General features: G+C 42.0%; 1 protein-coding gene and 1 long non-coding RNA gene across 3 annotated transcripts; one reads left to right on the plus strand and one right to left on the minus strand.

Moving 5' to 3' along the window:
• Positions 1–16,181: 16,181 nt before the first annotated feature.
• Positions 16,182–87,015, minus strand: SEPTIN14 (septin 14). 2 transcript variants are annotated; one of them, XM_024241316.2, is made up of 10 exons: positions 86,936–87,015; positions 86,191–86,259; positions 71,163–71,283; positions 69,384–69,579; positions 67,805–67,991; positions 59,512–59,673; positions 41,519–41,615; positions 32,065–32,233; positions 30,236–30,368; positions 16,182–18,759 (listed from the first exon to the last, which is right to left on the minus strand). In XM_024241316.2, the coding sequence occupies exons 2-10, from the start codon at positions 86,242–86,244 to the stop codon at positions 18,577–18,579; spliced, it is 1,302 nt and encodes a 433-aa protein (XP_024097084.1). In that variant the 5' UTR covers positions 86,245–86,259; positions 86,936–87,015; the 3' UTR covers positions 16,182–18,576. The 2 variants fall into 2 exon arrangements, with proteins under 2 accessions (XP_024097084.1, XP_054416503.1); XM_054560528.1 differs by having other exon boundaries at positions 86,841–86,972.
• LOC129060647 (uncharacterized) lies at positions 52,443–66,897 on the plus strand. Its single transcript, XR_010140705.1, has 3 exons — positions 52,443–52,691; positions 53,841–53,903; positions 66,484–66,897. It is a non-coding gene; the product is annotated as an uncharacterized LOC129060647 (long non-coding RNA).
• Positions 87,016–108,928: the final 21,913 nt, after the last annotated feature.

The following is a 108,928-nucleotide window of genomic DNA, read 5'->3' on the forward strand; positions in this document are numbered from 1 at the left end:
CTCACTCTGTTGCCCAGGCTGGGGTGCAGTTGTGCGATCTCAGCATACTACAACCTCGATCTCCTAGGCTCAAGCGATTCTCCAACCTCAGCCTCCTAAGTAGCTGGGACTACAGGCGCCCACCACCACGCCCAGCTAATTTTTGTATTTTTAGTGGAGACAGGGGTTTCACCATGCTGGCCAGGGTGGTTTCAAGCTCCTGACCTCAGGTGATCCAGCCACCTCAGCCTCCCAAAGTGCTGGGATTGTGGGCATGAGCCACAACGGGTATGTGTCACAACAGGCCGGCTAATTTTTGTATTTTTAGTAGACACAAGGTTTTGCCATATTATCAGGCTGGTCTCAAACTCCCGACCTCAGTTGATCCACCCACATTGGCCTCCCAAAGTGCTGGGATTACAGGTGTTAGCCACCTGTAAAAAGTTGAATTTTTTTTTTTTTTTTTTTTTTTGAGAGGGAGTCTCACTCTGTCACCCAGGCTGGAGTGCAGTGCAGTGGCGCAATCTTGGCTCACTGCAACCTCCACTCCCAGGATTCAAGCGATTCTCCTGCCTCAACCTCCCGAGTAGCTGGGATTACAGGCACCTGCCACCGCACCCAGCCAGTTTAACTTTTTAATAAATAAAACTGAAAAAATGTTTGATCTATTTAGGGGGTACAGGTACAGGATTTCTACGTGCACATGTTGTGGAGTGCTGAGGTCTTGGCTTTGAGTGTAGCCATGATTCAAATAGTGAACATTGTACTCAATAGGAAAATTTTCACCCCTCACCCTCTTCCCATCCTCCCATCTTTTGGAGTCTCCAATATCTGTTGTTCCCCATGTCTACCTATTGTTTAACTCCCATGCATGAGAACATTCAGTATTTGACTTTGTTTCTGAATTATTTCACTGAGGATAATGGCCTCCAGTTCTATCCACAGTGCTGCAAAAGATATGATTTCATTCTATTTGTGGCTGAGTCATGTTCCATGGTGTACATGTACCACATTTTCTTTATCCAGTCATCTGCTGATGGACACTTAGGTTGATTCCATATCTTTGCTACCATGAATAGTGCTGTGATAAACATATGAGTACAGGTACTTTTTTTTAACTTTTTGAGATGGAGTTTCGCTCTTGTTTCCAGGCGAGTGCAATGGCGCGATCTCAGCTCACTGCAACCTCCACCTCCCAGGTTCAAGTGATTCTCCTGTCTCAGCCTCCCGAGTAGCTGGGACTACAGGTGCACACCACCACACCCGGCTAATTTTTGTAATTTCAGTAGAGATGGGGTTTCATCATATTGGTCAGGCGAGTTTCATCATATTGGTCAGGCTGGTCTTGAACTCCTGACCTCAGGTGATCTGCCTGCCTCAGCCCCACAAAGTGCTGAGATTACAGGTAAGTACAGGTACTTTTTGATATATAGATTTCTTTCCCTTTGGGTAGGTACCTAGTAGTGAGATTGCTGGTTGAACGGCAGTTCTATTTTTAGTTCTTTGATAAATCTCCATACTGTTTTCTGTAAGGGTTGTAATAATTTACATTCCCACCAACAGTGTATAAGCATTCCCTTTTTTCTGCATCATCACCAATATCTGTTGTTTTCTGACTTTTAATTTTATACTTATTTTTATAGAGATGGGGTCTCATATTGTCCAGGCTGGTCTCAAACTCCTGACCTCAAGTGATCTGCTCACCTCGGTCTCCCAAAATGTGGGATTATAGGCACAAACCACCACACCTGACTGTTTTCTGACTTTTTACTAAATAGCATGTGCTGGGTGCAGTGGCTCATGCCTGTAATCCCAGCACTTTGGTAGGCCAAGGTGGGAGGATAACTTGAGATCAGGAGTTTGAGACCAGCCTGGCCAACATGGTGAAACCCCATCTCCAATAAAAGTACAAAAATTAGCTAGGCATGGTGGCAGGTGCCTGTAATCCCAGCTACTCGGGAGGCTGAGGCAGGAGAATCTCTTGAATCTGGGAGGTGGAAGTTGCAGTGAGTCGAGATTGAATTACTGCTCTCCAGCCTGGGTGACAGAGCAAGACTCCCTCATAATAATAATAGTAGTAGTAATAATAATAATAATGGCATGTGTCCTTCTTCAGCATGACCTTAACATTGCTCCCATGGTGAGGTCGGGTCTGTGCTCCTCCCCCTTGAATTCAAGAAGGTCTGTGACTGGCAGAAGTGATTCAAGCTAGGTCATAAAAGGTGACACCATTTCTCTGTGGTCTTCCCAGGATGCTTGCTCTTTGAACCCAGCCACCGTGCTGTGAGGAAGCCCAGATCACAGGGAGAAGCCACATTTTGATGTTCCAGTCAACAGTCCCAGCACAGGTTTCAGATGACAGCCAACATCAGTTGCCGGACATGAGACTGAAGAATGCTTTGTGAAGACTCCAGCCCCAGCCACTGCAACAGCATGAGAGACCCCAAGTGAAAATCACCTGCCTGAACCCATCAACTCCCAGAACCATGAAAATAAAAAACTTTTTTTTTTCCAGATGGAGTTTCACTCTTGTTGCCCAGGCTGGAGTGCAATGGCATGATCTCAGCTCACTGCAACCTCCACCTCCCAGGTTCAAGCGATTCTCCCGCCTCAGCCCCCCGAGTAGCTGCAATTACAGATGTGTGCCACCACACCCGGCTAATTTTGTATTTTTAATAGAGACGGGGTTTCTCCATGTTGGTCAGGCTGGTCTTGAACTCCTAACCTCAGGTGATCTTCCCGCCTCGGCCTCCCAAATTTCTGGGATTACAGGTGTGAGCCATCATGCCCCACAAGATTGTTATTTTAAGCACCTAAAGTTTTGGGGTTATATATTACACAGTAAGAGTAAGTTAAATATCCTCCTTTCCTTCTAGCTTTTCAAATCTCTTACTCACCCAAACCTAGTCTCTCTCTGAACACCTGCTCTGCTTTAATCAATGTTTTCCCCATAGACCCAGCGAGAGGTAGGTTGGGTTATCTTCCTACTCTTCATGGCTGCTCAGAGACCATTTCTTCTTCTTTTCTTCTTTCCTCTTCTTCTTATTTCCTTCTTTCCTCCTCCTCCTCCTTCTTCTCCTTCTTTTTCTACCTCTTCCTCTTCCTCCTCCTCCTTCTTCTTCTTCCTCCTCCTCCTTCTCCTCTTCCTCCTCAACAGGGTCTCACCTCCTCAGGCTCAAGTGATTCTCCCACCTCAGTCTCCTGAGTAGCTGAGACCACAGGCACATGTCACCGTACCCGATTGGTTTCTTTTTATTTTTTGTAGAGATGGGGTCTCACTATGTCACTCAGGCCAGCCTCAACCTCCTGGACTCAAGTGATCCTCCTGCCTTGGCCTCCCAGAGTGTTGGGATTACAGATATGAAGCACTGTGCCCAGCCTCATTTTTCATCTTCTTTAGCTAACCTAACTGTCTCTGTGTTCTCCAGCATTCTATTCCCTTGCATACTCAATCTCCTGTGTGGCTGCTGCAAGTCCTGGGATCTTTTTAGGATTCCCTCTCTAAGGGCCATTTATTTATTTATTTACTTACTTACTTACTTATTTATTTATTTATTTATTTATTTGAAACGGAGTCTCGCTCTGTCGCCCAGGCTAGAGGGCAGTGGCGCGATCTCGGCTCACTGCAAGCTGTGCCTCCCGGGTTCATGCCATTCTCCTGCCTCAGCCTCCCGAGTAGCTGGGAATACAGGCGCCCACCATCACACCCGGCTAATTTTTTGTATTTTTAGTAGAGACAGGGTTTCACTGTGTTAGCCAGGATGGTCTCAATCTCCTGACCTCTCCCACCCGCCTCGGCCTCCCAAAGTGCTGGGATTACAAGCAGGAGCCACCGCGCCCAGCCGGGCCATTCATAAAGTGGTGTGTTAATTTGCCCACAGTCCGCAGTCCGCATTGCAGCCAACAGCAAAGCCAAACGCCAGCTGTGCCTGGATCTCCCTGCATACCACATTCATCCTTATCTTGCATATATTTCCTTCACTATGCTAGGACAAGAACACTTTTGACCTAATCAACGCACATGTTCTCCGTTCAAAGTAAAACACATAATAAATAACCCCCTCCATGAGGCTCACCTCCTGGTGAGTCTGCGTGTTAAAAGCAATTGTCTTCAAATCTAACTCCTGTGAATGTTTATACTTCTGTTTATTCTAAAACTCCCTAATTAGAGACTTCCCAGTATCTTGCAATTCCTCAACAAGTCATAGGGAGCCCAGGAATAAATTATTCAAAAATAATTAGCAATAGGCTTTACCTTGTTTTATCATTTAGTTGGTGATCTTTTCCAATTTAATTAGTCTTGCTGATATAGAAAACATTTTTAGAAGAGGCCTGTTTGGGTTAAGAACAAGGCTCTTTCTAGCTGTTCTACAGAAGAAGGAGGAGGAGGAGGAGGAAGGAGAAGGAGAAGGAGAAGGAAGAAAAAGAAAAAGAAACAAGGCCCATTTTAGGAAACTTTTAGCCATGAGTAGAACACAGCCAAGGAAAACTCTCTTTTACATAAGAAATATATTTTGGCTAGGCGTGGTGGCTCCTACCTGTAATCCTAGCATTTTGGGAGGACAAGGCGGGCAGATCACCTGAGGTCAGGAGTTCGAGACCAGCCTGGCCAACATGGTGAAACCCTGTCTCTACTAAAAATACAAAAATTAGCAGGCGTGGTGGTGGGTGCCTGTAATCGCAGCTACTTGGGAGGCTGAGGCAGGAGAACTGCTTGAACCCGGGAGGCGGAGGTTGTGCCACTGCACTCCAGCCTGGGTGACAGAGCGCGACTCCATCTCAAAAAAGAAAAAAGAAATAGATTTCACGAAAGCACATTTAATGCGGGCAAATTTTGAGCATCAGAGAAATTGGTCTGGATTAAGTCCAGAGACACAGCGTTGCTTTGGTTACAAGAATGGTTTGGAATCCCAGCTCTGCTGCTTTAATAACTGCCGTGCCTAGCAAGGTACTTAACCCCTCAGCATCTTCTCCACAAAATGGGGATGGCAGTAGTACAGTGGTCCATGCCTCAGAGTGTTTGAGGAGAATCAATTACATGGTGGCGGGCACATAATTAGTGCTCAATAAACGCTGTAGCTATTATCTTCATTCTTGTCTCTATGGGTGAAAGAAAAATGGCTGGGCGCGGTGGCTCACGCCTGTAATCCCAGCACTTTGGGAGGCCGAGGCGGGCGGATCACGAGGTCAGGAGATCAAGACCATCCTGGCTAACACAGTGAAACCCTGTCTCTACTAAAAATACAAAAAAAATTAGTTAGGCGTGGTGGCGGGCGCCTGTAGTCCCAGCTACTCGGAAGACTGAGGCAGGAGGCAGGAGAATGGCGTGAACCCGGGAGGCGGAGCTTGCAGTGAGCTGAGATCGCGCCACTGCACTACAGCCTAGGTGACATAGGTGACAGAGCGAGACTCCGTCTCAAAAAAAAAAAAAAAAAAGAAAGAAAGAAAGAAAAAAAGAAAAATGCAACACTGGATCAGATTAAATTCTTCCAGAAGCTGGCTGGGCGTGGTGGCTCACACCTCTAATCCCAGAACTTTGGGATGCCAAGGCGGGGGGAATCACCTGAGTTCAGGAGTTCAAGACCGGCCTGGCCAGCATGGTGAAACCCTGTCTCTACTATAAATACAAAAATTAACTGGGCATGTTGGCGGGCACCTGTAATCTCAGCTACTCAGGAGGCTGAGGCCAGTGAATTGCTTGAACCAGGGAGGCACATGTTGCAGTGAGCTGAGATCACGCCACGGCATTCCCGCCTGGGCGACAGAGAGAGACCCTATCTCAAGAAAAGCAAAACATATAAAAAATTTTTTTTAATATAGATTTTTGGGCTTTGTTTCATACATGATTCCCACCAGCAGAGAGACCTGAGAATGTGTATTTTTATCAAGCCCTCTAGTGACCTTTATGATCAGGCAAACTCAGGCAATAACATTGATTGAAGGGTTGGTGAGTGCTTATTTTCCAGGTTAAAATGATACTGGACATAGAGCAGCGGTTCTCAAATTTTAATGTGCTTAAGAATCACCAGGAAAGTTGTTAAAAATTAGATATCCAGAGATTTAGACATCCAGAGATTTAGATTCAGAGCTCTGGGAGACACTCAAAAATTTGCATTTTTAACCAGTTTCTTCTCTCCAGGGTGAGTCATTCAGAGGCACTTGTCTTCATTCTGTGCTGCTATAACAGGTAATTTATAATGAACAGAAATTTATTTGGTTCAGGGTTCTGGAGGTTGATGAAGTCCAAGTAGAGGGGCTACATCTGGTGAGGGCCTTCTTGCTGTGGCGGACAATGGCAGAAAGTATCACATCGTGAGAGAGAGCAGAAAGGGGACCGAGCTCATCCTTCATAAGGAACCCACTCACATCATAATGAACCCCACTCCCACAATAACGGCATTCATCCATTCCTGAAGGCAGAGTCTTCATGACCCAATCACCTCTTAAAGGTCCTACCTGTCAATATTGTTGCATTGGGGATTAGGTTTCCAACACATGAACTTCGAGGGATACATTCAAGCAATAGCATTCTGCCCCTGACCACCCAAATGCATGTCCTGCTCACATGCAAAATACATTAATTCTATCCCAATAGCTCCAAAAGTCTTAACTTGTTTCAGGAGGACCAACTCAAAAGTTTAAAAGTTCAGTGTCTCATCTAAATCAGATATGGGTGAGAACCAGGGCACAGTTCATCCTGAGGCAAATTTTCCTCCAGCTGTGAGCATGTGAAATTAAAAAAAAAAAGTGATATGCTTCCAAAATACAATGGTAGGACAGATATAGGGTAGATGTTTTCTTTTCTTTTCTTTTCTTTTTTTTTGAGATGGAGTTCGCTCTTGTTGCCCAGGCTGGAGTGCAACGGCGTGATCTTGGCTCACTGCAACCTCCACCTCCCAGGTTCAATTGATTCTCCTGCCTCAGCCTCCTGAGTAGCTGGGATTACAGGCATGAGCCACCGTGCCCAGCAGACGTTTTCATTTCAAAAAGGAGAAATAGGCCCAAAGAAGTAACAGGCCCAAAGTAAGTCCAAACCCAACACGGCAGACAAATTAAATCTTAAGACTCCAGAATAATCTTTTATTTCCTGCACTGCTACCTGGATACATCGGGAGGGTTGAGTCCCCAAAGCCTAGAGCAGCCCTGCCCCTCTAGAGCTAGCACTATAGGGCTACTATACTGCTGTGGCCACTGGGCTCAGTTCACGCAGCAGCTCTCATGGGTTGAAGTATCATGCCTTCAGCTCTCCCAGGCTGGAGTTGCACATTATTCACTCTGCAGGTCAGCCAGGTGCAGTGGCTCACACCTGTAATCCCAGCACTTTGGGAGGCTGAGGCAGATGGATTACCTGAGGTCAGGAGTTTGAGACAAGCCTGGCCAACAGGGTGAAACACCATCTCTACTAAAAATACAAAAATTAGCTGGGCATGGTGGCACACACCTGTAATCCCAGCTACTCGGGAGGCTGAGGCAGGAGAATCGCTTGAACCCAGGAGGTGGAGGTTGCAGTGAGCCAAGATTGTGCCACTGCACTCCAGCCTGGGTGACAGAGCAAGACTCTGTCTCAAAAAACAAGCAAACAAACAAACAAACAAAACACTCTACAGTTCTTGGATCTCATAGATGGCCCCACTCTCACAGCTCCATTAGGCATTGCCCTGGTGGGGGCTCTCTGCAGTAGCTCCACCTCTGTGACAAACTTCTGCCTGGGGCTCCCGACTGCTCAATACATGTTTTGAAATCTAGGTGGAGGCCACCATAGCCCCACAGCTTATACTGTGCACATATGCTGAGTTAGCACCATGTGGATGCCACCATGGTTCATAATCCTTTATCTTCTGGAGTGGTGGCTGGACCCACTTAAGCCGTTGAAGTTGGTTGTATTCATCCATTCTCACAGTGCTAATAAAGACATACCTGAGACTAGGTAATCTACAAAGGAAAGAGGTTTAATGGACACTCTGTTCAGCATGGCTGGGGAGGCCTCACAATCGTGACGGAAGGCAAAGGAAGACTAAAGGCACATCTTACATGGCAGCAGGCAAGAAGGCGTGTACAGGGGAACTGACCTTTTATAAAACCATCAGATGTCATGAGACTTATTCACTACAGCATGGGAAAAACGTGCTCCCATGATTCAATTACCTCCTACTGGGTCCCTGCCACAATACCTGGGGATTATGGGAGCTAAAATTCAAAATGAGATTTGGGTGGGGACACAGCCAAACCATATCACTGATTTTTCCCCAGGTTCCCCCATATAAGTCAGTGGATGCAGATGGATACTTGTGACAAAGGGCACCATTGAAGTCCAGACACTAAATACGCTGAAGTCCCAGCTCCTGCCCTGCCAGGATACCCTGTCCCACCTGCCAGGACCTCCCCTCAACCACCTCCCTGTTCAGGTCAGGAGGTGCCCATATATTCAAGAGAAAGTTTTCATAATTTTCTTTTCTTTCCTTTTTTTTTTTTTTAAGACAGAGTCTTGCTCTGTTGCCCAGCCTGGAGTGCAGTTGCACGATCTCAGCTCACTGCAAACTCCATCTCACGGGTTCAAGTGATTCTCACGCCTGAGCCTCCTCAGTAGCTGGGATTACAGACACACACCACCATGCCCAGTTCATTTTTTGTATTTTTAGTAGAGACAGGGTTTTGCCATGTTCTCCAGGCTGGTCTCGAACTCCTGACCTCGAGTGATCTGCCCCCCTTGGCCTCCCAAAGTGCTGGGATTACAGGCGTGAGCAGCCCAGCCAGTTTTCATAATTTTCTTTACTTCCACTGTGGTGGGAGAATAGGCTTCAGAGAAAGCCATCCTGGACAGGTAAGTTGGCCCCACCAGGAACAGGTTTCCATCAGGTGTTTTGGAGGCAGTGATGCCCGTTCACCCTGGTGAGAAGGGGCATGGCATGAACATCAGGAACCAGACTTCACCCTGGAGAAGGAGAAACCACAGGTGGGGCTGAAGGAGCAGTTCTCACAAGCGATCCTGTGGGCACTGGGGCCATACATACCACGCACCTTTGTGCACAAGTGTCAATGTGGCTCAGAGTGGGGTGGAGGACTCAGGGTATTAAAAGCATCAAGGAATCCAGGTGAGAGCCACCGCACCCAACTTTACTTTCACCCACAGGCTGATGCAGCCCGAGGAAATATTACTCCACAACGACCTCAATTCTACACACAGAACTGTTCGCCAGGCCCTTGCTACAGGCTGTCATCTCAAAATGGGGGCCGTCAAGGCTTGTTAGAATACCTGGGACTGAGAGGAAAATATATATATATATATGTGAAATATATATATATATGTGAAATATATATATATCAAATATATATGTGAAATATATACATGAAATATATATATGAAATATATATGTGAAATATATATATGATATATATGAAATATATATATGAAATATATATGAAATATATATATGATATATATGAAATACATATGATATATATGTGAAATATATATATGATATATATGTGAAATATATATATGATATATATGTGAAATATATATGAAATATGTGAAATATATATATGAAATATATATGTGAAATATATGAAATATATATATGAAATATATATGAAATATATATATGTGAAATATATGAAATATATATATGAAATATATGAAATATATATATGAAATAAATATATGAAATATATATATGAAATAAATAAATATATGAAATAAATATATGAAATAAATATATGAAATATATATGAAATATATATATATGAAATATATATATATGAAATATATATATGAAATATATATGAAATATATATGAAATATATATGAAATATATATATACGAAATCTATATATATGAAATATATATATACGAAATCTATATATATGAAATATATATATACGAAATCTATATATATGAAATATATATATACGAAATCTATATATATGAAATATATATATACGAAATCTATATATATGAAATATATATACGAAATCTATATATGAAATATATATATACGAAATCTATATATGAAATATATATGAAATATATATATGAAATAAATATATGAAATAAATATATGAAATAAATATATGAAATATATATGAAATATATGAAATATATATGAAATATATGAAATATATATGAAATATATGAAATATATATATGAAATATATGAAATATATATGAAATATATGAAATATATATGAAATATATATATGAAATATATGAAATATATATATGAAATATATATATGAAATATATATATGAAATATATATATGAAATATATATATGAAATATATGAAATATATATGAAATATATGAAATATATATGAAATATATATATGAAATATATATATTTCATATATATGAAATATATGAAATATATATATGAAATATATATATGAAATATATGAAATATATATATGAAATATATATATGAAATATTTATATGAAATATATATGAAATATTTATATGAAATATATATATGAAATATATATATGAAATATTTATATGAAATATATATATGAAATATATATGTAATATATATATGAAATATATATATGTAATATATATATGAAATATATATATGAAATACATATATATGAAATATATATATATGAAATACATATATATGTGTGTGTATATATATGTGTGTGTGTGTGTGTGTGTATATATATATATATATTTTTTTTTTTTTTGTGATGGAGTCTTGCTGTGTAGCCCAGGCTGGAGTGCAGTGGCGTGATCTCGGCTCACTGCAAGCTCTGCCTCCCGGGTTCACACCATTCTCCTGTCTCAGCCTCCCGAGTAGCTACAGGTGCCCGCCACTACACTCGGCTAATTTTTTTATATTTTTAGTAGAGACAGAGTTTCACCATGTTAGCCAGGATGGTCTTGATCTCCTGACCTCGTGATCCGCCTGTCTCGGCCTCCCAAAGTGCTGAGATTACAGGTATGCGCCACCAGGCCTGGCTAATTTTTGTATTTTTAGTAGAGACAGGGTTTCACCATGTTGTCTAGGCTGGTCTCGAACTCCTGATCTCAGGTAATCCTCTCGCCTCGGCCTCCCAAAGTGCTAAGATTACAGGCGTGAGCCACTGCGCCCAGCCTAATTTAAACATTTTAAAATCTTGTTTTAATTTTGAAATAAAATCTCAATTTGGTTTTTAAAAAGCTCTGTCTGAGATGTGATGACTCACATCTGTAACTTCAGTACTTTGGGAGGCTGATGTGGGAGGAACCCCCAAGAGTTCAAGACCAGCCTGGGCAACATAGGGATACCCAGTATCTCTATTATAATAATAATAATACAAAAATTAACCAGGTCTGGTGGTGGGCACCTGTGATCCCAGCTACTTGGGAGGCTGAGGCAGAAAGATTGCTTGAGCCTGGAAGGTCAGGGCTGCAGTGAGCTGAGACTGCACAACTGCACTCCAGCCTGGGCAACAGAGTGAGACCCTGACTCAAAAAAAAAATAGTGCTTAGTGCCACATGCCAGGAACCACAATGACAGCAAGTCAAAAGGGTGTTGAGTCAGGGCCCACCAAGAGCTGGCGGGGAGTCTGACTGCGGGCACCCTGCCCTTTTCCAGAAGGTGAAGGTGCAGAGAAGCTTGAAAGGATCACGGCTTCTCACCCTGGCCCTGAACCCACTCACATCAGCAGCTCTCAGCATAGCCAACTGGACAGCTCGCACCAATAAATTAAACCTTATTTCTTGCCGGCACAGTGGCTTATGCCTGCAATCCCAGCACTTTGGGAGGCCGAAGTGAGAAGATCACTTGAGTCCAGAAGTTCAAGACCAGCCTAGGCAACATAGTGAGACCCTGCCTCTACAGAAAATTAAATGGGAGCTGTGGCATGTGCCTGTGGTCCCAGTTACTCGGGAGGCTGAGGCAGGAGGATCTCTTAAGCTCAGGAGGTTGAGGCTGCAGTGAACTACCGCACAGCGGCACTCCAGCCTGGAAAACAAAGCAAGACCTTGTCTCATAACAAAATAAAAAAGAAGCAAGCCAGCAGGTCTAATCCAGACTTAAGAGGAGGGTATCAGCCAGGCTGATATCCTCCCAAGCTACTTGGGAGACTGAGGCATAAGAATCACTTGAACCTGGGAGGTGGAGGTGGCAGTGAGCTGAGATCACGTCACTACACTCCATCCTGGGCGACAGAGCAAGACTCCGCCTCAAAAAAAAAAAAAAGAAAAGGCCCTTCAAACTGAGTCATCTGCACGATGCCTGAATTCCTGCTATAGCCCCAGCCAATCGGCTTTTCATTCTACGTCTGCATAGTAACATAGTTAGAAAAGATATCCTAGTTATGTTGCAATGAAAAATGTCTACCTGTAACACTCACTATTTCTTGCAGGCACCTATGACCTGTGGAAAGGGTGAAAAGCTCAGAGGATTCTATTGTCTATTTTATTTTATTTATTTTTGAGGCAGGGTCTTGCTCTGTCATCCCAGTTGGAGTGCAGTGGCACGATCATAGCTCACTGCAGCCTCAAACTCTTGGGCTCAAACAGTTCTGCCTTAGCCTCCCAAGTAGCTAGGACTAGAGATTTGTGCCACCACACCCGGCTATTTGTTTGTTTGGTTGGGTTTTTTTTTTTTTTTTTTTGGTAGATATAGGGGTCTCACTATGTTAGCAAGTCTGGTCTCAAACTCTTGGACTAGAGTGATCCTCCCACCTTGGCCTCCCAAACAGATGATGGGATTACAGGCCTGAGCCACCATGCCTGGCCATCTACTCTAAATGTTAGTTAACTGCTTTGATGGGCTGGGCACGGTGGTTCATGTGTGTAATCCTAGCACTTTGGGAGTAGAGTCGAGTGGATCACGAGGTCAGGAGTTTGAGACCAGCCTGGTTAACATAGTGACACCCCATCTCTACTAAAAATACAAAAAACTAGCTGGGTATGGTGGTGGGTGCCTGTAATTCCAGCTACTTGGGAGGCCGAGGCAGGAGAATCGCTCGAACCCGGGAGGTTGCAGTAAGCCGAGATCGCACCACTGCACTCCAACCTGGGCAACAGTGAGAGACTCCGTCTCAAAAAAAAAAAAAAAAAAACCCCAAAAACTGCCTTGATGAAAGCTAAAGAGTAAACTGTAAATAAAAATTAGGCCTAATTTTTTTTGTTTGTTTTCTGTTTTTGTTTTTGAGACCAAGTCTCACTCTGTCGCCCAGGCTGGAGCGCAGTGGCATGATCTCGGCTCATTGCAGCCTCTGCCTTTCAGGTTTAAGTGATTCTCATGCCTCAGCCTCCCAAGTAGCTGGGATTACAGATGCCTGCCACCATGCCTGGCTAATTTTTGTATTTTTAGTAGAGACAGGCTTTCACCATGTTGGCAAGGCTTGTCTCGATATCCCAACCTCAAACAATCCACCTGCCTCGGCCTCCTAAAGTGCTGGGATTATAGGTGTGAGCCACCATGCCCAGCCAAGATTAGGCCGATTTTTTAAAGTCACCTGGAGCATAGAAAATGTTTCTGCAATTATTAATTTACTTTTTTTTTTTTTTTTGAGACAGGGTCTCACTCTGTCACCCAAGCTGGAGTGCAGTGGTGTGATCATGGGTCATTAAAGCCTCGCCCTCTTGGGCTCAAGCAAGATCTTCCTGCCTCGGCCTTCCAAGAGCAGGGACTACATGTGTGCACCACCACGCCCAGCTAATTTTTAGTTCTTGTAGAGACAAGGGTCTCACTATGTTGCCCAGACTGGTTTTGAACTCTTGGGCTTGAGAGATCCTCCCACCTTGGCTTCCCTGTGTCTGCTGTCCCCATCTTTATGTCCATATGTACCCAAAGTACATAGTAATGAAAAAAAAGAAACCACAGCTATATATAACAGCGTAAATGAATTTCACAAGCATAATGTTGAGCAAAAGAAGCCAAACACAAAAGCATGCAAACTGCATAGTTCCATTTATATAAGGTAAAAACAAAAACAAAAACAAACCCAGCTAAGGTGATCTACAGTATTAGAAGTGAGGATGGGGGTTCCCTTGAGGAGGAAAGAGAAGACAATGTTGGCCGGGCGCGGTGGCTCACACCTGTAATCCCAGCACTTAGGTGGGCGGATTACGAGGTCAGGAGATCGAGACCAGCCTGGCTAAGACAGTGAAACCCTGTCTCTACTAAAAATATAAAAAATTAGCCGGGCGTGGTGGCGGGCGCCTGTAGTCCCAGCTACTCAGGAGGCTGAGGTAGGAGAATGGCATGAACCCAGGAGGTGGAGCTTGCAGTGAGCCGAGATCGCCACTGCTCTCCAGCCTGGGTGACAAAGCGAGAATCCATCTCAAAAAAAAAAAGAGAAGACAATGTTTGGGAAGGGGTATGGGGGGATTCTGGGGTGCTGTTAATGTTCTACTTCTTGTGTGTTAAAAATGTGTATTTTGGGCTGGGTGTGGTGGCTCACACCTGTAACCCCAGCACTTTGGGAGGCCAAGGCAGGTAGATCACCTGAGATTAGGAGTTCAAAACCAGCCTGGCCAACATGGTGAAACCCTGTCTCTACTAAAAATACAAAAAATTAGCTGGGCATGGTGGCAGTGCCTGTAATCCCAGCTACTCGGGAGGCTGAGGCAGGAAAATCGCTTGAACCCAGGGGTGGTTGCAGTGAGCCGAGATCACACCACTGCACTCTAACCTGGGCAACAAGAGCGAAACTCTGTCTCAAAAAAAGTGTATTTTGTGATGAATTTGTATGATCTATATATATTTTTGAGGAAAGCGCCTTTCTGTGATGCACAATAAAAAGGTTTTGCTTTTATTTTGTATTATTTCAAAATATTTTTAAAATTTAATATCTAAATATACTATTTTAGATATTCAAAATTTCTGATGATGGCTTCACTTTTCCATCATAACATCTTTGCGATTAAATCAATTAATGTGATTAAATCAATCCATTTTTGTAGTTGGGTCGCTTCTGTGATTGAGTCGTTGTGTGCCCCGACAGTCTTTAAGAGTGCCAATAAGTATATATACGTGTAATTTTTTAAAATACTTTTATAATTTCAACTTTTATTTTAGATTCAGAGAGTACATGTGCAGGTTTGTTATGTGAGTATTTCGCATGATGCTGAGGTTGGGGGTATGAACGATCCCATCACCCAGATAGTGAGCATAGTACCCAATATGTGGCTTTTCTGCCCTTGCCTTCCCCCTCTCTTCCCTCTACCCCCTCTAGTAGCACCCTGTGTCTGCTGTCCCCATCTTTATGTCCATATGTACCCAAAGTACGTCCATATGTCCCTCTTGTAAGTAAGAACATGCAGCATTTGGTTTTCTGTTTCTATGTTAATTCTCTTAGGATTATGGCCTCTGGTTGCATCCATGTTGCTGCAAAAGACATGATCTCATTCTTTTTTGTGGCTGTGTAGTATTTTACAGTGTATATGTACCACATTTTCTTTATCCAGTCCACCACTGATGGGCATATAAGTTGACTTCATGTCTTTACTATTGTGAATAGTGCTGCAATAAACATACAAGTGCATGTGCCTTTTTGGTAGAATGATTTATTTTCTTTTGGGTCTATACCAAGTAATGAGATTGCTGGGTAAATGGTAGTCCTGGGCAGACTGCTTGAGGCCAGGAGTTTGTGACTAGCCTAGATGGCAAAACCCCATCTATACTACAAATACAAAGAAATTAGCTGGGCATGGTGGCACATGCCTGTAGCCCCAGCTACTTGGGAGGCTGAGATGGGAGAATCACTTGAACCCAAGAGATGGAGATTTCAGTGAGCTGAAATCACACCACTGCACTCCAGCCTGGGTGACAGAGCAGGACTCTGTCTCAAAGAACAAAAAAAAGACAATGTGAGAATCTTAAAAGTTCAGAGAGAAGAGTAATTCTCACAGACAAGGGATCCAGTTAACATTAGCAGCTGATTACTCAGCAGAAAACTTGGAAGGCCAGTAGGCAGTGGATTATATATTTAAAATAATGAAGAAACCTGTCAATTGAGAAATCTATAGCTGGAAAGCTTGTCCTTCAAAAATGAGGGAGAAATTAAGACATTTCCAGATTTTTTTAAAAAGCTGAAAAAATCCATTTACCTCTAAATTTGCCATACAAGAAGTGTTAAAGTCCTTCAGGTTGAAATAAATGAACTCTAGGCAGTAATTATATAAGTAAATAAGCAAGTTATATGAATATATAAAGTTCTCTGGTAAAGGTAAATACAAAAACAAACATAAAAACAGTATTATTGTAATTTTGGTTTGTAACTCCGCTTTTTATTTTGTATAGGATTTAAAAGACAAATGCATAAAACGTAATTATAAATCTGTTAGGTGATGTACAATGAATAAAGATACAATTTGTTACATCAATAACCTAAAAAGAGTAAAGCTATATAGCAGTAGAATTTTGGTATGTGATTGAAGTTAAGCTGAAATAAATTCAAATCAGAATGTTATAACTCTAGGATGTTATATGTAATTTTCATAGTAACCAAAAACGAAATCTACATAGAATATACACAAAAGGAAATGAGAATAGAAACAAAACTTGTCACTACAAAAAAAAATCAACTAAAGATAAAAGAAGTAAATAATGGAGAAAATGACTGGCAAAAATCAGTAACTCTGACGTATTAAAACTTTCCGCGCTACATAAACCTGGAAACTCTATTTCACGTGAAACTGGAGCTGAAAGAGACAAATATTTACTTATAAAGTTAAAAGTTATACGGAAAACCAACACTAATTTTTTTTTAGAAAAAATATGGAAAAAGTAAAAATATGCCTTATAGTATCATATAATATCATGTTTTATAGCTCTTGGAAAATAGAAAATAAAATGTTCTGTTAGCATGAATCCTTCTGTGCCCTCAAAAACCCTATGGATTATACCATTATTACCTAAAAAGTCTATTCTTAAATGCAGCAGAGTGATAATTTTTATAAGGCAGATGTTATTTTTAAATATGGAATAATATTGGTGATTTCAGTTTTAATAACATTGGATTAAGATGAAAGAATGAGAAGATAAAGGCCCCTCAGCAATATAACTCACAAACATGTTCAGAAGCAGTAAGAAGTTATATTAATTATCTTTTGAAAGTAATAATCTATATTTTTAATGTATGCATACAGCATAGCTAATGTACTACTGCTGGGTCCATTTATTCAATGAATAATTGCCACTATGTGTCAGACATTGTTCTAGGCCTAGGAATGGATACGTAAGTGAACAAAGCAAAGATTCTGGTTCTTGTAGAGTTTCCATTAAAAGACCATTTAGTAAAATTTTTCTTCCCCCAAATTATAAAATCTGTAAGACGATTTAACAATATGTATAAAAGTCATTGTGGGCCGGGCACGGTTGCTCATACCAGGTATGGTGACTCAGCGCTCTGTCACCCAGGCTGGAGTGCAGTGGCACAATCTCCGCTCACTGCAACCTCTGCCTCCTGGGTACAAGCAATTCTCCTGACTCAGCTTTCCGAGTAGCAGGGACTACAGGTGCACAACACCACACCCGGCTAACTTTTGTATTATTAGTAGAGGTGGGGTTTCGTCATGTTGGCCGGGCTGTTCTCAAACTCCTGACCGCAAGTGATCCACCCACCTTGGCCTCCCAAAGTGCTGGGATTACAGGTGTGAGCCACCACACCCAGCCGTATTTTCTACAACTTTGATAACTTTGGTATATACCCCAAATCTGTAACACATAATATTATCATTCAAATCTAACTCATGGCTTCTCATTGTACTCTGACTTTCTCTAGCTTTTGAATTCTTTATTCTAATATTGGTTTTAAGTCTGACACAAAAGCATGGGAGTTCTAATCAAAATCCAACCTTTTATCATAAAAACTGTCAAGAAATTATGAGTAGTAGAATTTAAAAAGGAAAATAGGCCTATTAATTAGATTTGTATAACTTAACATTTTATGCCTATGAGTCCCCAACAAAGCCTTCGGCTTCTATTTGGATATAAAATGTAAAAGTCACTACTGGATCCAAAAGTAGGACTATGGTAAATAAATTTCTCCACCTATCCAGCTCCTTTTACATGATGCTACATGTTTCTTTTGTTTTTTCATTTTGGCAAATATTGATTGCATCTTTGTGTTAGTGTACATCCTAAGTGCCAAGATACCGAATCTGAAAAGATGGACACAGGACCTGCCTTCTGGGACTTCACACCTTTTTTTTTTTTTTTTTTTTTTGAGGCGGAGTTTTGCTCTTGTCATCCAGGCTGGCGTGCAATGGTGAGATCTTGGCTCACTGCAACCTCCACCTCCAGGGTTCAAGTGATTCTCCTGCTTCAGCCTCCCAAGTGGCTGGGATTACAGGTACCGGCCACCACACCCAGCTGATTTTTGTATTTTTAGTAGAGGCAGGGTTTCATCATTTTGGTCAGGCTGGTTTTGAACTCCTGACCTCAGGTGGTCCACCCGCCTCAGCCTCCCAAAGTGCTGGGATTACAGGCATGAGCCACCACACCCCGCTAGGAGTTCACACTTTAGTTGGGGAAAATATACAATAAGCAAGCCAATTTTTAAAATGAGAACTTCAATCAGAGTTAAATGCTACAAAGACAATCTCACACGAAGTTGTGATGTAGAATGATAGGGCTCTCAGATAGAATAATAAGAGAAACTACTGCTTCTTACGATGTTTATCTTTCTTTGTATCAGTGCTCAGCTGAGTCTGCAGTGCTTCAGAGGCAGCTTTCATTTTATAAAAATCTATGATTTCTCCTTCCAGTTGTTTTTTCTCTTCCTCGAGCTTCCTTATCTCCTCCTGTTGAATCATTTTAAGATGCTCGAACTTGTCCTGCAGCTGTGAAACCAATGTGCAGTTGTGACACCAAAGCACAGTGTGGCTGAACACCCAAAAGAATATGATTTTTTCTGATTATCAAACAAACCCAAATCATCACAGTAGAGCATGATCTTAATAACAATCTCAAAACTCAGGAGTAAACACTGAGATATGGAATTTTTCTTTTCTTTCTTTTTTCCTTTTTTGAGATGGAGTTTCACTCTGCTGCCCAGGCTGGAGTGCAGTGGCACAATCTCAGGTCACTGCAACCTCCATCTCCTGGTTCTAGTGATTCTCCTGCCTCAGCCTCCCAAGAAGCTGGGACTACAGGCATGCACCACCACGCCCAGCTAATTTTTAGTAGAGATGGGGTTTCACCACGTTGGCCTGGCTGGTCTTGAACTCCTGACCTCAGGTGATCCTCCCACTTTGGCCTCCCAAAGACTTTTTTTTTTTTTTTAAATATAGAAGCAAGGTCTCACTATGTTGCCCAGGCTGGTCTCAAACTCCTGAGCTCAAGTGATCCTCCCACCTCGGCTTCCCAAAGTGTCGGGACTGACTGGATGCAGTGGCTCATGCTTGTAAACTCAGCACTCTGGGAGGCCAAGGTGGAAGGATCGCTTGAGTCCAGGAGTTCAAGACCAGCCTGGGCAATGTAACACAATAGTAAACTTCAACAGGAGAGAGCATCTGTAAAATTGAATATAGATCTTCTGAAATTATCCAGTGAGAGGACAAAGAAAAAAAAATAAAAAAGAGAAAAGAAGGCCAGGTGTGGTGGCTCACACCTGTAATCCCAGCACTTTGGTAGGCCGAGGCAGGCAGATCACAAGGTCAGGAGTTCAAGACCAGCCTGGCCAACATAGTGAAACCCCATCTCTACTAAAAATACAAAAAGTAGCTGGGTGTGGTGGCACATGCCTGTAGTCCAAGCTATTTGGGAGGCTGAGGCAGGAGAATCATTTGAACCCAGGAGGTGGAGGTTGCAGTGAGCCGAGACCATGCCATTGCACTCTAGCCTGGGCAACAGAGAGAGACTCCATCTCAAAAAAAGAAAAAAAACAGAGAGAGAGAAAAGAAAGCCAATGAGACACCATTAGGCAAACCACTGTCAGGTTATGGGAGTCTGAGAAGGAAAGTAGAGAAAGGAGAAGAAAGCTTATTTAAAGAAAGAATGGCTGAAAACTGTCTAAATCATGGGAAAGATTTAGACATCCAAATCCATGAAGCTTAAAGATTCCTAAAGAAGTTCAAACCAAATAGATACTCACCGAGTCACAATATTATCAAATAGTCAAAAGTCAAAGATTTTTTAAAATGTTGAAGAGGCAAGAGAAAAGTGGCATGACATAGAATAGACAAGAGAATCTTCATTAGACTACCAGCAGATTTCTCAGAAGAAACTTTGCAAGTCAGGAGAGAATCAAATAATACATTCAAAGTGCTGAAAGAAAAAACTGCCAGCAACTAATACTATGTCTGACAAAGCTATCCTTCAGAAAGAAAGAAGAAATAACATGTTTCCTCGACAAACAAAGCTGAGGGAACTCAGGACCACTAGGTCTACCTTAAAAGAAATGCTTAAGGGAGTTTTTCCAAGTAAAAATGAAAGAATGCAGCTGGGCATGGTGGCTCATGCCTGTAATCCCAGCATTTTGGGAGGCCGAGGTGGGTGGATCACCTGAGATCAGGAGATCAAGATCAGCCTGGCCAACATGGCGAAACCCCATCTCTACTAAAAATACAAAAAATTAGCCAGGTGTCGTGGCGGCCACTGAGATTGAGCCACTGCACTCCAGCCTGGGTGACAAGAGCCAAACTGCATCTCAAAAAACAAAAAACAAACAAACAAAAAACTTGGGGCCTGGCCTCCTACTCCCCTCCCACCCCCCTTCTCCAGGCCCAAGCCACCTTGGCTGAGGAGGGGGCCGAGGAAGTGTGAGCCCCTGCCAGGAACCCCCTGCCCAGACCATGTACTCAGCCCACAGGCCCCTGATGCTTGCATCCAGCAAGGCCTCCCGTGGCCTCTGCATGTTCATGTAGAGGAACGTGGAACCTTGCTCTGTGGCTGTGTTCCCCTGGTACTCCATCTCCTTCCTGACCCCTCCCTGCAGCCACGTGAGGCCCAGCAACCTGCCAGTCACTCAGTGGCCTCCAACCAGACAAAAGAACCTGCTGAGTTGGCAGCTGTTGCTCATGAGCGTCCACCAGGTGGGACAGGGAGTGTTGACCTTGGGCGGCCCCCTGAAGCCACCTGCCCTGAAAGCCCAGGGCCTGGAACCCCACACACTTTGGGGGTGATGGAACCTGGTAAGGGCCCAACTCCCACCACAGAGGAGGAGCCCTGGGCCCCTCAGGGGAGCCCCTGCTGGACAGTGAGACAGAGAATGACGATCATTATGCCTTCCTCTCCATCATGTCTCCTGACACCCAGTTGCCTCTACCACCCAGATGATGTCAGGCCCAGTCCCTGAGTGCCCTGCCCAAGGAACAGGACTCAGCTTCTAGAAAGATGGACGCAGCCCCAACAAATGGGACAAAGACCACATCCGGCGGCCCGTGAGTGGCGGTCATTATCTTCAGCAAGCGGCACCAGGCTCTGGCAGGGCCCACCAGTGTCACCCCAACCAGGACAACTGGACCGTCAGCCAGATCCTGGGCGAGTGGTGGTACACCCTGGGGCCCAATGAGATGCAGAAGTACCACGACCTGACCTCCCAGGTGAAGGTGGCCCACTTGCAACAAGGACCGAAAGAAGTCCAGCTCAGAGGCCAAGCCCACAAGCCAGGGGCTAGCAGGAGGGTACAAGGACTTGCATGTCAGAGACGGGCACTGCCACTGCCCCTGGGGTGTCCTCTGGCAGTTGTATCCCAGACACTCCTGAGCTGGGATACCAAGGAGCAGCTTCTGTGGGGCAGAACGGCTGCACACAGTCAGGGGTCTCAGCTGGGCTCCGAGCCTTCTCCCACAGTGGGGTACGCAGCCTGGACGACAGGGAAGTGACCATCAGGCACTACAGGAACTGAGGCAGGTGGTGTCTGGCGCTGCATCGGTGTCTGGTGCTGCATCGGACTGTGGCCCAAAGCCTTCTACCCAGTATGGAGCTCCAGGCCCCTTTGCAGCCCCTGGTGAGGGAGGTGCCTTGGTGGCCAGTGAGCAGCCCCGCTGCTGCCCACCTGAGCTTCTCATTCCCAGTATGTAGCCAGTGAGGACATAGCGAGTGATGAGGAGAACATGGTCATCCATGAGGAGGACGGGGTGATGATGTCATTGCTGACGATGGCTTCAGCACCACTGACATTGATCTCAAGTGCAAGGAGTAGGTGACCGACAGTGAGAGTGCGGACAGCTCTGGGGAGGACCCAGACGGCAACAAGGGCTTTGGTGGGAAGGTGTTTGCACCTGTCAGTTCCTCCTTTACCCGCTGCCACCCCTTGCTGGACCCTGAGCCCCAAGGGCCCCCCCGATCCACCTGCATCCTTGGCAAAGGCTATGGTCCCACCCTGTCCTCCTCCTTCATGTACTTGGATGCTTCATCCTCAACTTTGGCAGCCAACTCCTTCTCACTGGGCCCAGGAACGTTCAAGGCCCAGGAGTCTGGTCAGAGCAGCAGAGCGGGCCCCCTACGGCCCCCACCCCTTGGGTAGAGAAGCCGAGGACTGGCTCAGGGAGATGGAGTCCGAGAAGGCGCGGTCCTCCTCACTGCGCGCGCCCTGGACCAGCGCGGGCCCTGGTCATGCGTCCCTTCCAGGACCACGGCTTCTTCCTGTCCCCCAGGCCACAGCCGCCCTCCAGGTCCGCTATGCACACACCTTCCCCTCCGAGGTTTGTGTGCAGAATATGCTGCCTACGCTGCCCCAGCAGCTTCAGGCGACACCTACCCCAGCACCAGCCTCTGGGACCCAGGCAGCGGCTCCTGGAGGCCCGGCACCCACCACCAGCATCCGTTTCACCTGCAGTTGAAGATCCATGAGGTGCCTAGAAGATCATGCAGCGGCCACTCCCACGCAGCAGCCCCCGAGGCTGAGGCTCCTCACCCTGGACCGCCCCCGACTGGCACCGTAGCTGCCTCTGCCCCGACTCCCAGCCCCGCGGGGGTCCTGATCCCACCTCATTTGGCTCGGGACTCTGGCTCCGCCCTGGCTGCCCCGCCACTGCTTCTGCCCCAGAGTCGGGGCCTGGACAGCCTGGCTGAAAGGGGACTCCCCAGCCCTGCCCCCCACCCCCGGGTCCCTCACAGAGCTACCACAGGCAGGTGGGGCACCCCGGAGAAGATCCCAGGACTCACAGTACCCACTGAGGACATGGACAGTATGTGGGGGTAGCAATGGAGGGCAGGATGGTTCTCCTCCCGGGTAAAGCCATTTCATCCTTTCCAGTTTGGGGCGGAATGAGGCCTGCTCCTCTTTTATATACCCCCTACCCCTGCAGCTCCCTCCCGGTGCCGGGGGACAGCTGGGAGGCCGCAGGGGCAGTCTCCCTCCTCCGAGCCCCTGTACATAACCTGGAGCGTGTGACCTTCGCAGCTTTTCACTTTATGCAACATAACTCCTGCCAGGGCTGCAAGCTGGAGTGTGGTGCGAACCTTGGGCCACAGGGAGGCGCCTGCAGAGTGGGGGGAGCTCATGCACCCCTTTTTTCCCCAGAGGGGCTGGACTCAGGTTAGTTTGGGGGTGGAGGTTCCTGCACTCTGCCACAGGCAGCGGGAGGGTTTGCTCCCCACCCCTTCCTGCCCTTCCAACTCGGGTTGTACTTTCTAAGAAGGTGATTCCCCTGCCCTTGCCCCCTTCCCCAGAATAGAACATGTTGATCATGTGCGATATTTCTTACTGTGCCGAGAAGCCGCGATGACCGAGATTAAAGCTGTTTAACACCAAATAATCATAGTCATAATAAAATAAAAACTAGACTTCACACTGGTTTGGCCTGATCTGTTGGGGCCTGCTGCAGAAACTCACTCCAAAACAACTACCTCCTGCAATTTTTATATCATGGTGGCCACAATTCCAAAATTCCATACTTTTGGAATTGATACACAAAAGATAAATAAAAAACTAGAGGCTGGGCCTGGAGACTCACACCTGTAATCCCAGCACTTTGGGAGGCCGGGGCGGGCAGATCACCTGAGGTCAGGAGTTGGCCTGGCCAACATGGTGAAATTCCATCTCTACTAAAAATACAAAAATTAGCCAGGAGTGGTGTTGGGCAACAAATCACAAAGGAAGACAGAAAGAGAGGAACAAAGAAACTACAAAACAGTCAGAAAACAATTAATAAAATGATAATAGTAAGTCCTTACCTATAAAAATTGCTTTAAAAGTAAATAGATTAAGCCCACTAATCACAAGACAACAAAGTAGCAGAATGAATAAAGAAACAATTCTCAATAATATGTGGCTTACAAGAGACTCACTTTTGCCTTAGGGACACATTTAGACTAAAAATGAAGGAATAGAAAAACATGGCTGGGCGCGGTGGCTCATGCCTGTAATCCCAGCACTTTGAGAGGCTGAGGCAAACGGATCACTTGAGGTCAGGAGTTAAAGACCAATCTGGCCAACACAGTGAAACCCCATCTCTACTAAAAATACAAAAAAAAAAAAAAAATTAGCCACGCATGGTAGTGGGCACCTGTAGTCCCAGCTACTCAGGAGGCTGAGGCAGGAGAATCTCTTGAGTCCAGGAGGTGGAGGTTGCAGTGAGCCGAGATCGCGCCACTGTACTCCAGCCTAGGTGACAGAGCAAGACTCTGTCTCAAAAAAAAAAAAAAGGAAAAAGAAAAAGATATTCCATGCAAATTATAGGCAAAAGAGGACAGGGCAGGTATACTTATTGCAGACAATTAGACTTTTGTTCAAATGTTGTCATAAGAGACAAGATCACTATATAATAATAAAGAAATCAATTTATAAAGAGGTTATAACAATCATCAAATATATGACAACATTGGAGCACCTAATATATAAAGCAAATATTAACAGAAATGAAGGAAGAAACTTACAGCAATATGAGAACAGTAGGGGACTACTGTATCCCACTTTCAGCACCAGATAGTCCATCCAAACAGAAAGTAAGTAGGGAAAGAGTAGATGTGAATAACTATAGACCCGATAGACCGAATAGGCATAGATAGCTTATTTCACTGAACAGTAGAAGAATACATTCTTCTCAAGGGCACAGGAACATTCTCCAACATAGATCATATATTGGGCCACAAAACAACTCTTAACAAATTTTAAAAGTTTGAAATCATATTATGTATCTTTTTTATCATAATAGTACAATATTAGAAATCAATAACAGAAAGATTTTATTATTGAAGCACTATTCATAATAGCCAAAATTTGGAAGCAACCTAACTGTCCACAACAGATGAGTGGATGAAAAAAATGTCACACATACACAGTGGACTGCTATTCAGCCATAAAAAAGAATGACATCCTGTCACTTGCAACAACATGGATGGAACTAGAGGACCTCATGTTAAGTGAAATAAGCTAGGCACAGAATGATAAACTTCACATGTTCTCACTTACTTGTGGGAGCTAAAAATTAAAATAATCGAACTCAGTCGGGCACAGTAGCTCACACCTGTAATCCCAGCACTTCAGGAGGCTGAGGCAGGTGGATCACCTGAGGTCAGGAGTTTGAGACCAGCCTGGCCAACATGGTAAAACTCCATCTCTACTAAAAATACAAAAATTAGCTGGGTGTGGTGGCGCATGCCTGTAATCCCAACCACTTGGGAGGCTGAGGCAGAAGAATCACTTGAACCCAGGAGGCAGAGGTTGCAGTGAGCTGAGATCCCACAGCCGCACACCAGCCTGGGTGACAGAGCGAGACTTTGTCTCAAAAAAAAAAAAATTAAGCTCATGGAGATAGAGAATGAAATGATGATTACCAGAGGATGAGAAGGGTAGTAGGGGTGGGGGGAAGTAAGGACATTTATTGGTACAAAAATATAGTTAGAAAGAATAAATAAGACCCAGTATTTGATAGCACAACAAGGTGACTATACGCAATAATAATTTAATTGTACCTTTAAAAATAACTGAGTATCATTGGATTTCTTGTAACACAAAGGACAAAAGCTTGAAGGCATAGATATCCCATTTACCTTGATGTGATTATTACACATCGTGTGCCTATATCAAAATATCTAACCTACCCCATAAAAATGTATACCTACTAGGTACCCATAGAAATTAAAAATTAAAAAATATACATCTCGACACAAATGAAGATAAAAAACAACATATCAATAGTTATGGGATACAGCAAAAGCAGTTTAAGAGTGAAGTTTATTGCAATAAATGCCTATATTAAGAAAAAATAGATCAAATAATGTAATTTCACACCTCAAAAGGAAAAGAAAAACAAACCAAGCACAAAGTCAGTAAAAGCAAGAAAATAGTAAAAATCACAGCAGAAATAAATAAGATATAGACTAGAGAAACAATAGAAAAAAATCAATGAACTAAGTCTGTTTTTTTAAAAGATAAATAAATGAACAACCCTTAGAAAAACTAAGAAAAAAAGAGAGAAAACTCAAACAAATAAAATCAGAAATGAAAAGTGATACATAACCACTGATACCAAAGAAACACAAATGATCATGAGACTACTATGAAAAATTATAAGCCAACAAAATTTGATAACCTAAAAAAGAAATTGGATAACCTTGGTTAATAAATTCCTATAACCACACAATCTACAAAGATTGGATCATGAAGAAACTGAAAATCTGAAAAGACTACTCATAGGTAAGGAGATTTAATCAGTAACAAAAAATGCTACCAAAGAAAAGGTCGTACTAGGTGACTTTACTGGGGAAGGCTACAAAACATTTAAAATGGAAATAATAGGCCAGGTGCAGTGGCTCATGCCTGTAATCCCAGCAGTTCAGGAGGCTGAGGCGGGCAGATCACTTGAGCTCAGGAGTTTGAGACCAGCCTGGGCAACATAGTGAGACCCCATCTCTACTAAAAGTACAAAAAAATAGCCAGGCATGGTGGTACATGCCTGCGGTCCCAGCTACTCGAGAAGCTGAGGTGGGAGGATCACTTGAGCCTGGAAGGTGGAAATTGCAATGAGCTGAGATTGCGCCACTTTACTCCAGCCTGGGTGACACAGCAAGATCTTGTCTTAAATAGATAAATAAAATGGAAAAATACAAAAACACTTCCCAAAGTCTTCCAAAGAATGGAAGAGGGGAGTATGCTTTTTTTTTTTTTTTTTTTTATGAGACAGAGTCTTGCTCTGTCTCCAAGGCTGGAGTGCAGTGCAGTGGTGCGATCTCGGCTCACTGCAACCTTCACCTCCTGGGTTCAAGCAATTCTCCTGCCTCAGCCTCCTGAGTAGCTAGGATTACAGCTGCTACTGTAATGCCCGGCTAATTTTTGTATTTTTAGTAGAGACGGGGTTTCACCATGTTGGCCAGGCTGGTCTTGAACCCCTGACCTGAGGTGATCCGCCTGCCTTGGCCTCCCAAAGTGCTGGGATTACAGGCATGAGCCACCTCGCCTGGCCAGGAGAATACACTTCTAAATGCATTCAAAGAAGACATTATTACTCTGATACTACAGCCAGAAGAGGACACTATGAGAAAAAAAAAATTATAGGCCAACATTTGTGATGAGCCAACTAGGAAATCCTCAACAAAATACGAGCAAACTGAATTAGATCGCACATTAAATATCAGATGGCCAAGTGGAATTTATTCTTGGAATGCAAGGATGATTCAAATACACAAATCAATAAATGTGACCACATGCAGAAAAACAAAATTAGATCTTTATCTCAAACCGTATGCAAAATCTCAACTCAAAATGGATGAAAGACTTAACTGCTGTAAGATCTAAAGCTGTACAACTACTTTAAAAAATTAGGGATAAGTTCCTTAACTTGGGTCTGAACAATGATTTTTTGGATACAAACTCCAAAGCATAGACAACATAGGCAAAAATGGACAAATAAAATTACATCAAACCAAAAATCTCCTGCACAGCCAAAAAAACAATCAACAGACTAAAGAAACAAACTATGAAATGTGAGAAAATGTTTGCGAACTGTACATCTGATAAGGGGTTAATGCCCCAAATATACAAGAACTCAAATAATTCAATAGTATGAAAACAACCTCATTCTGAAAATGGGCAATGAACCTGAACTTTTTTTTTTTTTTTTTTTTTGAGATGCAGTCTCACTCTGTCGCCCAGGCTAGAGTGCAGTGGTGCAATCTGGGCTCACTGTAACCTCTACCTCCCGGGTTCAAGTGACTCTCCTGCCTCAGCCTCCCGATTAGCTGGGACTACAGGCGTGTGCCACCACATCTGGCTAATTTTTGTATTTTTAACAGAGACGGGGTTTCACCATGTTGGTCAGGCTGGTCTTTAACTCCTCACCTCAAATGATCCACCTACCTCCACCTCCCAAAGTGCTGGGATTATAGGCGAGAACCATTGCGCCCGGCTGAACCTGAACATTTTTTAAAAGAAGACATAAAAGGCAAATAGGGATATGAAAAAATATTCAACCTCATTAATCATCAGAGAAATGCCAATTTAAACCACAATTAGATGGCACCTCATATCTGTCAGAAAAACAGAAAGAAAGTATTTACAAGAATGATTTTATAGAAAGAAAGATGTGTTTACAAAAAGATAAAGACAAGTGTTTACAAGAATAATTTTATAAAACGATGATAAAAAAGTAAATCAGTACAGCTATTATGAAAAATATGGGTATTCATTAAACAACTGAAAATAGAATAACCATATGGTTCAGCAACCCCACTAATAGTTACATATTCAAAGGAAATAAAATCAGTATGTCAAAGAGATATCTACACTTTCATGTTTATTGCAGCATTAATTGACAATAATCAAGACATGTAATCAACCCTAAGAGAACACATAGTTGAGATATGGAAAAGAAACTAATCTCCAGAAAGAAAGAAAAAAGAAGCAGACGTACAGGAATAAGGTTCATAACTAAGGGAAGTGAGGTGGGAGAGAAAGAGAAAATTTAAATGGTTGCTTCGGTTTCTGGTCACTTCCTAGTTTTGGTTTAAGTCTTCATGAGGCCAGGCGCGGTGGCTCACATCTGTAATCCCAGCACTTTGGGAGGCCGAGGCCGGCGGATCACGAGGTCAGGAGATCGAGATAATCCTGGCTAACACGGTGTAAACCCCGTCTCTACTAAAAATACAAAAAAAAAAAAAAAAAAAAAATTAGCTGGGCACGGTGGCGAGCGCCCGTAGTCCCAGCTACTAGGGAGGCAGGGGCAGGAGAATGACGTGAACCCGGGAGGCGGAGCTTGCGGTGAGCTGAGATCACGCCACTGCACTCCAGCCTGGGTAACAGAGCGAGACTCTGTCTAAAAAAAAAAAAAAAAAACACTTCATGAGATCCAGCTATGTCTCTTGTCCTTAGATGTCATGACGTACCCTTGTATACATCCAAACTTTTTCCTTTATACCTAAGCTAATGGTTTTGTTGTTTTTTTTTTTTTTTTGAGACGGAGTCTCACTCTCACCCAGGCTGGAGTGCAGTGGCAACATCTCGGCTCACTGCAACCTCCGCCTACTGGGTTCAAGCGATTCTCCTACCTCAGCCTCCCGAGTAGCTGGAATTATAGGCATGCACCACCATGCCCGGCTAATTTTTATATTTTTAGTTGAGACGGGGTTTCACCACATTGGCCAGGCTGATCTTCAACTCCTGACCTTAGGGGATCTGCCCGCCTCTATCTCCCAAAGTGCTGGGATTATAGGTGTGAGCCACAGCACCCGGCCGGAATTTTTATTACTTATAATTCAACTGTCTTTGAGTGAGACATCTGGCCTATAGTGCCTAATTACCATTTTGTTCTTATGAAAAAGGAAGTTCATGTTCCAATTTACCAATTAAACTAAATGTTCTTAAACTAAAGCCACCTACACTTGAGAGAAAGAAATTATGGTTTCAAAAATATGTCTTCACCGAAAACGTATTTGTGGCAAATAATTAAAACTATATTAATAGACTTTTTTTTCCATTTTATTAGAAATGGCATGGAATAAAATAATTTACCAACTTAAAATTTCCTCATTAATCAAGGCCAGCATTAGTCAACATTTGCTTATTTATAAAAGTGAAGACAATTTTCTATTGCATTAATAGCATTAGACAGTACAAGACTCTTCTCAGAATAAATAGCTTGGGTTTGTCACAAATTAAACTTTATGCATGAAAATTTAAATTATAAATAAAATAAATAATTTTTATAAAATTATCTTAAGGGTTATTTAAATGGAAAAATTAAGTTCTCTAGAAAAAACGCTACAGACTATAATTTTGTAAAGGCTATATTCAAGTCTACATGGTAAAAAGCTACTTTTTGAAAAATAGCAAGTATCCTCCAAAAACATCAAGTAAACTCTTGAGATTAAAACCCCCAAATTAATAGGGCACCTAAAAATTAATACAAATTATATCAAACTGTCAGTACTAACCTCTTTTTCAGCTTCTTTAAATGTTGCTTCTTTCTCCTTGACTTGCTGCATAAATCTCTGTTTCAACTCTTCTTCTTCCCTCTGACATTGATCATAGAACTGTTGTCTTTTGGCTTCAAAGATTTCTTGAAAACTAAAGATAAATGTTTTCTTAGTCTTATATTAAAATGAGGTGGGAGAATCGCTTGAACCCAGGAGGCGGAGGTTGCAGTGAATCAAAATTGCGCCACTGCACGCCAGCCTGGGAGACAGAGTAAGACTCCATCATAAAAAAAAAAAATGAAAAATAAAAAAATGCTAGTATAAACATGTAAAAAATATATATTGTATGTTACATCCTATATAAGGAAATTTACCAACATTCTCTCATGTTTAGCAGCACAAAATGGAAATTTCCATATCATAAGATGTAAAAACCAAGGCACAATACTTAAGATCAGAGTATATAGAGAGTATATATATGTAAAGAATATTAGAATTTTCCAACACTTATATGAGTGAATTCTTATCCCCACCACTTTCCAGGATATCATACATCTTCATATCTTTTGACAACAACATTCAGGGAAACCTCTAATGTATGAGATGATTTTCAAAAATCCTCTAAAATAAAGCAAAAAGTCTTTCAAAATATCATTATCATTCATTTAAGATAGTTAAATTTTGGGTGTCTACAAAGAACAATGAATGATGTAACTAGATTATATACACTACAGTGCCATGTTTTTGCAACACAAGTCCTATTCTTCTTTTTTTTTTTTGAGACAGAGTCTTGCTTTGTCGCCCAGGCTGGAGTGCAGTGGCACGATCTCAGCTCACTGCAACCTCTGCTGCCCAGGTTCAAGCGATTCTCCTGCCTCAGCCTCCCGAGTAACTGGGATTACGGGCACCCGCCACCATGCCCGGCTAATTTTTTTTGTATTTTTAGTAGTGACGGGGCTTTACCATGTTGGCCAGGCTGATCTTAAACTCCTGACCTCAGGTAATCTGCCTGTCACGGTTTCCCAAAGTGCTGGGATTACAGGCGGGAGCCACCGCACCCGGCTCTATTCTGCTTCAAGTTAGAGCAAACACCTGCTCTCAAACTTTTCTCATTTAACTTCCAGGATGCTGCACTACTGCGTTTCAGCTGGTTCTTCCATCAAACTCTTCTTAATGTCTTTTGTCAAACTTTGCTAATATTTTTCCATCTTTTTCTTTATCCTTTTTTTTTTTTTTAAGATGGAGTCTTGCTCAGTCCGCCACGCCGGAAGTGCAATGAGGTAATCTCAGCTCACTGCAATCTCCGCCTCCAGGGTTCAAGCAATTCTCCTGCCTCAGCCTCCCAAGTGGCTGGGATACAGGCGTGTGCTACCACGCCTGGCTACTTTTTGTATTTTTAGTAGACACAGGGTTTTACCATGTTGGCCAGGCTGCTCTCAAATACCTGACCTCAGATGATCTGCCCACCTCAGCCTCCCAAAGTGCTGGGATTACAGGCATGAGCCACAGCGCCCGGCCTATCCTTTCTTTCATATAATAGATACATTTCATATAAATACAAAAAATAGAACAAAATACTGGGTTTTTCTTCAATATACATTTCAGCATATATACATATTGAATACACATATTTCAGCATAAAAATGAGATCTCACATTATGTTGTTCCTACTAACTATCTCTATCTTCATCGAAAGATGATAAAAACATCTAACATTCAGGATGTTTTCTTTAGGATGGCTCAAGATGGGAGAAGTATAATTATTCTCATACCCAAATTATCATACCTTGTGTTTGTAGGGACTCCTAAATTATCCATTTGGTTGTGCTAGCAATATTTTTACTCACCTAACTGGCTGGTTGTCTGGGCCCACATCTGTAAAGCCCATTTTCTGCAGTTTTTGGTACCTATAACATTCATAGTGCTGAGTGTGGGTTTTTTCTTTTAGATTTTCCATATTGGTACAAAGAAGCATATCTCGGAGCTTAACGAAGTCACAGTGATTTTCATTTTCCACTAGTAAAAAAATAATAATGAATCAACAACATTCAATATCAATCCCTGACAATCAGTAAGTGTTCATGAATGAATACATGAATAAAAAACACATTTAAAATAACACACAACTGAAAAATTTGATTAATAGCTATAATTCTTTTAAGCATGTAAGTGTGGTTGTACTATACATACCAACCATCGGCAGAGATTATTTATAGGTTAGCAAATTTGCTTTAAACTTATTACCTGAAGAATAAGCAGGAAATAGTGAAATAATATTTCATATGCATATATGCTATAGGTTTTTATTAACAATTGTGTAGTATGTTATAAACTACCTCTGGGTATTTTGGAGTGCTAACAGAATATGTAATATAACATCACTAGTGTAAATAATTTTATCAGAATAAATTCTGCTAGCAAAAAGGCCTTACAATTGAAAATACTTTAGTTATGAAATTCCATTTATATATCATATTTAGGAGACACCATTAGTCAATATTCAAAATCAATCCACAAATTCACATAGTTGTTTTAATGATACATACAGACTGACAGTGAAGACACGGAAAGATATTTCATGCAATTAGAAACTAAAAGAGAAGGCATGGAAAGCTATACTCCTATCACAGAAGATAGACTAAGTCAAAAATTGTAAAATGATATAAAGAAGGTCATCATATCATGATGAAGAGGTCAGTTCATTAAAAAAAAATTGTAAATATATATGCACCCAATATCACAACTTCTAAATATATAAGGCAAATATTAGTAGACCTGAGGGGGAGATACACTGTATTACAATAATAGTAAGGGACTTAGATACCCTACTTTCAGCAATGGATAGATTATCCAGACAGAATATCAGTAAGAAAATATCAGATTTAAACTACACTTTAGACCAAATAGACCTAATGGACATATGTGGAATATTTCATCCAACAGCAAAGTAATACACATTTTTCTCAAACAAACACAAGACATTCTTCAGGACAGATTATATGTTAGGCCACAAAATAAGTCTTAATATATTTTGAAAGATTGAAATAAAAATGTGAGTGCAGATGTCTTTTGACCGATCAATTTCATTCCACTAGGGTACATACCCAGAAGTGGTACTACTGGATCATACAGTAATACTATTTTTAGTTTTTGAGGAACCTTCATATTATTTCCCAAAATGGCTGTACCAACTTAAATTCCCACCAATGATGTTTAAGAATTCCCTTTTCTCTTGGGAACGTATATACACTGCTGGTGGGAATATAAATTAGTTCAGCCATTGTGAAAAGTAGTTTGATAATTTCTTTTCTTCTTTTTTTTTTTTTTTTTGAGACACAGTTTCGCTTTTGTCACCCAGGCTGGAGTGCAGCAGTGCGATCTCGGCTCACTGCAACCTCCGCCTCCTGGGTTCAAGTGATTCTCCAACCTCAGCCTCTCAAGTAGCTGGGATTACAGACGTCCACTACCACGCCCAGCTAATTTTTGTATTTTTAGTAAGAGATGGAGTTTCACCATGTTGACTAGGCTGGTTTCAAACTCCTGATCTCAGGTGACCCACCCTTTTCAGCCTCCCAAAGTGCTGGGATTACAGGCATAAGCCACCGTGCCCAGCCTGACAATTTCTTAATGAAGTTAAAACAGAACTACCATTTGACCCAGCAATCCTATTACTGGGTTTATACGCAAAGGAATATATATTGTTCTACCATAAAGACACAGGCATGTGTATCACAGCACTATTCACAATAACAAAGACATAGAATCAACCTAAATGCCCATCAGTGGTAGACTGGATAGAGAAAACATACATATACACCATGGAATACTGCACAGCCATAAAAAAAAGAACAAGATCGTGTCCTTTGCAGCAACATGAATGGAGCTGAAGCCATTATCCTAAGTGATGTAATGCAGGAACAGAAAACCAAATACCACATACTCTCATTTATAAGTAGGAGATAAATATTGAGAACACACGGACACAAAGGGGAGAACAACAGACACTGGGGCCTCCTTGAGGGTGGAGGGTGGGAGGAGAGTGAGGACAGAAAAGCTACTATGCTTACTTTTTTTTCTTTCTTTTTTTTTTTTTTTTTTGTTAGTATATGTGCTGCTGAAGTGAGACTTTCTTTTTTTTGAGACAGAGTCTCGCTCTGTTGCTGAGGCTGGAGTGCAATGGCACAATCTCGGCTCACTGCAAACTGCACCTCCTGAGTTCAAGTGATTCTCCTGCTTCAGCCTCTTAAGTAGCTGGGATTACAGGAGCACCTGGCTAATTTTTGTATTTTTTAGTATAGACAGGGTTTCGCCATGTTGGTCAGGCTAGTCTTGAACTCCTGAACTCAGGTGATCCACTCGCCTCGGCCTGCCAAAGTGCTGGGATTACAGACTCGAGCCACTGCTCCAGCCAGTAATATGCTTATTATCTCTGTGATGAAAGAGTCTTTTACACCAAACCCCCACGACATGCAATTTATCTATATAACAAATTTGCACATGTACCCCTGAACCTAAAATAAAAATTAAAAAAAAAAAGAATTCTCTCTTCTCCATATGCTTGCCAGCACTTCTAATGGTTTGTCTTATTTTATTTATTTATTTTTTTTGAGACAGAGTCTCACTCTGTTGCCCAGGCTGGAGTGCAGTGGCGCAATCTCGGCTCACTGCAAGCTCTGCCTCCTGGGTTCACGCCATTCTCCGGCCCCAGCCTCCCAAGTAGCTGGGACTACAGTCGCCCGCCACTGTGCCAGGCTAATTTTGTGTATTTTTAGTAGAGACAGGGTTTCACCGCGTTAGCCAGGATGGTCTCGATCTCCTGACCTCGTGATCCACCTGCCTCGGCCTCCCAAAGTGCTGGGATTACAGGTGTGAGCCACTGCGCCCGGCCTGTCTTTTTGATAATAGTCATTCTAACAGACATGAGGAGATACTTCATCATGTGTTTAATTCGCATTTTCCTGATGATTAGAGATGCTATTTTTTTCATGTTTCTTTTGCCATTTATATTTCTTCTTTTGAGAAATGCCTGTTCAGATCCTTTGCCCATTTTTCCTTGTGTTATTTGTTTTCTTGCTATTGAGTTGTTAGAGTAATATCAAAAATATTATATATTTTGGACATTCATCCCTTATCAGATATATAAGTTGAAAATATTTTTTCCAATCTCTAGGTTGTATCTTCATGCTATTAAATTGTTTCTTTTGGTTTTGTTGCTGGTGTTTTTGAAGTTCTTTTTTTTTTTTTTTTTTTTTTTTGAGGCGGAGTCTCGCTCTGTCACCCAGGCTGGAGTTCAATGGCGCGATCTCGGCTCACTGCAACCTCTGCCTCCTGGGTTCAAGCAATTCTCCTGCCTCAGCCTCCCTCCCAAGTAGCTGGGATTACTGGCACCCACCAACATGCCCAGTTAATTTTTGTATTTTTAGTAGAGACAGGGTTTCACCATGTTGGTCAGGCTGGTCTGAAGCTCCTGACCTCAGGTGATCCACCCGCCTTGGCCTCCCAAAGTGCTGGGACTACAGGTGTGAGCCACTTCTCCCAGCCAAAGGGAGCATTTAACCTAGCTCCCACTAAAGAGGAATACCCCATGCCAGAGATAGATAGGAACTTAAGTTCCAGCTACCTCTACCACTAGTTAATTAAAGTGCCCTGGGGTCCTGAATAAATTTGAAAGGCAATCAAGCCACAAGGTCTGCAGTCCTTGGGCAAGTCCAGGTACTGAGCTTGCTCAGAGCCAGTGGAATAGGAATGCGTGTGACCCAGAAAGACACCAGTTTTGGTGGCCAAGGAGTGCTTGTATCACACCTCCCCCAACTCCAGGCAGTGCAGCTCAAGAAGAGACTCCTTCCACTTGTGGGAAAGAAAAGGAAGGTTAGAAGAGAACTTTATCTTACAACTTGAGTAGCAGCTCAGCCACAGTAAAACACACCACCAAGCCGATTCCTGAAGCCCTCAATTCCAGGCCCTACTTCCTGGACATTTCTAGACCCACTCTGGGACAGAAGGGAACTTGCTACACTGAAGAGATGGACCCAGCCCAGCAGAACTCACCACCTGCTGACTAAAGAGCCCTTGGGCCTTAAACATCAGTAGTAGCAAGGCAGTAGTTGCCATCGGCCTTGGGCAGGACCCAGTAATTTGCTGGCTTCATATGTGACCCAGCACAGTACCAGCTGTGGTGGCCACAGGAGTGACTATGTCACCCTTCCCTCAACTCCAAGCAACCTAGCACAGAGACTCCTTCTGTTTGGAAGAAAGTGAGAAAAGAGTTTGAGAGATTCTGCCTCATGATCCAGGAAATTCTCCCAGATATTATCCAAGACCACTGAGGCAGTATGAGTCTGCTGGCATCACAGTGTTACTGGGCTTGGGGTACTACCTAATACATTCCCTTTGAATACTTGGAAAACCTTCTCAAGAAGAACAGGCACAATTGAGCCCAGACTGCAAAGATTACAATAAATATCTAACACTTCAATGCCCAGACATAGATGAACATTGACAAGCATCAAGACCATCCCAGAAAACATGACCTCACCAAATGAACCAAATAAGGCACTAATGACAAATCCCAATCACATATCTCAGGACAGAGATATGTAACTTCTCAGAGATCTCAAAATAGCTGTTTTAAAAGAGCTCAGTGAAATTCAAGATAACACAGAGAAGAAATTCAGAATTCTATTAGCATTATTATATGCCAACAGTGAACAATCTGAAAAAGAAATAAAAACTAATCCAATTTATGACAGCTATAAAATAAAATACCTAGAATAAACATAACCAAAGAAATGAAAAATCTCTACAATGAAAACTATAAAATACTGATGAAAGAAATTGAAAAGAATGCAAAACAATGGAAACACAGTTCATGTTCATGGATTGGAAGAATCAATAATATTGTTAAAATGTTCATACTACCCAAAGCAATCTACAGATTCAATGCAATCCCTATCAAAATACCAATGACATTCTTCATAGAAAAAGAAAAAGCATTCTAAGATGTATATGGAACCACAAAAATACTTAAAGCAATTCTGGGCAAAAATAACACTGGAGGAATCGCATTACCTGACTTCAAATTATACTACAAAGCTATAGTAAGTGAAACAGCATGGTACCAGCATAAAAACAGACACACAGACCAATGGAACAGAATAGCGAACCCAGAAATAAATCCATACAGCCACAGAGAACTCATTTTCAACAAAGGTGCCAAGCACATACATTGGAGAAAGGATAAGCGCTTCAATAAATGGTGTTGGGAAAACTGGATATCCATTTGCAGAAGAAAGAAACTAGACTTTTATCTCTCAACACATATGAAAATCAAATCAAAATGGATTAAAGGCTTAAATCTAAGACCTCAAATTATGAAATGACTACAAAAAACATTGGGGAAACTCTTTAGGACATTTAGTGAGTAATACCCCACAAGCACAGGCAACCAAAGCAAAAATAGACAAATAGGATCACCTCAAGTTAAAAAGCTTCTGCAAAACAAAGGAAACAACAAAGTGAAGAAACAATATACACAATGAGAAAATATTTGCAAACTATTTATCTGACAAAAGATTAATAGCCAGAATATATTTAAGAAGCTCAAACAACTCAATAGGAAAAAATCTAATAATTTAATTTAAAATGGGCAAAAGATCTGAACAGACATTTCTCCAAAGAAGACATACAAATGTCTTCTTTTGTCTTATTGATAATAACTGTTTTAACATGTGTGAAATAACTGCTCACTGTGGGTTTTTTTAAATGCCAAACAAGCAAATGAAAAGGTGCTCAATATCACTGATTACCAGAGAAAGGCAAATAAAAACTACAATGAGATATAACCTCACCCCAGTTAAAAAAGCTTTTATCCAAAAGACAGGCAATAACAAATGCTGGTGAGGATGTGGAGAAAAAGGAACCCTTGTACACTGTTGATAGGAATGTCAATCAGTACAGTATCTATGGAAAACAGTATGGAGTTTCCTCAAAAAACTAAAAATAGAACTACCATATGATCCAGCAATCCCACTAGTAGGTGTATACCCAGAAGAAAGGAAAGTAGTATATCAAAGAGATAGCTCCACTCCCATGTTTGTTACAGCACTATTCACAATAGTCAAGATTTGGAAGCAACCTAAGTATCCATCATCAGAGGAATGCATAAAGTAAATGTGGTACATATACATGATGGAGTACTATTCAGCCATAAAAAATAATGAGATCCTGTCATTTGCAACAACATGGATGGAACTGAGGACATTCTGTTAAGTGAAATAAGCAAGACACAGGAAGACAAACTTCACATGTTCTCACTCATTTGTGGAGCTAAAAATTAAAACAATTGAACCCATGGGGATAAAGAGTGGAATGTTGATTACCAGAAGCTAGGAAACGACTGGGGAGGGAGAGAAGTGGGGATGGTTGATGGGTACAAATATATAGTTACATAGAATGAATAAGATCTAGCATTTGATAGCACAAAAGGGTGACTACAGTCAACAATAATTTATTGTACATTTTAGATAACTAAAAGAGTATAATTGGATTGTTTGTGACACAAAGAAAGGATACATGCTTGAGTTGATGGGTACTCTATCCTAATGTGATTACTACACATTGAATGCCAGTATCAAATATCTCATGTGCCCTATAAATATATACACCTACTATGTATCCATAAAAATTAAAAATTAAAAATTAAAAAACACAGGCCCAGTGTGGTGGTTCATGCCTGTAATCCTAGCATTTTGGGAGGCTGAGACAGGCAGATCACCTGAGGTCAGGAGTTTGAGACTAGCCTGACCAACAAGCCAAAACCCTGTCTCTACTAAAAATACAAAAAAAAAATTACCCAGGCATGGTGGTGCGTGCCTGTAATCCCAGCTACTGAGGAAGGAGAATTGCTTGAACCCAGGAGGCAAAGGTTGCAGTAAGCCGAGATCACACCATTGCACTCCAGCCTGGGCAACAAGAGCTAAACTCCATCTCAAAAAAAAAAAATTAAAAACACAATAAGCTGTAACTTCACCCATGCTAAAATGGCTATTATCAATAAGACAGACAAGTGCTGGTAAGGATGTGGAAAAAAGGGAACCCTTGTACACTGCTGGTGGCAATGTAAATTAGGATAACCATTATGAAAAATGGTATGGAGTTTCTTCAAAAAATTAAAAATAAAACAACTACCATATGATCCAGCAATCTCACTACTGGATATATTACCTCCCCAAAATGAAGTCAGTATGTCAGAGAGATACCTACACTACCATTACTCACAAGAGCCAAGATATGGAAGCAATCTAAGTGTCCATGAATGGATGCATGAAGAAAAAACGTGTGGTATATATACACAATGGAATACTATTCAGCCTTACAAATCAGGAAATCCATCATTTGCAGCAACATGGATGGAACTGGAGGACTTTACACTAAGTGAATACGCCAAACACAGAAAGACAAATGGTAAATGATCTCACTAATAGATCAAATTTTTAAAAGTTAAACTTGTAGAAACAGAGAGTAGAATGGTGGTTACGTGAGTTAGGTAGAGGGTATGTAGGAGAGATGTTGGTCAAAGGATACAAAATTTTAGTTAGATAAGAACAAGTTAAAGAGATCTATTGTACAACATAGTGACCATGTTAATAACAATATTTTATATTCTTTTTTTTTTGAAAACTCTAGCTGTTGCCCAGCTAGAGTGCAGTGGCGTGATCTCAGCTCACTGCAAGCTCCACCTCCTGGGTTCACACCATTCTCATGCCTCAGCCTCCCGAGTAGCTGGGACTACAGGTGCCCGCCACCATGCCCGGCTTATTTTTTTGTATTTTTAGTAGAGATTGGGTTTCACTGTGTTAGCCAGGATGGTCTCGATCTCCTGACCTCGTGATCTGCCTGCCTCGGCCTCCCAAAGTGCTGGGATTACAGGCGTGAACCACTGCGCCCGGCCAATATTTTATATTCCTGAAAATTGCTAAGATAGATGTTAAGTTTTCATCACAAAAATAATTGAGATAACACATGTTAATTATATCAATTTAGCCATTCCACAATGTATATGTATTTCAAGACATCATGTTGTACATAAGTACATACAATTTTATTTGTCAATTAAGATTAATTAATGAAAAATAATTTGTATGGCTCCCTCCTGTGTTTATCATGTCTAGAAGATTGACCACAATATATGGTTTATTGTGATTAATACTGTGACCAAATTTTATACATCAATATATAGCATAGATATATATTTTATAACATATACTAATATGTAATACAACATAATAAATATTAAAACATTAAGTTTTAAGTATATTTAACAAATTTTAAAATTTCTAATATGTCAATTTTTTAAAAACATCATTTGAGGCTGGGCACGGTGGCTCATGCCTGTAATCCCAGCACTTTGGGAGGCCGAGGCAGGTGGATCACCTGAGGTCAGGAGTTCAAGATCAGCCTGACTAATATGGTGAAACCCCATCTCTACTAAAAATACAAAAATTAGCCGGGTGTGGTGGCGAGCGCATGTAATCCCAGCTACTCGGAAGGCTGAGGCAGGAGAATAGCTGGAACCTGGGAGGCAGAGGTTGCAGTGAGCCAAGATCATGCCACTGCACTCCAGCCTGGGCAACACGAGTGAAACTCTGTCTCAAAAAAAAAACAAACAAAAATCATTTGGAAACCAGTACAAGTAGAAATCTTCCATTCCCCAATAATTATATGAACCACAAGTATATGAGCCAGACAATAAATTACTGCTTACACTATTCTAAATAATAGTGATGCTAAATAATAATATAAATGTCAAAGGTATAATCTGTAGCCAAAGGTAAATTGTACTTTCTTGTTTTAAAAAGTTTATAACTCTTTTTTCTAGTGACCAGTTTAAAATGGTTTCTACATTAGGTAGTAATGAGTTTATGTAACATGTCTACACACTAGTATTTTTGCTTCTATTTTGTTGAAAGTGCTTTCCAGCATTCTCAGTGTCATGATTTATACAGAGACAGATAATATGTACATGGCACATTGGTAGCATTGGGATAGACAAAGAGGTTCTTCCCAGCCTCTGTAGATTTTGGCTTAAAGCAGCGTTCAGCAAACTTCTATGAGAATGAATCATAGTCAAAGTAAGCATTAGTTTAAATAAAACAGAGTTTGTGTTCCTCATCAGTAACTGTTAACTTAGAGATTAGCAAGAGTTACCAATATTAGCTCAAGTTAAAATGTTATTTTGAGACTATGAGTGATACACATATATTTAACTTAATCATTCCAAAGCCTGCCCTCTGTCATTTTTACCTTGCAAAACTCCCCAAGGGTAGTGACGGCCTCTGACCATCCTTTTTCCAACTTTCACTTCATCTGTACTCCCTACCACAGCAAAGGGTAACAGCCCCTAGAAAACAAGAATGACATGAATTGAATTCTCTAGCACCAATAGAGGTTACTCTATTACTCTCATTCCTGTTATAAAAATGATAGGCCAGTGCGGTGGCTCACGCCTGTAATCCCAGCACTTTGGGAGGCCGAGGCGGGTGGATCATGAGGTCAGGAGATCGAGACCATCCTGGCTAACACGGTGGAACCCCGTCCCTACTAAATACACAAAAAATTAGCTGGGCGTGGTGGCGGGCGCCTGTAGTCCCAGCTACTCGGGAGGCTGAGGCAGGAGAATGGCGTGAACCCGGGAGGCGGAGCTTGCAGTGAGCCGAGATCATACCACTGCACCCCAGCCTGGGCAACAGAGTAAGACTCCACCACACACACAAAAAAAATGACAGAGATGATGATATTGTAATAAATTTAATTAGGGATCTACCCTGCATCTCATTTTAAGACTTGACAGTATGCACTAATTGTTTTCTGTCAGCATCAGTCTCAGGCTGTGCACACAATTGGAAACTGTCTACTGAGCAGAGCCTAAAGCAAGGTATCCTGCTGTGGGAAACACATAGAAAAAATATTTTTAGTAGGCATCATTTTTCTCACACTATGTTTACCCTGAACCATCTTTACCCTGAATGTTGAAGAAATAACATGCAAATAACTTTTAACTCTGATATAAAAGTTAAAAGACAAAAATATTAAAAATGACTACAACTATTATAATAATTAATGGATACACAATATAAAATATATTAATAAGCAATACTGTATATGTCTCAATAAATTATGTTTGTTTTTTTGAGACAGAGCCTGGCTCTGTCACCCGGGCTGTAGTGCAGTGGCATGATTTTGGCTCACTGCAACCTCCACCTTCCAGGTTCAAGCAATTCTCCTGCCTCAGCCTCCCAAGTAGCTGGGATTACAGGCGCCTGCCACCATGCCTGGCTAATTTTTGTATTGTTTAGTAGAGACGGAGTTTCACCATGTTGGCCAGGCTGGTCTTGAACTCCTGACCTCAGGTGTTCCATCCACCTCAGCCTCCCAAAGTGCTGAGATTACAGGCGTGAGCCACCACACCCATCCCAAAGAATTTTTTACATTTTACACTACTTAGCATTTCAATTCAGAAATCTATTAGTGTTTGAGGTATCTTAAAATAAAGGAGGTATAAATTATAAGAAAAGAGAAATGAAGACGTGGAATTAACAGTTATCAGTTACAGTTACCTGTTACATTCTAGACTCTGTGTTTCAGATCCTTCACAAAGATTTTGGCACTTACACCTCAAAAAAAAAAGCCTTAATAGAGGTGTCATTGATCCCATAGCATAGATAAGTTAACAGTCTCAGGGAAGATGAGTGAATTGTGCAGGATCTTTTGGCTTTTAAGTAGAGAAGCTAGGATGGAAATCTAAATCTATACACTTTCAAAATTTATGATCTTTCAGCTGGGCATGGTGGGTCATGCCTATAATCCCAGCACTTTGGGAGGCCGAAGTGGGAGGATCACCTGAGGTCAGGAGTTCAAGACCAGCCTTGCCAACATGGTAAAACCCCGTCTCTACTAAAAATACAGAAATTAGCTGGGCATGGTGGCAGGCACATGTAATCCCAGCTACTTGGGAGGCTGAGGCAGGAGAATTGCTTGAATCCAGGAGGTGGAGGTTGCAGTGAGCTGAGATCGCGCCATTACACCTCGGCCTGAGAAACAAGAGTGAGACTCCGTCTCAAAAAAAAAAAAAAGAAAATTATCATCTTTCAAATTTAAGCTAATATTTTAGGTATTTACTAGCCTAAAATATTTACACAGATAAAGAGTTTAGTCATCTTTACTACTGCCCTGATTCCAGAACTGGAGACAACACAGCATTCGCATCCAACCCCCATCTACCTGTTTTTGAGGCTAAGTCCTTGGCAAGTCTATTTGAGAGTTGGAGGCTCCCTTTTACCACTCAAGACCTACTTGTGAAATAGGGGCCCTGCCTTGGATGCAGCAAACAGAGAAGATGGGGGCCCTGACCATCCTTGCCTAGTTCATGAGGCAGTGGCTCATTGTGTGGGGAAGTAATCCAAAGAACCTCAGACTGCTGCTCCTCCTCACTGAGCTCTCAGTTACCAGTGGGTGCCTGAAGCTTCAGGGCGGCGCGGATAACCTGCCATTGTTTCCACCCACAATTCCAGAACCCTGCCTCAGAGATTTTGCCTTGGAGGAGAAACAGGCCATGAAACAGAGAAAACCCATTCAAAAAATTATATGTAATCCCAAGGGACTTGAATAGCCAAAAAAATATTGAAAAGAAAGACCAAAGTTAGAGGTCTCACACTTCTAGAATTCAAAACATATTACAAAGCTACAGTAATAAAAATAGTTTGGAAGTAGCATAAAGACAGACATGTAGACCAATGGAATCAAATAGAGTCCAGTGTTAATCCTTCCTTACCTATTCTTCTGTTGATGGACATTTGGGTTGCTTCCATCTCTCAGCTACTGTGGATAATAATGCAATTTATATGGCTTTACAAATATCTAAGTAAGACCCTGCTTTCAATTCTTTCAGAGAAAGAGGATTGTTAGATCATATGGTAATTTTATTTTCAATTTTGGAGAAACCACCTGTATTAGTCTGTTTTCATGCTACTGATAAAAGATATACCCAAGACTGGGAAGAAAAAGAGGTTTAATTGGACTTACAGTTCCACATGGCAGGGGAAGCCTTAGAAGCATGGTGGGAGGTGAAAGGCACTTCTTACATGGCAGTGGCAAGAGAAAATTAGGAAGAAGCAAAAGCAGAAACCCCTGATAAACCTGTCAGATCTCGTGAGACTTATTCACTATCACAAGAATAGCACATGAAAGACCAGCCCCCATAATTCAATTACCTTCCCCTGGGTCCCTCCCGAAACGTGTGGGAATTCTGGGAGATAAAATTCAAGTTGAGATTTGGGTGGAGACACAGCTAAACCATATAACCACCATACTGTTTTTAATAGTGGTTCTAGATGAGAAAAAAGATAAAACTCTATTGAAAAAATCAGGGACTATCTAAATAAATGGAGAGACATTCCATGTACATGGATAGAAAGACTCAATGTTGTCAAGATGTCAATGTTCCATAATTTAACCTATGGATTCACCACAATCCCAATCAAAATTTCACCAAATTATTTTGTGAATAATAACAAATTAACTCCAAAATTTATATGAAAAGGCAAAAGAACTAGAATAGCCAACACAATATTGAAGAAGAACAAAGTTGGAAGACATACTATTCAACCTCAGGATTTATTACAAAGCCATAGTAATCAAAACAGCGTGGTATGGGCAAAATAATAGACAAACAGATCAATAGAACAGAGCAGAGAGCCCAGAAATATGCCTACACAAATATAGTTAACTGATATTTGACAAAGAAGCAATGGGAATTCAATGGAGACAAGATATTCTTTTCAGTAAACAGTGCTGGAACTGAATACTCACATGCAAAAATAAGAATCTATAAACAGACCTTACATATTTCACAAAATTAACTCAAATTGGATCACAGGCCTAAATGTAAAGCATAAAACGATAAAATTCCTAGAAGACAATGTAGAGTCCTAATTAGAGAAAGGGAGTCAGGCTGGTGGGAGCAGGGGAAAGCAAAAAAAAAAAAAAAAAAGAAGCAGATAAGCTACAAGTCTGCCTTTCTTCACAATCCAGAACACACGGCCCTCCTGCACAAATAACTCACAATCTTCCTGTGCCTAGCTACCAGCAGACCCTCGGCTGATACAAAAAATTGCAAGTTAGCTCACTGCCACTGATAGTGGCAGGAGATGGACAAATGCCTAGGCAGATAGGGGCAAGTCCCCATGGAAGCCCCACCTCCAAGCCAAGGATAGTTTAAAGCCTGAAAGCCAAGCTACAAGTCAAATCCATGGGCTGGATTGAGAACCTGTCGTCCTGCTTGGTGCACTTTCCTCTGACTGATCCCTACCCTTCACCTGTTTTACATATACCTACACTTCCTAATTGTTTTTTTCACACTGTTGTGCCCACCTTTGGGTGGTGCCTTTGTTGTAACCTTTATGCGTACTCACAAACCAATCAGCATGCACTCCCCTATTCTGATCCTATAAAAGCCCTGGACTTAGCCACACAAGGAGAGAAACAGCCCCCAGGTCCCCTCTCCACTGAGAGCTGTTCCATCACTCAATAAAATTCTTCTCTGTCTTCCTTGTCCTTCAATTGTCAGGGTATCCTCCTTCTTCTTGGATGTGGGAAAAGAGTTCATGAACTGCCGATCTCAGGTAGAAGCTTTAACACAGGCAGGCTGGGGCATGCTGGCCCAGCCACAGGCTGAGCCACTGTGCAAGCCAGAATGGGCCAAGTGGATGGGGAGCCTCCTGTGTGGCAAGCAAGGCCCAGGTGGGGGTGTTACTGGCCGGAGGTCCCTGGCTGGCAAAATGACTAAGAATCCTGCATCACAACCTTGGCATTATCAGCACTACACAAAGCCCTCTTCAGCATACAGCCTAAGAACTAGCCTATAAAATCTGCAGCAATCCTTTGTTTGCAGTCAGCTTCTTTCTTGCAAGCTGCCCGTTGCCTCCCTAGCAATGTATTTTCCTACTTTCTTTAATAAATCTACCTTTCTTACCTACAATAAGGTAAATTTTTTTTTTTTTTTTTTTTTTTTGAGAGAGAGAGTCTCACTCTGTCACTCAGGCTGGAGTGCAGTGGTGCAATCCTGGCTCACTGCAACCTCTGCCTCAACAAGGTAAATTCCTTTATGCCTGCACCACCAGGCCAGGTAGTCATCACTCCCTTGCAACAGATAACATAAAAGGAAATGCAGGTGACTTTGGATTTAGCAATGACTTCATTGATATAACACTGAAAACATCATCGATGAATGGAAAGAATCAATGAGTTGAACTTCATTAAAACTAAAACTTCTGCTAGCAAAAGACACTGTTAAAGATAACAAGATAAGCCACAGACTGAGAGAAAATCTTTGCAAAACACACACTTGATAAAGGACTGATGTCCAAAATATACAAAGAACTCTTAAAACCCAACAAGAAAATGAACAACTCGATTAAAAATGGGCACAAGATCCAAATAGCCATCTCAACAAAAAAGATATTCAGATAACAAATTAGCATGTAAAAAAGATGATCAACATCATACATCCTCAAGGAACTGCAAATTAAAAGAAAAATACATGGTACTACACATTTATTAAATTTCCACCCACTGAATCTAAAATAAAAGTCAGTAATTTTTTTTTAGGCCAAGCAGTGGCTCACATCTGTAATCCCAGCACTTTGGAAGGCTGAGGTGGGCGGATCACCTGAGGTCAGGAGTTCAAGACCAGCCTGGCCAACATGGTGAAACCCCATCTCTATTAAAAATACAAAAAAAAAAAAAAAAAAAAAAAAAGCCAGGCGTGGTGGTGCGTGCCTGTAATCCCAGATACTTGGGAGGCTGAGGCAGGAGAATTGCTTGAACCTGGGAGGTGGAGGTTGCAGTGAGCCAAGATCACGCCACTGCACTCCAGCCTGGGTGACAAGAATGAGACTCCATCTCAAAAAAAACAAAAACAATTTGTTTTTAAACTTCCAAAATCCCAAACACTGACAACACCAAATCCTGGCAAAGATACAGAGCAGCAGGAACTATCACTCATTGCCAGTTAGAATGCAAAATGGCAGTAACAACATTGTAAGACTGGTAGTTTCTTTAGAAACTAAACGTACTTTTACCATATGATCCAGAAATGCACTCATCAGTATTTATCCAAATAAGTTGAAAACTTGCGTCCATACAAAAGCCTGCACACAAATGTTTATAGCAACTTTACTCATAATTGCTAAAACTTGAAAGCATCCAAGATATCCTTTAATCAGTGAGTGGATAAATGAACTGTGGCATACCTAAACATGAAATATTATTCAATAATAACGAGAAATCAGCTATCAAGCCACAAAAAAAGACACAGAGAAACCTTAAATACATATTTCTAAGTGGATGAAGCCAATCCGAAAGTTCTACACGAACTATGATTCCAACTATGTGATATTCCCAAAATAAAAAATTACGGAGAGTAAAAAGATCAATAGTTGCCAAGGGTAAAGGGAAAAGAGGGAGACAGAAATGAATAGGTCAAGTACAGGTGATATTTAGGGCAGTGAAACTATGGTGAATGTTACTGCAATATGGGATAGAGGTCATTAGACATTTGTTGAAACCCATACAATGTTCAACACAAACAATGAAGACTGTTGTCAGATACGAACTTTATAACTTACCAATATTGCCTCATCAAGTGTAACAAATGCACCACACTTAATGCAGGATGTTAATAATAGAAGAAAATCAAGGGAGGGCATTAAGATCTCTCTGTTCTTTCAGCTCAATTTTTCTACAAACATAAAACTACTAAAAAAACATAAAAGTATTTTACATTTAAAAAGAAGAATGGGGCCGGGCGTGGTGACTCACACCTGTAATCCCAGCACTTTGGGAGGCCGAGGCAGTTGGATCATTTGAGGTCAGGAGTTTGAGACCAGCTTGGCCAACGTGGTGAGACCCCACCTCTACTAAAAATACAAAAATTAGCCAGGCACAGAGGCTCACTCCTGTAATCCCAGCACTTTGGGAGGCTGAGGCAGGCGGATCACGAGGTCAGGAGATGGAGACCATCCTGGCTAACACAGTGAAACCCCATCTCTACTAAAAATACAAAAAATTAGCTGGGCATGGTGGTGGGCGCCTGTAGTCCCAGCTACTCAGGAGGCTGAGGCAGGAGAATGGCGTGAACCCGGGAGGTGGAGCTTGCAGTGAGCTGAGGTCGAGCCACTGCACTCCAGCCTGGGCGACACAGCAAGACTCCGTCTCAAAAAAGAAAAAAAAATTAGCCAGGTGTGGTGGTGGGTGCCTGTAATCCCAGCTACTCAGGAAGCTGAGGCAGGAGAATCGCTGGAACCCTGGAGACAGAGGTTGCAGTGAGCTGAGATCATGCCACTGCACTCCAGCCTGGGCAACAGAGTGAGACTCCATCTCAAAAAAAAAAAAAAGAAGGATGGAGGTTGGGGTGAAATAAAATTATAAGGAGATTCCAATAAAGGCTAAATTGTAGTCCAACTAGTTTGCAAGAGAGAAATAATAAGAAAGCTGGGAGGAGGCATCCTGGGGTTGCAACAAATGTCAAACACTGACCTCAGAAATCATTCCCTAAAAGGAGACACATTTGATAGAATTCATTTATAGAACAATATATTTAACAGGGCAGTGCTGCAAACACTGAGCAATCAGCTAGCAATTAGTGTAGCTTATCAGCTGGGTATGATCATGTGAAAAGAGAGAGTGCAACCAAAACCACTGTCATTCAGTGCGGCTATGAGGCTGCCTAAAACTTCACCTTAATGAAGAACAACATCAGAGGCTTACCATTGTAGGAGGAGAAATAGACTTTACTCAAACAATTCTGCCAGTTACTGAACAAATAAATAACAATAACAAACTCTAGGGGAGGAGATAGAACTCTTATCCCAAGTTGTTACAATGCATTATCTAGCCATTATAATTATGTCCATAGATCTAAGAGAAACCAAGATTAAAGAATTAAAGAAGAGTGACATCAGCAAGATAAGAGAATAGGAGATCCCAGTTCTTATCCCCCGAGAAAATGCTAATTTGGCAAGCATCTATGGACAAAAGTGCCATTGTGGGAGCTTTGGGGTCCAGATATAGGAGATTATGATATTCTAGTACATCTGAAGACCAAGGAAAGCCACTTTAAGAAGGCAGGCTCACACCTTAGTAGCAAATAGACTAAACGCAGACTCAGCTGCAGACCTATAAGCACCCACATTTCTCTGTGGACTTGGCTCCAATCCCACAAGACCGAAGCACTGAAGCTCCTTGCCCAAAGTCCTTCCATGAGCCTCACCCACACACAGACTGACTGCAGAACCCCCAGAAGACCAGGACCCGATCCATCCCACATGACCATGGTCCCTAAAGTAGTTATGCCAGTTGGGAGCCTAACATGAGAATGTCTTTACCTAATAAAACGAGTCTGTAAAGACAAGAAGACAAGACTGCTCCTTTAAGCAAAGACCAATGCAAGACTATGAAGATTATGAAGAATCAGTCAAACATAATCCCACAAAAAAAAGAGAAAAAAAAATCCCTAATACAGAGCCATTAAGTGGCCCTAAAATAATGAAGATCCATGTGCTACTTGAAAAAAATTCAAAATAATTGTGTTTGTTTGTCTGTTTTGACAGTCTCACTCTGTCGCCCAGGCTGGAATACAGTGGTGTGATCTCAGTTCACTGCAACCTCCACTTCCCAGGTTCAAGTGATTCTCCTGCCTCAGCCTTCCAAGTAGCTGGGATTACAGGCATGCACCACCACACCCAGCTAATTTTTGTATTTTTAGTAGAGACAGGGCTTCACCATGTTGGCCAGGCTAGCCTCAAACTCCTGACCTCAGGTGATCCACCCACTTCGGCCTCCCAAAGTGCTGGGATTACAGGCGTGAGCCACTGCACCCAGCAAAAATTCAAAATAATCATCTAAAAAAAAAAAGCTAAATAAGCTTCAAGCAAACACAGATAAACGACAAAATGAAATCAGGAAAACAATACATGAACAAAATTAGAAGTTCAATAAAGAAATAAAAAACACAAAAATTCTGGCTCTAAAAAGTAAAATAATTGCACTGAGAATTTTAGTGGACAGCTTCAATGCAAGACTCAGTCAAGCAGAAGAAAGAATGAGTGAACTCTAAGACAAATTATTTGAAATTATCATTAGATGAACAAAAACAAAAAGGATGGAAAAAGTGAAGACAGCCTGTGGAACTTATGGAAAATCGTCAAGCAAACCAATGTATGCATTATAGAAATCTCAGAAGAAGAAAAGAGAGAAAGAGATAGAAATAGTATTTAGAGAAACAATGGCTGAAAACTTTTCACATCTAGGTAGAGAAATTAACATCCACATTCATGAAGCCCAAATATTCAAAACCCAAACAGGTAAACAAATTATAATTAAATTGTCAAATGTCAAAGACAGAATTTGGGGATTCAGAGGTTTTTTTTAATGATTCTCTCTCCTTTGAGTATTCATATCCCTCTGTGAATGAGTAATAAATATGTATTTGAGAAATAAAATTGTATATATTTCAGGTGTACAGCTTGATGTTTTGATATGTATATACATTGTGAAAAATTGCCACAACTAAGTTATTTATCATATTTATTAAAATGTCACAATTGGCGGGGCGCAGTGGCTCACACCTGTAATCCCAGCACTTTGGGAGGCCGAGGCAGGCAGATCACAAGGTCAGGAGATCAACACCATCCTGGCTAACATGGTGAAACCCTGTCTCTACTAAAAATATAAAAAATTAGCTGGGCGTGGTGGCGGGCGCCTATAGTCCCAGCTACTCGGGAGACTGAGGCAGGAGAATGGCGTGAACCCAGGAGGCGGAGGTTGCAGTGAGCCAAGATCGCGCCACTGCACTCCAGCCTGGCAACAGAGTGAGACTCCGTCTCAAAAAAAAAAAAAAAAAAAAAAGTCACAATTAAGTTATTTATCATATTTATTACCTCAAATAATTATTATTATCTTTGCTTTTTCGGGGGTGAGAACATGTAGATCTACTCTTCTACCAAATTTCAAGTATGCAATGTTGTATATTGTTAACTATATTCACATTGCCGTACATTAGATTTTCAGAACTTACTCATTTTGCAAACTGAATCTTTGTGTACCCTGACCTATATCACAAAGAGAATTTTGAAAGCAGCAAGAGAAAAACATCTTGTCCCATATAAGGGAGCCTGCGTGAGACTATCAATGGATTTCTCAACAGAAATCTTGCAGATCAAGAAACAGCGGGATGATTCAATGTACTGGAAGAAAGAGAAAGACCAAAAGGAATACTGTACCCCCAAAAAGCTGTCCTTTAAGAATAAAGGATGGGCTGGGCCCAGTGGCTCACGCCTGTAATCCCAGCACTTTGGGAGGCTGAGGCAGGCAGATCACCTGAGGTCAGGAGTTCAAGACCAGCCTGGCCAACATGGCAAAACTCTGTCTCTACTAACAATACAAAAATTAGCCAATGTGATGGAGGGTGCCTGTAATCCCAGCTACTCAGGAGGCTGAGGCAGGAGAATTGCTTGAACCCAGGAGGTAGAGGTTGCAGTGAGCCAAGGCCATGCCATTGCACTCCAGCCTGGGCAACAAGAGCAAAACACTGTCCCAGAAAAAAAAAAAAAAAAAAAGAATAAAGAACAATGCTGCCACCTGATCTTTTCAGCTGTAGCCTGGCACCCTTCTGAGAGCCCGGCCCCCAGATACTTGCAATCTGCCCTGGCACTGCTGTCGCTTTAGCATTCTGCAGTTGCCTGAGCATTCTTCCTGACCCTGCCTAAGTTTTCTGCCAGCTGTGTGGGGGCCAGCCTGCCCCTCTCTATCACAGCCAGCACCTGAACCCTGGGTACCTGAGGACACATATGCCAGCCTGTTTCTGATCCAGTCCCTCCAGTATTTATGCATGCCATCCAGAGCACCATATAGGGATCTGAGAATCAAGAAAATGGCTAGTCCAGTCCACCATTGGCACCTGATCACTCCCTCTGGAGACTAAGGCTGTGCTGACCCAGCTAGCCGACAGTGCAACAGCTGAAATCCACCCTCATGTACTGAAAGGTGAAGCTGCTTCTCCTGTGTACACAAAGGAGCAGCGTTCCTGCATGAGAGAAGAGGCAAGCCACAGGGCTGTCTGTATTGGGCTGAGGGAAGAGGTCCTACCCTGAGGTTGCTCCTATGAAGAGCCACAAGACAGGCATTTTCAATGGCTCTTGGCTCCATTATGACCTAGAGATAGATGACAGGGTCTGTATGAACTGAGAGTCATGAACTTTGGGACAGGGGTAGGACAGGGAAACAGATCATGTTCCTACCTACACAGGAGGTAGAGCTGGTACAGCTCCTCCCTCCCTACAGAGACCTGTGAGCATTTCACCAGGAGCTGCCCCAGCCACCCCTGTAAAGGCTACTGTTCACATTCATCATTGAGATGTTGGTGAGTAAGCTTTGTGGTCCAGCTCTGCCCAGCTTTGTCTTCCCCTCTTTGCTGAACAGGCAACTCAGAGTCTAGGCATTGCATAGACCAGCCTATCACCTGAAACAACAGACAGGAAATCTCAGTAAACAAAGATCAAACACACACAATCTGCTTCTGCCATAGCTGGCTCTTACTCATAAGTGCCACTTACTGGCATGGAGGTTAAACTGCACAAATCAATAAAAAGTCTACTGACAGAAGGGCACAGGGCTAAAGAAACAAAGCCAAAGCCCCCTACCCAATATACGCTGTAGTTACACCCACAAGGGGGAAAAACCCCATCTAAATTAAATTAAATTCAAAAATAAGAAGGGACAACTTTCCCAGATAAGAAGAAACCATCATAAGAAGTTTGGCATCATGAAGAAAAAAAAAAGCAGAATGTTTTGACACTACCAAAGGACACACTAGCTCTTTCGCAATGGATCCTAACCAAAATGAAAATTCTGAAATGAAAGATAATGAATTCAAAATATGGATTATAAGGAAGTTCAATGAGATCCAAGAGAAAGTTGAAAATCAACACAAAGATACCAGAACAATGCAGAATGTGAATGAAGTACAGATATCTTAAAATAAAAACAATGGAATTTCTGGAAATGAAAAACACACTGAAGGGTTGGGTTACAGATGAAAGCTTTTTTTTTTCTCTTTCTTTTTTCTTTTTGAGACAGAGTCTTGCTCTGTCGCCCCGGCTGCAGTGCAGTGGCGCCATCTCAGCTCACCGCAAGCTCTGCCTCCCGGGTTCACGCCATTCTCCTGCCTCAGCCTCCCGAGTAGCTGGGACTATAGGCACCCACTACCACGCCCGGCTAATTTTTTGTATTTTTAGTAGAGACGGGGTTTCACCGTGTTAGCCAGGATGGTCTCGATCTCCTGACCTCGTGATCCGCCCATCTCGGCCTCCCAAAGTGCTGGGATTACAGGCGTGAGCCACTGCACCTGGCCAGATGAAAGCTTTAAGCATAGGCTAGACTAAGCAGAAGACAGACAGAAAATAGGATCCCAGTGCCTTTTGGCTTGTAAACTTTCTTCTGAGAAGTCGGCTGTTAGTCTAATGTGATTTCCTTTATAGATGATTTGAAAATTCTCTCTTGCTTCTTTCAGAGTATTTTCCTTCAAGTTGCCTTTGGATAGTCTGGTGAAGTTCATCTTGCAAAATATTTTCAGGTATTTTCCGAGCTTCTTGTATCTGGATGTGTACCTCTCTAGCGAGGCCAAGGCAATTTTCCTGATTATTCCCTCAAATATGTTTCCAATCTTTTTACCTTTTCCTCTTCTCTCTCAGAAATGCCTACAACTCATAAGTTTGGTTGCTTTACATAATTTCCTATTTATTGAACTCTTGATTGTTTATTTAAATTTACTTTTTTTTTTTTTGTCTGTGTTAATTCAAAAAACCTGTTTTGTTTTTTGAAAAGATAAGAAAATTGATATGGTGCTAGGCCGGGCACGGTGGCTCACGCCTGTAATCCTAGCACTTTGGGAGGCCAAGACAGGTGGATCGCCTGAGCTCAGGAGTTCCAGATCAGCCTGGGCAAGATGGTGAAACCCCGTATCTACTAAAATACAAAAAATCAGCTGTGCATGGTGGCAGGTGCTTGTAATCTCAGCTACTCAGGAGGCTGAGGAATGAGAATTGCTTGAACCTGGGAGGCAGAGGTTACAGTGAGCCAAGATCGTGCCACTGCACCCTAGCCTGGACAACAAAGCAAAAACTCTGTCTCAAAAAAAAAAAGAAAGAAAGAAAAGAAAGAAAATTGATATGGTGCTAGCTAGATTCACCAAGAAAAAAGAGAGAAGATTCAAGTAAGCACAGCACAATCAGAAGTGATAAAAGTGACATTACAACTGATACCACAGAAAACAAAAAATCATCAGAGACTAATATGAATATCTCTATGCATACAAACTAGAAAACCTAGATAAAATGGTTAAATTCATCCCTCCCTGCTTGGATGTGGCTCGAGCTGGAGGCGCAGAGGGCCAGAGATGCCGCAGACCTTCGACCCAGAGCAGCTTGAAGGCAGTGAATAACAGCTCTTCAAGTCTGCAATAAAAAATGGCCTCTTCCAGAGAATTGTTTGAAGCTGGGAGGCAGAGGTTGCAGTGAGCCGAGATAGCACCAGGGCGCTCCAGCCTGGGCGACAGAACGAGACTCCATCTCAAAAAAAAAAAAAAAAAAAGCCTCTTCATAGCTTAAATTACAAAAGTAAAACTAAAAGACTTACATGTTTTTGGCCAGGCACGGTGGTTCACGCCTGTAATCCCAGCACTTTGGGAGGCCAAGGCAGGCGGATCACGAGTTCAGGAGATCGAGACCATCATGGCTAACACGGTGAAACCCCGTCTCTACTAAAAATACAAAAAATTAGCCGGGTGTGGTGGCAGGTGCCTATAGTCCCAGCTACTCAGAAGGCTGAGGCAGGAGAATGGCGTGAACCCAGGAGGCGGAGCTTGCAGTGAGCCGAGATCGCATCACTGCACTCCAGCCTGGGCGACAGAGTGAGACTCTGTCTCAAAAAACAAAAAAAAATGACTTACATGTTTTTTTCTTTACCCCAACTCATTCCTTACATGTAGGCTCAATCTTTTCAGTATTTGCTTTACTGGTTCAGCAAAAGCCAGGAAATACAACTTTGTGGTAATCAGAATGTTATCCAACTGTATATTGGTTTTTTTTTTTTTTTTTTTTTTTTTTTTGAGACGGAGTCTCGCCCTGTGGCCCAGGCTGGAGTGCAGTGGCGCGATCTCGGCTCACTGCAAGCTCCGCCTCCTGGGTTCACGCCATTCTCCTGCCTTAGCCTCTCGAGTAGCTGGGACTGGAGGCGCCCGCCACCACACCTGGCTAATTTTTTGTATTTTTAGTACAGAAGGGGTTTCATCGTGTTGGCCAGGATAGTCTCGATCTCCTGACCTCATGATCTGCCCTCCTCGGCCTCCCAAAGTGCTGAGATTACAGGAGTGAGCCACCACACCCGGCCCCAACTGTATATTGTTTACCTTATTGTAAATATTGGTGAACAGTGCTCAATAATAGTTTTATATTCCTTTAAAAAAAAAAAAGAAAATGGGTAAATACCTGGAAACATACAACCTCCTAAGACTAAACCAGGAAAAAATAGATATACTAAATAGACCAATAACAAGTAATGAAATTGACTCACTAATAATTTCAAACAAATAAAAACAAGAACAGATAGGTTTACAGCCAAATTTTGCCAGAAGTACAATGAAGAGCTGGTACCAATCTTACTGAAACTATTCCAAAAATTTATGGAATTTTTGGATTGGAAGAATCAACATCATTACAAAGACCACACTAACTAAAGCAATGCACAAATTAAACACAATTCCTATCAAATTACAATATCATTTTTTCACAGAATTAGAAAAAACGATCCTAAATATCATATGGAACCAAAAAAGCATCCAAATAGCCAAAGTACTTCTAAGCAAAAAGAACTAAGCCAGAGGCATCATGTGTGTGACTTCAAATTATACTATAATGCTATGCTAAATAAAACAGTATGGCATTGGTACAAAAACAGACAGATAGATTAATGGAATGGAATAGAGAGTCCATTGCTAGGAAACATACAGCTTAAAAAGGGAGAAAAAAATTGTGAAAGAAAAGAGAATAAAGAACCAGTAATAAAATCACATGCCTACAACCAAGTGATCTTTGACAAAGTTGGCAAAAATAAACAATGGGGAAAGGGCATTCTATTCAATAAATGGTGCTGGGAAAATTGGCTACCCATAGGCAAAAGAATGAAACTGAATTCCCATTTCTCATCATATACAAACTTTAACTCAAGATGTATTAATGACTTAAATGAAAGACCAGAAGCTATAAAAATCCTAGAAGAAAATTTAGGAAAAACTCTTCTAGATATTGGCCTAGGAAAATAATTCATAACTGAGACCTGAAAAGCAAATGCAACAAAACCAAATATACACAAATGGGACTTAAACTAAAGAGCACAGCCAAAGAAATAATCAACAGAGTAAACAGACAACCTACACAATAGGAACAAAATATTTGCAAACTTTGCATCTGACAAAGAACTAATATCCAGAATCTAAAAAGAACACAAACAACTCAACAACAACAAAGAATAAACAACCTCATTAAAAAAGACCGCAAAGGATATGAACAGACATTTCTCAAAAGAAGACATACAAGTGGCCACCAAACATATGAAAAATTGCTCAACATCACCAATCATCAGAGAAATGCAAATTAAAACCACAATAAAGACCAGGCACAGTGGCTCACACCTGTAATCCCAGCACTTTGGGAGGCCAAGGTGGGTGGATCACCTGAGGTCGGGAGTTCAAGACCAGCCTGACCAATATGGTTAAACCCCATCTCTACTAAAAATACAAAAATTAGCTGGGCATGGTGGCAGGCACCTGTAATCCCAGCTACTTGGAAGCTGAGGCAGGAGAATCTCTTGAACCCAGGAGGCAGAGGTTGCAGTAAGCCGAGATCACACCACTGAACTCCAGCCTGAGTGACAGGGCAAGACTGTCTCAAACACACACACCACACACACACAATAAGATATCATCTTACATAGTCAGAATGGCTATTACTATAAACACAACAGATGTTGGTGTGGATGCAGAGAATAATGAATACTTATTCACTGTTGGTGGGACCATAACAACCTCTATGAAAAACAGTATAGAGATTTCTCAAAGCACTATAAATAGAGCTACCATTCAACCCAGTGATTATACTACTAGGCATCTGAAAGACAAGAAATAATTATATAAAAAACTCACTTTCACTCATGTGTATTACATTCCTACTCATAATAGTAAAGTCATGGAATTAACCTAAATGTCCATTAACAGTGGACTGGATTTTTTTTTAATATGGCATATATACACCATGGAATACTATGCAGCCATAAAAATGAAATCATGCTCTGTGCAGTAACATGGATGGAGCTGGGGGCCATTATCCTAAGTGAAATAACTCAGAAACAGAAAATCAAATACCACATGTTCTCATAAGTAGGAGCTAAACAATGAGTACACAAGGACACAAAGATGGAAACAATAGGTAGTGAGACTCCAAAAGGGAGAGATTGGGAGGAGGCTGATGGTCAAAAAATTATCTATTGGTAGTGAGATGTGATCACGCCACTGCACACCAGCCAGGGCAACAGAGAGAGACCATGTCTCAAAAAAAAAAAATGATCTGTTGGGTACAATGTTTACTATTTCAGGATAGTTACACTAGAAGCCAAACCTCACTATTACACAATATATCTTTTTGACAAATATGCACTTATACCCTCTGAATCTAAAATAAAAAACGAAGGAAGTTTATAGTAGTAAACACCTACATCTTTTTTTAAAAAAAGATCTCGCCTGTGTGGTGGCTCACACCTGTAATCCCAGCACTTTGGGAGGCAGAGGCAGGCAGATTGCCCAAGGTCAGGAATTTGAGACCAGCCTGGCTAACATGGTGAAACCCCATCCTACTAAAAATACAAAAAAATTAGCCAGATGTGGTGGCGCATGCCTGTAGTCCCAGGTACTCGGGAGGCTGAGGGAGGAGAATCACTTGAACCTGGGAGGCAGAGGTTGAGATTGCACCACTGCACTCCAGCCTGGGCGACAGAGGGAGACTCCGTCTCAAAAAAAAAAGATCTCAAATAAACAACCTAACTTTACACACACACACACACACTTACACACACACACACACACAAATAGCAGAAGGAAAGAAATTACAAAGACTAGAGCATAAATAAATGAAATAGAGAATAAAAAAAATTTTAATCAGCCAGGCACGGTGGCTCACACCTGTAATCCCAGCAGATCTCTTGAGGCCAGGAGTTCGAGACCAGCCTGGCCAACATGGTGAAACCCTGTCTGTACTAAAAACACAAAAATTAGCCAAGTGTGGTGGCACGCTCCTGTAATCCCAGCTACTCAGGAGGCTGAGGCAGGAGAATCACTTGAACCCGGGAGATGGAGGTTACAGTGAGCCGAGATTGTGCCACTGCACTCCAGCCTGGGCAACAGAGTGAGACTCTGTCTCAAAAAATAAAACAAAACAAAAAATTAATCAATGAAGCTAAGAGTTGATTTGGGAAAAAAAACTCAAAATCAAAGCCCTTACCTAGACTAAGAACAAAAAGAGAGAATATGTTAATAAAATAAGAAATGAAAGAGAAGACATTACAACTTATTACTGAAGTTTATTTCTTACAGAAATAAACAGAATTATAAGGGACTATTATGAACAATTATACACCAACCAATTTGACAACTTAGAAGAAATGGTGAAATTACTAGAAACATAAACTACCAAGATGGAATGAAGAATAAATAGAGAGCTTAAAGAGACCAATAACAAATAGAGAAACTAAAGAAGTAATTTTTCAAAACTCCAAAATATAGCCTAGGACCACATTACTTCTTGGGTAAATTCTACCAAACTTTCAAAGAAAATTTAATATAAAACATCCTCAAATTCTTTGAAAAAATAGAAAAAAGAGGTAACACCTTCAGAGTCATTTTATGAGGCAGCATCCCCTTGATATCAAAGCAAGAAAATACACTTTCAAGAAGAAAATTATAGGCCAACATCCTTGAGGAACATGGTGTATGAATTAAATCTAAATAAATCTGTTAACAAAGAATCGATTCTCAGCAGCTTTTCAAAATAAAAAAAAATTTAAAAATTCTCACACTGGATTCTGGATAAACACTCATTTCTAGCCTCTTTGTCAGATATGTTACTGAAACTTACATTAATTGAGGAGTTCGCTTGAGCAGCAGTTTCTTCATCTGTTGGGAGCTGATATATCTGGATGCCATTGCTAATCAATTCACTCATTATCTTACTCTTAAACGTCTGTAAATCATTTTTAGAAATTGTGTCTGCTTTGGCAATCAGTGGTATAATATTCACCTATTAAGAAAGAAGACAAACAAAATCTCATCATTGTTCATCCTATAGTTTTTTTGTTTTTTGTTTTGAGGCGGAGTCTCGCTCTGTCGCCCAGGCTGGAGTGCAGTGGCGCGATCTCCGCTCACTGCAAGCTCCGCCTGCCGGGTTCACGCCACTCTCCTGCCTCAGCCTCCTGAGTAGCTGGGACTACAGGCACCCGCCACCACGCCTGGCTAATTTCTTTTTGTATTTTTAGTAGAGACGGGGTTTCACCGTGTTAGCCAGGATGGTCTCGATCTCCTGACCTCCTGATCCGCCCGCCTCGGCCTCCCGAAGTGCTGGGATTACAGGCGCGAGCCACTGCGCCCGGCCATCCTATAGTTTTTATAGTAAAGCCTTCACAATCTCTGACAACAAATTGCGTAATTAGGTAATCACTGGCTGTCATGCTTTTCTTAAAAATTATTTTCCAAAATTATCAATACTTTTGAAGATTCATCTTTTATCCAAATTCAGGTTTAGAAGTCTCAACCTTGTTTCTCTTCTAAAAATCCCTTATATCTCTACACATATGGAGTTAGCAAAATGTAAATAGTAGGACAATGTAAATTGTTTTATTTATTTATTTATTTATTTATTTATTTATTTATTTATTTTTGAGACGGAGTCTCGCTCTGTTGCCCAGGCTCTGGAGTGCAGTGGTGCGATCTCGGCTCACTGCAAGCTCCTCCTCCCAGGTTCATGCCATTCTCCTGCCTCAGCCTCCGGAGTAGCTGGGACTACAGGCGCCCGCCACCATACCCAGCTAATTTTTGGTATTTTTTGTAGAGACGGGGTTTCACCGTGTTAGCCAGAATGTTCTCGATCTCCTGACCTCGTGATCCGCTCGCCTCGGCCTCCCAAAGTGCTGGGATTACAGGCGTGAGCCACCATGCCCAGCCTATTTAATTTATTTTCAATTTTATTTCTTATTAAGCTGAGTGATAAAAGACAAATTGAAAGAACTTTCATCAAAATCGTGGAAGGGATTTTGTCTTTCTACTTTTTCCATCACTTTTTCCATCAATCAATCTTAATTAATGTCCCATTTTCACTCACTATTGCCCCACCTAGATGTGTTTGCAGATAGATTTGCTATTGTTTTTCAAAGACCACCTAAAAAGAATATAGATATTTTTGGTTACCATATTCTTTTTTTTTTTTGAGACAGAATCTTGCTCCATCGCCCAGGCTGGAGTGCAATGGCACAATCTAGGCTCACGGCAACATCTGCCTCCCGGGTTCAAGCAAGTCTCCTGCCTCAGCCTCCTGAGTAGCTGGGATTACAGGCGCCCGCCACCCTACCCAGCTGATTTTTGCATTTGTAGTAGAGACCGGGTTTCACCATGTTGGCCAGGCTAGTCTCGAACTCCTGACCTCAGGATACAACCACCTCAGCCTCCCGAAGTGTTGGGATTACGGACGTGAGCCACCACACCTGGCCTGGTTACCATATTCTAAAGGCCATGTGTGTATGTATGTGTATGTGTGTGTGTATAAGAACACCTTGGAAACAAATATGTTCATTTTTCTTTTGTAAAAAGACATAATTTCCACATTGGAAGTTAAATATTTGCATATTTGAGGTTGAATTTTTACCCACAAAGTTTTTTCCTAGTGCTTCAATATGAGCTCTCCTGCCTTTTGCATTTGCACTTAAATAACTAAACTTTTTAGGAAATAATATACAAAATTATAAAATGTTTTATTACTGTTAAAATATCTTATTAAATTATAGCTCCACAAAATCAATATCTGTAATATAGTAGAAATACATAAATATAAATTTTAGGCAGACTGCTTTTGTTTTAGATTGCTCAAAGCACATTTTTAAAAAAATCCATGGACAGGCTGGGCACAGTGGCTCACGCCTGTAATCCCAGCACTTTGGGAGGCCAGGGCTGGCAGATCACCTGGGGCCAGGAGTTCAAGACCAGCCTGACCAACATGGAGAAACCCCGTCTCTACTAAAAATGCAAAATTAGCCAGGCGTGGTGGCTCATGCCTGTAATCCCAGCTACTCGGGTGGCTGAGGGAGGAGAATCGCTTGAACCCAGGAGGCAGAGGTTGCAGTGAGCCGAGATCACGCCATTGCACTCCAGCCTGGGCAACAAGAGTGAAACTCCGCCTCAACAACAACAACAACAACAAAAATAGTGTATATTCCTGACTATTGAATGTACTACTAATTAAGAACTTGAAGCAGCTCTTAATTTAACTAGAAATCTAATTTATTTCAACTACTTAATGACATCTGAGATTAAGTACAAAGTCTTTTCAGTTTGAACAATATATAGTAAAAGTTGAGATTTCTCGGATAAAAGGAACCCAACTTAGAACTTTTTCTCTCTTCAACTAAATAAAGATGTCTTCAACTAATTTAAGTTGAAGACAGCATGTTTTGTTAGGGCCGAGTGCAGAAAAGAATCAGATAATATGACAATTTCCTTTATATGTATATTGGCCTTCTATATTTAAAAAAGAAAATATACTTTTAACCTTTTTTTTTTGAGAGAGAGAGAGAGAGAGAGGATCTTGATCTGTGGCCCTGTCTGCAGTGTGGTGGCATGATCACAGCTCACTGCAGCCTCAACCTCCCGGGCTGAAGCGATCCTCCCACCTCAGCCTCCTGAGTAGCTGGAACTACAGGCACATGCTGCCATGCCTGGCTATTTTTTTGTATTTTTTGTAGAGACAGGGTCTCACTATGTTGTTCTAGGTGGTCTCAAACGTCCAGGCTCAGGCAATCCTCCCTCCTCAGCCTCCCAAAGTGCTGGGATTACAGGCGTGAGCCACCATGTCTGGCCCTTCTAAATTTTTTATGAAAAATAATTTTAGACTTATGGAAGAGTTGCATGAATATTACAGAGAAAGAAATTGAGGCATCATAATTTTCCCAAAGCCACACAGTGAGCAAGTAACAGGGTCAGGTTTGTGAAAGCAGGCAGCTTGAACCCACTACCCATGCTTTTTTATTTATTTATTTTTTTGGAGACGGAGTTTCACTCTTGTTGCCCAGGCTGGAGTGCAATGGTGTGATCTCGGCTCACTGCAACCTCTGCCTGCGAGTTCAAGCAATCATCCTGCCTCAGCCTCCCGAGTAGCTGGGATTACAGGCATGTGCCACCACGCCCAGCTAATTTTGTATTTTTTAGTAGAGACAGGGTTTCACCATGTTGGTCAGGCTGTTCTCAAACTCCTGACCTCAGGTGATCCACCTGTCTCAGCCTCCCAAAGTGCTGGGATTACAGGCATGAGCCACGGCTCCCAGCCCTCCCCATGCTTTTAATCACAGAAAGCGCTAGACATTTTTCCCAAGGTCACAGACACCTAGCAAGTGATAAAGCAAATATTCAAAAGCTGCTTCCACTGACAAGTCCTGTGATCCTTACATATTCAAAAATTAAAATTCCTTCTGTATGGATAAATCTACAACGTTGCATGTTCTGGGCTTCATAAACATTCAACGGACTGATTTTCTGTACAATAAAACCGAACTACAAAAAACTGCTGAATAATTAGAAAAATTAATCAAATGAACAGAGTCTCATATCGATTTTGAGATTTTGCTGAAGCCATGGGGCTTAAGCAGCCTATTGAAAGGAAGTCCTCGTGTGTCCCAGGTTTTTGCTGGAAAGAATTATGCTTTTCTTAGCTGTTTCTATATAACAAGCAGTAGCTGCCTGCAGGCTCTTGTATTCTGAATCCTGTCTGATACGATCTGTAACCAGGATCACAAAAGCTTTCTGTTTCACACCATCAGTGGTACTAGTCAAACATCAGTGAGATTATTTCATAGTATCATATAGTAAATTTTATTTTAAAAATACAGGCATCCCCCATTTTCCACAGTTTCTGTTTCTTCCTTCTTTCTCTTTCCTTCTTCTTTTTTACTTCCTTCCTTCCTTCTTTCTTTTCTTCCTTCCCTCCCTCCCTCCCTTCCTTTCTTTCTCTCTCTTTTCTTTCAACGGGGACTTGCTCTATTGCCCAGGCTGGAATTGCAGTGACATGATCTTGGCTCACAGCAGCCTCAAACTCCTGGGCTCAAGCAATCCCACAGGTGCACACCACCATGCCTGGCTAATTTTTCTATTTTTTTGCAGAGATGGGGTCTCACTACATTGCCCAGGCTGGTCTTGAGCTCCTGAGCTTGAGCGATGCTCCTGCGTTAGCCTCCCTCCCAAAGTGCTGAGATTACAGGCATGAGCCACAGAGCCCAGCCCAGTTTCACTTTCCACAATTTCCCATAATCAACAGCAGTCCAAATATATTAAATGAAAAATTCTAGAAATACACAATGTACAAGTTTTAAATTGCATGCTATTCTAAATACTGTGATGAAATGTCATGTTGACCCACTCCTTCTCACCCTGGGTATGAATTATCTCACTATTCACCTCATTTTATCTCAACATGTAGGCATTGTATTATCTCGCATCATCATAAGAAGAGTGAGTACAGTATAATAAGATATTTTGAGGCCAGGCATGGTGGCTCACACTTGTAATCCCAGCACTTTGGGAGGCCGAGGTGGGCGGATCACCTGAGGTTAGTTTGAGAACAGCCTGGCCAACGTGGTGAAACCCCGTCTCTACTAAAAGTACAAAAAATTAGCCGGGCGTGGTAGAGGGCACCTGTGATCCCAGCTACTCAGGAGGCTGAGGCAGGAGAATCACTTGAACCCAAGAGGCAGAGGTTGCAGTGAGCCGAGATTGTGCCACTGCACTCCAGCCTGGGCAACAAGAGCAAAACTCTGTCTCAGAAAAAAAAAAAAAAAAAAAGATATTTTGAGAGACACAGGTAACTTTCACATAACTTTTAGTACAGCGTATTGTTATAATTGTTCTATTTTATTATTAGTTACTATTGTTAGCTTCAGTCTGCATCTAAGAAACTAACAATAGTAACTAATAATAAAAGAGAACTGCATCTCATTTATAAATAAAACTTTATGATAGGTATGTATGCATAGAAAAAAACAGTATATATCAGGCTCTGTACCATGCATGCTTTCAGGTATCCACTGGGGATCTTGGACCTTACCCCCAAGGGTGCTACTCTATAGGCAAATGGCCATGATCTGGGAGGTAAGTCAAGGTTGAAATCTATCAAATGTGAATTGTCTCCCCCAGCAACCAAAAAATTTGTGTGTTGAAGCCCTAACCCCCCAGTACCTCAGAATGTGACCTTAACTGAGATAAAGCCTTCAAAGAGGTGATTAAAAAGTGAGACTGGGTCAGATGTGATGGCTTATGCCTGTAATCCCAGCACTTTGGGAGGCCGAGGTGGGCAGATCATCTGAGATTAGGAGTTCGAGACCAGCCTGGCCAACATGGTGAAACCTTGTCTCTACTAAAAATACAAAAATTAGCTGGGTGTAGTGGTGCATGCCTGTAATCCCAGCTACCCAGGAGGCTGAGGCAGGAGAATCCCTTGAACCTGGGAGACGGAGGTTGCAGTGAGCCAAGATCACACCATGGCACTCCAGCCTGGGCATTAAAAAAAAAAAAAAAAAAGTGAGACTGTTACAGTGGGGCCCAACCTAAACTGACTGGCACCCTTATAAGAAGATAAAATGTGAGGCCGGGCACAGTGACTCACGCCTGTAATCCCAACACTTTGGGAGGCTGAGGTGGGTGGATCACCTGAGGTTAGGAGTTCAAGACCAGCCTGGCCAACATGGTGAAACTCATCTCTACTAAAAATACAAAAAATTAGCCGGGTGTGGTGGTGCGCGCCTGTAATCCCAGCTACTCAGGAGGCTAAGATAGGAGAACTGCTTGAACCCAGGAGCCAGAGGCTACAGTGAGCTGAGATTGCGCCACTGTACTCCAGCCTGGGCAACAAAAGCGAAACTCCGTCTCGAAAAAAAAGATAAAATGTGGACACCCAGGAGACACCAGGAAAAACACCATGTGAGAACACAGAGATAAGGTGGTCATCTGCCAGACAAGGACAGAGATTTCAGAAGAAAGCACATCTTCTGACACCTTGATCTTGGACTTCTGTCCTCCAAGACTGTAGGAAAATACATTTTCATTGTTTAAACCACCCAGTCTATGGCATTTTGCTATCCCAGCCCTAACACACTAATGCATATGCCTTAAATATTAACAGAAAAAGATAATTAGGATATATACATATATTACAAAATGACAGGTACAGTCATGAACCACATAATGGCATTTCAGTAAATGATGGGCCACATATATGATGGTGTTCCCATAATATTATAATATTGTACCTTTGCTTTTTTTTGTTATTATTTATTTATTTATTTACTGACTCTTGCTCTGTCACCCAGGCTGGAGTGCAGTGGTGCAATCTCGGCTCACTGCAACCTCCGCCCCCCTGGTTCAAGCGATTCTCCTGCCTCAGCCTCATGAGTAGCTGGGATTACAGGTGCCTGCTACAATGCCCAGCTAATTTTCTGTATTTTTAGTAGAGACAGGGTTTCATCATGTTGGCCAGGCTGGTCTCGAACTCCTGACCTCAGGTGATCCACCCACCTCAGCCTCCCAAAGTGCTGGGATTACAGGCGTGAGCCTCCGCGCCTGGCTATTTAGAGATCTATTTATTTAATTTCTGGATTCAGGGGATATATGTGCAGGTTTGTTACACACATATATTGAATATTAGTGAGGTTTTGGTCTCTTGTGTGCTCATCACCCAAATAGTGAGCATTGTACCCAATAGGTAATTTTTCAAATCTCAACCTCCTCCCACCCTTCCCCCTTATAAAGGGCCCAGCGTCTATTATTCGTCTAATACTGAACCTTTTTTTATGTTTAGATATACAGACAAGGCCGGGCGCGGTGGTTCCCGCTTTAGGAGGCTGAGGTGGGCAGATCACTTCAGGTCAGGAGTTCAAGACCAGCCTGGCCAACATGGCAAGACTCCGTCTCTATTAAAAATACAAAAATTAGGCCGAGCACAGTGGCTCACGCCTGCAATCCCAGCATTTTGAGAGGCTGAGGCGGGTGGATCACCTGAGGTCGGGAGTTCGAGACCAGCTTGACCAACATGGAGAAACTCCGTCTCTACTAAAAGTACAAAATTAGCCGGGCATGGTGGCGCATGCCTGTAATCTCATCTACTCAGAAGGCTGAGGCAGGAGAATCGCTTGAACCCAGGAGGCGGAGGTTGCAGTGAGCCGAGATTGTGCCACTGCACTCCAGCCTGGGAGACATAAGACTCCATCTCAAAATAAAATAAAATAAAATAGATACACAGATACTTACCATTGTGTTACAATTCTACAGTATTCCGTACAGTACCATGCTGTCCAGGTTTGTAGCCTAGGAGCAATAGGCCATACCATAACAGGCTATAGCCTAGATGTGTAGTAGGCTATATCATGTAGGTATGTGTAGATACACTCTATGATGTTTGCATAATGATGAAATCACCTAAAGATATGTAACTACACTTGCGTGCAAGTGCCTTCAAGATGTGTTATTATCTCAAAATTAATATTACATCGTGAAAGGTTGAGACCAGGAACAATGGCTCACGCCTGTAATCCCAACACTCAGGGAGGGCAAGGTGGGTGGATCACTTGAGCCAGAAGTTCAAGTTCAGCCTGGGCAACATAGTGAAACCCTGTCTCTACAAAAAATACAAAAATTAGCCAATCTTGGTAGCACACTCCTGTCCCAGTTACTCAGATGGCTAAGGTGGGAAGATTGCTTGAGCCCAGGAGGTTGAGGCTGCAGTGAACTGTGATGACGCCACTGCACTCTAGCCTGGGTGACAGAGCAAGACCCTGTCTCAAATCCAAAAAAAAAAAAGAAAAAGAAGGCCGGGCACAGTGGCTCACACGTGTAATCCCAGCACTCTGGGAGGCCAAGGCGGGCAGATCACGAGGTCAGGAGATCGAGACCATCCTGGCTAACATGGTGAAATCCCATCTCTACTAAAAATACAAAAAAATTAGCCAGGCGTGGTGGCAGGTGCCTGTAGTTCCAGCTACTCGGGAGGCTGAAGCTGGAGAATGGCGTGAACCTGGGAGGCGGAGCTTGTGGTGAGATCGCACCACTGCACTCCAGCCTGGGCGACAGAGCAAGACTCCGTCTCAAAAAAAAAGAAAGCTTGGTGGATTTACCAAACATACCTTACTGTCAAGGTTCTTCATTGTTAATAGATCAAGAGACTTCAGGGAATGTCCTGTAGGTGAAATGAAGTAAAGACACACGTGGACGCGAGAATCATGGTACTCAAACAAGGAACGTTTAATCTTCAGTTCTTCTTGAAGATAGGCCTCAAATTGGGCATCTATGTAGTCAACTATTGGTTGGTAGCTAAAAAAAAATTTATACATTTAGCATAACAGATTAATAAAATCTAAAGCCTGCTTTTTGACTGCTTAATGAACAGTTAACATGTATGTAAGCAGTTTGCTATAGTGATGAAGAAAAAGTTCATAACATGTCCATACAAAGATATTAATTCTAAACCAATAATAAGGCTCATGCTTTACTCTATGGTTATGCAAAATGTAAACATAGAGGAAAGCTGGGTGAATCTGACAGGGGACTAGTATCCAGAATTACAAAGAATGCAAGCAACTAAACAACAACAAGAAGAACAAATAATCCCATTAAAAAGTGGGTAAAGGACATGAGTAGACATTTTTCAGAACACCAAAATACAAAGCAAAACCACAGTGAGATATCATCTTATCTCAGTCAGAATGGCTATTGTTAAAAAGATAAAAAATGGCCGGGCGCGGTGGCTCACACCTGTAATCTCAGCACTTTGGGAGGCCAAGGTGGGTGGATCACGAGGTCAGGAGTTCAAGACCATTCTGGCTAACACGGTGAAACCCCGTCTCTGCTAAAAATACAAAAATTATCTGGGTGTGGGGGCAGGCGCCTGTAGTCCCAGGTACTCGGGAGGCTGAGGTAGGAGAATAGCATGAACCTGGGAGACAAAGCTTACAGTGAGCTGAGATCGCGCCACTGCACTCTAGCCTGGGCAACAGAGCAAGACTCCGTCTCAAAAAAAAAGACAAAAAATAACAGGCCAAGTAGAGTGGCTCATGTCTGTAATCCCAGCACTTTGGAAGGCCAAGGTAGGAGGATCACTTGAGGCCAGGAGTTTGACAGCAGCCTGGGCAACATAGCAAGACCCCATCTATACAAACAATTTTTAAAATTAGCCAGGCTTGGTGGCATGTGCCTGTAGTCCCAGTTACTCAAGAGGCTGAGGTGGAAGGATTCACTTGAGCCTGGGAGGTCGAAGCTGCAGTGAGCCAAGCTTGTGCCACTGCACTCCAGCCTGGGTGATGGAATGAAATACTGTCTCAAAAAATAATAATAAAAATAATTAAATAACATAATTTGGCAAGGGTACAGAGAAATGGGAATGCTTAGACACTGTTGGTGGGAATGTAAATTAGTACAACCTCTACGGAAAATTTGTACAAATAAAGTTAAATAAAGAAATAAGGAAATAAGCTAAAACTAATAGAAGCTATATTTAAAATTTTTTGCTATAACTGGTTAAATAAAAATCTTGTAAGAAAGTCAATTATATACAAAAGTATTAATCTTATAAGAAAAGAACATTACTTAGGAAAATATTAAAATCTGGAAGAAGAGGTATTACTTACACAAATTAGTCTATGGCAAAGGAAGTCAAATTCCTTGAAATAAGAAAACCTTTTTAAATTTAAATAAGAAAACACTAACCTGGCTTCTTTGTCTATTTGATCACCATACCCTACTGTCTCCACAACAGTCAATTTCAACTGAACATTGCTTTCCTGAAGTTCATATGTCTGAATTTGAAGTCCAACATTTGGGTAAAAATGTGAGGATTTGTCATCTTTCAAGTTAGTATTAAACAATGTGTCAATCAGTGTTGATTTTCCAATTCCAGTTTCCCCTGTAATAGACAGAGTCACTGTCATAGGGGCATAAAAGGGCTAAGAAGAAGCAACACTTTGAATTCCTACAGTGGTTTTTAAAATCTTAGAAAGTTGAACTCATAGAAGTAGAGTAGAAGTCTGGCTACCAGAGGCTGGGGGAGCAGGAGAAAGGAAAGGTGGAGTTGTTGGTCAAAGGGTACAAAGTTTCTTTTTTTTTTTTTTACTTTTATTTTAGGTTCGGAGTACACGTGCAGGTTTGTTATATCGGTAAACTCACGATGTGAGGGTTTGTTGTACAGATTATTTCATCACCCAGGTACTAAGCATGGTAACCAATAGTTATTTTATCTGATCCTCTCCCTCTTCCAAACCTCCACCCTCAAGTAGACACCAGTGTCTGTTATTCCCCTTTTTGTGTCCATGTGTTCTCATCATTTAGCTCCCACTTATAAGTGAGAACATGGCACATGTTCTCAGCCATAAAAAAGAAAGAGATCATGTCCTTTGCAGGAACATGGATGGAGCTAGAGGCCATCATCCTTAGCAAAGTTTCAAACAGGAGTAGAAATAAGTTTTGAGATCTATTGCACAGCAGAGTGACTATAGTCAATGTATTGTATATTTCAAAATAATCAAGAGAGTTAATTTCAAATGTCTCTCATCATAAAAAAATGATAAGTAAACCGGGTAATAGATGTTAATTCACTTGATTGAATCATTCCAAATTGTAAACATATAGCAAAACCTCACATTGTATCCATACATGTAAATAACTATGATTTTTCAATTAAAAATAATACTAATTTTAAAAATAAATAAAGGGTCTCAAATACTTCAAAGACTGGGATGGCCTTGAAAGTATACATGCTAGGCCGGGCGCGGTGGCTCACGCCTGTAATCCCAGCACTTTGGGAGGCCGAGGCGGGCGGATCATGAGATCAGGAGATCAAGACCATCCTGGCTAACACGGTGAAACCCCGTCTCTACTAAAAATACAAAAAATTAGCCGGGCGTATTGGTGGGTGCCTGTAGCCCCAGTTACTTGGGAGGCTGAGGCAGGAGAATGGCATGAACCTGGGAGGCGGAGCTTGCAGTGAGCCGAGATTGTGCCACTGCACTCCAGCCTGGGCGACAGAGCGAGACTCCGTCTCAAAAAAAAAAAAAAAAATTACATATATATACATGCTAGCCCTGATTCTCTCAGTCATTAACATAATGGAGAAAGAAAGTATACACTAAGCTACATCAGACTTTTAAGAGCACAGGAATGTGTCAATTTTTAACAATCATTACAGGTCGAGTGTGGTGTCTCATGCCTGTAATCCCAGGACTTTGGGAAGCTGAGGTGGGCAGATTGCTTGAGCCCAGGCAGCTGAGGCTACAGTGAGCCACAATCACACCATTGCACTCCAGCCTGGGCAACAGAGTGAGAACCTGTCTCAAAAAATAAAAGGATTACATAATATGGCCAAGATGAGAATCACTGTAAACATGAAGATATATTTGAATTAATAGCATCAATGTTACACTGCTTAAGATAAGTTGAAATGAACATTGGGAAAAATGAAGGAATAATTCAAACGAGGTGTTTGACACTTACCCACACAGAGAATATTAAAAGTGAATCCTTGTCGGATAGATCTGCTCACCAACTGATTGGGCAAACATTCAAAACCAAAATGTCCAATCGTAGTTAAACAACGAATATTATTTTCTTTTTGCTTAAATAAAACAAAAATTTAGAGTTTTGTGTTAGAATAAAAAATGAAGTCATTTGAAAGGAAAATGATTATAGTACATCAAATAAATTAGAATTGATTATCATTTGATTATCATACCTCAGACAAGATGCAAATATATTAAGTAAATTTGTGAAAATAGAAGTCTGTGTTCAGACACATAGATTTGGCTATTATTTTTATAAATAAAGTGAATCTATCTCTCAGCACACTCAAAGAGGCTCTGTTTCTAAATTTTAAAAGAGACAGGGGACAGCCACGGTGGCTCATGCCTGTAATCCCAGCACTTTGGGAGGCTGAGGCGGGCGGATCACGAGGTCAGGAGTTTGAGACCAGCCTGGCCAACATTGTGAAACCCCATCTCTACTAAAAATACAAAATTAGCCGGGAGTGGTGGTGCACGCTTGTAATCCCAGCTACTCAGGAGGCTGAGGCAGGAGAATCACTTGAACCCGGGAGGCGGAGGTTGCAGTGAGGCAAGAGCACACCACTGCACTCCAGCCTGGGTGACAGAGTAAAACTGTGTCTCAAAAAATAAATTAATTAATTAATTAATTAAATAGGGAATTAAGGAAATACTACAAGAAACTCTAATGTATTACTGTAACATAATAAATTATTTCTTCCATAAGAAAAAAGAAAAAAACTTTAACATCCTTTCATTCTGCTGCAGCATATTAATATATTGAGGAAATCCCACACGTTAATCCAGATGCTTCTCAACTTATGATGAGGCTATGTCCCAAGAAACCCCTCCTAAATTGAACATATTGTAAGTCAAAACTGCATTTAACACACATAACAAAACTGAACATTATAGCTCAGCTTTACCTGCCTTAAACATGCTCAGAACACTTACATTGGCCTACAGTTGGGCAAAATCAACTAACACAAAGCTTATGTTATAATAAAGAATTAAGTATCTCATGTAATTTATCGAATAAAGTGAAAAACAGCACTATCATAGAGTCAACAATTTAAGTTGAATGATTGTAAGCTGGAGATCCTCTACATATGTGAGGAAACCAAAATCAATTTGAAATTTTTTAAAAATCAAATGATGTATACTTCAAATTTGTTATATACCCTCTGAGGACTTGTGTTATATCGAAGAAATCTACTACTAATAACACCATTCTAGAAAATTAGAAATCCATCAGTATTACACACAAAGTTACCAACTGATCATTTTTAAAAGGTTAAAAGATAATTCATTTTTTATTTCTAAGCACTTCTATTTTAAAAATGGGAATTATACAACCCCCTCCACACCTATAAACACATTAAATACCACTTTGCAATGACAGCTCAGCATGCTTCACAGTTCTTAACACCATTTTATGAGGAATACAAAATACCTTTTTATCTAAATTAACACGCTTTAAAAATGTTTTAGTATATGTGAGAATAAAGGAATTATAAATCAGTAGGAAAGATGTTAAGGTAGAAGCATCAACAATCAGCTCAGTAGATGTTGTCTACATTTATTTTGTACCTTTATAAAACAAGAACATGCTAATCGACCTGGGAGCCTGAGGTTGCAGAAAGCTGAGATCTCGACTCACTGCAACCTCCATCACCCGGGCTCAAGCAATTCTCCAGCCTCATCCTCTCGAAAAGCTGGGACTATATGCACGCGCCACCATGCCCAGCCAACTTTTGTATTTTTTGTAGAGAAGGAGTTTCACCATGTTGGCCAGGCTGGTCTCGAACTCCTGACCTCAGGTGATGAGCCTGCCTCGGCTTTCCAAAGTGCTGGGATTACAGGTGTGATCCACTGCACCTGGCTAATTTTTGTATTTTTGGTACAGACGGGGTTGCACCATGTTGCTCGGGCTGGTCTTGAACTCCTGAGCTCAAACAATCCTCCTGCCTTAGCCTCCAAAGGGCTGGGATTACAAGTGTGAGCCACTGAGCCCAATCTACTAACAGATAATTTTTTTTTTTTTTTTGAGACGGAGTCTTGCTCTGCCGCCCAGGCTGGAGTGCAGTGGTACGATGGCTCACTGCAAGCTCCGCCTCCCAGGTTCATGCCATTCTCCTGCCTCAGCCTCCCGAGTAGCTGGGACCACAGGCACCCGCCACTACACCTGACTAATATTTTGTATTTTTAGTAGAGATGGGATTTCACCGTGTTAGCCAGGATGGTCTCGATTTCCTGACCTTGTGATCCGCCCGCCTCAGCCTCCCAAAGTGCTGGGATTACAGGCATGAGCCACTGCGCCCGGCCTACTAATAGAGATTTTAAAATAGCTATTATAACTGTGCAGAGACATAAAGGAAAGTGTGCATACACAATGAGTAAAAAGACAAAAATTCCAGGAGAAAAACAAAAATTATAAAATTAAGATAAAAGCAGAAAGCTTGGCCGGTGACGTTGGCTCACGCCTGAAATCCCAGCAGTTTGAAAGGCCGAGGCAGGAGGATCACTTGAGGTTAGGAGTTCGAGACCAGCCTGGCCAACATAGTGAAACCCTGTCTCTACTAAATATATAAAAATGAGCCAGGCATGGTGGCGGGAGCCTGTAATCCCAGCTACTCGGGAGGCTGAGGCAGGCGAATCCCTTGAACCAGGGAGGCAGAGGTTGCAGTGAACTGAAATCGGAACACTGCACTCCAGCCTGGGTGACAGAGGGAGACTACATCTCAAAAATAAATAAATAAAAGCAGAAAGCAAAGAAATAGGAAATAGGTCTTAGAGAAAATTAAATAAGCAAAAATTTGCTGCTTTGAAAAGATTGATAAGATTGATAAACACCTAGCTGGACTAATAAAAACACCCAAAACAGCCGTGTGTGGTGGCTCACGCCTGTAATCCCAGCACTTTGGGAGGCTGAGGCAGGGAGATCACCTGAGGTCAGGAGTTCGAGACCAGCCTGACCAACATGGAAAAACCCCGTCTCTACTAAAAATACAAAAATTAGCCGGGCATGGTGGCACACGCCTGTAATACCAGCTACTCAGGAGGCTGAGGTAGGAGAATCACTTGAACCTGGGAGGCAGAGGTTGCGGTGAGCCAAGATCGCACCACTGCACTCCAGCCCGGGCAACAGAGCAAGACGCCATCTCAAAAAAACAAAAACCAAACAAACAAAAAACACCCAAAACACAAATTGCTCATAGCAGAAATGGGAGAACATTACTACAGACCACACAGATAACAAAATTAGACTACTATAAACACATTTATGAACACATTTTGCCAATGATTTTGAAATAACTCTTTTGCCAACAAACTTGAAAATAAATAAATTTCATTGGAAAAAAAAATTATAAAAATGACACAATGAGAAATAGGAAATCTAAATAGTCATGTATCTATTGAAGAAATTATAGCCAAAAACCTTTCCACAAAGAAATCTTCAGGCCCTGCTGGTTTCATTATTGAATTCTATCAACAAGCAGTTAAAAGAAAAATTCACACAAACTCTCTACAAAACAGAAGAGGGGGCAATTTTTTCCAATGTATTTTATGAAACCAGATATAATGGCAATATAAACACCTGACAGGCCAGGGGCGGTGGCTCATGCCTGTATCCTAGCACTCTGTGAGGTCGAGGCGGGTGGATCACCTGAGGTCAGGAGTTCGAGACCAGCCTGACCAACATGGTGAAACTCCACCTCTACTAAATACAAAAAATTAGCCGGGCATGGTGGCACATGCCTGTAATCCCAGCTACCTGGGAGGCTGAGGCAGGAGAATCCCTTGAACCCAGGAGGCAGAGGTTGAAGTGAGCCGAGATTACACCATGCACTCCAGCCTGGGTGACAGAGTGAGACTCCATCTCAAAAAAACAAACAAACGAACAAAAAACACCTGGCAAAGACATCACAAAAAGAGAAAATTATACATTAATTTCTGTCATGTGCATAGCTGCAAAAATTCTTTTTTACTACCATAATTAATTTTAATTGTACAACTAGTAATTGTGCAAATAAATTTTTCTTAACAACTGAAATATTGAAATAAAAGATAATATTCCATTTGACTATTCCCCACATCCTATCTCCTTCCTCTTTTCCCTATTTTTATGATTTTTATGATTCTAGACATTAAAAAATACTTTTATATACACAAATATAGAGGTATTAAATTTTAAAGACACATACATGGCCGGGTACAGTGGCTCATGCCTGTAATCCCAGCACTTTGGGAGGCTGTAGTGGGCAGATCACCAGAAGTCAGGAGTTCAAGACCAGCCTGGCCAGCGTGATGAAACCTGGTCTCTACTAAAAATACCAAAAAAAAATTAGCCAGTCATGGTGGCGGAGGCCTGTAACCCCAGCTACTCAGGAGGCTAAGACAGGAGAATTGCTTGAACCCGGGAGGCAGAGGTTGCAGTAAGCCAAGATCGCGCCATTGCACACCAGCCTGGGCTACAAGAGTGAAACTCTATCTCACACAAAAAAAGCAAACATTCTGCAACTTGCTTTTTTCTACTAAAATTCTATATATGTTAATTAGCTAGCTTTATTGAGGAATAATTTATATGTAATAAAATTCACCAACTTTATGTGCACAATTTGATAAATTTTAACAAATGTGTACAGTAATGTAATCACCATCATGATCACCATATAGAACATTTCTGACATACCTAAAGCTTTCCCTCTTAGCCCCTAATTCAGTCAATTCATAACCCTCATCCCTCAGCCCTGGAAACCTCTCATCCGTTTTCAGTTGCTGTAGTTTTACTTTTTCTAGAATTTCATTTAGAAGAAATCATACTGCATGGAGTTTTTTTTTTTTATCTTAACAAAACATTACTAAATCAATTCACCTGTATATAAAAAAGATTATAGATTAAAACAATTGGCATTTATTCTAGAAATGCAAGGTTAATTCAGCACTCAAAAATCAATAAATGATAAATTATAAAATACTGATGCAAGAAATTGAAGCGGACACAAAAAAATGAAAAGATATTCCATGTTTATGGACTGAAAGAATCAATATCTTTAAAATGTTCGTACCACCGAAAGCAATCTACATATTTAACTCAATCCCTATCAAAATACCAATGACATTCTCCACAGAAATAGAAAAAACAGGCCGGGCGCGGTGGCTCACGCCTGTAATCCCAGCACTTTGGGAGGCTGAGGTGGGTCGATCGAGGTCAGGAGATCGAGACCAACCTGGCTAACATGGTGAAACCCTGTCTCTACTAAAAATACAAAAAAAATGGCTGGGCGCGGTGGCTCACGCCTGTAATCCCAGCACTTTGGGAGGCCGAGGCGGGCGGATCATGAGGTCAGGAGATCGAGACCATCCCGGCTAACACAGTGAAACCCCATCTCTACTAAAAATACAAAAAGTTAGCCGGGCGTGGTGGCTGGCGCCTGTAGTCCCAGCTACTCGGGAGGCTGAGGCAGGAGAATGGCGTGAACCCAGGAGGCAGAGCTTGCAGTGAGCCGAGATCATGCCACTGCACTCCAGCCTGGGCAACAGAGCGAGACTCTTTCTAAAAAAAAAAAAAAGAAGAAGAAGAAGAAAAGAAAAAAGAAATAGAAAAAATAATCCTAAAATTTACACGTACCCACAAAAGACACAGAATACTCAAAGCAATGCTGAGTATTCTGGGTACACTGAAGGAATCACATTACTTGACTTCAAATTATAATACAGAACTACAATAACCAAAACAGCATGGTACCAGCATGAAAACAGACACATAGACCAATGGAACAGAATACAGAACTCAGAAATAAATTCAGACATGTACAGTGAACTCATTTTTGATGAAGGTGCTAATAGCATACAGTGAGGAAAGAAGAGTCTCTTCAATAAATTGTGCTGGGAAAATTGGATATCCATATGTAAAAGAATGAAAACAGACTCCTAGCTCTCATCATATATAAAAATCAAATAAAAATGGATTAAAGACATAAATCTAAGTCGTGAAACTATGAACCTACTAAAAGAAAAGATTGGGGAAACTTTCCAGGACATTGACCTGGGCAAATATTTCTTGGATAATGCCCCACAAGCACAGGAAACCAAAGCAAAAATGGACAAATGGGATCATATGAAACTGAAAAGCTTCTACACAGCAAAGAAGGTGATCAACAAAGTGAGGAGACAACCCATTGAATGGGAGAAAATATTTGCAAACTATCCACCTGATAAGGGATCAATAACCAGAATATGTAAGAAGCTCAAATAACTCAATAGGAAAAAATCTAATAATCTAATTTAAAAACCGGCAAGTGATTGGAATACACATGTCTCAAAAGAAGACATACAAATGGCAAACAGGTATATAAAAAGGTGCTCAACATCATTGACCATCAGAGAAATTCCAATCAAACCTACAATGATATATCATCTCACCTGAGTTAAAGTGGTTTTTACCCAAAAGACTGGCAATAACAAATGCTGGCGAAAATGTGGAAAAAAAGAGAACCCTCTTACACTGTTGGTGGGAATGTGAATTAGTATGGAGAACATATGAAGGTCCCTCAAAAAACTAAAAATAGAACTACCTATGATCCAGCAATCCCACTGCTAGGTATCTACCCAAAAGAAAGAAATTAGTACATTGAAGAGATATCTACACTCCCATGCTTATTGCAGCACTATTCACACTAGGCAAGATTTGGAAGCAACCTAAATGTCCATCAACAGATGAATGGACAAAGAAAATGTGGTACATATACACAATGGAATACTATTCAACCACCAAAAAGAATGAGATCTTGTCATTTCCAACAACATGGATGGAACCTAACATTATGTTAAGTGAAATAAGCAAGTCATGGAAAGACAAACTTCACATGTTCTCACTTACTTGTGGGAGCTAAAAATTAAAACAATTGAACTCATAGAGATAGAGAGTGGAAGGATGGTTACCAGAGGCTAAGAAGGGTAGTGGGGATGGTGAGGGGATGGTTAATGGGTACAAGGATATAGTTAGAAAGAATGAATAAGGCCCAGTATTTGGTAGCACAACAGGGTGACTATAGTCAACAATAAATTGTACATTTTAGAAGAATGAAGAGTACAATTGAAATGTTTCTAACACAAAGAAATGAAAAATACTTAAGGTAGTGGATACTCCATTTATCCTGATATGATTATTACACATTGTGTGCCTATAACAAAATATCTCATGTGCCCCATAAATATATAAACCTGCTATGTACCCATAAAAATTAAAAAGTAAGGGCTCAGCATGGTGGCTCATGCCTGTAATCCCAGAAATTTGGGAGGCTGAGGCTGGAAGATCGCTTCAGCTCAGGAGTTCAAGACCAATCTAAGCAACATAGTGAAACCCTGTCTCTACTGAAAATAAAAACTAAAAAAATAGCTGGGTGTGGTGGTACATGCTCATCATCCCAGCTACTCTGGAGGCTGAGGCGGGAGGATCACTTAAGCCCAGGAGTTTGAGTTTTCAGTGAGCTATGACTGTGCCACTGCACTGCAGCCTGGGTAACTGAGTAAAACCCTCTCAAAAAAAAAATTAAAAAATCAATAAACATATTTCACCATATTAATAGTATAAAGTAAAACCACCATATGACTGACTTAATAAATGAAAAATATTATATTTGATTAATTGAATTGAATACCCACTTGTGATTTTTAAAGTCTATTAGTAAAATAAGAATTAAAGAACTTCATCAATCTGACAAAAACTGTATTAGAAAAAAATTTAAATCTAACATCATACTTAATAGTAAACATCTGAGTGCTTTCTTCACAAGATTGAAAATAAAGCAGAGATGTCAGCTCTTGCCATTTTTAGACATTGTTCTTTTTTTTTTTTTTTTTTTTTTTGAGACGGAGTCTCGCTCTGTCACCCAGGTTGGAGTGCAATAGTGCGATCTCGGCTCACTGCAAGCTCCGCCTCCCAGGTTCACGCTATTCTCCTGCCTCAGCCTCCTGAGTAGCTGGGACCATAGGCACCTGCCACCATGCCCGGATAATTTTTTGTATTTTTAGTATAGGTGGCGTTTCACCATGTTAGCCAGGATGGTCTCAATCTCCTGACCTTGTGATCTGCCCACCTCAGCCTCCCAAAGTGCTGGGATTACAGGTGTGAGCCACCGCACCCGGCCTGTACTGGAGGTTCTTACCAGTCAATAAGGCAAACAAAAAGCATAAATATTCAAAAGTTTGTTATTTTATATTGAAAAAAGGTAGAAAATATACAAGAATCTACAGAGCATCTACCAGAACTACTAAGAGAATATATCAAAATTACAAGATACAAAGTCAGTATACAAAAATCAGTTATATTCATTTCTAGTTTCTCCTCAGAGATGGGGAGAGCAGGAAAAAAGACATCACTACTAATACTACAGGAATAAAATAATGGACTAAGGCAAGATCACAACTTTTTTTTTTTTTTTTTTGAGACGGAGCCTCGCTCTTTCGCCCAGGCTGGAGTGCAGTGGCGCTACCTCGGCTCACTGCAAGCTCTGCCTCCCAGGTTCATGCCATTCTCCTGCCTCAGCCTCCCGAGTAGCTGGGACTACAGGCGCCCGCCACTGCGCCCAACTAATTTTTTGTATTTTTAGTAGAGATGGGGTTTCACCGTGTTAGCCAAGATGGTCTCGATCTCCTGACCTCATGATCCACCCGCCTCGGCCTCCCAAAGTGCTGGGATTACAGGCGTGAGCCACCGCGCCCAGCCAGATCACAACTTTTTAAAAACTCATCCTAGTACTGATGTTTCAGGTCAAGCAATTGTTCCAGAATTGAAGGAGAGACAGAAACCCACAGGAAAAGACAAGATGGGAGCATCAACTTTTCTAGGCAAGAAAGACGCAGACATCAGTGAGAAGAGTTCTAAAGCAAGGAGCAAATTGCTAGAACATGCCTTGCCTGACAAGTAAAAAGTTTGAGCCATAAACAGGAATCATCTGTAGGTGCTTTTTTCTTTTCTTTTTTTTTTTGAGACAGAGTCTCGCTCTGTTGACCAGGCTGGAGTGCAGTGGCGCAATCTCGGCTCACTGCAACTTCTGCCTCCCTGGTTCAAGCAATTCTCCTGCCTCAACCTCCTGAGTAGCTGGGATTATAGCCATGCCACCATGCCCAGCTAATTTTTGTATTTTTAATAGAGACGGGGTTTCACTATGTTGGCCAGGTTGGTCTTGAACTCCTCACCTCGTGATCCACCTGCCTCACCCTCCCAAAGTGCTGGGATTACAGGTGTGAACCACCATGCCCAGGCCTGCAGCTGCTTTTTATTGTTTGTTTTCTGGTTTGGTTTTTATTTGTCCTTATTTGGAAATCTGTCATTCTAAGTAGAGAATACAAAGTATATTAATTATATTTTTTAATTTATTAAGGTTTCATTTAATGTATGTATTTAATTTTTATTTGTAATTTCAACTTTTAGATTCAGAGAGTACATGTGCAGGTTTGTTATGTGGGAATACTGAATGTGCTGAGTTGGGGGTGTGAATGATCCCATCACCCAGGTACTGAGCATAGTACTCAATAGGTAGATTTTCTGCCCTCACCCCCTCCCTCCCTTACCCTCTAGTAGTCCTCAGTGTCCATGGTTGCCATCTATGGCATGAGTCTCATACTCATATGTCTATGAGTACCCAATGTTTACCCCCACTTATAAATGAGAACATGTGGTATTTGGTTTTCTGTTCATGTATTAATTCACTTAGGATAATGGCCTCCAGCAGCACCCATGTTGCTGCAAAGGACACATTTCATTTTTTATAGCTGCATAGTATTCCATGGTGTATATGTACCACTTTTTTGTTTTTTTTGAGACGGAATCTTGCTCTGTCGCCCAGGCTGGAGCGCAGTGGTGTGATCTCAGCTCACTGCAATCTCCACCTCCCGGGTTCAAGCGATTCTCCTGCCTCAGCCTCCCAAATAGCTGGGATCACAGGTGCCCACCATCATGCCTGGCTAATTTTTTGTATTTTTAGTAGAGACAGGGTTTCACCATGTTGGCCAGCCTGGTCTCAAACTCCTGACCTCAGGTGATCTGCCTGTCTCGGCCTCCGAAAGTGCTGGGGTTACAGGTGTGAGCCACCATGCTTGGCCATGTACCACATTTTTTAATCCAATCTGCCATTGATGGACACCTAGGTTGATTCCTTGTCTCAGCTATTGTGAATAGCGCTGAGATGAAAACAAGTGCAGGCCAGGTGCGGTAGCTCACACCTATAATCCCAACACTTCAGGAGGCCGAGGCAGGCAGATCACTTGAGGTCAGGAGTTTGAGAGCAGCTTGGCCAACATGGTGAAACCCCATCTCTACTAAAAATACAAACATTAGCTGGGCGTGGTGGTGCATGTCTGTAATCTCAGCTACTCAGGAGGCTAATGCACGAGAATCAGTTGAACCCGGGAAGTGGAGGTTGCAGTAAGCCAAGATTGTGCCACTGCACTCCCGCCTGGGTGGCAGAGCGAGACTCTATCTCAAATTTAAAAAAAAGAAAACAGGATGGGCATGGTGGCTTATACCTCTAATCCCAGCACTTTGAGAGGCTGAGGCAGGAGGATCACCTGAGGTCGGGAGTTTGAGACCAGACTGACCAACATGGTGAAACCCCGTCTCTAATAAAAATACAAAATTAGCCAGGCGTGGTGGCGCATGCCTGTAATCCCAACCACTCAGGAGGCTGAGGCAGGAGAATCGCTTGAACCCAGGAGGCAGAGGCTGCAGTGAGCCAAGATTGAGGCATTGCACTCCAGCCTGGGCAACAAGAGCAAAACTCTGTCTCGAAAAGAAAAGAAAAGGGAAAGAAAAGGAAAGGGGAGGGGAGGGGAGGGGAGGGGAGGGGAGGAGAAGAGAAGAGAAGAGAAAAGAAAAGAAAAGAAAAGAAGGGAGGGGAGGGGAGGGGAGGGGAAGGGAGGGGAGCATGTTTCTTTTTTGCAGAACAAAAAATAATCTGTAGCTCCTTGAAAACTTTCTCCTTGAACTCAACTAGACATTCAGTGAAAGATTGATAGAACTCGGGAAAAAAAAAAACCCTCTCTCAAGTTACAGAACTGGAACATGCAACAGCAGCGATGCTGGCAAGAAGCTCCACTCAGAACTTTCTCCTCTACGGAATAAAAAAGCCTTCATCTATGGGTGAAGAGCCAAGAAGCACTCTCTTAGGGTGCTGGTGAAAGCACATTGCTCCTGAAAGTAGGGAACACAAAGAAAGCTTGAAGCCCTAGAAGATGTGCAGAAATTCACAATGGATTCAGAACCATGTCAGAAGAAGAGAAAGAGAAGGTCATATTCCTGGGGCCCAGAGGCAGAGTGTTTGCCTAAGACTGGCAATCAAATAAAAAAGTATTCTCACGTACCTTCATCACCAGGCTAACTGCTGTCAAGATACATATTCTTTGCAAGAGATATTGCAAGAGACATACTCTTTCTAAGGCATAGCACAAAAGGAAGACTTAATGTTGAAGGCGAAATCATCATCAGAAAAACATCCTCTGGCAAACCAACTCCACCCTCCACACAAGGTATCACCAGAGGCATTCAAAGCCCATAGGGTAGGCCAGGCACGGTGGCTCATGCCTGTAATCCCAGCACTTTGGGAGGCAGAGGCGAGCAGATCACCTGAGGTTGAGAGTTTGAGACCAGTCTGACCAACATGGAGAAACTCCCTCTCCACTAAAAATACAAAATTAGCCAGGCGTGGTGGTGCATGCCTATAATCCCAGCTACTCAGGAGGCTGAGGCAGGAGAATCGCTTGAACCCAGGAGGCAGAGGTTGCAATGAGCAGAGATTGTGCCACTGCACTCCAGCCTGGGCAACAAGAGCGAAACTCTATCCCCAAAAAAAAGCCCATAGAGTAGTAAGAATCACACTATAGCAACATCAAATCTCAAGCCCAGCTTTACTCAGAGAAACACAAACCTCTGTACTAAAGGCCTGGTAAAAGAAAAGGCATGTCAGTTTCAGACATAAAATCTACTTATCTCAGTTTCTATGGTTCTACATAAGATGTCCAGTTTTCAGCCTCCAAAATTAGCCAGGCATGGTGGTGGGCTCCTATAATCCCAGCTACTTGGGAGGCTGAGGCAGGAGAATTGCTTGAACCTGGGAGGCGGAGATTGCAGTAAGCAGAGATAGCGCCATTGCACTCTAGCCTGGGCAACAAGAGCGAAACTCCGTCTCAAACAAAAAAAAGTATTGTCAAGACCAATGTCAAGGACATTTTCCCCTATGTTCTCTTCTCAGAGTTTTATGATTTCAGGTCTTACTTTTAGGTCTTTTATCTATTTTGAGTTGGTTTTCTGGTATAGTATAAGATAATGGTCCAATATCATTCTTTTGCATATAGAAATTCAGTTTTCCTGGAACCATTTGGTGAAGAGATGATTTTTTTCCTCATTATGTCCTCTTGGTGCCCTTTTCAAAAATTAGCTAACCATGAATGTTTGGATTTATTTCTGGGAGCTCTATTGTGTTTCACTGGTCTATGTTTCTGTTTCTATGATGGTACCATACTATACTGATTACTATAGCTTTGTAATATAATTTTAAATCAGGATGTGTGATGCTCTGTGTTCATTACAGCATTATTTATAATAGCTAAGATATGGAAACTTAAGTTCTCTTATGATCCTAGTCACTCTTTTTTCAATCCCTCCCTTCACTTCTTTTATCCTTCTCTCCCTTCCTCCCTCTCTTTCTCTCATTCTTTGTTTCCACTATAAATGGAACTACCATATGATCTAGCAATCCCACTACTGGGTATATACCCAAAGGAAAAAAAAAATCAGTATATAGAAGAGATCTCTGCATCCCTGTGTTTATTGAACCAGTATTCACCACAGCAAAAATACAGAATCAACCTAAGTGTCCATCAACAGATATATGGATTAAAAAGTTGTATATATACACATTTAAATACTATTTGGGGCCAGGCGTGGTGGCTCACGCCTGTAATCCCAGCACTTTGGGAGGCTGAGGCGGGTGGATCACCTGAGGTCAGGAGTTTGAAACCAACCTGCCCAATATGGTGAAACTCCATCTCTACTAAAAATACAAAATTATCCAGGCATGGTGGCACATGCCTGTAATCCCAGCTACTTGGGAGGCTGAGGCAGGAGAATCAATTGAACCTGGGAGGCAGAGGTTGCAGTGAGCTGAGATCATGCCATTGCACTCCAGCCTAGGCAACAAGAGTGAAACTCTATCTCAAAAAAAAAAAAAATACAATTTGGCCACACAAAAAAATGAAAACCTGTTATTTGCATTAACATGGATGGAACTAGAGGTCGTTATGTTACGTGAAGTAAGTCAGACACAGAAAGACAAATATGTCACTCATATGCATCAGCTTAAAAAGTTGACCTCATAGAGGTAGAGTAGAATGATAGCTACCAGAGGCTGGGAAGGGTGTGTGAGTAGTAGGGGGATGAACAGAGGTTGGCTGGTGGGTTCAAACATTCAGTTAGGCAGAAGAAATAAGTTCTAATGTTCTATAGCAGAGTAGGGAGACTACAGTTTATAACAATGTATTGTATATTTCAAAATAGCTAAAAGAGGGGATTTAAAATGTTCCCAAAACATAGAAATAATAAATATTCGAGGTAATAGATACATGAAATACCCTGACTTGATTATTATGTATTCTATGCATATAACAAAATATTGCATGTACCCCATCAATGTGTATTAATATTACGTATCATTTAAATTTTATAAAAAACAGAGGGGGCCTTGGAGAAGTAATTAGGTCATATGGCTCCACCCACATGAATAGGACTAGTGCTTTTATAACAGAAGCTTGAGGGGCACTGTTTGCTTCTCCTGCCATGTGAGGACACAGCTAGAAGCCATTTTTGAAGCAGAGAGTAAGCCCCCACCTGACACCAAACCTGCTGGTGCTTTGATCTTGGACTTCCCATCCTCTAGAACTGTGAGTAATGCATTTCTATTGTTTATAAATTACCAAGTCTGAGGTATTTTGTTATAGCTGCCCAAACAGACTAAGACACTTGCTAAAGGATTTGTTGCTAGCATTTGCATATAAGCATTTGCATAATGTTTGACTAATTGGCTTTTGGGATCCCTTCTAATCCTAAAATTTTATGTTTTAGAGTCATGTGAACAAAGGAGTATTAACCATGATTTGTTAAACAAGACAGCCCAAAGATAAAATGGAATGAGCATAGGCCAATGTTTCAGTCTCTGAGAAATTCCTTTGATGGTTATTTATGAAAAGCAATGGCCAGGCACAGTGGCTCATGCCTATAATCCCAATACTTTGGGAGACTGAGGCTGGTAGATCACCTGAGGTCAGGAGTTCAAGAACAGCCTGGCCCACATGGTGAAACCCTGTCTCTACTAAAAAAAAAATCCAAAAGTTAGCCAGGCATGAAGGCAGGTGCCTGTAATCCCAGCTACTTGGGAGGCTGAGGCAGGAGAATCACTTGAACCCACGAGGCAGAGGTTGCAGTGAGCTGAGATCATGCCACTGCACTCCAGCCTAAGCAACAGAGCCAGATTCAGTCTCAAAAAAAAAAAAAGGAAAAAAAACTTGCTCTAACTTCACACTCAGTAAAGCAATCAGCAAGCAGCCATCCAACCATTTGCTAAAATAACTTCATTAAAAAATTATTTATTGTCAGTGCATACATTCTGCAAATATATCCATCAAAACAGCACTGTTCTTCTCATTTATTGGGAGATTCAGAAGTTTTACTTTGAATTTCTTTGGTGTTAAATAGAAATAGTCTGTTGCACTGCTAACAAGGTCATTGGACTCAAAAAACATGTAACAATTATCTAAATCACCATTGATACTTAAAACTCCAATTAGCATAAAAGCTAATTCATGCCCAAACATAACAAGCAAACTTTATCATCTATGCCTACATCAGTTACCAAGTCAATATTTTTAAGCTATGTAATCTTACCGAAGTACAAAATGCAGAGTTATATTTGAAAGATATACTTAACTGTATCTCCATCAGCAGGTATTTGTGTGGGCATAGGCATTGTTCTTTCTGCCATGCTACACTAAAAGAGCTGGAAATTAAAAAAAATAAACATTTTTTAAAATTTCTTACAAAGGCTATATTCTTACTATATAATTTAGATCAATTAGGGGGCATAATATAGGTATTTTCGCAAGCTTTAGTTTTTAGTTCACACTATTCATCTGTTTTAAACTATGGCTGTCTTGCTAGATGGGCTTCTACACGATGAATAATATGTAATATTCAACTTATAATGTAGACTAATACATTTAACCATAAGCACACAAAAAGCGTCTTAAAGTTAAACTCCCTTTGGAAATCAAGAGGATAAGAGCATTCTTCTTCTTTAAATGACTCCATGGTCGTAAGAAAGGAAAGTAGAAAATTTTGCTTTAAAAAATGGTTAAAAAAAAACAAAACAAGACACTCACAAGCACTTAACTTTCCAGAGTAGCATACCAGAGGAGGCTTGGGCTTTTGAATTTACCCATTGAAAGAGAATTGTGAAAGCAGACATTAAAAAACCTAAACAAGTCCTTTAGACACTGAACTAAAATAATGATAATTCTCATTTACGAAGCATCTATTATACACCTAGCATTGTGCTAAGGGTTTATGTGCTTTATTTACCTCTGTTAGTCCTCATAGTAGATCTGAGATATATGTATTTTCATTGCCATATGCCAGGTGAAAAAATTCAGACTCAGAAAGATTAAGTAACTTACTTTCCCAGGGATTCAGCTGTGCAGCAGACACAGGTCCGAACTGATTCCAAGCTGGTGTCCTTTCTACTGTCCCCAGTTGTGGACCAAATAAATATTCACTGTGTTTGTAACAGTTGGGAACAGGGAGGAGAGGTACAAGAGAGCGTGCTGTGCTCATGTCCAAGCAGAACTGCCTGAGAAGGCCATGCTACCCTACTTTTGAACACAGCACAAAGATACTAAGAATATGAGGCATGTTTCAAAAGGAAATATTATATATTTGTAAAGCAAGTATTTGAAATATTTGAGAAGCAAACAGAATCAAAGAATGGTTCTGTGCTATAATCTCTTCACTTGCTCTATCCTGAGGATTATTGCACTTTAGTATACAAATGTATATCATTTTCCCTAAAATTAAGCAATGTTTTCTGATATAGATAGAGTTCTGTTTTGTGGTGTGGTTTAATCTAGTCCAGTATGTATGAACGTTTTTAAAATTTATTTATTTATCAGAAACTTAATGGTGGACATTGCAGTAATTTCGAGTCTTTTTTTTTTTGCTCCACCTCCCGGGTTCACACCATTCTCCTGCCTCAGCCTCCCTAGTAGCTGGGACTACAGGGGCCCGCCACCATGCCCAGCTAATTTTTTGTATTTTTAGTAAAGATGAGGTTTCACCATGTTAGCCAGGATGGTCTCGAGCTCCTGACCTCGATCCACCTGCCTCGATCCACCTGCCTCAGCCTCCCAAAGTGCTGGGATTACAGGCGTGAGCCACCGCACCCGGCCAGTAATTTCTAGCCTTTAATGGAAATCAGCAACAAACATTGTTGATTTAAGTCAACAATGTTTGGCCAGGCACAGTGGCTAACACCTATAATCCCAGCACTTTGGGAGGCTGAGGCAGGAGGATCACTTGAGGCCAAGAGTTTCAGACCAGACTGGCCAACATGGCAAAATCCCATCTCTACTAAAAATACAAAACTTAGCTGGGCATAGTGGTGCAGGCCTGTAATCCCAGCAACTCAGGAGGCTGAGGCACGAGAATTGTTTGAACCCAGAAGGTGGAGGTTGCAGTAAGCCAAGATCCCGCCACTGCATTCCAACCTGGGAGAGAGAACAAGCTCTGACTCAAAAAATAAATAACAATGTTTATTTAAATCAACAATAAATATTGTTTTCGAAATACTGTAGTAATTTGAAGTAAACTACTACAAATTCAAGAGTCTCTATGTCTGTATAATGACTGAATTTTTGGCAAATCTGCCAAAAATTATTTGAGAACTAGAGATGCAACTTATCTTGTATTTAAAAGCCTAATTAAGTGTCTTAAACAAAGAGGGGTTTATTTCTTTCACATAAGTCTAGAGCAGAAGTTCTCAAAGTACGATCACTGGGCCCTGAGGATTCCTGAGACTCTTTTAGGGGGGCCTATGGGTTCAATTTTTTTCTAATAATACTAGGGTTTTTTGTTTTTTGTTTTTGTTTTGAGATAGGGTCTCACTCTGTCACCAAGGCTGGAGCACAATGGCGCAGTCGCAACTCACTTAGCCTCAACCTCCCAAACTCAAGCGATCCTCCACACCTCAGCCTCCCAAATAGCTGGGATTATAGGCACCTGCCATCATGCCCTGCTAATTTTTGTACTTTTTTGTAGAGACAGGGTTTTGCCATGTTGCGCAGGCTGATCTTGAAGTCCTGAACTCAAGCAATTCTTCTGCCTGGCCTCCCAAAGTCCTGGGATTACAAGTGTGAGTAGTATGGCCACTGCACTTAGCCAATGGAAGGGTTTAATTTGCCTTTCTACTGTGTTGATATTTACACTGATGGTTCAAAAGCAATGGTGGTTAAAACTACTGCTACCTTTGGCTGGGCACGGTGGCTCACACCTGTAATCTTAACACTTTGGGAGGCCAAGGTGGGTGTATCACCTGAGGTCAGGAGTTCGAGACCAGTCTGGCCAACATGGCAAAACCCTGTCTCTATTAAAAATACAAAAAATGGCTTGTCATAGTCGCTGGCGCCTGAAATCCCAGCTACTCGGGAGGTTGAGGCAGGAGAATTGCTTGAGCCCAGGAGGCAGAGGTTGCAGTGAGCAGAGATCATGCCACTGCACTCCAGCCTGGGCAACAAGAGCAAGACGCCATCTCAAAACAAAACAAAACAAAACACAAAAAACTGCTACCTTCACCAAAAAAATGGCTCCAAATTGTATTATTAGTTATTGCACTATTCACCTCACATATTCACAACAACAAAAACCAATGAATACGCATAAAGCATTTATACTGTATAGAAGTATGATGGTTGCCTTGAGGAAAACAAGTTCTGTGATTGAGTTTTGAGAAATAGGAACTCCTTTTTTCATGGAACATTATTAATTTCAAGTGCAACTGACAAACACTGATGATTTAAGCTTGGGGATTTCTTTTTTTTTGAGACTGAGTCTTGCTCTGTCTCCCAGGTTGGAGTGCAGTGGAGCGATCTCAGCTCACTGCAAGCTCCGCCTCCTGGGTTCATGCCATTCTCCTGCCTCAGCCTCCTGAGTAGCTGGGACTACAGCCGTCCACCACCACGCCCAGCTAATTTTTTTGTATTTTTAGTAGTGACGGTGTTTCACCGTGTTAACCAGGATGGTCTCGATCGCCTGACCTCGTGATCCGTCTATCTCGGCCTCCCAAAGTTTTGGGATTACAGGCGTGAGCCACTGCGCCAGGCCAAGCTTGGTGATTTCTAAGACAGATTCTTGAAAATGAATGAAACATGATTTGTAACATCAAGAAAAATAACTAAGCCAGACAAGGTGGATCGTGCAATGCCAGCACTTGGGAGTCTGAAGCAGGAGAACTGTTTGAGCCCAGAAGTCTGAAACTAGCCTGGTCAGCATAGTGAGACCCAGTCTCTACAAAAGAAAAATTTAAAAATTAGTCAGGTATGGTGGTGCGTACCTGTAGTCCCAGCTACTCCAGAGACTGAGACAGAAAGATTGCTGGAGCGCCAGAGTTTGAGGCTGCAGTGAGCTATGACCACGCCATTGCACTCCAGCCAGGGCAACAGAGTGAGATCCTGTCTAAAGAAACAAACAAACAAAAAATAATGAATGAAAAGAAAAGATTAGAAAACTAACTGAAAATGTACTTTTTAAACGATAAAATTTACACTTTTGTAAATTTTGTAATATGAGCTTTACAGATAAAATTAGAGTTTTTGGAGAAATTCTATCAGCCATCACGATCTTGATAGCTTCCCAACATTTAAAAACTTTTCTAAAAACATTGGTAGTGATATTAACAATGCAAATGTTTGATTTTTTTTTTTTTTTTTTGAGACAGAGTCTCACTCTGTCGCCCAGACTGGAGTGCAGTGGCACAATCTTGGCTCCCTGCAACCTCTGCCTCCTGGGTCCAAGCAATTCTCCTGCCTCAGCCTCCCAAGTAGCTGGGACTACAGGTGCGTGCCACTGTACTTGGCTAATTTTTTGTATTTTTAGTAGAGATGGGGTTTCACCATGTTAGTCAGGATGGTCTTGATCTCCTGACCTTGTGATCGGCCCGCCTCGGCCTCCCGAAGTGCTAGGATTACAGGCATGAGCCACTGCACCTGGCCAACAGATGTTTTTCAAATGACCAATGCCTGACATTACAAAGATATACGTGAGTTTACGATCCATTTGAAGAGTCAGACAGACCAGATTTTTTTAAATTTTATTATACATTGACAAATTATCATTGTATATAGCTATGGGTACAAAGTGATGTCATAAATTTTTAGTACAATATGAAATAACTAATCAAATTGACATACTCATAACCTGAAATATTTAGTTTTTTTGTGGTGAGAACATTTGAAATTTACTGTCTTAGTAATTTTGAAATGGACAGTGCACAAGTATTTTATTGTATTTTTTTTATTTTTTTGAGACAGAGTTTCACTCTTATTGCCCAGGCTGGAGTGCAATGGCACTATCTCGGCTCACTGCAACCTCCGCCTCCCAGGTTCAAGCAATTCTCCTTCCTCAGCTTCCCGAGTAGCTGAGATTACAGGCATGCACCACCACGCCCTGCTAATTTTTTAGATTTTTAGTAGAAATGGGGTTTCATCATGTTAACCAGGCTGGTCTCGAACTCCTGACCTCAGGTGATCCTCCCACCTCAGCCTCCCAAAGTGCTGGGATTACAGGCGTAAGCCACCACACCCGGCCGACAGTGCACAATTATTAAGTATATTCACCAATCTGTGCAATAGATCTCAAAAAATCCAAATCTTCCCAAACTAAAACTTATATCCATAAAACAATAACTATCCTTTCTCCCCTATTTCTGGGACTCACAATTGTGCTTTCTGTGTCTATGAATTTGACTACTTTAGGTACCTCATACAAATGGGATACTGTAACATTTGTTCCTTTGTGACTGAATTATTGCACTTAGCATAATGTCCTCAAGGTTCATCTCTGTTGTAACATGTGTCAGAATTTCCTTCCTTTTTAGGGCTAAATGATATTCCATTGTACATATATACCATATATTGCTTATCCATTCATTTATCAGTGGACATTTGGGTTGCTTCCACCTGTTGGCTATTGTGAATAATGCTGCTGTGAATATAAATGTGCAAATATCTTTTCTGGACCCTGCTTTCTATTCTTTTGGGCATATATCCTGAGGTGGAATTGTTGAATCGTATGGTAATTCTATGCTTAATGTTGTTGTTGTTGTTGCTGTTGTTTGAGACTAAGCCTCACTCTGTCACCCAGGCTGGAGTGTAATGGCGTGATCTCGGCTCACTGCAACCTCTGCCTCCCGGGTTCAAGCGATTCTCCTGCCTCAGACTCCCGAGTAGCTGGGCTTACAGGCGCACGCCACTGTGCCTGGCTACTTTTTGTATTTTTAGTAGAGACGGGGTTTTGCCATGTTGGCCAGGCTGTTCTCAAACTCCTGATCTCAGGTGATCCGCCTGCCTCAGCCTCCCAAAGTGCTCAGATTACAGGCGTGAGCCACTGGGCCCAGCATCTATGTTTAATTTTTAGAGAAAACCCAAACACAGCAGCCACACCATTTTACATTCCCAGCAACATGCCCAGGGTGCCAACTTCTCCATGCCTTCACCAGCACATGTTACTGTGGTTTTGGATAGCAGCCATCCTAATGGGTGTGTGTACCTAAAAGTATCTGAGACAGGTCTCAATCAATTTAGAAAGTTTAGGCCAGGCGCGATGGCTCACACCTGTAATCCCAGCACTTTGGGGGGCCAAGGTGGGTGGATTGCCTGAGGTCAGGATTTGAGACCAGCCTGGCTAAAATGGTGAAACCCTGTCTACTAAAAATACAAAAATTAGCCAGGCATGGTGGCAGGCACCTATAGGCTGAGGCAGGAGAATTGCTGGAACCCAGGAGATGGAGGTTGCAGTGAGCCAAGATCACGCCCACTGCACTCCAGCCTGGGTGACAGAGCAAGACTCCATCTCCAAAAAAAGAGAAAAAGAAAGATTATTTTGCCAAGGTTAAGCACACTCCTGTGACACAGCATCAGGAGGTCCCGATGACATGTGCCCAAAGTGGTCAGGGGCACAGTTTGCTTTTACACATTAGGGAGACATAATATACATCAATCAATATGTGTAAGATTTACATTGGTTTGATCTGGAAGGGTGAGACAACTTGAAGTAGTAGGGGGAGGGGAGGTTCAAGGTCATAAGTAGATTTTTAAATGCTCTGATTGGCATTTGGTTGAAAGAATTGTTATCAATAGAAAGGAATGTCTGGGTTACAATAAAGGGTTCTGGAGACCAAGGTTTTATTATGCAGATGAAGCCTCCAAGTAGCGGGATTCAGAGAGAACAGATTGTAAATGTTTCTTATCAGACTTAAAGTCTTATCAGACCAAGTCTGCTGATGTTAATGCTGGTCAGTTTTTCCTAAATTCCAAAAGGGAAGAGGGTGTATGAGGCATGTCTGACCTGAACTAGTTTTTCAGGTTAACCTTGGAAAGTCTTTGGCTAAGAGGGGGGGTCCGTTCACATGGTTGGGAAGACTTAGAATTCTGTTTTTGGTTTACAGGCATGAAGTCCTATATCACTGTGGTTATTTTGTTTGTTTGTTTGTTTTGAGACAGGTTCTCACTCTGTCACCCAGGCTGGAGTGCAGTGGCATGATCTCCACCTCCCAGATTCAAGTGATTCTCCCACCTCAGCCTCCCAGATAGCTGGAACTACAGGCATGCACCACCACACCCGGCTAATTTTTGTATTTTTATTTTTCATTATTTTATTTTATTTATTTATTTAGATGGAGTCTCACTCTGTCACCTAGGCTGGAGTGCAGTGGTGCAATCTTGGCTCACTGCAACCTCCGCCTCCCAGGTTCAAATGATTCTCCTGCTTCAGCCTCTTAAGTAGTTGGGACTACAGGCATGTACCACCACACCCAACTAATTATTGTGTTTTCTTAGTAGAGATGGAGTTTCACCATGTTGGCCAGGGTGGTCTTGAACTCCTGACCTCAGGTGATCCACCCCCCTTGCCCTCCTTAAAGTGCTGGGATTACAGGCGTGAGCCACCATGCCCAGCCAATTTTTGTATTTTTAGTAGAGATGGGGCTTCACCATGTTGGCCAGGCTGGTCTCAAACTCCTGGCCTCAAGTGATCGCCCTGAGTGCTAGGATTCCAGGTGTGAGCCACTGCACCTGGCCCCTATAAAAGTTTTGAAAAAAGGAGAAAAATTTCAGGACCTGGTGCTGGTGAAAAATTCTTAGACTTGACAACAAAGACAATACATAAAAGAAAAACCTGGTAAATTAAATATCAACAAAATTTAAAAATTAAAATTAAAAAATTAAAAATATTTGCATTGTGAAAATTCTGTGTAAAGGATAAAAAGGCTACAGACTAGGGGAAAATATTTTCACACCACACATTTCACACTGAACTTCAATCTAGAATACATAAAGAACTTTTTTAAAACTCAAAAGCAGCCTGGGATTTGAGGCTGCAGTGAGCTAGGATTGTGCCACTGCACTCCAGTCTTGGCAACAGAGCAAGACCCTGTCTCTAAAAAATTACAGAGCTGCTGGGAGAACTGGCTAACCATATACAGAAAATTGAAACTGGACATCTTCCTTACATCATACACAAAAATCAATGCAAGATAGATTACAGACTTAAATGTGCAACTCAAAGCTATAAAAACCCTAGAAGAAAACCTAGGCAATACCATTCAGGACATGGGCATGGGCAAAGATTTCACAACAAAGAGGACAGAACAATTGCAACAAAAGCAAAAATTGACAAATGGGATCTAATTAAACTAAAGAGCTTCTGCACAGCAAAAGAAACGATCAACAGAGTAAACAGACAACCTACAGAATGGAAGATAATTTTTGCAATCCATCCATCTGATAAATGTCTGATATCCACCCTCTATAAGGAACTTAAACGATTGTACAAGAAAAAAACAACACCATTAAAAAGTGGGCAAAGGACATGAACAGACACTTCTCAAAAGAAGACATACATGCACCCAACAAACATACGAAAAAAAAGCTTAAGATCACTGATCGTTAGAGAAATGTAAATCAAAACCACAATGAGATACCATCTCACACCAGTCAGAATAGTGATTATTAAAAAGTCAAAAAACAACAGATGCTGGTGAGGTTGTGGAGAAAAAGGAACACTTTTACACTGTTGGTGGGAGAGTAAATTAGTTCAGCCGTTGTGGAAGACAGTGTAGTGATTCCTCAAAGTCCCAGAGGCAGAAACACCATTTGACTCGCAATCCCATTACTGGGTGTATACCCAGAGGAATATAAATGATTCTATTTTAAAGATACATGTACTTGTATGATCACTGCAGCACTATTCACAATAACAAAGACATGGAATTAGCTTCAATGCCCATCAATAATAGATTGGATAAAGAAAATCTGGTATAGATATACCGTGGAATACTATGCAGCCATAAAAAGGAACAAGAAAGATCATGTCCTTTGCAGGGACGTGGATGGAGCTGGAAGCCATTATCTTCAGCAAACTAATGCAGTAACAGACAACCAAATACCATGTGTTCTCATCATTCAGCTCGCGCTCACAAGTGCGAGCTGAATGATGAGAACACATGGACACATGATGGGAAACAACACATACACCGGGGCCTGTCAGAGGGTGGGAGGTAGGAGGAGGGAAAGCATCAGGAAGAACAACTAATGGATGCTGGGCTGAATACCCAGGTAATGGGATGATCTGTGCAGCAAACCACTGTAGCACACATTTACTTATGTAACAAACCTACACATCCCGCACATGTACTTAAAATAAAAGTTGGAAATAGAAAAAAAATTACAGAGCTGATCATGAATGCAAATGGTTTTGGGAGGGCTCACGTGTCCACTTAAAAACCTGCGGCAACACCACAAAGCCAAAAATGGATAATTACCACACAGAAAGAATTGCTGGAGAGATCGACATATCTGAGATGTCTGGGGACGGCGAGGCACAAAGAAGGGCAGAAGCTATCAGTATCAGCCACAGAGTGGGTGTCACCATGGTCCCCAGTGGCCTGTTCTGCAGAGGACACCAGCATTGCCAGTTAAGTAACTAAAAGCCATTGCCACCGCATACCTCCTGGAGAGAAAGCTGCTACTGTGCCCTCTAGAAAGCCATTGTTGTACCACCCCGGCTGGAGCCACCAACCCCTACAACCCTAAGCATCCCCATACTAGAGTCAAAGCCGCCCCACGTGTGTCCACACTCCAGTCCCAAGCTCTGTGGCTGCACCGTGCATACCTACACTCCAGGCACCAAAACCACCACCAGAGAAAGCGTGGTCATTCTGCACATCTGTGCTCCAGAGTTCAGTTCCATCACTGCTCCATGAGTGCCCACGTCTCAGACATCAGAACCACCTCCACAGTGAGCTAGCCTGCACTGAGGACCCTGGACTCATTGTCATTCCATGCATGCCAGTTTTATTTTTTGGTTTTTTTTTTTTTTTTTTTTTGAGACGGAGTCTCGCTCTGTCGCCCAGGCTGGAGTGGAATGGTGTGATCTCGGCTCACTGCAAGCTCCGCCTTGCCGGTGTCACGCCATTCTCCTGCCTCAGCCTCCGGAGTAGCTGGGACTACAGGCGCCCGCCACCACGCCCGGCTAATTTTTTGTATTTTCGGTAGAGATGGGGTTTCACCGTGTTAGCCAGGATGGTCTGGATCTCCTGATCTCGTGATCCGCCCGCCTCGGCCTCCCAAAGTGCTGGGATTACAGGCGTAAGCCACCGCGCCCGGCCTATTTTTTTGTTTTTGTTTGTTTGTTTTTTGAGACAGAGTCTCACTTTGTCACCCAGGCTAGAGTGCAGTGGTGCAATCTTGGCTCACCGCAACCTCCACCTCCCGGGTTCAAGAGATTCTCGTGCCTCAGGCCAGGCATCTTGGGCACTGATGCCACTGCCATTATTACATACAGGTATAAGTTAACCACAGCCATTTTTAGTCTCTTGTAGTCTACCAGTAGCTTTTTGTCTTACCCTAATGATTGCCTGAAAGCACTTGCCATCACCTACAGGCTATGGCACTTCATCTTAAAAAAAGAAGCACTACAGGCTGGATGCCATGGTCCATACCTGTAATCTCAGCAGTTTGGGAGGCGGAGGTGGGATGGATCACCTGAGGTCAGGAGTTTGAGACCAACCTGGCCAACATGGTGAAACCCTGTCTCTACTAAAAATACAAAAATTAGCCAGGCGTGGTGGCACATGCCTGTAATTCCAGCTACTTGGGAGGCTGAGACAGGAGAATTGCTTGAGCCCAGGAGGCACAGGTTGAAGTAAGCCGAGATTGTGCCATTGCACTCCAGCCTGGGTGACAGAGCGAGACTCTATCTCAAAAAAAAAAAAAAAAAAAAAAAGCAGCAGCACTATCTCAGAGCTCAACTGAAAAGGATTGCACCTTTGGGGTACCAGCTTCTGATGGCATCACTTAAATTTGAGACTCTACCAGTAAACAGAGTCACAAATTCCAGAATTCTAGTTAAGAAGCAGATTGGTCCTGGAGACTGCTAAATTCAAGATAGAACAAGAATTAATTACACAGAAATGAGTGAGCTTATGAGTAATGACTTTGTTATTTGGACTCTTGCTGATGTTCCAATGTTCTACTTTTTGCATATGTAAGAAACCTCTTTTTTCTCTTGAGATAGCTATAACATAAAAATTTAATAGTCTATGCTTTTGTAAACGGAAGTGAAACATTTATACATATATCTTATTTTCCCTGCCTGGCTCCTCCAGAGTTTGAAAACCCTTATGTTGGGGTGATCAGACCCAACACCAGGTCATGGGGCCGACGAAGTCCGGCAGAGTCAAAGGAATGAGAAAAAGACAGTTTGAGAGAGAAAGTGGGACGAGGGGTCCATCAGGAGTGTGGAGGCTGAGAACGCCCTGAGCCCTGGAAGCCCACGCTATTTGCTGGTGCTCAAAAAAAGAAACAGGTAGTGAGGATGTGGGGGTTGAAAGGAAACAGTGTATCAAGTGAATGATACATATGGCTGCTTGAGATAATGGGACTGCTGGAAGCAAGGAGCCAGCAAGTCTAGCAGACCTGCAAGCCCTGCCTCAGCTTCTCTCCCAACACTCAGCTTTTCTCCCAACACCCTTATTTTCTTATTTTCATGGCCTTATAATTATTTGCATAGGTTCAATAAGAAACTATACTCATTGTTACCAGAGCGTAATTGGAACTTCAGTTATTCCTAAATTCGACTTTATGGAGCCAATGCTTACTAGCCCGGTTTCTGGGTTATAGGATTCAGAGCTGGGCAGACAGAATAATGCCCATCACCCCCAAAGATGATCACATCTAAATCCCTAGAACCTGTAAGTATCTTATCTTAACCTGGCAAAAGACAGTTTGCAGATATGAGGTTAAAGATCTTGAGCTGGGGAGATTATGATTAAGGTTAAAGATCTTGACTTGGGTAGCCTACACTGATGCCATTGTTAGCAGATCCAGGCAAGCCAATTCTTGGCCCACAGGTGGCTTGCTTCAGCACAGGCAGTGGCAGTGGTGGGCCAAGCAGATGGGCAGGTTCTCGGGCCCCTGAGCAGCATGCATGATGTTGGCAGTGGCAGTAGAGGGGGCAAGCCAACCCTTGAGCTCCCTGGCAGCAATCACTGGTGTTAGCTGCAGTGACAATGGGGTGGACGGGCCACTCCCTAGGCCCCCAGGTGGCATGTGAGAGTGAGTGCCCGCAATGGGAGTGGTGGCAGGGTAGGCAGGTCTGTCTTCAGTCCCCTGATAGGAGTGCACAGATGCCAGAGGGGGTAGGCATGGCAAGGCAATCCCCAGACCCTTGGAAAGTGCATTTGGCACTGGGGCGATGGCATCAGCTGTGGCATGCCATTCCTCAGCCTCCCCCCATGGTGCCCATGGGTGCAGGCTGTGGTGCATGGGGCGGTGTGATCCCCGGGCCCTGGGACTGCATGCTCCCGCACCATCAGCAGGCCGGCTGGGTCTTTTGTCAGACCTACTGATGGTGTGCACGTGTGCCCAGGGCAGCAGATGGGTGAGCAAACCCTATGTCATCCCCAAGGTGGTCTCCAGGTGGTGTGCTTGGGTGGCAACAGCTGCAGCAACAGTGGGCAAATAGAGCCTATCTTCTGAGCCTGGGATGGCATCTGTGCCTGCTGGTCCCCAGGCTGTATGCTGTATGCTCTATGCAGTATGCAGCAGTTCTGTTGCAGAGGATCGGGGAGCAGGGTTGCTGTCAGTGGCGGCAGTCCTAGGCAGGTAACTCAGAGCACGTGCTTTAGCTGCCTGTGTCCCAAAGGCAGCCTCCCCCATTCCCTGAAGTATGACACTGTGTGGGCTACAGTGCTGGGGACCTGGCCGCAGGGTTGGGTCCAGCTGGTGTTACATCACTGCAGCCTTCCAGGAGGACATGAGGGGGATGTCAGTGGGGCTCCAGGAATGTGGAGACGCAGGAGTTTTTGGGCCCCGGGGCAGGATGCAGTCCGGCGGGTGCTTGCTCTCAAAATGGTGTCCTTGGAGGCTAGACGCAGTGGCCCACGCCTGTAATCCCAGCACTTTGGGAGGCCAAGGCGGGTGGATCACTTGAGGTCAGGAGTTCGAGGCCAGCCTGTCCAACACGGTGAAACTCTGACTCTACTAAAAAAAAATACAAAATTAGCCAGGCATGGTGGCAGGAGCCTGTAATCCCAGCTACTCAAGAGGCTAAGGCAGGAGAATCGCTTAAACCGAATAGGTGGAGATTGCAGTGAGCCGAGATTGTACCACTGCACTTCAAGCCTGGGTGACAGAGTGAGACTCTGTCTTAAAAAAAACAAAAAAATACTGTTCAGTAGTTTTGGGTTTTTTGGGGGAGCGTTGGGGGGTTTGAGACAAGTCTTACTGGGATTATAGGCACAGACCACCATGCCCAGCTAATTTTTATATTTTTAGTAGCAACAGGGTCTCATCGTGTTGACCAGGGCTGGTTTCAAACTCCTGGGCTAAGGCAATCCTCCTCTCTTGGCCTCCCATCGTGCTGAAATTACAGGCATGAGCCACCGCATCTGGCCTCTGTTTAGTACTTTTAATTAACATGCAATTACTATATGACCCAGAAATTACATTCCTAGCTATCTATTTAATGTAAATGAAAGCATATGTCTACAAAAAGACTTATATAAGAATGTTAATAGCATCTTTATCAAAATAGCCTAAAACTATAAACAACATGCCCAAGAAGAGGGTGATAAACAATCTGTGGTGTATTTATTCAAAGAATACTAGTCAGCAATGGAGAAGGAGTTACTTATATATGAAACAGTGGATGAATCTCGAAGTCAAGATACTGAGTAGAAAAAGCCAGACACAAAATTGTCTGTACTATTTGATTTCATTCATGTGAAACTTCAGAAAAGGCAAAGCTATTCCACGGCAAGAGGAATTTGAACACCGTTTGCCATTAAGATGAGAAGGCTGACTTGAAAGGGGCCTGAAGAATCTTTCTGGATTTAAATGCTGGTAAAAGCTCATTAAAATCCCTGCATTTTCCTGTGTACGTTATATGTTGATTTTAAAAATAATGTTACACAAAGATAAAGCATAAGTTGCCTAACAAATTACTTCTCAGAAACCCAACAGTGCTTTTTGTAATCGGTTTCTTTTTTTTCTTTCTTTTTTTTTTTTTTGAGATGGAGTTTCACTCTTTTTGCCCAGGCTGGAGTGCAGTGGCACAATCTCGGCTCACTGCAACCTCCACCTCCTGCGTTCAAGCAGTTCTCCTGCCTTAACCTCTCAGGTTTTTCTTTCACATTTTCAAATGAAGATGAAGAGACCACTGAAAAACAGACTAGAAATACACCTGTCTGTGGATAACTCAGTAGTAGTAATCTGTCATAATCCTCCTGCCCTGCAGTATCAAAAAGCCCAAGAGTATATGGTTCTCCACCAATGATAACTGTGACTGCATAATTGTCAAAAACAGTCGGTACATATTCCGATGGAAATTTGTTTGTTGTGTAGGATATCTGGAGACATGTTTTACCAACAGCACCATCACCACAACAACACACTAATTGTCTGCATTGCTGAAATAGTTTTGTATCCACTTTAAATATTTCAAATCTGATGTTGACCTCAGCTTCTCCACGAGAGCGTTGGCAGCACTCCCTAATTTTAAAGCTTTCTACAAAGCTACAGTAATCAAAACTGTGTGGCAGTGGCATATCAAAGGACAATATCAAGAAGGTGAAAAGGCAACTTACAGAATGGGTGAAAATATTTTCAAATTGTATATGCAATAAAGGTATGATATCCAAAATGTATAAATAACTCCTACAACTCAACAGCAAAAAGGAAAAATAACTAAAATGGATGAAGGACTTGAACAGACATTTTTCCAAAGAAAATATACAAACAGGAAATAAGATGCAAAGATATTCAATATTATTAGGAAACTCAAGTCAAAACCACAACTTTATACTTACTAGGATGGCTACTGAAAAGCCAAAAACAGAATATAAGTTGTGGCAAGGTGGTGAAACTGGAACACATACATTGCTGGTGGGGGTTGCGGCTGCTCTGAAAAACAGTGTGGTCATTCCTCAAAAGGCAAACAGGCCGGTTGCAGTGGTTCAAACTGTCATCCCAGCATTTTGGGAAGCTGAGGTGAAAAAGTTAATTTTATTAAAGATTGTCCCCATTTTAAAAAACACACAAAGTTTCAAAAGTAAGAAACTAAACTCGTTATGGTTTATCTAGATATTAGTTTTTATAAAAATCATTTTAATTTTTCTATTACAGTCCTGGAGCAGAACAATTCTTCCCTGAATACAAGAACCCAGAAAGGTACATTTTTATTTTCAACGTTCTGATATTAGTACAATTTGGACCCAAAAGTAATATGGTTATTCTGAACTTTTCATAACATAAATAACAAAATCATTGTAGAGAACGTGTGTTTTGTGTGTGTGTGTGTAATCTTGCTTGCTGGGACCCAAACTGATCTCAGAGATGACCCCTCTACTATTGAGAAACTTTCCAAGAACAAACAGAAGCCTATCACTCCAGAGACTGCTGAAAAGCTGGCCCATGACCTGAAGGCTGTCAAGTATGTAGAGTGTTCTGCACTCACACAGAAAGGCCTAAAGAATGTATTTGACGAAGCAATATTGGCTGCGCTGGAGCCTCCAGAATCGAAGAAGAGCCACAGGTGTGTGCTGCTATGAACATCTCTCCAGAGCCATTTCTGCATAGCTGGTGTCAGCATCATACTAAAAGCAATGTTTAAATCAAACTAAAGATTAAACAGTAAAATTCATTTTTGCAATAATGACAAATGCCCTGCACCTACCCACATGCACTCATGTGAGACAAGGCCCATACATATGGCCCCCCTTCCCCCTCCCAGGACTAGTTAATTTTGAGTAATAGTGTATTGTCAGAAAAGTGATTAGTACTAGTTTTTGTTTTGTTTCAAAAAAATTTTTTGTTGTTTTTTAAAAGCAAGGCATGGGCCGGGCGCAGTGGCTCACACCTGTAATCCCAGCAGTTTGGGAGGCTGAGGTGGGCAGATCATAAGGTCAGGAGGTTGAGACCATTCTGGCTAACACGGTGAAATCCCGTCTCTGCTAAAAATACAAAACATTAGCTGGGCGTGGTGTCGGGCGCCTGTAGTCCCAGCTACTCGGGAGACTGAGGCAGGAGAATCACTTGAACCCTGGAGGTGGAGGTTACAGTGAGCCGAGATTGCACCATTGCACTCCAGCCTGGGTGACAGAGCAAGACTGTTTCAAACAAAAAAAAACAGCAAGACATGCTTGTGGATGACTCTGTAGCAAACTAATTGCAATTGTTGAAGCTGCTCCCTGGTTCCACTCTGGAGTGTAATCTGGCACATCTTAGTGTTGTTGGTTTTTTTCTCCTCTTTTGGGGGGAGTGTGTGTGGGGTTTGTTTCTCAGTCTTGTTTTTTTAATTCACTAATCAGTGGATAGCCCTTAAATGGAGGAGAACAGAATGATTCCACATTCCACTTCCTAGATCTAGTTGACAAAACATGTCCCCCATCTGGCGCTCCTAGGAAGGAGTATAGTAAATGCCTCACTTAATAACATACTCCTTTTTGGAAGTTGCCTTTTCTCTCCACCCTGGAGTAGATCTAGTATTTGATGAAACTCATGAAAGTGGGTGGAGCCTGTCTTGCCCGTCCTCTTTTCTAGGACGCACTGTATGTGACTGACTTTCAAGGACATTTGTTTGCCATTTGCTGGTTTTTTGGGGAAGTTAATTTCTAACTTCTTTCACTAATAAATGAAGAAAAGTATTGCACCTTTGAAATACACCGAATGAATTGAGTTTGTAATTAAAAATTTTTTTCCTGTCAGTCATTGTCTTCTATGCTTAGCATAGATTTGCAACTCAGTAGTATATGGTGTTCCTAGAATGCAGCTGAAGAACTGGTATGTAGAGGAAATATAAGGGGTGGGTGGTGCTAGAAGACAGACATCTGTGGAATGATTCACATCCTCTCAGGTTAGGAGGATGGAGGCCTGCTTCATTAAGAAGCTGGGCGTAGGGTGGGGGTGGGGAGAACACTTAACAACATGGGGGCCAGTCTGGGGAATCCTCTTATTTCTGTTTTGCATATGAGGAACCCTAGAGCAGCCAGATGAGGCTCTCTAGTTTAATAAAAATCATGGAAAGCCTCTTTTTTTTTTTTTTTTTTGACACGGAGTCTTGCACTGTCGCCCAGGCTGGAGTGCAGTGGCACGATCTCAGCTCACTGCAAGCTCTGCCTCCTGGGTCCACGCTATTCTCCTGCCTCAACCTCCCGAGTAGCTGGGACTACAGGCATGCGCCACCACGCCTGACTAATTTTGTATTTTTAGTAGAGACGGGGTTTCTCCACGTTGGTCAGGATGGTCTCAAACTTCTGACCTCAGGTGATCCACCCACCTCGGCCTCCCAGAAGTGCTAGAATTACAGGCATGAGCCACCGCGCCCAGCCGGAAAGAGTCTTATGAAGACTCTCCATAAGTATTAATAGGGATTTTAGCAGCTTATTTTGGTTGCAGTTTCTAATTTTTAAAAATGTTGAAGTAATCTTTTCCACCTTCCCAATCCTAATTCTTGTAGATTCATTATTGTTGAACCAATGCTTTCTCATGTCTCAATTCTTTGTGTATGCATTCTTTTCAGATGTATTAAACAAACAAAAACCCTTCAAAAAAAAAAAGCAAGCTTTGAAATGGGAAGTGTGATTCCTCTGACTTTGTAATTCTTTACAAGCTTTTGGCAATTTGGAGCCCTTTATAATTATTCCATATGGATGTAGACTTTGTCTTATTTATTCCTGCCTAAAAGGCTGTTGGGATATTGATTGGAATTATGTTGAATCTATAGATCACTTTGAGTAATCTTGACATGTTAACAATACTGAGTCTTCCTACCCATGACATGATGTCTTTCTGTTTATTTAGCCCTTCTTTAATTTATTTTAGCCACGTTGTGTTCTTTTTAGTGTATAAGCCATTCACGTCAAATTTATCCTATGTATTTTATTTTATTTATATTTATTTATTTATTTTTGAGATGGAGTCTCACTCTGTCACCTAGGCTGGAGTGCAGTGGCGCAATCTTGGCTCACTGCAACCTCTGCCTCCGAGGTTCAAACGATTCTCATGCCTCACTCTCTCAAGTAGCTGGGACTACAAGCACACACCACCACGCCCGGCTAATTTTTGTATTTTTAGTGGAGACGGGGTTTCACTATGTTGGCCAGGCTGGTCTTGAACTCCTGACGTCAGGTGATCTGCCCGCTTCGGCCTCCTGAAGTGCTGGGATTACAGGGGTGAGCCACCGCTCCCAGCCTGTATTTTACTTTTTAGATGCTATGGTAAATGGAATTACTTTCTTTTTTGTTTATTTATTTCAATTGTATGGAAACATAATAGTATTTTTGTGCATATGTTAATCTTGCATCCTGCAACTTTGCTGAATTCATTTATTAGCTCTAGTAATCTTTTTCATGGATTCTTTTGGATTTGCTATATATTTGGGATATGTATTCTCATCTGCAAATAAATATAGTTTGACTACTTCCTCTCCAGTGTTGATACTTTTCATTTTTTTTTAATTGTCTAATTGTTCTTGTTGGAACTTCTAGTAGAATATTGAATAGCAGTAGTAAAACAGGGCATTAAAAACCTTCCAACAAAGTCAAGTCCACGAAAAAATGGCTTCACTGGTGAATTCTACCAAACATTTCAAAAAGAATTAATAGCAATCCTTCTCACACTCTCCAAAAGGGAAAGAGGAAAAAACAATTCCTAACTCATTCTGTGAGGCCAGTATTATCCAAATATTAAAGCCAAATAAAAACATCACAAGAGGCTAGGCATGGTGGCTCACACCTGTAATTCCAGCACTTTGAGAGGCTGAGGTGGGAGAATTGCTTGAGCCCGGGAGTTTGACCAGTCTGGGCAACACAGTGAGACTGCATCTCTACAAAAAATAAAAAAATTAGCTCGGTGTGGTGATATATGCCTGTAGACCCAGCTACTCAGGAGGCCGAGATGGGAGAATAGCTTGAGCCCAGGAGGTTGAGGCTTCAGTGAGCCATGATCGTGCCATTGCACTCCAGCCTGGGTGACAGAGCAAGACCCTGTCCTCTGCTACCAAAAAAATAGTGTTTTGTTTTTAATTGTTTTAATGTTTTAATTGCATATATTTGCAAATTTTTCAGTTTTCATATGCTTATTGATATCTGGCATCACTCCATTATGATCATAAAAGATGCTTTGTATAATTCAGTATTTTTAAAATGCATTAAGGTGTGTTTTATGACCCAACATACGGTCTATTCTGAAGAATGTCACCCTTTCCCCCAAATGTTTTTTTTGTTTGTTTAGTTTTTTTTTTTTTTTTTTTTGAGAGACTGAATCTCACTCTGTCGCCCAGGCTGAAGTACAGTGGTGCAGTCTCAGCAGTCTCAGCTCACTGCAACCTCTGCCTCATGGGTTCAAGTGATTCTCCTGCCTCAGCCTCCCAAGTAGCTGGGATTACAGGCGCATACCACCACGCTAATTTTTGTATATGTTTTAGTAGAGACGGGGTTTCTCCATGTTGGCCAGGCTGGTCTCGAACTCCTGACCTCATGATTCACCCGCCTTGGCCTCCCAAAGTGCTGGGATTACAGGTGTGAGCCACTGCGTCCGACCTTTTTTTTTTGGAGACAAGAGTCTCATCTCACTCTGTTGCCCAGGCTGGAGTGCAGTGGCTCCATCTTGGCTCACTGCAACCTCCCCCTCCCAGGTTCAAGCGATTCTCCTGCCTCAGCCTTCTGAGTAGCTGGGACTACAGGCATGTGTCACCACGCCCGGCTACTTTTTGTATTCTTGTAGAGATAGGGTTTCACTATATGTTGGCCAGGCTGGTCTTGAACTCATGACTTCAAGTGATCCGCTCACCTCAGCCTCCCACAGTGTTGGGATTACAGGTCTGAGCCACTGAATCCAGCTTCAATACCTATTTGGCAGTGGCCAGGCCAGAACCTGTCACTACCAAGCCCAAGAATGCTCACTGACTCTTCCCTGTGAAGAAGCAAACCCTGGCTCTTGGATGTGGTGCTCTGGGTCTGACACCTCAGCTCTCTTGTGATGCCCCTGCTCCCTGTCACTCACCCTCCCAGGAATACCTGCTGTGCTTTTTGGTCACTTGCGAGGTCCTATATGATAAGTTTACCTCTCCCTCTATCCCCCAAACAGAACACTCACCCCTTTGCTTGCTGAAATCCCAGCCAAATAGAGCACAGGCATAGATTAGAAGTCCTTCTTTCCAGGAAACCTTTCCTAACTCCTGTTAATTCATACTTTGTCTTCTTTCTTTTTTTTTTTTTTTTCTTTTTTTGGAGACAGGGTCTCACTCCGACACCCAGGCTGGAGTGCAATGATGCGATCTCGGCTCACTGCACCCTCTGCCTTCCAGGTTCAAGCGATTCTCCCACCTCAGCCTCCCAAATAGCTGGGATTACAAGCATGTGCCGCCACGCCCTACTTTTGTATTTTTAGTAGAGTTGGGGTTTCACCACGTTGGCCAGGCTGGTCTCAACTCCTGACCTCAGGTGATCCGCCCGCCTCGGCCTCCAAAAGTGCTGGGATTACAGATGTGAGCCGCCATGCCCAGCCTGGTCTTCCTTCTTCCTGCTGCAATGAAACTTGATTTATGCTGATGCATTACCCTCAAGGCCCACAGAACTGCACCTGGGTGTGTGTATGCTGCACGATGTGGAAAAGGCAGGGGCCCACAAGAGAATGGTCACCCTTTACACACCACACACACACACATTGACTGATACATAAATACAAACAGCACACCACTGATGATGCACATTCCCCCAATGCACCACACAACTATACACCCTACACACACACTCACATGCTTAGTGCACATGCTCCTCTCCACACAGACCATACACACCATCAGTCACACATCCACCCCACCACACACAAAAACACATGCATGTGCACATGCACACACTCACCACAGAGGACACATACCACACAGCGACTCACACCACCCCACGTGCACACGAAAAGACAAATCACACATCACTGTGGGCATGGGTTGCCTCAATACACTACACAGTCACACTAACCATCCCCCAAATACAGACAGACAGACACACACACGGAGAGCAGATGTTTGTCACACACAGACCACTAGTGACACATACAAACACACCCACCCTGCTGAGGGCAGATGCCCCAACACACTCACACACACGCATACAGAGTGGGCTCTGGGCACTTCCTCAGCCTTGGCCTCTCCAAACCCACAAAGGTTGTCTTTGCATCCTATGTCCTCCAACCCAGGTTCTGGCCCGGGCAGGGCTCCTCAGGCTACTTTAGTCCGTCTCACCTCCAAACCCCAAATTCTGGCCTGAGACATGTCCCACTAAGCTCAGGCAACTGGATTGGGCTGCACTCACAAAGTCAGTCTAGGAACTAAATTTCCAGATGGTACTCTGTTTTGCTGAGTAAGATATTCATGGTTGCCAGAACTAAAACTTTTCCTCACAATAGATAGTGATGCCCTCCTTCTCCACTCTCCTCCCTAGCAGTGAGCAGCAGGGAGGAGGGTGGAGAAGCTCTCTTTTGATGAGCTTCTCTCATCAAAAGAGAAGCTAACGGGCCACGCACGGTGGCTTACGCCTGTAATCCCAGCACTTTAAGAGCCCAAGGCAGGAGGATCACTTGAGGCTAGGAGTTTGAGACCAGCCTGGGCAACATAGCAAGGCTCCATCTCTACAAAAAATTTAAAAATCAACCAGGCGTGGTGCATACCTCCAGCTACTTAGGAGAATGAGGAGGGAGGATTGTTTGAGCCAAGGAAGTCAAGGCGGCAGTGAGCTATGATGACACCACTGCACTTCAGCCTGGGCAACAGAGGGAGATCCTGTCTCAAAAAAAACTGTCATTTTTTTCTGGGAGACTGAACAGTTTCCGGTCACACACCACATGAGTCCTAAGATGAGGTACAAGGGGAGCCAAGAGCCTCCTTCCAACATATCCCACAATGAGTCTCCCCCTCCATGTCATTTATCCTGGTGGATCTTTGGCAAGGAATAAGAACAATGAACTTCAAGTTACTTGAGTGAGCAAAATCCCATGGAAGTTAAAATATAATTCACTTTGTCTTTCATTAAAAAGTATCATGTCAATTTGTGTGTGTGTGTGTGTGTGTGTGTGTGTGTGTGTGTGTGTGTGTGTGACTTTTTTGAAGATAGAGTTTTCTCTTGTTGCCCAGGCTAGAGTGCAGTAGTGCAATCTCGGCTCACTGCGACATCTGCCTCCCGGGTTCAAGCAACTCTTGTGCCTTAGCCTCCTGAGTAGCTGGGATTACAGGCGCCCACCACCACACCAAGGTAATTTTTGTATTTTAAGTAGAGATGAGGTTTCACCATGTTGGCCAGGCTGATCTTGAACTCCTGAGCTCAAGCAATTTGCCCGCCTTAGCCTCCCAAAGTGCTAGGATTACAGGTGTGGGTCATCACACCTGGTCAGGCAAGAATATTTTTAAAGAAGTTAAGAAAACCCTAATTTAGTATTAGGTTGGTACAAAAGTAATTGTGGTTTTTGCCATTACTTTTAATGCCAAAAACTACAATTGCTTTTACATCAACCTTATATAACCTTATCTTAGTCGGTTTGCAGAAATTTGCAGTGGCTATATTTTCCAAGCTCAATCTATAGTTCTGGTAGTTCTGGTAGCATTTTTGGACCTCTATGCAAATGCAAAGCACATTTCTATATTTCAATATCCCTGTAACTGTGCAGTTGAGGAGTTCCCACCTAACCTTCAATTGGAAGTGATTAATCTGCCATATAATGACATGCTAAAATGCAAATTTCAAGAGAATATAACAGAACTCTATTCTTCCAAGCAATGAATATGCTCAAGTTAAATCATATGTTTATGGATGATATCAGTGTTTGGCAGTACGTATCTATCTAAAAGACATT

The sequence above is a fragment of the Pongo abelii genome, chromosome 6 (genome assembly GCF_028885655.2).
Source record: "Pongo abelii isolate AG06213 chromosome 6, NHGRI_mPonAbe1-v2.0_pri, whole genome shotgun sequence".
NCBI classification, from domain to species: Eukaryota; Metazoa; Chordata; class Mammalia; order Primates; family Hominidae; genus Pongo; species Pongo abelii.

Coding starts and splice junctions, on each gene's coding strand:
- SEPTIN14 (XM_024241316.2), bottom strand. CDS start 86,244: ATGGCAGAAAGAACAATGCCTATGCCCACACAAATACCTGCTGATGGA. Junction 71,284..86,190: donor TACCTGCTGATGGAGATACA/GTTAAGTATATC, acceptor GTTTTATTTAAG/CAAAAAGAAAATAATATTCG. Junction 59,674..67,804: donor TGAAGAACCTTGACAGTAAG/GTATGTTTGGTA, acceptor CTTTCTTAATAG/GTGAATATTATACCACTGAT.